The following is a 144,179-nucleotide window of genomic DNA, read 5'->3' as shown; positions in this document are numbered from 1 at the left end:
TTAACCTAGCAAGCCCTATAAAACTGTTAACTAGTATTATTATTATTCCTTCAAAGTGTTGAACAAGGACCAATGACACTCAAAATAGATTTTTCACTCTATATTAGAAAGAGCTTCAAGATGATTAGAAATTTCCAACCTTTCAACTAGTGAAAAAGTTGAAGTTTCAACTTAGATGCCTTTCAGTCAGGAAGTTACAAAGAGTATTCCAGTCCTGGGAAGAAGTCAGGCTACACGACTTCCCAGACTCTAAGTAGGAAATACTGTTGTGCTGAAAATGGCTGTAACCAGAAATGACAAAGTACCCTGGAAAGGCACCAGTGATGACAAACAGCTCTCTGCACATGTTTGCAAGATGCTCAGTAACATTCCTCATTTTCCCCCCATGGCACTGAGCTGGGCTGGAATTACTCAGGCGTTTACAGTCAGTAATGTCTTCATTTTGGTCAATACAATGTGCATGGTGAGATTTATGACCTTGTGTACGGAACACTAAACTTACGATTCTTTAGACATAAAGAACAACTAGTCTGGGAGAAGAGCACAGGAAAGAAAGTTGGGCACGGACAAACTGCTCACTTCCTAACTTTGTTGAAGAAAACCTAATTCCTAGAGGCTAAGCAAAGGAGATACTAAGGGGATATGTCACTGAGAGCGTAATGATCTTAATCAGTCTAGAGTGTTCTGATTATCAGTAGAAGAAAGTCAGCTATAATAACCTAGTATTTTATTTCCCCTGGAAATGGATGTTTAGGACTGGCTGTGTGCTGTCGTACTTCATTCTACGTGTGTATATATTTGGCTGCTAACCAAAAGGCTGGCAGTTTGAATCTACCAGGCTCTCCTTGGAAACCGTATGAGGCAGTTCTACTCTTTCCTGTAGGGTAGCTATGAGTTGGAGTCGAGTCAACAGCAACGGGTTTGTTTCTTTTGTTTTGTCTTATGTATTTGCCTTAGTAAGAATTATGCAGAAAATACATATATTTTACATATTAAAATTCTTAGCGTTTATTTTTAAAATGGCATAAGAAACATCAGCCCTCTATATAGCACTATGAAACTGAGCCAGACTAATTAAGAAAGGAAATAACTCGTAGGCTTGGTTTTTAAACTAAAGTCTTTAATTACACTAAAGTTACCCTAAAGTCTACTGTCTCAGATTAATTAGTTATTTGCACATAGAAAGATATCAAACCGGATGTTAGTCTTTGTACATATTTTCTGTAAATTTTTGCCTAATTAAACATCCAGCATATAATGAGCAGTGTAACTGGATTTTTGGTTGCAAAAAGCAAAACCCACTCTAGATAACTGAAGCATAAAATAAATATATGAAAGGATATTAGGTAGTTTTCAGTCTTGGGGAGAGCTAGTCAGGCTGGAAGGCCATTTGGCAAGAAACAAGGCCCAAACCATTGAAGAACTCTCCAGAGCACAAAAACAAGTGTGAAATTCTAAGAAAGGACAAAATTAGGAATTCATGAAAAGAATGTACCAGAATTGCTAGGAAATCGATGCATCAGTGACGTGGAAAGTACAAACTATCACTAATTTTCCCTCTTCCATATTTTTTACTCATATACTCAAACGGTACAGTTGGTACCTTAGGGAATAAGTAAGTTGAAAGTAAAATGTGAACATAAAACAGTGAAATCAACATGTAAAGAAAAGCTATAGCTTCAATATGGATGTACTATAGCTATGTCAAGTTTTATTCAGTCCAGAGTTCGTTAGATGACTGTGAACACAGCGTCTATTTGTTTGGGTTTTAATGGTTTTTACTGGAGTTTAAGTGATGTAAACTATGTAGAGACTGTAGAATAGTTGCTGTCATTGTAACTTAGAAACAGACTGAAGCGATCATGTGCCCACAGAGTACAGAGCTCTACCCTTTATGACTGTCGTTGTTGTTCGGTGCCTTCCAGTCAATTCTGATTCATAGTGACTCTATATAACAAAGTAGAACTACCCCATAGGGTTTTCTTAGCTGTAATCTTCATGGAAGCAGATCATCAGGTCTTTCTCTCTTGCATGCTGCTGGGTGGGTTGGAATGGCCAACTTCCCTGTAGGCAGACGAGAAGAACTTAACCGCTGTGCCATCAGGGCTCCTTCCTTTAGGACTACGCTAAGTAAATGCCATTGTAATGTGTAGTAATATTTCGACACACAGATGCAGTGCTGGAAACAAGCACTCATCTATGCCAAGAAATCTGGAAGACAGCTACCTGGCCAAATGACTGGAAGACATACGTATTTGTGCCCATTCCAAAGAAAAGTTATCCAATAGAATGCGGAAATTGCCAAATAATATCATTAGAATCACACAAGTAAAATTTTGCTGAAGATAATTAAAAAATGATTGCAGCAATACATCGACAGAAAACTGCCAGAAATTCAAGCTGGATTCAGAAGAGGATGTGGAATGAGGGACATTGTTGCTGGTGTCAGATGAATCCTGGCTGAAAGCAGAGAATACCAAAAGGATGTTTACCTGCATTTTATTGACTATGCAAAGGCATTCGACTATGTGGATCATAAAAAGTATGGTCAACATTGAGAAGAATGGGAATTCCAGAACTCTTAATTGTGCTCATGAGGAACATGTATATAGACCAAGAAGCACCCATTCAAACAGAACAAGGAGATAGTGTGTGGTTTAAAATCAGGAAAGGTGTGTGTCTCGGTTGCATGCTTTCATCTTACTTATTCAATCTACGCTGTGCAAATAATTCAAGAAGATGGACTACATAAAGAAGAATGTGGCATCTGGATTGGAGGAAGACTTATTAACCTGCAATATGCAGATGATACAACCTTGCTTGCTGAAAGTGAAGAGGACTTGAAGCACTTACTGATGAAGATCAAAGACCACAGCCGTCAGTATGAGTTATATCTCAACGTAATGAAAAAAAAAATCTTCACAACTGGACCAATAAGCAACTTTATGATTAATAGAGAAAATACTGAAGTTGTAAAGGATTTTGTTTTACTTGGATCCACAATCAATGCCCATGGAAGCAGCTGTCAATTAATCAAATGACTTATTGCATTGGGCAAATCTGGTTCAAAAGACTTCTTTAAAGTGTTAAAAAGCAAAGATTTCACTTTGAGGACTAAGGTAAGCCTGACCCAAACCATATTTTTAATTGCCTAATATGCATGTAAAAACTGGACAATGAACAAGGAAGACTCAAGAAGAATTGATGCATTTGAATCATGGTGTTGGTGAAGAATACTAAATATACCACGGACTGCCAGAAGAATGAACAAATTCGTCTTCGAAGGAGTACAACCAGAAAGCACCTTAGAAGTGAGGATGGTGAGATTTCATCTCATGTACTTTGGACATGTCATCAGAAGGGACCATTCCCTGGAGAAGAACATCATGCTTGGTAAAGCAGAAGATCAGCAAAAAAGAGTAAGACCCTCAATGAGATGGATTGACATAGCGGCTGCAACGATGGGCTCAAACATAGCTAGGATTGTAAAGATGATGCAAGACCGGGCAGTGTTCCATTCTGTTGTATATAGGTTCACTATGAGTTGGAAGTTATTGGACTGTACCTAAAACAACAACAATGTGTATGATACATATAAGAGGTGACACAGACCTAATCCTTCTTCTCGTCACAGGACAGGTCATATATAATTATTTCCTTCCATGGTAAGATTTCCAAATTAATCTGTAATATTTTCTACAGAAACTATCTAAAACAAAAGATCAAATTGATTTGGGGATACGATGTAAAATTTAGGTTTCTATTCTTCCACCAGAAACCATAAATCTTATTTGCCATTTGAAGCTTGCTGAAAATACCTATTGCTGCCAAGTCGATTTGGACTCATAGTAAGCGTATAGGACAGAGTAGGTCTGCCCCATACAGTTTCCAAGGAGTGGCCTGTGGATTTGAACTGTTGAGTTTTTAGTTAACAGCTGAGCACTTAACCACCGCACCACCAATGCTGAAAATAGAGATATATTATTTTCTATAAAGAAAAAAACTATATTTTTTCTAAGCTAGCATTGGTCACAGCTGACAGTTGGATATATTTCAGTGAAAATATTTTTTTATTAATTATTGTAGTTATATGGATAAAGAAAGTAATTATTAGAAGAGGAAAACAGTTTGCCTTTCAGATTAAGTGGAAAGAATTCTACAGGAAAAGGAAGTCCTTTTGGTCCCCACAAATTCCTTAGTATGCAATAGCACTTGCTTGAAACCAAGCTTTATTACGTATGAGGGGACAAAAAGGGAGAGGTCTTCTTTTTGGAAAAAAATGGAATTTCAGTTACTAAATTTACATTATTATTAAATAATAATCAAATACCATTTTACCAATTCAGAGAATTACAACTTAAATCCTCTCTTCATCGATGTTTCCAAGGAAGTCCTGTTTTATAGTATTCAAAAAAAACGAATTACAGAAAAACATCATACGTAACTGTAAAGCAATCATGCATACCTCTTAAAGTCAAGAATAAAATACGAATGCACCTCCAATGGCCGATACTCTTCCATGTTATTTTCTAAATTCTAACCAATGAACAGGCAATAAAAATGAATAAACTTACGAATCGTGGCAAGAAAAGACAAAAGCGACAGTATTCGCAGGTTATATTATTTTTCGAAAATACTAAACAATCAACTGAAAAGCAACAAAATGTTCAATAAGTTAAGACAAAAAAATATATTAGGCCAATCATAGAAATTCAAAATTAATATATGATTTGTAAAATGGGGTAACATTTCTGACTAGAAGGTAAAAAATGTTGCACAGAAGAAAAACCTTTCACAAGTTCTTACACACCATTTTATCACTTGTAATTATCCATTGCCAAGGAAATTGGACATGAAGTATTTTCTTGAAGAACAATTCAGATAATTACTGATTTACCCTAAAACAGCTCTAACCTGACCTTTGAAGTTTCTGTTGTGGAAACTGCACATAGATAATTCTTCAAAAGAGGCAAAAAAGGCAAGAAAAAAAACCTGGTAATACGGCTATTGTCCTTTTCTGACAGGTGAGTAGTAGAAAGTCATGGTATTTTCCCCTCCTTAAGAGAAAAGAAGAATTAAAGCTGTGAAGTATTTTATTGTCATTACTAGCTACATTATCTTCAGTATAGTGACTCATGTCACTCTGTGCATCTTTTCTCCGATTTGTCATTAACAATTGTGTGGGATTTAAACTTTAAAATTTCCTGAAGAACTTCGTCTTTGCCCTCGGTTCCTGAGAGACAATCTCTAAAACCTTGAAATGTTCCTGAAGGCTTAAGTGTCCTTTGTAAAAATTCCAGACCTGATAGGAAAAGCGACTCTGGGTGGGGGGCTAGCCATGATGATCACATCATGGTGGCCAGGCCAGAGTGTCCCACCTTGTGACGATCACTTCATGATGACATGGCAAGACAAACTCACCTCGTGATCACCTCACGATATCGACCAACTTAAGGGGAGAGGAGCTCAAGTTTGCATTGCCTAGTGAGATCCCAAGAGAATCTCTGGACGTTGAATTTTCATGAGCTTCCTGACTGGTGAAACACAACAATGCATACGGGAGAGTATTGCATCTCTTTTTGGTGCATGGAAGCTCCTCATCAAGACCCCTATCAGACCTCATCCTGTGTATCTCTTCTTTATGGTGCTGCTGTTTTGTATCTTTTATAATAAGGTAAAACCAAAAACCAAACACATTGCTGTCGAGTCAATTCTGACTCATAGCGACCCTATATGACATAGTAGAACTGCCCCATACAGTTTCCAAGGAGCGCCAGGTGGACTTGAACTGCTGACCTTTTGATTAGCAGCTGCAGCTCTTAACCACTACGCCACCAGGGTTTCCATAAAAAAGTTACAATCATAAATATAGTGCTTTATATGATTTCTGTAAGTTATTCTAGTCAATTACTGACCCCAAGGGAGTAGTGGGAGCCAGAACGTCAGAAACAAAGGGAACCTAGGAGCTCCCGAGCTTGTGATTGGTATTCTAAGGGGGATAAGAGAAGCCATAAATTTGTAACCCCAACATTATGGCTGGTATCCTGAAGGGATAATGTTAAAACCCCAAATTTGTAGCCAGCAGGTCAGAAGTGAGGGGGGTGTGGGGACTCTTGAGCTTGTGGCTGATGTCTGAAGTCATGGGCCTACTTGGCACTCTGGAGGACTGCGTCCTTTAACTTGCGAGCTCTGACCTAGCTCTGGTGGTTCGGGTCTGTCTTAGGCTGGGTTCTCTAGAGAAGCAAAACTAGTAAAGCATATAAATATATATAGAGAGAGAGATTTGTATGAAAGAAATGGCGCATGCAGTTGTAGAGGCTGGAATGTCCCAAGTGCATGGGTCAGGCTGGAGGCTTCTCCTAAGTCATGTAGCTGTAGGGGCTGGTGAACCCAAGATTGCCATGTCAAATGGCAGGCTTTTGGCTCGCGGGTCATGGAAACTGATGAATTCTGAGATCTGTAGGCAAGATGGCAGGTAAGCTGTTAGCTCAAGTTCCAAAAACCAGAGGACAGATGAACAGGAGCCAACTGCAGGATCCAGAGCAAGCAAAAGCCCATAAGCCTTGCCAGAAAGTCCGCCTATATTGGATGCAGGCCACATCCCGAAGGAAACGCCCTTTCAGCTAACTGGCTACTCAGAGCAGGTTCCACCATGGAGGTGATAACATTATATCAGATCTCATCATTTTTTTTTTTTTTCATCATGGAAGTGATTACATCATTATGCTCATTGTCATGAGGTCAATTCCGACTCACAGTGACCCTATCAGGACAGAGTAGAGTTTCCAAGAAGCCGCTGGTGGATTCGAACTGCTGGCCTTTTGGTTAGCAGCCGAGCTCTTAACCACTGCACCACCAGGGCTCTTGGGTTTACATCATTATACAATTGTCAAACTACATCATCACTGCCAAACTACTGAGAATTGTGGCCCAGCCAAGTTGACATACAACCTTAACAATCACAGGCTCAGAGGAAGAAGTGCTGCGTGTTGCAGTTGGTGCAGGAATTGAAGGTTACAGAAAAAGTGGATTTGAGGTTTATCCACACAAATTGCCACAGAACAAATGCAGATAACTCCCCAAATAATCTAGTTTAATGTAAATCCTTTGAATTTGAACAGGGACCAATCTAACCTGTCATGAGAAGTCCTTTGGTTTTTCCCTCAGTGCTAGCTGGGTGAGTTCCAAGGACCCTGGTTGTTCAGGTTAATTACGAGTCACTGGTGGCACATTCATTAAGAGCTCAGCTGCTAACCCAAAGGTTAGTGGTTCGAGCCTACGAGCTACTCCATGGGGAAAGATGTGGCAGTCTGCTTTCAAAAGATTTAAAGACTTGGAAACTCCATGGGGCAGTCCTACTCTGTACTATCAGGTCACTATGAGCAGGAATCAACTCGATGGTAACCGGTTTGGTTTTAATATTGTTTAATAATCTTAGACAAGCAAGACTGGGGCCTTTTCAGAAAAGCGTCTTTGGTCTTCTAAAAGTTGCTTGTCATTGTCAGTGGTCTTCCTTGTTTAGCATTCCTAAAACAGAAGTGTGCCTAGACAAATTTTGGGATCTTCAGGACCACAGCCAATGGGAGGGGAGCTGGGAAGACACCTGGACTGTTCTGTTCCAAGTCATATAAATAAAGATTCAGTCATAAATTAAGATGGTTTTCAAAATACACCAGTTGAACCTAAATCAGCTTACTGAACTGTTCCTTTTAAGTGGTAAAAGTTGGAATATGTGCAGTTACATGACAGACTGTGTTCGTTTATATAATAAAATTATTGCTGTTGTTTTCAGTTTCTACTGAGTTGGCTGCAACTTGTGGGGACCTTACGTATAACAGAACAAAACATCGCCAGGTCTTGTGCCACCTTTATGATCATCGGTACATTTGACTCCATGGTTGTGGCTATTGTGTGAATCCATCTCATGGCGTGTTTTCCTCATTTTCACTGGTTCTCTATCAAACAAGATTCCGTCTTCTAGAGACTGGTGCTTCCTGGTGATGTATCCAAAATTGTCATTGTTGTTGTTAGGTGCTGTCGAGTTGGTTCCGGTTCATAGTGATCCTATGCACAACAGAACGAAATGCTGCCCAGTCCTGTACCAAAATTAGTCAAGTCAAAGTTTTGCCATCTTCAATTCTAAGGTATATTCTGATTTGATTGTTCTTTCGGCAGATCACAGTATAGTCAATATTCTTCATCAACACCATCAATTCTTCTTTTGTCTTCCTTGTTTATTATCCACCTTTCACATGTGTATGAGGAGACTGAAAAGACCATATCCACACTCCTACAAAGAAGTCTAGTTAATGTCTATTATTCAAATTTACACACCAATCACAAATGCCAAAGATGAAAAAATTGAAGATTTTACATACTGCTGCAGTCTGACATTGGCCAAACATGAAAACAAAATTTATTGATAATTACTGGTGATTGGAAAGAGAAAATTGTAGGTAAAGATTATTTTTAAGCTAGATAACACAAAGAATCCAAATGTGAAATGAGACTCACTCAGGGAAAGAATGGAAATCAAAGAGGAAGGTGAATTTGAACACGGGTTAACTCTGACCATTAAAAAGGTAAGTAACCATTGCGACTAGGGCAGAACTCACTGAAAGACCAGGCTACTCTAATCCAGATGGAACTAAACTAGGTCGTTGTTTTCTATTTTCAAGTATTTGGGGGTAAGCAATAACTGAAGTATGTGTCATGAATCTCCTATGTATTCTGTTTCACAGTGCCTAAGTACTGTTTTTTTAAATAGTCCGATTCTTCTATGAGGAAGAATTATATATAATTTATGAGAGGATGGCAACTATTGTTTTGTAAAGGATAGAGCCGGTCTGATTATATGAGGAGTTAATGCTTTTTACTTTGCGAAGCCCCTCCACATCCCAAATTCATTGAGCCAATTCTATGGTTATTCCAGGCCTCAAGTCTTTTCTAAAAAATGGACTCCGAATTTTCACAAACTCTAATCCAAAATAGGTTTCCCCATAACACACTATACTGAGACCTTTTTGTACCATTTGGAGCTACAGAAGACCTGCATAGATTTATACATTATTACCCCAAAGTCAATAACTGAATAAATGGACATCATTTTCAAATCTCAAAGCTTGAAGTGTTTTTCTTTCTTTTTTTTAATAATTAAGACAATAGTAAAGTTTAACTTGATTGATCCCTGAAAAGCTGGCCTCCAAAAGAGGGAACTAGTATTACACAATTCCTGATAGAGTGCTGAGGAGGTAACAGTGCTAAAGGTCACTTGTTCACGTGATAAAATAGCTGTAATTGCAAGGTTTGCAACCCATCACCCAGTCATACCAGAAGAATAGCTGGTGATCTCCCAACTAGGAATGTAGAGTAGAGGAACAAGGATGACAACAATGGTTCTGACGTATCTTACTGCTACCGTCATTAGATTATATTCAGGGATGATAATCAAAAAGAGTATAAATGGCATGGCATGGGAAGCAAGCAATCAGAATAGATGTTGTGGTAGACAGAATTCTAAAGACTTCTCCCCACGTTTCCCATGCCCTGGTTATTTGATAAAACACTAACCTGTTACTTGATACTGTGAAAATATTTTGGAGATGTAATTACAGTTATTAATCAGCTAAATTTAAACTAGAGATATTATCCTGGGTTATCTGGGTAAGACCAAAGTAATCAAATGAGCCCTTGAAAAGCAGAAAAGGAAGGCAGACGGGGCAGACAGAGACGCACCAGGGGTTGAGGTCAGATAGGTTCCAAGCATGAGAAGGATTCAACAGGCAGCTGCTGGCTCTGAGCTGTAGGGGCCCATGCGGAGCTAAGGGTGACTTCAGCTGAACGCTGCAAAGAAGTCAGACCTCAGTCCTACAACAGCAAGGAATTGGATTCTGCCTACAATTCGAATGAGTTTGGAAGTGAATTTTGCCCAGAGACTCCTGATAAGACTGCAATTGTCCAACGCCTTGATTTCAGTCTTTTAAAGACCCAGAGTAGAGAATCCAGTCAAGCCAATTAGGCTTCTGACCTACAGAACTGTGAGATAATAAATTTGTGTTACTGCAACCCAATAAATTTGTGGTAATTTGTTATCGCAACAACAGAAAACTAACATAAATGCCCTAATAGTATAACTCATACAGCTGTACAGGCACTGACTATTAAATCTCATAGCTGGCTATGCCATGCAGCATTTTACCTGAAACTAGTATCACTGACCTGAGATATGTAGACCCCACAACCTTGCTTGCTGAAAGTGAAGAGGACTTGAAGCACTTACTGGTGAAGATCAAAGACCACAGCCTTCAGTATGGATTGCACGTCAACACAAAGAAAACAAAAATTCTCACAACTGGACCTATAAGCAGCATCATGATAAATGGAGAAAATATTGAAGTTGTCAATGGTTTCATTTTACTTGGATCCACAATCAACGCCCAAGGAATTAGCTGTCAAGAAATCAAACAACGTATCGCATTGGGTAAATCTGCTTCAAAAGAACTCTTTGAAGAGTTAAAAAGCAAAAATGTCACTTTGAAAACCAACCCATGGTATTTTCAAATGCTTCATAGGCAGGCAAAAGCTAGACAATGAATAAAGAAGACTGAAGAATTGGTGCACTTGAATTATGGTGTTGGTGAAGAATATTCAATTTACCACGTCGGCTGCCCGAAGAACGAACAAGTCTGTCTTGGAAGAAATACAGCCAGAGTGTTCCTTGGAAGCAAAGATGGTGAGACTTCATCTCACATACTTTGGACATGCCATCAGGAGGGACCAGTCATTGGAGAAGGACATCTTGTTTGGTAAGGTAGAGGGCCAGCAAGATAGAAGACCCTCAATGAGATGGATTGACACAATGACTGTAACAATGGGCTCAAATACAGCAATACTTGTAAGGATAGTGCAGGACTGGGCAGTGTTTTATTCTGTTATACATAGGATCACTATGAGTTGGAACCAACTTGATGGCACCTAACAACAAGAGTGTCACTGACAAACTAATTTCTGAAATATAGAAAGCTTGTTTGCCCCATGTTTCCTCTCACATTCTATCTGTAATTAAATAACACACAACTTCATTCCACCATGTAGATCAGTCCCATTTTGTACAAGTGCTTGGTGGCACAGACAAAGAGCACTGATCAGTCTAATAATTTCACATCTAGAACTCTATCCCACCAAAATAAGTTACAGAGATTCACATGTTTGATGTATGAAGCTGTTTAGAAAATTATATATAACAAAGTAATGTTTAAATAAATTATGGCACAAGTATTAATATATTAGGCAAACCTTGAAAATAGACTTTTGAAAGAAGTAATCACTATACATTAGTTGAAAACAATTTTTTGTGGGAAATCAAATCCCACATCTCTGACACCCATTGTAAGGATCAGTTGCAAGTTAAGGCTGCCAAGTCTGCCCAAGACTTCAGATGCCAGCCACAAATTGAGATGTCTGACCTCTGGCTACAAATTTAAGGTAGAGGGTCAGTGAAAAAGAGGAAGGCCCTCAGTGAGATGGATTGACACAGTGGCTACAACAATGGGCTCAACCATAACAACAGTTGTGAGGATGGCGCAGGACCAGGCAATGTTTCGTTCTGTTGTACATTGGGTCACTATGAGTCAGAACCAACTCGACAGCACCTAACAACAACAGCAACAACCTCCAGGGCTTCAGTATACTAGCCATAAGTTTAGGGGTCCTCAAGCCCTCCTCAGTTCTGCCCTGCTGGTTTCCATACTCTCTCGGGCTCAATAATTTGCTAAAATGACTCACAGAACTCTGGAAAGCACTATAGTTAGGATTACAGTGTTATTTTAGCCAAAAAAAGGATACAAATGAGTAGACTCATAGGGCGAGGGCTGGGAAGCTTCCCAACAGGAGCATCCATGTCCCAGAAAGTGGTGTGCTATCCTCCCATGTACATAGCTGTCCTTCACCAATCAAGAAGCCCATGGAGTTTTAGGGTCCAGAGGCTTTATTAGGGTCTCATTACATGGCATGATTGATTGAGTTAGTTCCCTTTCACCTGAGCTTGGTATCACATGGTGGGTTTTCTGGCTGGGCCAGCCTCCACTCAAGAAGCATTTTAACAGCATAAACCATCAGGTGTCATCTGGAGACCTCATGAAACACATGACAATCACTGAGGAAATTTCAAGGGTTTAGAAGTTATCTCTCGGGAACCAAGGACAAAAGCCCATTTCTTTGGGTAAAATCAATCCTAAAAACCAAAACCATTGCCTTCAAGTCAATTCCAACTCATAGCAACCCTACAGAACAGAGTAGAACTGCCCCCATAGGGTTTCCTTGGCTGTAATCTTTATTTTTTTTTTAATCTTTATGGAAGGCACCCTGGTGGCCCAGTGGTGAAGTGCTCTGCAGATAGCTGAAAGGTTATTGAAATTGACTCGATGGCAAAGTGTTTGGTTTTTGGTTTACTACTTTCATTTTTAGAAAACACATATTTATTAAAAAACAAACAAACAAACAAACCTGAACTCTAATCTGTAGACTTAGTTTGTTATTCATACATACGTACTGGTTCTATATATTACCTTGCCAAATTAATCCTTTAGCAGTTTAGTATCCTCATCTTCAAAAATGAATTGATCTAAAGGGCCTAATGTCTCTTTGATCACAAAAGTTCTAGGAATATCTGAATATAGAAGGGTCAAGAAAATTCCATGTGTGCATCTCCCTAGAGCAACACTTGGATTTGACACTTTGCCATTTGTGTCCATCATGTCACGTTCCACAAGTTCCTTATGAGCTTTCACATTTATGAACACCGAACATGAGTTTTCTATTAAATCACAATAAACAATCTTTTTTCATCCTATGACTGCATAATATTTGAAAACATTTAAGATAACTGCCGTTATGATAGTACAGTCAATTAAGATAGTTAACACAATATAATGGATACAAACCAATGGGAAATTGCTATCTTAACGTCTGTTTAGATTTTTCAAGTAACCTTTTTATGTAAATTAATGCATAGAATACTTTATTTGTGACTTTCCTTTTCAAATTATTTATGCTTTTATCATTTCCTTATTTATTCGGCATAGCAAGCTTTTCCTTTGAATAAATACCATTTGTATATATGTTTGCATGTTTGGAAGGAAGGGTTTTAAATTCAATATTTTTAAAATTACATAGATACATTGATAAATATAGAGAGACTACATTTACCAAAGCTATTTTGTATCATCAAAATCATGTTTTAGCCATTTAACTTAAAGCTTAATCATATCTCCACATACGTTATCATAAATCAAAACCATTCTGTTTTTTAAGTACTTCGTTCTAGAAACAGGAATATAAAGTTCAGGTGAAAGAATAATTCTTTTGGATAGCATTTTGGCAGGTATATAAACAGCATTAAAATGTTCAAGACACAGAAATCCTCCTGGAGATACTTCTTAATGAAGATTCAGAAGAAGAAAATAGATACATGATGGGTATTTATTTCCATTTTTCTTCCTCTTCTTAGAATTATGAGCTGAGAAAAGTCTATGAACATCTACATCGAAATATTTGGATTTCTCATCTATATCTAATGCTCCAATTACATTAGCCCTACAGGCCTAAAGGAATGAATTAAAATTCAGTACTCAATAAAGGAATGGTTTACAATGTGTTTGCCAGACTAATAAGTAGTACAAATTAAATTCCTTGAAATAACTCTATATTTATCACACATGGCTATACAAATTGTTTTCTTTACTATTATCTATTTAAAGATGATAAATGATCCAATAAATAAATGCAATTTCTGCTCTAGTGTGAATTTAAATGATATTACTTTGTAGATGAATTCAGTCCACGATTCGAACCTGCTAACCAGCATTAAGCATCATTAGCAAGGCATTTTTTCCTCATATCCCAAAAGATATAACTGTAACATCATGTCATTACTAGAATATTCAAGATTAAAATGTTCTCCTTTCTAAAATGCAGACAAAATGCTGAACTAGCAGAGCCGATCTGGTGAAAATTGAGCTAACCTCTAAGGAAACCATGATATGTGGTTACCATATGTTGCTGTTTATTTGCAATGTTGATTGCACTCGTGACCTGAGTGGAGGAAGTACAAATAGAAAAGTGATCAGAAGAAAGAACATACAAAAGACGAACATGATAAGGTGTAATTAAGTAAATCATTAACCTTATTTAACATTAGCTCTACTGAACTTACTCTACTTAAGTCACTCTGATGACTAAGGTATGCCTGACTCAAGCCATGGTTATTTCAGTTGCCTCAGGTGCATGTACAAGGTGGACAATGAAAAGGAAGACCAAAAAAGAATTGACATTCAAACTGTGGTGTTGATGCAGAATGTAGAAAACACCATGGATTGCCAGAACAAACAAATCAGTGTTGGAGGAATTACAGCCAAAATGCACCTCAGAAGTGAGGATGGCAAGATTTTATCTTGCTTAGTTTGGACATGTCATTTGGAAAGACCAACTGCTAGAAAAGGATATCATGTTTGACAGATTGTCAGTGAAAAAGTGGGACATCCTCAGTGAGATGGATTGACACAATAGGTGTAACAATGAGCCCAAATATACTCACGATTGTGAGGACGGAGCAGGACCAGGCAACGTTTTGTTCTGTTACACATAAGGGCTCCAGTCAACAGCAACTATGAATATCTTGAACTCAGATTAGATTTACATATGACATACAACGACTAATTGAAGAGCTGAAGGCATTACTGAATCTTGGTGGGTTTTGTTGGTATTATTTTACCATGTTTTGCTTAAATTTGGCATTCATAAAGGAGTATGTCACTCAAGGCTCAGCTTCTCACTGAGTAACCAAATGTTTGTAATTTAGAACTTTTAACCATTATAATCTTAGTGTTTGGTTCTTCAAATAACTGGATTTCAAATTATTCTAAGAGCTTTCCTAAAGTGTTTCTTCCCTTGTTTTTGCTTGAAATAATTCTAGGCAACTTTATATGGCCACGTAACAAATGTTTAGTCCAGTGGATTTTTGACGGGGTGATCCCCCTTTCTGGCTTGTCATTACGTCTTCATAGTTAGTGGTCTTGGTACTTATTTATAATTATTTTTAAGTAAATTTAGTTAGCAAAAATTGTAGTTTTTTTTTTTTTAAAATCCTATACGCATTACCTGTATTTCATTGCCTTCCCTTTTATTTTGCAAACCACTTAAATATGGTTTCCACCTTCACCATTTCAGTGAAATTGCCCTTGCCAAGATTGGTAATGGGCCTTTGCATTGTTAGACCCTGTGAAAAACATTAAATTTTTGACTGAGAAAGCTATAAAAATCCCTCTTTATACTGACTAAATAAGCAGAAAGCTTTAGGCCTTAGACTTAACCATTTCATAGGTTTTGTTGGTTTGGATTTTGAATAAATGAAAATTGTTCGACTTGTGAGAAAGAAGAACTGAAAATTGCTGAATTCATCAGACGGTGACTACAAAAACCACAACTTCAACTGGTTAAAAAAGCCTCATAAAAAGTTTTATTCCTATGCCTCCTCCTGGGATAACCTGGTGTAGCAGCATGCTTACTGCCACCCTACTGACTGAAATGCATGCTCTCTCTCCCCTGCCTGAGGAAAGAATCAGAACCAGCATATTATTGGGACTTGAGAGCTACAGTGAGGTCCTACTTTCCTTCCCCTCTGATAAAATCCATCTGTTATGCTGCAGATTGTGCCATGAGATTGTGGGATATATCTTTGGACTAGTGACTTCCCTTCTCTTCTTAAACTTGGGAGAAGGAGGGCACAAGAAATTAGGCATTATGTTTAACCTGAAGGTATATGTAACACTCTTCCCTTGTCGTTGTTGTTAAGTCTCATCAAGTTGGTTCCTACTCACAGCGACCCTGTGTACAACAGAATGAAACACTGCCACGTCCTGTGCCATCCTCAGAATCGTTGCTCTGTTTGAGCCCATTGTTGCAGCCACTGTGTTGATCCATCTCATTGGGGGTCTTCCTCTCTTTCCCTGACTCTCTACTTTACGAAGTATGATGGTGCAAATAAAAGGGCAATACCCTGTGACTTCTTGAATATCAGAACTCTGCAAAAAAAAAGATACAACTTCATTCATTTCCCTGAATCTTGGGACAGTGGTGATCACTTCCTCATTACGTCTCACCCATGTTAGTTACAGAAGAACCACACTTTTGCTTTACACATCCTTCTTTGTCCTCCATAGCAGTATTCTTTGGGCAAAAGAGTTTATACTCTTTAAATATTGGTATTCCAAGTTTCCATACTTGACCCAGTCCTCATGCTGCAAAGTTTTAGTGGTGTAGGTCCACCTACGTAAAATGCTGGTTCTTTCCTTGCAGGTATATCGATGTGCCAGTTGGCTCTATTTTGATATCCCACAGGCATGTCAAATTGAACTCTACCCAAATCTCCTTCTGTAATCTCTATTTATAGGTATGCACTACCATCCATTTAATTGTCCAGGCCAGAAACATTCTTAATTCTCTTCCCCTTCCATTCCTAATATCTACTCAGTCATCAAGCACTACCTACTATTATTATTATTTTAATACTTGAATACGTTCCCTCCTTTATGATTCTCCTAACACTATCTCGCTATCTTAGTTCAGGGTTGCATTTTTGTGTGTCTGGAATTATCACTAAAATGATCTGTTTTTTTGCTTCTCGTATCCTACAAATCTTTCTTCACACTCTAAGTAATTTAGTCTTTCTAAACCAAGAGTCCAATAGTGTCATTTTTCTATTCTCTATTAAAATTCTACTGTTCTTAAAGATAAAACCCAATCTCTTCAGCATAGCAAATGGCCTTTTTTGAGAGAGTCCTGCCCAACCTTTCCAGAGTTGATTAATTTGGGCAATGCTAGCTAGTATAACAAATTCCAATGGTTTTTCACAATGGATGTTTATTTTTCCGTTATATGACTATCACGGTAGAGGTTTCTGCTTGGTGGCAGCTTTCATCCACATGGTGCACTCAGGACTGCAGGGTTTTTCTGTTTCATAGCTCTACCATCCCTTAGAAACCCTGGTGGTGTAATGGTTAAGACCTATGGCTGTTAACCGAAAGATCAGCAGTTTGTATCCACCAGGTGCTCCTTGGAAACTCTATGGGGCAGTTCTACTCTGAGTTGGAATTGACTCCACACAAAACAGGTTTTTGTTTTGTTTTTAACCAACCCTTAGCAACTCATCATCTTCTGATAAAGGGAAACAGCACTGGAAAAGCTTACTTCTTTTCCAAAAACCTTGGCTTGGAGGGACCACAAATTGTTTCTTCCTCTAACATTCCATTGGTTAACTCAGTCTCATGGTCACACTAGATGCAAGGAAATGTAAACCCAGGCTGGACAACCACTTGTCAACAAGTCTATACCAAAATAAATAAATATATGGATTCCTTCCTCTACCTTTTCCATCTTCAAGGTCAAGAGAGGCAATTTTGGTGAAGAGCTAGTCATATGATTCACTTATCATGGGGAAAGAAGGATGGAATTACTAAGATTGTCTACTAAACAAAATTCTTTTTTTTTTTTTATGTGGCGGGGGGGGCGGTTAGGACCTGCCCTCCATAAGCCTACTGCTCTACAATACCTGAACGAAAAGGGTTCCTTTAGCACAATGGTTCTTCAAGTGTAGTCCACGGAAGAGCAGTATCTCACATGGAACTTGTCAGAAAAACAAAGACTCAGGCCCCAGTCCAGACCTACTAAACTAGAAACTCTAGAAGTGGGGCCCCAGCAGTTTTTTAAAAAAGACTTCCAGGTGATTCTGATGCATACCAAAATTCGAGAACCAGTATTTCAGCATGTAAAAACAGATGCTGAATTTTGGGTAGGCACCAATAGTTGATACCATACCCAGAAGTTCTCTGATTAAAAGTGGTAATTTTCTTCAGAGATGATGATAAAATGAAAGTCAGTTAAAAAAAAAAAAAAAAAAAAAACAAGCAAAAAACCCAAAGCTGAGAAAAGCTACAAGGATGATGAAAAGACAAGAATATATTTTGGAGAGTATGATTTCAACAAGTTGCAGGTACTGGAAAGATGATGCAGGCATGATAGCTGATTTTGCAAGACAGGAAGTCGCAAGTTAAAGTGGATGAAGAAGGTTAAGAGAATGTGGAGATCCAATTCACAGCCACAAAACCCCCAGAGAGGCTCGGTGGTGCCAAATAAAGGTGAGGTTAAAGTTGAAAGTTGAAGCTTAGAAATAAAAATGAGAAATGCTTGAATTCTCAGAGGCTGATTCACCCCCCTCATTCACTAACCCCACGCTGACAATGGTGTATACCACCCTAAGCAAGGGATGGGAGATTTCTTCTGTATAAAAACTGACCAAAAGAGCCTTGAGATTCACAAACACAATATGTATTGGGGGAGAAGAGGCTGAAAAATAAGACTGAATATGGAAGTTACTAGATCTTTGTAGCCCTCCTTCCCCATCTGCAGCAGAAAGTCAACAATCAGGAAGTTTTTACTGAACACAGGAGACCTTGGACATCTACTTTGGCTACTGCAAAGGTGTTAAGACACAGATAATGATCAGGGCCCACCTGAAGGAAAAGCGTTGCCACCTTGTAAAATGAAAGAAGAGTAAACCCCACAGAAGGGAAGAGCACAAAGCACAGAGAAAAATTGCCTCTCCTGACCTTGATGATGGAAAAGCGTGGGGCGGGGGAGTCTATTGATGTATTTACTTGTCCTTATAAAATCTTAGACTTATAAGAACAAACATTAATATCAGAAAAAACAGGCTTTAAAGGGAAAACATTACTAGAAAGAAAAAAAAAAAAAAGAAAGAGGGACACTAATGATAAAGGTTCAATTCACCAGGAAGAGATAACAACTTTTATTATTATTATTATTGCCTAATCATATAACCTCAAAATATATGAAGAAAAGGTTGAAACAAAGAGCATGATTAAGAAATCTGACCTAATAAATAGAACACTGTAACCAACAACTGAAGTCTACACATACTTTGCAAATAATTGCAGAATATGTATAAAATCTAGCAAAGGGTCATAAAGCAAGCCTCCAAAAAAGTTCAAATGACTGAAACCAGACAGTGTATGTTCTTGGACCAAAACACAATTGCAAATAAGAAAAAGATAACTGGAATATCCCAATTTCTTAGTAATTAGAAAATAAACAGGAAGAAATCATAGTGAATGTCTTGGGGGTGCATTAGGCTTTTAAAAATAAAATGTGAAGTTCAGAAGTCAAAATGAAAAAGTAAAAGATAATTTAAAATTAAAACTTATGAATGGTGGAAGTCACTTTAAATAGCTTACAAGCCAAAGGGCCTCTGGGAAGAAGAATCATACCTTTTTTAATAGAAGAGGAATTCAAATGCAAAATGTATAAAGAATACCAACGAATCAGTGAGGGGGGAAATACCCCAGTCGAAAAAGCAAAATGGACATTAATATAAGACAAATTATAGAATAAAGTGGTAAAATGATCAATAATCACGTAAAACTACGCTCAACCTCATTAACAATCACAATTAAGAAACAAAAACAATAGTAAAATAATACTGCATTTGCCAATCACAATAGCAATCCTAGAACCAGAGACACGTGAAAAAATTGACATTCTCATCGTATTTTGATGGGAGAATCAAACGACATGGTCTTACCGGAATAAGGTTCTTGCCTCTCACTGGTCAAGAATGAGCAGGTAAGGCACACAGAGTTTTCCACACAAGCAAAGCTTTACTGAAGAGGCTTGCAAGTGCAGACCAGGAGGGCCTAGAGCAACGCGTACCCTCATCTCACAGAACAACAGATGGCTCCTGTCCTGGAGGCCTCTGGGATTCATAGGAAGACTTATTATGGGCTGCTGCACCTACACAGTTTCTCCCTCCCTGGGGTCTGATTCCTCAGCTGGGCCTGTAGCCCCTCACTGCCCCTGGCAGAAGGTCACACAGCCATCACAGGTGGATGTTCTGTGCTTGACTCCGGGCCTGGTTTTCTCCAGCTGCTTCTGAAAGGCAACTTCAAAGAAGTTTGTGGGCTATTTTTACATATCCTGCCCCATTGTTCTGGGGAATGGCTTTGTTTCTGCGCCCTGGCCCATTTCTTGGTACTCTGTTTGCAGATTTGGGAGGCCCTCTGTTCCTTGTCTTAATAAACCCCTAGTCTCCACACTCAACTCCCTATTACCTCCCCGGTACTATAGTCTATTTCTCTTTTACTTGCTTCTCCTCTAACCACACCAGTCTCTTCGCTATTTCTCAAACAGGCACCTTCCGATCTCAGGGCCTTTGCTCCCTGTCTTAATGGTTTTCAAGTCCTGTGTACAGAAACAGACATGCCAGGATGATGGCTACAGCATAATGAATCATCATTAAAAAATGGAAACAAACTACACCTAGATTATCACATCTGTATGAGATATGGAGATTTCCAAGATCACTGTTAGATGAAGAAAGGCAATCCTATTTAGGTAAAAAAAACACCGTTGGTAGGTCTGCATACTCATATTTGTGTAACAACAACATATAACGTTTACTAAGCGCTTCCTCTGTTCCAGGCACTATTTAAGCTCCTTATTTTAAATTCTGTACCTTTATAAAAATTCTATTAGATAGTACTATGATGTTTGGAAACTTGTTTTGAGTCAAACCGACCAAGCGTATTTAGAAAGTTTCGTTTTCCGCCCCCGCGACGGGAACACAGGCGTGCAATAATAAACAAGTAGTTGTGGAACTGAAGGGTTCCTTGATTTTTTTTTTTTTTTTTTAATTTTTACTTAACATTTAAAAAAAAGAGGCACAGAGATTGGCAGGTCACTTTCCCGAGGTCACAGAGCTGGTTAAGTGGAAGAGAAGGAATTCCAGCGAAGGTGGTTCAGTTTCCTCCCGCCTGTTTCCATCCTTTGCAATTTCTATCTCCTCTCCTTTCCTTCCAACCTCTATTTTTTTTTTTTTCTCCTTTCCTTCCAACCTCTACCTCTTAGTCTGTTCACAGTAGAATGGGGAGAGAAGCGGGCATAGGGGTGGAGGGGGTACTATTTCTCGGTTTTATTGTTTGAAACATCACGTGTTACTACTGTAAATAAAAATTAAAAAAAAAAAATCAAGGAACCGTTCAGTTCCACAACTACTTGTTTATTATTGCACATCTGTGTTCCTGTCGCGGGGGCGGAAAACGAAACTTTCTAAATACACTTGGTCAGTATGACTCAAAACAAGTTTCCAAACATCATTTGATGCAAAGAAAGCAAGAGAGCGGGAGGTGAAACACACGCAAAAAAGAAACAATCTTGACGCCGATTTATTCATGCTCCCGCCCCCCTCCCTCCAACCCCGCAGCCCCCACCTTTGAAAGGCAGCAGGAACCTGACTCTTGTAGTCAGCGCCGGGATAAAGGAAGTGCTGCGTAGGCCGCTCCAACTCCTCCCCACGGGCGGCCGCATCTGAGGTTTGAGTTTTCCACTTTTCCAAGTCACAGCTGGTGGGGCCTCTCCCATTCCTGGGCTTCAGCGATAACCCCAGAACTAACGTCTTCTGAGCCCCTGCCACCGGCAAGGGAGGGGCGGGGCGGACTTCCCCAGGGTGGCCGGTCTGCTCCAGGTGCCACGGGACCTCGGCGCCAGTGCTGGACCAGGTGAGGGGCGCACTGGTTATACCTGGGCTCCAGGAGCCACGGGACCTCGGCGCCAGCGCGGGACCCAGGTGAGGGGCGCACTGGTTATACCTGGGCTCCAGGAGCCACGGGACCTCGGCGCCAGCGCGGGGACCAGGTGAGGGGCGCACTGGTTATATCTGGGCTCCAGGAGCCACGGGACCTCGGCGCCAGCGCGGGACCCAGGTGAGGGGCGCACTGGTTATACCTGGGCTCCAGGAGCCACGGGACCTCGGCGCCAGCGCGGGGACCAGGTGAGGGGCGCACTGGGTATACCTGGGCTCCAGGAAGCCCACCGGGAGCCGCGGGTTTCGGCGCCGAGGTCGTTTCGCGGCCCCTTTTCTCGGAGACTTCAGAGGAAGTTATGTAACCAGGCATACCCGACCGCCGAGGGGTCCGGGGAGAAGCTCCTCGGCCCCGCGCGGTCTTCTGGGTCCTGGGGCACCGGGGCGCCTTGGCTCTCGGGCTGCGCCGCGCCGGCTGGGGGCAGCCCCAGGTGGGCGGTTTCTCTGTCTCCTGGCGCGGGCGCGGCTTGGGGAGGTGCGCGAGGGCCCGCGGGTTCTGTTTGCCCCAGGGCTGGGGGCCGGGGGCGGCCTCGGGAAGCGACCGCGGAAGTGGAGCGGGGTCTCCACCAGGGGCTCTAGCTGGCCCAGCGGTTCTCCGGGCCGTGCCCCGACCTTTCCCAATGACAAGGTTGGTCCTGCCCGAAACTGCCTTATCTGGGCTTTGTTTTCGCTGCTTTGCAGTGCAGAGAGCCGTGTTGAATCCATTCGAGAAGCTGGGTTTGTTAGAGCAGCTTGTTGGAGGTATTAGAAGAGACGATTAATAGAGTCATCCAGCTGTCATTTAGCCCCAGCCTATGCTGAGGACCCTAGACGAGGAAAAGAAACCGAAAGATAGAGGCGGTGTGGTGGTAAGACCACCAGCTCCAGCGTTAAGCTGTTTTGAGTTTCAGTTGTTTCTGTCTTTTAGTATCCGTGGGCTTGGAGCCAGTTACAGGCAGTCTCCGTTTAAAAAACATCCGACTTAATATGAGTCGGAATCGATTCGATGGCAGTGGGTTTGGTTTGGGTTTTAAGAACAACTGGTACTTATTTTAAGAACGGACTGCCATAAGCCTATTGTATTAAACATTTGAGTTGTAGGCTTAAGATACTTTAGTGTATTTGGGAAGTGTTTCTTAGTGATTTGTATGCACACACAAAAAATTTTTTTTGAAAGGTAAAATATATGCTAAGACAAACGTTTGATGCTAAATAAGAATCTTATGTACCTGTTCTGACTTATCTATTAATTCAATTTAAAGACCCTTGGGAATGGATCTTGTTCATAACCGGGGGCTGCCTGTATTTCATGTATGTGCCTTTGTTGCCTCATCTCTGAAACTGGGTTAAGACATCAACACATGTGATGTAATTAGACCAGTACCTAAACCAAACCAAACCCAAACCCAGTGCCGTCGAGTCGATTCCAACTCAGCGACCCTATAGGACAGAGTAGAACTGCCCCATAGAGTTTCCAAGGAGCGCCTGGCGGATTCAAACTGCCGACCACTTGGTCAGCAGCTGTAGCACTTAACCACTACGCCATCAGGGTTTCCTGAGCAGTACCTAATACTGCTAAAAATACGACCCTTGCTTGTCCAAGCTCACTGTCAGGTTTTCCTATGTGATTTCACTTACCCATAGTTACTCCTGGAAGTCTTGGCACCTCACTTCTGTGTACCAGGAACAGGCAGCCTTTGTTTTCCATAGAAATTTAAAAGAAAAAAATTTGCAATTCATGTTTAGTACCGGTAACCCATTACGGTCCAGGGGATTCCGACTCATAGTGACCCTATGGGACAGAGTAGAACTGTCTCATAGGGCTTCCGAGAAGCGGCAGGTGGATTCGAACTGCTGACATTTGGGTTCGTAGCCTTAGCTCTTAACCACTGCACCACCAGGGCTCCGTGCTTAGTACATGTGGCACTATTTAGTGCGAAGGGGCACGAAGTTTTGGCTTTCTTTTTCTTCTCTAAGCTTTCCCAACAGCAGAATTTTCTTTTAATGCCACCGTGGGTTTTACCACAGTTGTGGGGTTTTCAACAAGAGCAAACACCATGACAAACAAAAGGAAATGAGTGGATTTCTGCAGTGAATAGGAAAGTGGAATGTAAAAAGCAGGGTTTTAGTTTAAACAGCTTTCAGATCTGTAAGGTAACTGTTTTACAGAGTGGAAGGAATTAAATAATACCACACACAGGTTAATTCAGTAAGTATCAATTAAGCACCTTGTCCTGGACAAGACTGACCGTGCTTGGCCTTTGAGAGCTTACTTAGCATTGAAAGTGAAGAAATGTTAGATGTGTGTGAAATGGCCCCAGTAGACCTCTCCATCTTTTCCTGGGATTCTCTCTCTCTCCTTCTGCTGTGTAACCCCACCGACCTTTTAATTGAGGAAATGAGCCAAGCTCCCTCTAGCCTCATGATTTAGACACGTGTGGTTCCCTCTGTCTGTCATGGCACCCCTCCTACATACACCCAGGGGCACATGATGGTTGTTACTGGACTTTCTTCAGTCAGAGCTGACTTTCCTGATAGTGTCTCACCATCTAAATTAGTGCCCCCATAATTCTTTTTTATAGCACCGTTTACTTTTATTCGTAGCACGTAGAGTAATTCTTTATTGTGTTAGTTTTCTATTTCCTGTATCTGCTCACCTTTATAGCCCTAGTGCCTGGTTTCCTGCCTTGCATATTGTACCTCTTCAGTCAGCATTCCTTTAAAAAAAAAACTCAAGCTGTGTAATAAGTGGATATTTATATAAGTTTATATATACTCTGTCTTGAATGGTGCTCAATTTTAAAGCACCTTATATCAGTACAAGTAGTCCCAGGGTTACAAAGGAGATCTCTTCCTAAGTCTTTAAGTGAAATTTGTAGGTAAATCAGAACAGGTGCATAGAGTCCTTATTAGCCTTACTTTAGTGCAAGAGGAAACCCTGGTTAGCACAGTGGTTAAGAGCTATGGCTGCTGCCCAAAAGGTTTGCAGTTCAAATCCACCAGGCACTCCTCGGAAACCCTATGGGGCAGTTCTACTCTGTCCTATAGGGTTCTTAGGAGTCAGAATTGACTCCATGGACAGCGATGGGTTTGGTTTGGGTTTTTAATGCAAGAAAAGGCTCAAGGCCTTTTCGATGATTTAAAAGCTGCGCTTGGAGCAAGTGAAGATAATAGGGATGAAGAATTTGTTTCAGGGTTGGTTCAATCTTTTCAAAGGATAAATTTACATAACATTAAAGGGCAGGTACCAGTAGTCCATAAATCCCGTTGTCAGTAAGTCGGAGGTTACTGACTTTGGGGAAGCCCTGAACTAAAAATTGTGTTTTTCATTTTCTAAATTTTATTTTTTAATAAGTGCTTTGTTTTCACTAGGCCAGGCAAGAGCTTTTGCTAGGTGGCCGAAAGAGTAAATGAAATTTCAAGCCATTTATGCCTTACATAAGATAGATAAAGATCTTCCTCTAACAAATTCCACTGAAAGTTGGCTGTTTGGAAGAGTGTTTTTTCACAAGTGCAAAGGACAGACACTGACGAGCCAGCTTAAATCAGCTAGTCAGCTAGCTATATGCCATTAAGTAGTCATTTTACCTCATCTGGGCTTCATTTGCAACAACCCAAATTTGAGAGGAAACTCTGGGTTGTCATGGAAAACTTTCCAGGAGTAATAAAGCAAATGAAACGAAGGAGAATAACCAACGTATGACTTTTTGTTTCTTTTGTCTTTTTTATTGTCAGTTTTGTAGAACACTTGCCCAGCATATCTCACTTGGCCCCAGTCGGTGTATTATTACATATTTATTCAAGGTTTACTATGAAATGCTCTTCCAGGTTGACTCTGAACATATTTGTTTTTATTTTTTTCTTGAAACTAAAATCCAGGAGCAGGTATTTAGAGGAACCCTCTCTGTTACCATGTATTTGCATTTCAATTCAGCTTGAGTCGCAGGCCACTCCCCTCCGCTCCGCTCCCCTCCCTGCATCACAAAAGGGCTTGCTAGGGTACTGGAATGCTGCTCAGTCCTGGTTCACTTATCTTCTACCAAAACCACAGTTTCAGCAGATGACATGTTTTTCTCATTAGACATTAACTGTACCTTTTTCCTATTTGTTTATTATGTTATTTCGTAAGTAACATGGAAGTTCATGCGAATTGTGAGTTACCTCAGCAAGCATTAGGGTTTCCACCCTCCCCTCACCTCGGCCTACCTCTAATCCCCCCAACACACATGTACACACAAACCGAGAATTCTTGTAATAATTTTTCAGGTAGTAGAGTTGGACTAAAATAATTCACAACATATGTCCACATTTTGGGGCAATGAGAAGAAAGTAAGCTGGTTTATGTTGTATTTTGAGGGGGTTTGGTTCTCAGGCAAGAGGAGCCCTGGTGGTGTAGTGGTTAAGAGCTCAGCTGCTAAAGGTTGGTGGTTCCAACCCACTAGCCACTCTGAGGGAGAAAGATGTGGCAATCTGCTGCCATAAAGATTACAGCCTAGGAATCCCCCTGGGGTAGCTCACCTCTGTCCTACAGGGCTGCTGTGAGCTGGAATCACCTAGACAACAGTGGGTTTGGTTTTTTTGTGTTTGTTTCTTAGGCAATCAACAAGTGAATTCAGATAAATTATCCAAATTGATTTTAAGCCTCAGTCATTGGGATAATAGTTTTAGATTCTGCCAAAATTAAGTATGCCTTCCCTTAGGTTCCAGATTTTACATTAATACTTTTTGAAAGCAATGAGATAGAAATTTCAGGACCCAAAGAAATGGGGCAGAAGGGTTTCATTGTAGTATAAATTGTGGAGCCGTACCTGGCTGTCACCTGCACTGTTCCTGCCTCTTCCCAGTGGTAAAGGTTTTCAGTTATTAAATAGCCCAGAGCAGCAATGAGAACTTCAGGATTCTGGTAAAGTCACTTTAACCGAGATTTTTTATTTATAGGTATATTTTTGTATATGATGCCCCAGTTTCCTCTTAGCCCTCACTTAACAGAGGGTTAGGAAGAAGTAGGTAGTGATGAGATTATATTTTAAAGTTCTGTGTTTGTTCTGAAGTAATTAAGGTTCCAGTGGTACAGTATATAATGACTTTTACAATTTTTTTTTCTTTTGGTACAGCCCAAATGTGGTTTTCTCTTTCCTGGAAGTCTTTGTTGAATAAGTCTTTGTTTTAATAAGAGGAGGGGAAGCCATTATTTAAAAATTATTCTGTTGAATAAGTTAATTAATTCAATCAGAACCCAGCTGGTCATTTCCAAAAGCAAACGTCAATATCCTATAATAAACCCAAACCTTTGAGAAGACCAAAGGATCCTTATCACAGCAAACAAAGGAGTGGTCAGGGAGGAACCCAGTCATGTCTTTATTCTCCTGGTACACACACTTAGTGTCCATACAGAGACAAAGGTCACTTAACATTTTGCTTACGGCACACCACTTTTCATGCTTAAGATACTATGTAGTGGCTAAAATTCTACAAGCTTCAGGAAAAGGAAGCCTCAGATTTCATTCTGCAGCTGTTTGGCGGACAGGCACTCATGGTCACTCTCCCATAGCTTAAGACTTACTGGAACAAATTAGGAAGGAAAAGGGCAACTGTGAACCAATGAGCCCAGTTTTAGAATCTGTTTGGTTTCGCTTCTTTGGATTTCTGTGCAAGGAGGGAATGCTCTCTGAGCCCAGGAGAGGAAAACACTGCATATTCGTAGGCGGGACTCTTTGGCCATGCGCTTGGGAATTTATGAAACTCTAGCCCTTAAAAGCCTTCACCTGTTCCTGATAGAGGGCATATCCTTAGCTTTGAACTGTTCATCTTTCTAGCACGGCCTTTATTTCTACTTTGCCCTGGATTTCCTGGGCTAAACCAATGAATTACATAAGAAGAAATCTTTTTTAAGTAAAATAATTTTCCATCTCAGATGTATGTATTTTTCACTCCAGAAAGCCTAGGTTTTTTTTTTTTTTTTTTCCCAATTCACTGGTTTGTTCGGGGTTGGGGGGAACAATGCCCATGTTTCTCCTGAATATTATTCAGGATTTGTCCTTAAAATGCGTACGTTTATGACATTGTAGGCTAGACTGGGGCAATAGTCCTTTAAAATTGCTGATACAATTGGCTAAAGGCCATAGAACATTTTCTTTTTTTAATGAAGCATGTTAAAGAGCAGTGGGAGAGAATGGGGAATAAACAAAACATTTGGCGATGGAAACCCTGGTGGCGTAGTGGTTAAGTGCTACGCCTACTAACCAAAGGACCGGCAGTTCAAATCCGCCAGGCGCACCTTGGAAACACTCTGGGGCAGTTCTACTCTGTCCTATAGGGTCGCTATGAGTCCGAATTGAGTCGACGGCGCTGGGTTTGGTTTTGGTTTTTGTTTCGGGGATGTTTAGCTTGGTGTGTTACTTAAGGGATATCTATTTCTACTCTAGAGTTTATCAATCTTTTAATCTTTGTATACTTGTTAAGGTACTCTTAGCGTTAAGTTAATGGTATTAATTTTAACGTATAACCTTTAATGGTGAAAACATGAGATCGACAAGAGTAACGGTGGCCTTGTATATGTATGAAGTTAGTCTCCATATAGTTCTTTTCAGGTTGGACCCTAAAAAGTTATATAGCCCTGTGAAAACAGTTTACTTTAGTGGCACGTGTTGGCTAGTTTACTGTTTGGCTTATATGTTAATTGCAGACAATTATCATTTTTAATCTACTTTGCCCCTTGGTGTGATGAGGTCCAGAGCAATTGGTTTTTGACTAGTTAGTGCAGACTCAGGTTACTATTGTTCTAAGAAGCCCATTTTTGGATTGATGCCAGGGCCTAGTAAACCAATTTGGAGTTATTCAACTATTGCTGAACTTCTCCTTAAGAGTTTTAATAGATTACGAAATTTTATACATATATACGTAAATAAATACGTAAATACATAGATAAGAAGAGTTTTCAAATGGAGAGGAGGGAAGTGGTTTCTTCTTAAGAACGCCAGATTTTAGTTAAGGATACAGAGGGATGGGTTGACTTTTATTGACTGTTTAAGATGGCACACAGTAGGAGGAGTTATTAGAGGGGCAGCCAGGGCTAGAGTGGTCCTGGGAAGGGGCAAGGGTGATTCATATTAGTTCAGGGGTCCAAGATAAAACAACCAGATGAAGGAGTTTTTGCCTTATGTGGTAATAGGAACTGACAGGTATGAAGGAGGTTGGGATTTACAGCGGAGAGATAGGGATAATGACTGAATCATAGCGGGAAAGACTATGATGTGAGGCACCAGATGGAAGGAGCACTGAGTAAAATGCTTATGTTATTATGTTTCTGGAGAAATAACCAGCACACATTTCCACTTGGATGGTCAGAGTGCTACAGCTCTCACAACCCATGAGAGGATTTTCTGGCTAAAAGCAGATTTTGGCGCATGTAACAGAAGACCAGGCCTTCTCAAATTTGCTGTTCAGAACCCATCCACAGGGCCTGGAATCTCCAGAGATAATTGCAGTAGAGTGTCCTGATAGTTAACCCTGTCCCCTTCTCCAGAGGGACCATGCCTGGAACCCAGCCAGAGGCTGAGTGCTGGACTTCATGCTCCCCTCATGTTGTGAAGGCTCCAGTTTCTAACCTAGTTACCTTTTGGGGTCTCGGGCTCACAGTGTTCCTTGTGGTTGCCTCCCCCTCACACACACCCCACCCAGCTTTTTGAAAGTCCCTACAATCCCTTGAAGTCCCACTCAGAAACACAGCATGGTAAATGTGGCCAGACCCAACGGGTTTAAGTGACTGCATACTGCTGGACTAGGTGAATAAGAGGATTCTCCCAAGTGTGACTGTGCAGTTTTAAATGTGATGCCCTATATCAACAGTCATATTTGACCAGTAATTATATAGGCAATGTATTAATACCAAGTTTTCTTTTTCAGAACTGTTTAAATCATGGACCAACAAAGTAAGTAATTTACTGTTTTCTTCCTCTAATGATAAATCTGTTGTTAACATGTCATTTGTCATAATGTTTTATTTGGTTTCTGAATCGATGAAATTTGCTTTGTGTTGTTTGTGCTCCAGAATTTAATGTCTAGTTCAGTGTTTTGGCTGAGAAGATGTACATAAATATCTACTACCACTAATTTTTCCTTTTAAAACAAGATGCTTGCAGAACCTTGTTAAGAAATTTTAGGCTTGTTGGGAAATATATTGTATAATTTATACTCTATTATGTCAAGGTAGGTTTTCTCTTTTCTGTGTGCATGTCATATACATAAATATTGTTCAAGCCATGCTAAATGCTAGAACATGTAGGTTTATGGTCAGAATTTATGTTTGGAATGAGTGTCCTTATGACATTGTAGACAAGGAGAGCATGCCTGAGAAAATGATCCTTTAAAATTGGTGTTAAAATTGATTAAAGGCCATAGAACATTTTTTTTTTTAAACCAATCCTATTAAAGAACAATGAGCAATTATCCTCAGATAAAAACCTACTGCCGTCCAGTTGATTACGACTCTTAGCGGCCCTGTAGAGCAGAGTGGAACTGCTCCATAGGGTTTTCTCGGCTGTAATCTTTACAGAAGCAGATTGTCACATCTTTCTCCCACGGAGCGGCTGGTGGATTCAAACCATTGACCTTATGGTTAGCAGTTGAGTGCTTAACCACTGCAAGAACAGGGCTCCAAATTCTTAGATGCATCCCTCTTTATATATATCATAATATGTATAGGTTTAAATAACTATCAGTCATTATGTTCTAATGTTTTTATCCCAAGAAAATTATAGATAACATGTTTATCAAGCATATAATAAAAGACTTCTGTCTTTTTAATAATTTAATGTTCTGAAGAGAAAAACCCTCCACTTGGAGAAAAACAATACGTTTTTTTCTTGAGAAAATCTTTATTCCCTATCGTATCTGTATTGAGAGAGCCAAAAAGATATTTATCTCTCACTACAGTGTCAGGCTTGATAGTTAGATACCTCTCAGAACCAGCAACATCCCCTTTTCCCTCATGGAGTTTCATGATCTTCTCTTATTGGCTGCTATGTTTATTTAATTTTATTTACGAAACTGAAATCAAGCATTTTAAAACGTAAATTTATGTAGATTTTAGCTGTTATCATTTGCTCCAAGCTTTAGGAGGCATCAACACAATGTAGAATAATTCATTTTGCCTTAAACTCTTGAGCTTCCTATATGTAATTGTAATGTATATGTATGTTTATGCATAAGTAGAAATAAAATGTATGTACGTAAGCGAAGAAAGGTGTGTATAATATACATGTGTGTTCACAATACACATACACATACAGAGAGAAGTAAAAATGAAACATCTTCAAGACAATGTGATGATCGTATGATTTTATAAGCTATTTTAAGTTCTGTTTCTAAATTCAGAAGCTGTTGTTTGTAATTCGTATGCTCTTTGATTTACTTGACCCCTTGTCAGTCATTTTCTCTTTGTATGTGTTCCTTACTGAATTCCTCCTGGACTCCTAATTCCAGGATCATTGCTCTGGTACCAAAACCCCAGAGATTATGAACTCCTGATTTCTTGAATCTATCTGCTCCTGGATATGTGTATATATTTAATACTATTCAAACAATGGTACCTGTTACTAGGTGCCAAAATATAATTTTTTTTTTTTTTTTAGGTAAGGGTAGACCTTTAAATCGAATTTATGATATGTTTCCCTTGAGATGTGTCCTGAGTCAGATACTGCTGTTTCCGGCTTGGGTTGAGGATGGGGGTTGTAGGCAGAGCCTTGAGCTGGAGAATTGGGGAGCTGGGAGCTAGTCCACTTACCTGAAGCTGAGAAATAGGAGAGAATGGTTGGGGATGGAAAGAGCTGTAGTATCTCAGGGGTCTGTCATGGTTCAGGGTGTATTCCAGTGTCTGTCCAGGTAAAAACCCTGATCTGAGTAGGAGATTCTCTGTGACCTGACCTAATCCAGTTTCTGTGGATTCCATTCCAGTGAAGTTACTATGAAGTCAATTCGTGAACAGCCCACAATCCAGCCTGCCTGCTAAAACCATGTGAATCAATGAGTAGTCTGAAAGTTCATAATACAAAAACATACAGAAAAATTTTAAGATTGAAACTTTGACCGACTTATTCTTCTCTATTGATGTCATATTTTCATGTTTCAGAAACAAAGTATTTTAAATTTACAGTTAGTAATCCATGAAGGAAACAGAGGAGAAGATGATATAAGTGTAAGGTCCACTAGAACACAGATTCTATGAAGGCAGACCTGGAGCCTAACTCAGGGGTGACACAGTAGATGCTTAACAAACATTAATTGGCTGGCTGGGTGGGCTGAATGAATGGTTGGAGAGAACTAGGAGCTTGAACCATTGATATACAAAGATTATTCAAACTGTAATAATCAACACATAACAATGTTTAACATGTTAGTTTATTATAATTAAATCAGGTGTATGGGTTTTGTAGGTCAAGATCATTCATGTTCGTAATTTCATATGGTTCAACCTTACTGTTGAATTATTTTAAAAATATTTAAAATAATATGCACTCATGGGTCACTTAACGTCCACAATACGCTCTGTGATATAGGCCATTATGCAACTTGGATGTTGTGTGAACACAATATTATATACAGGCAGTCCCTGGGTTATGAACGTCCGACTTACAGACGACTCGTACTTAAGAACACACTGCCATAAAGCCTATTGTGTTACATTTCTGAGTTAAGTAAAATGGTTTATAATAACGAACACACGCTTTGTGCCTTTGCGGTGATTGTGCTGAGAGGGATTCGCTTTTGTGTTTGGCCCTCAATCGCGTCATTAGCAACTTCTCCCTGTCTGATAGAGCTCCCTCTCACATTTTCCTCAGCCTTGTATCTTTCAGTGGAGTGGATCAGCTTGACAGCTTGGAGAGTTTTCCCTTTGTTTTCAAGGATCGTTGTGATTGTCCGGTGTGACATACCTAAATCGTGAGCAATAGCATTCCCTGATTTTTCCATCTTTGTGTTGTTTAATAACCTTTGGCTTCACTTCCAAATCGAAGCTTCTCCTTTGCCTCTGGCTGCTGCTACTAGCACTGTTTTTGCTTGGGAGCCATGATGCACGTTACAGTAGTAGTTCTCTGACTGGCATTTCTGAACTCTTACAGCCTTATGGGACCATGGACGCATGTGTGGTTGGCGGACCATGGACGTATGTGTGGTTGGGAGACCATGGACGCATGTGTGGTTGGGGGACCATGGACGTATGTGGTTGGGGGACCATGGACGTATGTGTGGTTGGACGTTGCCTGAACGGATGTTGTGCTTTACATAACTGTATATACTTCCATGTTTAAATAATTCTGATGACAACATAGATATCTTTAAAGTCACTACTACTCCCACATCCAACTAATTTCATGTATCTCTGTCTTCACAGTCTATATGTAGTTTTAAAGCAGTTTTCTTTCTAATACTAGAAACTCAGAGCATGGAACTGAATATTCATCAGGAGTATTTGAAAAACTAGAAACTCAGTCCCAGTAACTCAGCTGTCTCATTTTACCTAAAAGAGAATTTGTTTGAAACAGGAGTTTACTACGTATTAGCTCTGATAACAGCCATAACTTATGTTAGGTGAAAAATTCACTTTACCTATTTCAATATGGAGCCCTGGTGGCACAGTGGTTAAGCATTTGGCTGCTAACCACAAGGTCAGCAGTTCGAATCCACCAGCCGCTCCTTGGAAACACTATGGGGCAGTTCTACTCTACCCTGTAGGATTGCTATGAGTTGGAATAGACTCGACAGCAATGGGTTTTTGTTTTTTTTTTTTTTCGGTATTTCAATACAGCACAAGACCATACAAATGTAAACTATGTAAGGACCATATATTTTTCTTTCTAGTATGTATATTAAAACAGTGATATATTTATCACTTCCTGTGTTACAGGTGTGCAAAGGAATGCTCCTCAGCCGGGAATGAATTTTCCAGCTGGATACTCCCCTCAGTATCCACCAGCAGCATTCCAAGGCAAAACATTTATTTAAAGAAGAAAAAACAAAATTCATCCATTATTGATATTCCCTAAAGGGTTTATGTGTGTGAGAGAGAGAGATTTACTTTAGTGTAGCGCTTTTTGTTAAAATCCTGTGAATGAATTTTTTTGGCAGCCTAGTTCTTGAATTTTTTAATTTAAATGCCTATTATTGAGAAGTATTTTTTATAGCATTTTTAAATTTAATTTATCTATTTACAGTGAAGGTGTAAAAGAGAGCCAATAAAAATAGTAGTGAGTTTTTATTTAGCAAATGAAATCTAAGGCTCTGCATAAATTAAGGCACCCTGGTGGTGCAGTGGTTAAGAGCTGGCATGTTAACCGAAAGGTCAGCAGTTCCAATCTACCAGCTGCTCCTTGGAAACCCCATGGGGCAGTTCTACTGTGTCCTATAGGGTCGCTATGAGTCCGAATCGACTCTTAAGGCAATGGCTTTGGTGTTGGTTTGCATAAATTAAATTCCTCCACCAAAAAAATAGATACAAAGTAAAAGATTTTATCTGTCTTTCATCTGTTCTGAAGATTGTTGTTATATGATCACATTTAGGGGGTTTATCCCTGGGTGTTCTTGAGTCAGGTAGTTAGTTACGGTTTATTATGTTCAGCAAGAGTCACAGAAAAAAGATAAGACAGCTTAAAACTGGAATGGAAGTAATGGAAATATAGTTAAAATAGCTACGTGGGCATAATTCATCTTCGTGTTGTAACAGGAAAGCTTTCCTTTTGGGTACATGCTCAGCCATGCCTTGTGTTTCTAGGGGTACATTTTTTTCTTTTGAACCAATGCATAAAAAAATTTAGAGATTTTTCATTTAGGCAAATGTACTTATCATAGTTATTAAAACATTAGCAAATAGCCATATGCATGGTGCACCCGGATGTACAAAGAGGTGGGCTACCCACATCTTGAGTGAAAACCTGGGTATTTCATATCAAAGAGAAGCTGGATTGGGCAAAAGGTTTTATCTTTGTTTTCTTCTTTGAGCAGACATCTGTTTGGGAGCTTGAATGGCCTGTTTAATTGTCTAGCTCAGAAACCTCCTGGTGGGGTTTTAATCTCATCTAGATGTTTGCAATTAAAAGAATAAGCAATAGAAAAGTTCCAAGGCTCTAAAGGGGTGTGCCATGGATTGAATTGTATCCCCCCACAAAACGTGTCAACTTGGCTAGGCCTTGATTCCCGGTATTGTGTGGTTGTCCTCCATTTTGTAAATCTTATCCTCTGTGTGTTAATGAGGTGGGATCAGTGTATCTTCAGAGTCACAGGGTTTACAACAGGGTGTGACTCAACTCACACCCTTATTCAGGCGACACCCTTGTTTGAGTCACAGCTTTTATCTTATAAGAGATAACAGGAGAGGGGAGTGAGCAGAGAGGGGAGGAACCTCACTACCACCAAGAAAGAAGAGCTGGGAGTAGAAAGTGTCCTTCCGACCCACGATCCCTGTGCTGAGAACCTCCTAGACTCAGGGGATGATTGATGCCAAGACACAGCGTTCCAAGGGATGCTGGGCCCACAGATGTTGAAAGGAGACAAGGACTTTCCCCCAGAGCCAACAGAGAGAGAAAGCCTTCCCCTAAACTGTGAGCTAATAAACTTCTGTGTGTTAAAGCCATCCACTTGTGCTATTTCTGTTGTAGAGCACTAGACAACTTAGACAGGATGGTTCTCAACCCCAATTGCGCTTTATTAGCTGGGGAACAGTTAAAAATACTAGCGTTGGGGCATCATCCCAGAAAAATTAAATCAGAATCTCTGGTGGCCAGACCTAGGCATTGGTAATATTTTAATTCCCAGGTGATTCTGATGTGCAGCCCTAAATTCTTACAGGGTTGGTGTTTGGAGGATGATTAGCAAGTCTACAGTATCCACCCAAGGCATTTGGAGAACGATTTATTTAATTCACCCCATAGCTAATTGAAAGTAGCTGACACATACTTAAATTCGATTATACTTAGACTTGACAATTTGTGATAAAAATAGGTTTTGTATCTGGAAGATACTGGGAAGAATAACTTGCCTTTACTTCTCTACCAGGATTTCTCAACAGCGGTACTCTGACATTTTGGGCCAGATAATTCTTTTTTTGTGAGGGGGACCATTGTGTGTTGTATGGGATGGTTAGCAGCATTACTGACCTCTCTTCCTAGATACCAGTAGCACCCTCTCTGCTAGTTGTTAACAACCATATATATCTCCAAACAGGACATAGTAGGATTGCCCCATATGGTTTCCAAGGAGTGCCTGGTGGATTCAAACTGCCGACCTTTTGGTTAGCAGCTGTAGCTCTTAAAACACTACGCCACCAGGGTTTCCAAATGTCCCTGCGGGAAGGGGCAAAATGACCCCCCAAATTTTTTAGAATGAGCCAAAGGTTTTTGCTCCATAATTCTCATCATTTTTTATTGGGTGTTTTAGTCCTAGATTTGCTGGCTCAAAGCCTTTATTTTGTGCCTTTTACCCAGTGGTCATCACTCTTTTCAATGAAGGCATGCCGGTACCTTTAAGCAGGGGACTCTAGATCATAGTTCATTTTCTTTCACTTTTTGAGGTATTAAAGCACATTTTCATTTGAATGTTAAATAGTGAGGATAAGGCTGTGGACCAACCCTGTTCACAGCTCATTACCTTCAAAGCAAGTGGATATAAAACCACAGATAAAATTATTGAAAAATCACTGGAAGATAAAAACACAAACATTACGCTTCATAAAAACAGGGTTTCTGAGCTGAGAGTTCAACTTGTAGATGCTGGTATAATCCTAGAAGTTTTGATGCTTCCATTTTACAATATGCCCACTCCTCACTGATGTACCTTGTTAGGTTGCAAAGTCCAGGTCGTTTTGTGAAAACCGGTGTTATGGATTGAATTGTGTCTCCCAAAAATGTGTGTCAGCTTGGCCCAGTATTGTGTCATTGTCCACCATCTTGTCATCTGATGTGATTTTCCTGTGTGTTGTAAAGCCTACCTCTATGATGTTAATGAGGCAGAACTCAATCTACAAGATCAGTTGTGTCTTAAATCAGTCTCTTTTTAGATATAAAAGAGAGAAGGAAGCAGAGAGACAGGGGACCCTCATACCACCAAGAAACAAGAGCCGGGAGAATAGCGCTTCCTTTGGACCCAGGGCCCCTGCACTGAAAAGCTCCTCCGCTGGGGAAGACTGATGACAAGGACCTTTCCCCAGAGCTCACAGAGAGAGAAAGCTTTTTCTCTTAGAGCTAAACCAAACCTGTTGCTGTTGAGTCTAATCAAACTCATAGCGATCCTATAGGACAGAGTAGAACTGTGCCATAGAGTTTCCAAGGAGTGCCTGGTGGATTCAAGCTGCCGACCTTTTGGTTAGCAGCCAAATGCTTAACCACTATGCAACCGGGGTTTCCCCCCCTGGAGCTAGCACCCTGAATTTGGACTGCTAGCTTCCTAGACTGTGAAAGAATAAATTTGTTTGTTAAAGCTGTCCACGTGTGGGTTATGTGAAAATGGAGGATTTTTTTTTTTTTTTTTTTTTTTATGTTTTCAGACCATCCATTTGTCTGGCTTTCTTTTTTTTTTTAATCTAGAAAATATGATCATAGAGGTAATAATAGCTAAAATTTACTGATATGGGCATGACTGTCACAAGTCCAGTTATGGATTTTCCTCTGAGGAGAAGGCTTAGAGGTAACTAAGCTAGATAAAGCCAGGCTGTGTGACTAGAGGGCCCACGGCTTAACCACTTTACCTTCCTCCTGGGCTAGAGCAGAGCTTCCCTCCCAGAGACACCTCCAGGGCTCCACCCTCACCCCTGCAAGCCCTTCGTTCACAATCCCAAATTTGTTCTGCCCACCAGGCCCGATGAGTCACTGAGGCTCAGGGCTTCCTGCAACGGCACTGGGAAGCTGGCCACACACCTGGCCTCTCTAAGGTGGCGGTTTCAGGTCCTGTTCAGCTCACTTGGGCTGTAATTAAACTCACACTCATTTCTTCCAAACACCTTCTCCGATGCCTCTTTTCCTTCCTCCCTTCCCACCCCACAGCAGTTTTGAGCTGCAGGGCCTCGGGTCACATAGGAGCTGGGAACCCAGAACAGGCACCCACTGGTTTGGTGCTGCTAGCACGCCCACCTGGAGACCTTGGCCATGGAGGCGGCCCCACATGGCAGCTGGATGCAGTGCGCTCACCAGCAGGAGGGAATAGAGGGTGTGGGGTAGCACAGCCCAGCTTCCTGGAGGCTGCCCAGAGACCCTTCTGGAGGGTGGGGCAGGGGGTGCTCTGCAGCCTTTGCTACCATGCCCACTGTTTTGTTAATGTGCAAATAGATAGTAGATGTTTTACTATTGTCATAAATGGAAATGTTGGCTAGCGAGATAGTCGTTAAGTGAGGAGTAGGTGTACAGTTAAAAATTATTTTACTTGTTGATATTTTAGGACCTCCAGGACCTCCTGGCTACCCTGGCCCCCAGCCTGGCTACCCAGGCCCCCAGCCTGGCTACCCAGGCCCCCAGCCTGGCTACCCAGCACCACCAGCTGGCTTTCCTGCCCAACACCAGCCAGTATACAATCAGCCAGGTGGACCTCCAGGTGTACCATGGATGCCAGCACCACCACCTCCATTGAACTGTCCACCTGGACTGGAGTATTTAACTCAGGTAATTTCAAATACATAAAATACTCGTAAAAAATAGCACTGTGCTTCCTGTTACAGATTGACAAATAACTATTTCACAAAAGTATGAAATAGTAACAACCTTTTTTTGTTAAAAGATCACTGTTCTAGGTTGGTTTCACGTTTAAAGCAAAATGTAAACGTCTTAGGAAATTGTGTTTCCTGTGATCTTTTAAATATACTATTCAATAAATAGAATCTTGAATATAGTATCCGATAGCAAACTTTTCCAGGCTATGTTAGAAGCATAATACATGTATTAAGTCATGTATTTCTTACTGAAACGCTCTGACGTATAGGTGTAGTAATTATCTCCATTTTAAAGAAAAGGAAACTCGGGTGCCAGGAAGTGGTCACGCAGCGAAGAAAGTGGAAGTAGTTGCTTAATCCAGGGATCTTGGTGCTGGATATCCTGTGCTCTTTAATCCCAACACTGAATTAAATTTCCTGGGATTTAAAAGAACTTTAAATAAAGCTTAGATTTGAGCTTCAGTAAGCGGTGCCGAAAGAACAGCTGGTGTTTTCATTAAAATGTAACTCATCTTTTATTATAATTAATAGAATTACATCTTTATGATGCTGCCTTTGTTCTTTGGAAGACCTGATTTCATAAATTTCACCAATAGTAAGAAGGAAAAAAGTCCTGGGTATTGATGTATTGCTTGAAAACTTGTCTCAGCCATGGGGAGGGTTAATGATCGGATGTTAGAAGTCTGGTAAGTTAAGTCAGAATATGAAGTTTTCTGTATCCAGTCTCTAAACAAACAAGCCAGTCTCCCTATGGCATGAAAATCAGTTTTCAGTAAATAAATGCCTTCTATGCTCTCTGCAGTAATTTAATTACCCACAATGCACTTGAGTAGCACATATTATTTTACATTTTATCTTTCTCTTACATTCTCCAAGAAATGCTTTGAAATAATTTTTTTTTTTTAATCTACTGTAAGACACATCAGGGAAGACATCGTCGCCTACTACAAATGATGAGTACACTTAAAAGAATAATATTGAAACTTGTGGAAAAAAGCCCTTAAATGGGTAAATAAAACTCTTAATATTTTGTAAGCCTCTACTAGAAGGAGCATGGTTTTCTAATTTACGTAGGAATTCCGTGTAAGTCTCTTTACCCTAAATATGCCCGCAGTAATAGTGGGTCAAAGTATAAACATTCTGAACACTTCCAGTGGATATTTTTGCAATTAAAAATACGTTAAGCTTACTTTTATGCTACAAAGTAATGTAAACTATTATTATATAATGATAATGTTGGTAAATATTGATGATTTGTATTGATTAGACAGGAAACCCTGGTGGCGTAGTGGTTAAGTGCTACGGCTGCTAACCAAAGGGTCGGCAGTTCGAATCCACCAGGCGCTCCTTGGAAACTCTGTGGGTCAGTTCTACTCTGTCCTGTAGGGTATCTATGAGTCGGAATTGACTCGACGGCAGTGGGTTTGGTTTTTTGGTTTATTGATTAGATATACTTTTAAAAAATATGAAAACATGAATATTACTCTGATTTGTTTTAAAAACCCTTCATTTCACATATTCTTAGAGCTCAACTTTCTTTCTGTTACAGATAGATCAGATCCTGGTTCATCAGCAGGTCGAGCTTCTGGAAGGTATGTGTTCATGTTGTTGACCGTATTTCTAGAAAGATAAGAAGTTCATGCCGATGAAGCCAGTGTGGGAAGGTTAAACCTGGCTATATACGACTGCCTGTCTTTGCAATAATGAAATGATGTAGATTAGCAGATGTTTATTTCTGAATATTAGGAGTCAAATAGTAAAATACCATTGTCACTGGGCACCTGTCCTCGTGATCTAGACTAACTTAGTGTCGTAGGCTGGGTTCTCTAGAGGAACAAAACCAGTAAAGAAAAAAAAAAAGTAAAGCACATATATATAGAGAGAGAGAGAGATTTATTTCATGGAAATGACTCACACAGTTGTGAAGACTGACAAGTCCCAAATCCATGGGTCAGTACAGGCTGGGGGCTTCTCCTGACTCACATGGTAGTAGTGGCTGATAAGCCCAAAATCTGCACGTCAGGTAGCAGCCTGCTGGCTCATGGCTTGCGGGAGCTAGTGAATCTAAAATCTGCAGGTCAGGTGACAGGCTGCTAGTTCATGTCCCAAGAACCGGAGGTCAGAAGATGTTGAGATGAATGCAGGATCAAGAGAGGGTGAGCTTTGCCAAAACATCCATGTGTATTGGATGCAGGCCACACTCCCAGTGAAACTCCCCTTTCAACTGATTGGCTACCCACGTCAGATCACAAAATAGAGGATGATTGCATAATATCTGCCAAACCATTGAGAATCATGGCCTAGCTAACTTGACACAGAACCTCACCATCCCAGTTAGAAGGAAGGAAACACTCAAAACTTAATTTTGCTCCCATCTTCCTACAAATCACTTTAGGTGATCTTGTCACATCACCTGACTTCTGTCACATGGTCCCAATTTGTGATCACCATTAAATTGGCACAGAGCAAGATGCTTAGTGCATTTCCATAGTGAGCAAACTTTTTGAATTTGGATGGGGATTTTTTGAGAAATTCCTACTCCAGCTCACAGTTTCTCTTGGAGTTCAGATGAACCCTCCAAGGCTTTGCTCAATGGGCTGTGGGTTAACCAGACTGACTGCAAGGCCACTGCCAAGCAGCAGGCCTGGAGTCCTGGCTTCCTAGATGAGCTTTCCTGCTTATACTGAATGGGGCCTTTGATCCCAACAAATATTTCCTTGGGTCCAGTGCTCCCCAAGTGAAGAATAGACTTAGGAAGCCACTAGATGCTTTAGGACCACTGCTAAGAGAAAGAGAACCTGGGTAGATTCGTGATCCTTCTAAACATAAAGGGTTTAGTGAAAAGTCTAGCTAGTTTTTAAGCTATGTCTGTGAAAACCATATTCACCTTCTACAAAGTCCTTTCTACGGGTAGAAATTAGAACATGAATTATAGTGAGTAGTGGATTTGGTTAAAATATTTATTTGTCACCTATTGCACTTAAATTACTTGACACTATCAGATATTTGAAATGTTCTTGGTTTTGTTTAGTTTCTCTAAATTTTCTCTGGAAAAGGGCTTCTTCTTGTTTGGTAATTTGTATTCTGGATTTATTCTGTACCATATGCTATGGATGGTATAAAATGCTAAAGGCCAGATAGTATACATTATACAGCACTCCATTTTATCTTTTTTAGATTTATAAGCTTTGTATATATTTGCAAAATACGTCTTAATCATGAAACGTGTAAGTTCTAAATTTACTAGTTTTTAATTCTGCAGTTTTTTTTACAAAGGTATCTTTATTTTTCTCATTTTTTCCCCCACATTGCAAGTTTGTATTATTTTTTAGCATTATGAGTTGATTACTTTTATCATCTCAGATTATGACAGGCACTTATACTTTTTCCCCATTCAAAATTTACCTAGACAATAGAGATAACAACAGAATTGCTTTTGTTTTGTTTGTTTCTTTTTTTTTTTTTTAAGTAACTAGTAGGAATATTAAGTATTGTGTAGCCCAGTGATCTCATTTTGTAGATCAACAAACAGGAGATTTTTGAGACTAAGCTACTGAAAGAAACATTTAGTTGGATAATTGTTTAATTTCTTTTTCACCAAACATCTGACTGCGGCAGATGTTGAAGTCAAGAGTGGATCACATAAAGTCCAGGACCTTCCTGAGTCTGAGCAAAGAGACTTCAGGGAGGTCACGCTGATGAAGCTTGTGAAGGACGTGTCTCTCCCTGACTAAAAGTCTTCCTACACAGACAATGTAGAGTGATTTTTGTTTCCACATATTTCTTTTAACCACTCGTTATTTTGATTAGACTTTTATTATTCTAGACCCAGGCTACTTAGAGCTGGGGGCAAGTAGGCCCCTAATTGTTCTTCCTGGCTCCAAACCCTTGACCCTTCCTGGTTCTAAACAATGCGTAGTTCAATATGGGAAGCGCTTTTGTAAGATACTATGTCGATGTCAGCATGGAGCAGCCTGTTTCCCCCATGCATGGACTAGCTCCTCCAAGGTGCAAAGTTCCCTTTGGATACCAGTGGTCTTACGTAGTCTGTGAATTGTAGCTTTGGTTCCCAAGCACGTTTTCCCGTTGCCCAAAACCCATCTTTCACTTCTGAATAGTTACTGCTGAGCTAAATAAGAGTCCCCTGGGCCCTGTGTGACATTCTAATTCATCTTCTGTTTTCACTCTCTCCCCCTTTACTTGTGTGTATGAAAGTAAGCCCTCCCATTATCTTCGCCAGTTCAAAAAAAGTAAGTTTTTTTTTTTTTTTATGAGTGTGGTTTATAAAACAACCTTCCCAAACCAGTTTATTAGGTACAACATTTCATAAAGCATAAATGTAGAAATCACCCTACATTCCCCTCCATAATTGAGTACACTCATCACAACTCTTTTTAATAAAGTACTGTGAAACCTGTGAGAGCCAGAACTCTACGGGACTGCCTGTTTTTCTGGGTCTCATAAGTTTTCCACCTTTTACAAGGTGCAGTCTACCACTTTTCTGTCACTCTCTATTAGTGGAGAATATTTGAGTTTTCCTTCTCTAACAGGTTTCCGCCTTACAGTTTCCAACTGTCACAGGTTTTACTGTATTCTGACCAAATGGACATTTTATCCATAAACAGTGTGACCATGTCCACCTGAAGCACTGTACCAACCCTCAGCAGCAAAGTCTGTCTTTCTGACATATGTTTATGGAGTTCATAATGAGTTTTTTTTTTTTTTTTTTTTTGTCTCACAGGCAAACTTCTAATTTCTCTAAACCTTAATACCCTCTCCTGTTCTTTTGCCTTTTTTCTTTCTCTGGACCATCTCTAAACTTTCCTTTTCTTTCTTTCTTATGCTCCTCTGAATATCATCTAAAAATAGTACAGTTGGATATTATAATATCTTAGGATAATTCAATATTTTTTCAAATAATGCTGATTATGGTTTCCTGTCTTATGTTCTCAGTCCTAACAGGTTTTGAAACCAATAACAAATATGAAATTAAGAACAGCTTTGGACAGAGGGTTTACTTTGCGGTAGAAGATACTGATTGCTGTACCCGAAACTGCTGTGGGTCTGCTAGGCCTTTTACCATAAAGATTATTGATAACGTGGGCCGAGAAGTCATCACTCTGGAGAGACCGCTAAGATGTACCTCCTGTTATTTCCCCTGCTGCCTTCAGGAGGTCAGTGAGCAATTACCACAGCAGCTTGTAGAGTAGCTGTGTATGAATTTGTACCCTTTCTTTGACCCTATATAGTCAAGTGAGATTTAAAGGAAAAATGGTCCATGAGCCCTTGGTTTATTCTTTAAATTGTAAAGGAAGGAAGGCAGGTGAACAGCTGTGAGCTGTTAGCTGCATATCCCCAAGCAGCTTGCATCATGGGGTTGAACATCCATACAGGGCCCAGACTTCTTGATCTCCAGGGAAAGCCACGAGGATAGAGCATGTTGGTCAAGTCCCTCACCAGAAATGACCGTGAGAGGCCTGGTCAAAGCCAGGGAACGTCACCGTTGAGAATATCATAGAATACCATTCCAGGAGCAAGTGAATGTATCCACCTGCAATTTTGTTTCCCTGGCCAACCTACAAAGGAGTGAACCTAGGAGAGGCCTCCTCTGAAAAATTTCAACTCTGGTGTTTTTCTTTTCTCTATTTTTAAAAACAATGTATCTATTTGAATCCCCTTTCTGTAATAAGGGTACCTCTAGGTGGGAGTGCCTTCACCTCATTAAAGATCTACCTTTTCGGCACATATTGTTTGACAGCCCATGCGTAGAGAATATGGGTCTCAGAGGAGAAACCAGGGCACAGCAAGAAAAGTTGGCCTTTGCCCGTGTTATGCCGCATTGGCTCCAGACCAGCCCTGCTTGGTCTCACAGATGGTTGTACGAACATGATACAGAGATACAAACACATGGAGTATTTGACATCTAAACAGCACTTGTGGGAGGATAACTGAAGTTATTCATAATGAATCACTTTGTTTTCTATGTTTTTTAGGTTAGGTATAATAATATATCCATAGAGCTAATCTAAGGAAAAACTCAAAAGTTTGATAGGGAAATGCTTTCCGTTTGTATGGATCTCTACAATTGAAAGAGCACATTAACACACCCCGTTATACCATTTGATCTTTGAAAAGGTCCTATGAAATCTTTATTTACAGATGGGGACACTGAGGTACTCTCAAGGTCATACAGCCAATAAATAGCAGAGTCGTGATTCTATACCCTGTATTCTGGTCATGATAGCACTATGGTCATTCATATTTGACAACTACGCCCATGATCAGAGCTCTGTTCAAACATGTAAATCACCACTTAATTTAAAGAAGTTCTTAAAAAATTGTTCCTTAATAATTTAGAGATTTTTCGTAGGTAGAGCAATTTTTTTAAAATACATCAGATGGGTAGAGGAAGGATGAAGAAAGGAGACTGTGTGTGCAGCCAGCCCCGGTTTAGATCTCCTCTTTTCTGAGTAGCTGAGGAATCTGATGCAAGTTAATTAACCTCTCTGTTCCTCACGTTCTTCCTCTATAAAATAATAATAATACCAACCTAATAAGGTTATGTTTTCAATTAAATACGTTAACGTACCTGTGGTGCTTAGAACAGTATCTGGCATTTAGGAAGAGTTCAGTAAATGGGAGATGTTAATAGGCTTCATCGTTGTTGTTGTTGCTGTTGTTAACATTTTTATTGTTATAATTACATATATTTTTTCCCTTTTGCAGATAGAAATCCAAGCTCCTCCTGGTGTTCCAGTAGGTTATGTTGTTCAGAACTGGCACCCCTGTCTGCCAAAGTTTACAATTCAAAATGAGAAAAAAGAGGATATACTAAAAATTGCTGGCCCATGTCTTGTGTGTAGCTGTTGTGGAGATGTTGATTTTGAGGTAAGAGATGCGATAATGTTCATAGGATTTGTATTCCAAGTATTTGTAGGCTGTTAAAAATGCACTGATATGTACATATGTTATATATGTAGTCATATTTCAATAGGGAGATAATACGCTTGTATATTTAACTGTGGTCAGAGTGGCAGTTATTGCTCTGATTAAATGTCAGTGGTGATTTCACGAAATGGACAAAAAGAGAAGCTGGCCATGCCGTCAAAGAAACATAAGCAAAACATCCAACATTAAATAGGGTATTTTCCAATGGAAGTAAGGGTAGAATGGGATGATTTTCTATTTAATCAACTGTGCTGGCTACAATTTTCCATTTTAAATAGAACATTAACCCTGGCATCTGAATTTAATTTCCAAAGCTTATGAATCTCCATCCTTAGTCTAAGACACAGGCTGCCAGTGCCCTAGGCCTGCCTCAGAAGGTCTGACATCCTTTGAGCTTCTACAGAAAGCCCAGTTACACAAAGAGAGTTTTAGAAAGATAGCGTGAGACATCCAATGAGGCTTCTCTACTGTCTATACTTTATTTTCCTATTAAACGAGGTCATTAGAGACATCTCTGTGTGTGCTACATGGGGGAATTTCACTGCAACGATTTTCCAACATGCCTTTGCAGTAAATTTTTTAAAGTTGGATAACTTTTATAACTTAATCTCGAATTACTGATTTCTCTTGGAAAATCAGAAAATCTGGCAAACTAGGCCCACATTTCCACATGGCAGAAATCTGCTTGGGCTGAGCAGGGCTGCCTCCTTTTGATAAGATGTGGGAACTCAGGGAGGTCCTCCCTACTCCCTAGTGTTTTCCACTCTCCTTCTTCATTTAATTATAATGCCTGCCTGAGATCTCTAGTCATGGTTTCCAGTCCTTCCCCTCATTGACATCATCATCTAACTGGGGAGATAGGCCGTTCTAAGAAAACACAGGAGATGTAACAGACTTTATGAAGGCTCTTATAAAACATGCATACCTAATGTCTGCATGTGTAATATGTGCAATATGTATGTGTAAATCCTATATGTAGTGGTATGTATAAAAATAGTTTTCTGTGTAGGGGGTGGAGTCATAGTGGCACAGTGGTTAAGAGCTCAGCTGCTAACCAAAAGGGCAGCAGTTCGAATCCACCAGGCACTCCTTGGAAACCCTGTAGGGCAGTTCTGCTCTGTGCCTTAGGGTCACTATGAGTTGAATCGTCTCAACGGCAATGGGTTTGGTTTAGGTATGTAGTGGGTAGCGCTTCTACCAAAGGTTCAGAGGAGTGAAAAGATAATTGTTCATTTAGGGAACGATATTAACGGAAGCTTAACTGGCAGGCATTTCACTTGTGGGAAGTAAGTGAAAAGCAAATGATTATGAATTTAGATTTTATCCAGCAACCCTTCTCTAATGGGTACCCTTAAGCACACTTCATATGTAATGAATTGACCTTTTTCCTGTGCTTCTCTAATGGTACTACTTAGATGCCATCCTTGAACGTATTGAGAAATAGTCACTCGTTTGAAATTCACCCTTCCCTTCCCTTTTTATTTTGTTGTGGTTATGGTTCACATGCCATGTGTTACCTAGTCTTGGTTATCCCTGACCTGAAGCCTCCCACCAATTTTCTTACTGGTTACTGTCCTCCACTCTAAACCGTCAGTCTCCTTGTCCAGGCTCTTTGCGTTTCACTTTCCTCTACTGACCAAAACAAAACAAAACAAAACAAAACCAGTTGCCATCGAGTAGATTCTGACTCATGATGACCCCCGCTTCTATCAATTTAAACTCTCAGCCTGTGCTTCTCTTAAAGCAGAAGTCACATGGGAGTCACACGGTGTCCAAAAATGTCATCATAGATGTGTTTTATATTTGCATCCTTTTCTGTTTAAATTTTGTTTTAGATCAATTCAAGTGATTTGTTACTGTCTGCCTTAATGTAAAAAAATAGAACATGTTAAATACTTACGAAAAACGACTTTCATGTAAATTCTCTGTAGGAATCAAAGAGTTTTTTAATGTATCTATAAACAGACACAGGAACCTATATGCACCTAATGAGGGAAATAATATTCCCGGTTACATATGGCACGTGATATTAGTACAATATTTGTTTCATTTTCCTACAAGTTTGAATGTAGTTTGTTATTAGTTTTCTAGAATTCTCTAAGACTATGTTTTATTTTTCCCAATTTAGATTAAATCTCTTGATGAAGGAACTGTGGTTGGCAGAATTTCAAAACACTGGACTGGATTTTTGAAAGAGGCATTTACAGATGCAGATAACTTTGGGATCCAGTTCCCTTTAGACCTGGATGTTAAAATGAAAGCTGTGATGCTGGGCGCGTGTTTCCTCATTGTAAGTCTCTTCTCGCTGATCTTGGTTGTAGGTGTTTTTTCCAGTGTCATCCTGAAATGATTCAGTAAATCGTACCTTTTAAAATGACCTTCTGAAATATGCAGGTCATAATCAAAGGGTCCCATTTAATTCTAGCTTTGAAATTCTATTTGATGCTGACACTCTAGATTCACAGATGACTAGCTTCCGCCTGCAGAGTCTGCAAAACTCCCTGTGTCAAGAGAAGGAGCTCATATGTTAAGGGGAGGCCCTGGTCTTTGGGATTTTTACTTAAAAAAAAAATCAGTGCTTTGATATATCCCTGATCTGTTCAGAATTTCTGGCTACAAATTTGAAGGCTCCCTCTCCCCCTCAGGATACCAGCCATAAGGTTTCCAGGGGCCCCCTCACTTCTGACCTACTGGCTTCCATTACTTCCTCGGGGTTGAACCATTTGCTTAGAATGACCTACAGAACTCAGGAAACAGCTATGCTTATGATTACAGTTTTATTATAGAAAAAAAAGTTACAAAAGAGACACATAGGACAAGGTCTTAGGGAGTTCCCACTACAGAGCTTCCGTATCCTGAAAAGGGATCCGCCACCTTTCCATGTGCGTTGATGTCTCTCACCAACTAAGAAGCCCCTGGAGTTTCCCTGTCTAGAGCCTTTATTGTGGCCTCATGATGTAGGCATAATCAACCCGTGAGATTAGGTGATACCATGTGGTGGGTCTTTCTGGGATGGCCAGCCCCTACCTGAGTCACCTCATTAGCATAACTGGTTAGGTAGGTGTGGCCTGCAGCCCTTATAGATGATAAAAAACAGTTCAATCACTGGGAAAATACCAAGTTTTAGAGGTTATCTTCTAGGAACCAAGGACAAAGACCAAATCCTTTGGGTAAATCATCCCCATGTGGGAAGACTTGAAGTCTGGGTTTACGTGGACTCAGACTCAGTGAGGCAGTGAGATATCATTCTGATTCATTATTGAATTAAATCACCTCATATAGAATGATAAACTGCAGTAGGAGTATGTATCTCCACCCTTGAAATATTCATGCCAAAAAAAGAAAATTTAAATTCAGTCAAGCCTCTAGATCTTACTACCAATTTATAGGAAATACATGGGCAAGAGCAGTGATTTTCAAACTTCTCTGTACATCACAATCATCTATGGAACTTTTAAAACCCCAGAGCCCCAGGCCATACCTGGTTTTACCTAAATCAGAACCTCAATCCGAGTCAGTAGTTTTTAAAGCTTCTCAGTTGATTCCAAAGACCACTGGGACAGAGCAGTGGTTCCAACCTTAGTTGCACAGTAAAATATCTGAGTAGCGTTTCAGAACCCTCATGTCCAGACTGCACCCAGATCTATTAAATCAGAATCTCTAGAGGTGAGTCTAGATATGCTTTATAGCTCCCAGGCAGTTCCAATGTGCAATCAAGCTTGAGAAAGCACTAGATGAATATCTTAACCGTGGATTTGGGGATACAATTAGGAAAACCTAAACTGTGAAACATTATACAGCAAAAAGAATTCAGTTTCTTCAACACATAAATGACAAGGAAAGGAGAGAGAAAATTATCATAGTTTAAAGAGACTTAAAGAGACATATAGACAACTCAGCCTAATGTAGTTGGTAGACCGTGTTTGAATACTGATTCAAATAAACCAGTGTAAAAAGACATTTACAAGGTATTGAGGGAAAGTTGAACATTGACCACATATCTGATGATATTAAGGAATTCCTAAGTATTTTTTTAGATGTGATAGTGATACTGTGTTTATGTAAAAAGAAAACATAGCCTATATTTTTTACAGGTGCATGCTGAATTATTTCAGTATAAAGTAGTATTATGGTCAGAAATTTGCTTTTAAATAATTGGGCAAGGGCAGGAAGAGCTTGGGGAGCAATAGAAGAAACAAGTCTGGCCGTGTGAATAATTTTTGAAGCTGGGTGAGGTGTCATGGGGACTTCATTATGCTATTCTAATTTGGGAAGACGTTTAGTATTGTCTAATAAAGTTTTAAAATTTTATATAACCAGAGGATAGAATATTAGTCACTGTTTACAAATTGTTTTCAAAAAGTGTTCATGTCACATAAAAAAGTACAATTTATGCTGAACCTTGAAGAACTGTTTAATCAAAGGCACAGGAGTGTGAAAGACATCGTGGTGTGTTTGAGGAAGAACAGACAGTCTGGTATGTCTGGGCTAATGAAAAATAGAGTTAGGGAGTTGGCAAGATTCTAAGGAAATGACTGTAGAGGAGATTAAGCTTCTGCCAAAGGACCTTTCAAGGTTGGGAAAATTCTTGTAGACATTGGTAAGTCATTGGAAATAGTTTGGTCACTTGGATGGTTTTAAACTAGGTATAAATAAAATAGTTGTAAATCCAAATTTCAGAAAGGTAAATGTGATGACTGCGAGAAATGGATTGAAGAGATAAAATTGCAATAACCCAAAGGGTTTGGTGATAAGGATTAAATTATTTCCACGTGAAGGGATAAAGAGATTAATAGATGTGGAAGAAATAAAATCCCTAGGATTTGTTCTGAAGTCATAGAGGGTAAAGTCTGGCTAGATACTGATGGGGTAAAACAGTCTGAGAAGAGAAATGACAAAGGGTGGGTTAAAAAAAATTCTAAAATGCCTTCTAACTCTCAGATTGGCTGTTACCGTCCTGGCGGGGGGGAACCCTAAAGGTTGTATATGGAACTTCGGTCACAAGAATGTTTGTATTACTAGAGAAATATTACAACAGATTTGAAGAAGAGAAACTGAAAGAGGAAGATTCCAAGGGATATGAGAAAAAGTGAAATTTAGAGAAATCAGAAATTTAATTCATGTAGGTATTTGCTCATAAAATGGAAAAAAAGAAAATGGGAATCTGAAGGCAGAGCTTATAGAATTACCAGTTTTTCCCGGATTGAAGTATTACATTTAATTTTTCTTGTTTCACAAGTATGTTACTGTGTTTCATTGAATCCCGTTAGTATATTTGCATCTGAGACGTGATCTCTGTTTTGTTGCTGAAAAGTCATTTCTGTATTTTTGTTTTTATCTAGGACTTCATGTTTTTTGAACGCACTGGAGGCGAGGAACAGAAAGCAGGGATATGGTAGCAGATTAATGAGAGTTTTCTTGAAAATTTGAAGTCCACGTACCGGTTGGGACTATCCAAATGGAAAACTCCATGTTTTTTTTTTTTTTCCTTTCTTTCTTTATTAAAGTGATTTATGATGTGTGAATTGTGTCACAGTAATGCATGTAGCTTCAGGTATATGATTTCCCTTTTCAAATTACAGAGTTTATTTTCTGTATTACTGGCTTATAAATGTCTTTATACATTTTCTTTGAATACTCAACTGTATATTTTTGAGAAAGGGCATATGTATTTTTACATTTAGATGTGACATTTCTAAAAAACTACTTCGAATTAGTCTCTGCTTTTTGATTTTTTATAGCAAGATTTAATTAAAACTTTATCATTGAAATAATTTTAGTAGAAAAGTATACTATTGTATTAAATCTGGTTATAACTTAGCTGATGTGTAACAACTAATATTATTTTGAAAATAACTATTTTCAAGAAAGTAAAAAAAATTCACTTTCCTTCACCATTATATGCAGAGAATACACAATATGAGTGTTAGTGAGGAAAAGTAAAATGTGTGTTTTTCAATCTTTGGTGAGTCACCATATATTCAACTTCTCCTATAAATTAATTCACTACTATAAGCTTTTCAGGAAACCGTGGTAGCATAGTGATTAAGTGCGATGGCTGCTAACCAGAAGGTCGGCAGTTCGAATCTGCCAGGCGCTCCTCGGAAACTCTATGGGGGCAGTTCTACTCTGTCCTACAGAGTTGTTATGATTTGGAATCAACTTGATGGCGGTGGGCAGTGGGTATAAGCTTTTCATGCTGACCAGACAATAAAGTTCTCCACAAACAAAGAAAGACAGTTCTTCCCCAAAGAAGTGTACATTTTAAAGACGCACTTGTCCAAAAACTGAGGTATTGAGTTTTTTAAGTCATTTTTTACACATGGAGTGAGTATAGCCTGCGTTCTCATTCCTAGACCGTGGTATTTACCAGAGTACCCAGGTGTTGATTAACTAGAGCGTATATATGCCGCCACAGAATTTCAACTTCAGTAACCACATCGCTGAAATAAACGTATTGAATAATTCCTTGCATATCTGGTTTTTATTGTTAAACAAACTGTGGCTGATGAATTCAGGTGGTGTTCTGAATCCGGCGCATTTAATTTCCCTTCCCTTTCAGATCTCTGTTAAAGAGAGCAATGACATATACATTTTTTCATAAAATTTGTTTCAGTGTTAGAAATTAGGCTGTCTACCTGTGAGTTTTTATGTTTTGTAGGTAAGACGGCGGGCGGGGGGGGACGGTGACCAACTCACAATTTTCCTCATGCAAAAGAAAAAGTGTGCTTAGGAAAAGGGGGTAAGTGGGATGGGACTCCCTTTCATCTTCAACTCCATCAACAGCCTCTACTCTTTATTAGCAACAAAGAATTCTATCAGCACCACTAACTCCTAGTGGCAAATGTTGTGACCATTGAGATGCTGGGGAGTTACAGGGAAAGAAAAGCCTAGACAACCTTCTAGTAGTCAGTGCCAGATTCCTGTGACGGGATGTAACCATGCCCTCACCCCCAGCTCATACTGGGTACAGAGAGCATGTCAGCTCAAGTGAAGGTACTTGATACCTGGATCCTAGTGACCTTCATTGTGCCAGTTAGAGAAGGGGAGGACTTTCCATGCTAGCCATCAGGTGCCACAGCCAACCCAGAAATGAGGCTGGGAGGTACTGACATTATTTGTCAAATATTTGTAAAATACAGATTATATTTTACTTTTGTTTCCTATCTCTTTCCTCCTCGTAGGATTCTGGGTCTCTGGGTAAACAAGTAAAAGTACAGCTGTTCTAGACAATTCCTTCCTTTTTCACCTGTGCAAGGACGTTTGAGCAGAAACCCACACAATATCTCCTGAATGTTTACGTTCAAATACTAGACAGATAAATTTACAAGAGAAAAATCATAGAATAGATGAAATATTACCGATTTATTGAGAACAATTCCAGGAATTACAACAAATGTCTTCATCTGAAATCTAATGAGATTTGAGGGAATGTTGCATGTTTATTTCTGGAACAGGCAGCGAAGGAGGAACATCCTGATGTGGCCTAATTTACCGCATTTTTACACAGATAACATGCATCTTCTACCTTAGGTTGCCAACCACACCCGTGCCCCCAGGAGGTATTTTTGTAAGTGCCACTGTGCCAATTTTTTTTTACATGTTGCTGTAAAAAATTAGCATAATGCTTTTACAAGAATACTTTGCAGGGGGAGAGGGTATATTTGGCAAACAAGCATAGGAGGTTTGAATTATTTGCATAAAAATATCCGAATAGGGTTGAAAATTTGATAACTACATTTTTAAGTATAATGGAGGTTATGAGACAGTAGATTGCATAAAGTAGAAAGCCAACACAAGTAAGATAGATTTGGGAAATACTCCCAGAAATCAGAGAAACACAAAATATTCAGAGAAAAGTTGAGACTGGAGCAACAGATGCATGTTTCAATTTATGCACGACATGATTTTCAAAAGCAGAAATCAGATGGGGGGGCAAAGAAAAATAATAAAATTTATTTGTAATCAAGCTGGACTATACTCTCCAGAGTAATGGATTTACTACATACCAGACAAAAGTAATAAAAATAGTGTGTTCATGATTATAGATAAAACAGTTACAGCATGCCCTCAGTGTGGCAGACATTATTAGGCAGTAGCAGAAGGGTTTCTGTGGCCTAATTTGCATGATATACTCACAGTCTACTTCCTATTTTCCTATCTCAACAGAGTTTAATCCAATTCTGCACTCTTTAATAGCAAGCATATAAAAAGAACCAAAAGATATGAAACAAAAATGTAAATCCTATAAAGATAAAAAAGTATGATATTTTCCTATGCCTGTCTGATTCTGACTCATAACGATCCTATAGGACAAGGTAGAACTGCCCCATAGGGTTTCCAAGGGTGTAAATCTTTATGAAAGCAGACTGCCTCATCTTTCTCCCATGGAGTGACTGGTAGGTTCTAACCTCCGACCTTTTAGTTAGCAGCAGAGTACTTAACCACTGTACCTCCAGTACTCCTCTCTGTAAAGATTACAGCCTAGGAAGCCTTATGGTGCAGTTCGGTTCTCTCCTATAGCGTCTCTATGAGTTGGAATTGACTTGCCAGCAATGAATTTTGTTTTTTTTGTTTGTTTTTTGCCTTTGAGTAGAGACTTTAACACTTCAGGGATTCTTCCCCATGGGATAAGTCTTACAGAAATATGATGCTCATTCAGAACAGGAGCACACTTGGCCCATCTTTTTTTTTTTTTTTTTAAACCGTAAAGAGAACAAAGGAAAAATCACATCCCAGGGCATCTTTCTGCACACCAGCTTCCAGATCTTGGCTTCTAAATACCATTCTCCCTTCAGAGGAACTGCCCTCTTTGGAGAAATAGTTGATCCCAGGGGTGAGGCAGAGAAAGTATGAGATGACCTTCAAACACCTGGCAGAAAAGCCAGGAAGTACCCAAAGTATGATGGTGACATACCGAAAGGATGGAGGAACCAGCTTGAAGGAGCTCCCGCCAGAAAAATGCAGAACCGTAAGTATGATTATAAAAGATTATTACCCAACAAATAATACAGGATATCACAAGTCCATGCAGACATCCATCAATAAATCAATCAGTTGAAAGCTTGATGAGGAATAAGATACAAGTAGTTTCAGTTGACTTCTCCATGAAATCTTTTCTTTCACAAATGGGGAAAGAGTCACTTTTACAGTCAAAGCCTAGCTGCCAGGACTATAATCAAGCAATCAGAATGAACACTGCAGGATTCAGTGTAGCCCTGAAGTCAAGAATCTGTGGTATTTGCCAAGCCATTCTTTTTAATCGTGTCATTACGCAGCAGGCTTTTCCTGAGAGACCAGGACAGCCTAGAAACCTGAGGGTTGTGTTAGGGTGTTTCTGTGAGAGGAGGTGATGGGGAGGGAGGAAGGGGAGAGTTGATAACCTTTCAGTTGAGTAGACAAACCAAATAATTCTGGCCAGAAACGGTGGAGAAGTTCAGAAAAGCAAAGCGAGTGTTCCTCCTGGGCCTTTCCCTACATGGATTGGTTGGGGAAAACTTGGTAGAGTATTGCCTCTACCATCTCCCCTGACAGCCAGTGAAGTGTCTCCACCTTCCACCCTTCTTCCCCACAGGAAGCTAAGCATCCTTGAACTGAAATGAGAGGTGACAGATGTTTCTCTCCAAGATCAGGAAGGGCCTGAGGCCCTGAATAGAGAAAGTTCAGGGGCACACCTAGGGTGTGGGACCTAGGATCATGGTAGGGTGGGTTGGAACAGTGAATAAAAGGTCAGTGGGTGCTTCTATCTAATGGGTAAGCACTAGAGTTGCCCCTAAGAGGGATCATTGGTGCTTAGGAGGTAAGGTCTTCTTTTCAGCCGAGCCAAGGGAGGTCTGGGTGAGCAGTGGGGTGGATGGACAGGCAAGAGGAGGAGAAAAGGTTAAAAAGTGCAAGTACCTTCCAGTGGCTTGTGCTTGAGAACTGGCCTGAGTCCCTTTCTGAACAGAAAGTGAAATGGAGGGAGCACTGGAAGGGAGAAGAAGTGCCAGGGGCAGGCGGTCAGAGGGCCCGAAAATTACTGTCTGTACCCCAGCATCCAGGTAACTACCCTTTGCAGCCAAGCTGTAAGGCTGAAATGAACTTTGGGCTCAGAAAGAGCTACTGTAATTTTAGGGTAACTTTTTTTAGAAGGGACTCGGAGCCCTGGTGGCACAGTGGTTAAGAGCTACCTCTGCTAACCAAAATGTCAGCAGTTCAAATCCATCAGCCACTCCCTGGAAACCCTACGGGGCAGTTCTACTGTCCTATACGGTTGCTATGAGTCGGAATTGACACCACGGCAACGGGTTTGGTTTTGGTTTGGTTTAGAAGGGACACAATAGAGAATTCCTGCCATCATATATGGGACAAATGAGGATTTAAAATGCATCCCTGGCACAATTACTACTCCTAGCACTGGGTGCGCAGGTTTCCCTTTGCTTCCACCCCACTGGCCACTCGCTGCTTATATGACTTTCCTGGGACCACGTTTATGCACCTGGCCCTGTTTTTCCCAGCTCCTTGTCCCTCCCTATATCTTACTTTTCTTAATTGTCATGTTGGCATGATAATAGTACCTGTTTCTAAGGTCGGTATGAGGATTTAGTGATCTAATACCTGTCAAGTTCAAGTGACTTAGCAGGATCCCACAGTAAAACCAGAGTAGAGTACGAAACAGGTATGTGTTGATAATCCATAGTTTTCAAAACCAAAGCAAGTGGCTGAAGCCAGTATAGAAAATGTTTTACTGAACTGAATTTCTGTGTTGTGGCTTTGAATATTATTATGCATGGGGCACCAATGTGCACTTCCACTCAGTTCTGGCAGCAGCAGAGAGCAATGCTGAGTCCTACTATAGCACCATTCCCCAGAGTGATCAGCCGGCAACCTGGTGGCAGGTTGGTCACATAGAACTGCTTCCATCATGGAAAGAACAGGGTTTTGTTTTTACTGGGATAGACATACTCTGGATATGCATTTGACTTCCCTGTGCACAGTGCTACTGCCCAAACCACCAGCTGTGGATTTACGGGATGCCTTATCCACCCTCATGCCACTCTACAAAGCATTGCCTCTGATCAAGGAGCTCACTTCACAGCAAATGAAATGTGGCAATGGGACCATGCTCCTGGAATTCACTGGTCTTACCCTGTTCGCCATCATCCTGAAGCAGCAGCACTTCCAACATAATAGCAGCCAGGGAAGCAGTGTATAGCTCAGGAGCCAAGCAGGGACCTTGGCCAGAGCCCTGCCCCCACTGAGCTATGGGCCACTGGCTGTCATCACTGTGGTCATTGCTCATGCTGCTGGCAGCAGTGGGCAGCAGCCAGGCTAGGCTGTGCTGGCCAGGCTCCGTGTGGGAGCCAGGGAAGTGGCAGCATGCACAGGGCCACAGCCACAGGGCTCATGCAGTTCTACTCTATGACGCGGCCACTGTATCAGCTGAATGCCCGCCTAGCAGGTCTTGCCCAGTGATATGTGACACTAGGCTGCTGCCATTCACAGAGTCACTCTGGACAGCACGGAAGAAAAGAACTACCAGCTCTGCCAAACCTATGACATCCACTTCTACTCTACCTTTCAGTATTTCAAAGCATTTACAAAGGAATTGACAACTGGAGAAAATTTTAAAGGATCCCAGTCCTGGTACCAAAATGTCTTAGGATTCTCTAGAGAAACAGAAACAGGGTTCTCTAGAGAGAGAGAAAGAAATAGGGAGGAAGAGAGAGAGAGAGATTGGTTTACCTGAAGGAATTGGCTCTCCATGAGTCAGAATCGACTTGATGGCAATGGATTTTTGTTTTGTTTTCTTTAATGTAGGGCTCATAAGTCCAAAATTCATAGGTCAGGTGACAGGCTGGAGAGCCCTGAAGGATTGTGTCCCAAAATCTGCAGGTCAAGCAATGGAAAAGTGAAGAGTAAGAGAGTTCTAGCAAAATGTCTCTGTAGTCTGGAGGCAGAACATACCCTAGGGAAATTCCTTTTTTTGCTTCATCTTACTGATTGAGGCCCACCCACATTATGGAAAGTAATCTGCTTAATTAAGGCCAAATGATTTAATGAGCATGTTAATCAACATGTAATTCCTTTATAACAGCAACTAGACTAGTAGCGTTTTATCAAACAACTGTGCACCATATGTAGCCAAGTTGACACGTAAATTTAACCATCCCAGTAAAATTCATTCACAGACAAAGATGAAGACTGATTCCCCCCTCCAGGGAGAATGTCTTCACATAGGATGCTAAGGTGGGAACTTCTCTCACCTCAGAGGAGGGAGGAATACCATCTAAGCACAGCTACCTTGACTTTCCTTTCGGAGCCTCACAGCCTCAAAATGTGGCAAGCCATTGAAAGAAGGGAGCAAAAATCTGGACCGTGAGGCCAGATTAAATTTTATTAATTGAACAACACAGGATTTGAACTCAAGGCAGGATGTCATATGATAATAACCTGTGGAGTAAGTTGACTTTTTAAAAACAAAAACAAGAAAAACCAATTACTGTTAAGTAGATCCCAACTCATGGTGACCCCATGTGCTGCAGAGTAGAACTGCACTCTATAGGATTTTCAAGGCTGTGATCTTTTGGAAGCAGATTGCCAAGCCCTTCTTCCAGGTACCTCTGATATTACCTCCCCTACACCAAGCATTTAAACTTTAATCTACTTTTCATATTTATGTAGAAAATATCATATTTGTGCTAACAACACTTTATAAGTTTACCCAAATTGGAACTCTACTGGATTTGGGAAATTAATGCTTGAAGTCTGCCTGCTGACTGAAGGCAACTTCTTTCTTGTTTTTGCCTGTGGATTCTGGCTTCCAGTCATTAATATATTGAGATTATCTGTCTGGCTGTAATAGAGAACAAACACTGGCACATTTCTTCCTGCATTAGAATTTTCATTTGAGAATAAGTTGCTAGGAAACATTTCAGCTTTAATGAAGCACTACCAGCAGACTTAATTCCCTGTTAAAAGAAGTTTTCAGAAATAAATTGAATCATGCTATCTATCTGCTAAGCACAATCTGTTATATACACTACCAAAATTCTGTCCCCAGTGCTGCTGTTATAGCAAAAGAATTTACTGGTAGAATTTGCAAATCTACACCTGTTCCTCACTTATCGACATGGTTAGATTACAAAGAACAGGTCATTATGCAAAAACAGAGGATGACCACATCAGATCACAAAATGGAAGATGACTACATCATTACACAACTGCCAAATTACATCATTACAAAACTGCCAAACCACTGAGAATCATGGCCCAACCAAATTGACACATAACTTTAACTATCACAGCCAGTGTTACTCTCCCCGTTCACCTTAGTGGGTGTTCGTTACTGCCAGACGTGCGTCATTAACGCACAAAACGAATAGTAGATTTTTTATTATGGTCATAAATGCAAAATGTCAGACAACAAGATAGTCGAGTGAGGAGTAGGTTTTTTTTTTTTTCCTTTAAGAAGAAGATAGATTCAAACATTCAGATAAATGCATTTGTGGCATGTATTTCATAACAGTTGGTGGGGTGGGGGGGGCACAAAATAAAGGTACAAAACTGATTGATCTTAAGGGACCTAAAGGCTCATGATTCATCTGATAAATACTTAAAAGGCTCCAACTCTAGGCCAATGGACTATATATTGGACAGAACAACGAACAAGAAATTATTGTTCTCAATACCTCAAGGAGCTTAAGGCCCAGTGTACATGTGAAAAGTGTTATGATAGGGTTCAAGGTCTAAGGAAAGTGAATAGTAGGGACACCTAACTCAGTTTTAGGGGTCAGGAAATATTCCTCAGGGGAAGCGGCATTTAAACGAAGACAGGAAATTTGCTGGGCAAAAGGGAGGTGGGAAGCAGATGGTTTCAGGCAGAGGAAAGCACATGGGCACTGCTGTGTGGCTGCACCACTGGCCTTGTGGTAATGCGTGCATTGTGGGTGAAGGACAGGAGGGTGGTGGGACAGGTGAGTGAGGGATAGATCATGCAGTGCCTTCTTAGCTACGTTAAGAAACTCAGGTTGTGTCCTGAGAGCAAGAGTGGAAGGTTTTAAGAAGAGGAACAGATACGACTTGCTGGAGTGTCTAAACCTTTCCCACATCAGGAAGGAAGCTGTGATATTGACAAAAGAGCCTCTCGTGTCCTCTGAGGATAAAGGGTTTTACATCACGACTTTCCTTATTAAGAACCACCAAGAACCCTCCTTTATTGCAACTCCTTTAACTAAGTTGCAGCACTCACCAAAATCTTGTCCTGTAATTTTCGTTCAGCTTTATTTTCCGTTTCTTGCCAAAATGAATAGTGAACTCGAGCACTGTCTTCCTGTCTTATAAGTGCCTCATATTCATCCTCACCCCTGTCTTACCCAGGCAGTTCCTTTTGACCGGATGGCCTTTCTTCGAGCTTCCATCGTTCCTAAAGGCAGAGTGCAAGTCTCTCCTCTTCCACGTAGCTTTCAGTCTTGAGAACATCCTAATGGTCCACTTCTCTGAAGCTACATCCCTTTTTCGGCACCAATCTTAGTTACTAATTGTTCCCTAGGAGTTCCTCCAGCCTTTTGAACTACAGAAATTCTTTGTGAACATGGACAGTATCTTACGGTGATTTATTACTTCCCTCACTGCCAAAAGCTACCTTTCATCCCCTGCTGAAGTGCTGGCTCCTCCCAAGGTATAGGGACAGAGTGTGAAGGACACTGAGGCAACTCCAGGCCTCAGCTGCCACCAGTCTCTGAGGGACCGAGGGTGGCATGGAATAACCAGGAGGCATGTCGGGGACTGAACAAACCAAATGTGGTATACACACACCATGGAGTATTATTATTCAGCTATAAAGAAAAATGAAATCCTGATCACATGCTATGACACGGATGAACCTCGAAATCACTATGTTGAGTGTAATAGGGCAGTCACAAAAGGACAAATATTGTATGATCCCACTTCTATGCGCTATCTAGAATGGGCAAACGCATGGAGACCAAAGATTATTAGTGATTACCAGGGGTCAGTGCAAGGGGGAATAGGGAGTTATTGCAATAGGGATACTAAGTTTCTGTTAAGGGTGATGAAAAATTTGAAAAGGGATAGTGGTGATGGTTGCACAATTTGGTGAACATAATTAATGTTAAAATTGATTGGAATGGAAAACGCGTTTTCATATATGTTCTGCTATAATAAAAATAATAAAATGTTTTGCAGATCAAGAGCATCTTTGTGAAGTGTTTAGCATCAGAACTAAAGTGTTAAGAGTTGGGTTGTGTGTTGGGTTTGATATAGATGAAGTTGTACTGGAAATATTTAATAGAATGTGAAAGAATTAGGCTTTAAAAAAGTTGACATTGTTCAATGTGATGTGTGCTTATTATCTAAAAGAAATGTGTAAGTAATTTGATACGGTAGTTAGGAATTCTCCCTTTGGGATCAAAAATAATAAATGGACAGGTAGTCTTTTCTGATGACTGCTTTGTAAATGGCAAAAAGCAGGAGTACATTCTTTACATAAATTCTTAACTAGAGAATACATTCAAAAGAAATCTGCAGAATGGAAAATCAAAATAGATATTATCAAGAAGCTGGGACCTTCCAGCTCCATACCAATCTCATAGAAAGAAGTCAGTGGACATTGAAATGGACATAATTCAATTTCCTTTTTAAGGGCCTCCAAAGACAAAAGCAGTTTAAAACCTAATTAAATGAATAAAAAAAAAGTTTACTAAATATATTTTTAATTAAAAACAAAAACTAGCTACATGGTAAAAAACAGAACAAAACAAAAAACCCAAACCCATTGCTGTCGAGTCAGTTCCTAAAATTATTGTTGAATTACCTATTTCTTCAAATTTACAAAGTGAATTGTTTCATATTCTAAGTCCTAGAAGTCTTCTTTTTACAGTTAAGTTCTAGAAACCAACAAATGAATGTGGAAGAAATGATGCAATCAGGAAATCACCACTCGGCCATCATCATCATAAGAACTTGATTCCAGCAAGAAAACATTAATGATTGCTAAAATTAGTGGGTGAAAGTTTGAGGGGTAACAGAATATTTTCAATGTAGCTCCTACAAGATTCTTACTAATTAAAGAAAGAGTTTAAAATAATAACTTTACAGGTACTGCAAGACACAATGCATCTAAGTGTTCTGCCGCTATGTCACAAGGATCTCTTTTCCTCAAGTTTCCAGTGAAGTGTTCTTCATTTTCATCCGAGCCTTCACCTGCAGTACCACTAACATCCATTTTTTTTTTTTTTTTACCATCAGTTTGTTAGTAAAGATTTAAGTACTTTCTAAGATGATACGTATTTTCTCTACCATGTTCCTCACTTTATTCTGAGTCTTCACTAGCAGGGTCATTGCTATGTTTATGAACATTCTGTACAAAGCAATCTAGGCTTTTCTATCATGCTCCTCAAAATTCTTCTAGCCTCTGCTGGTTGCCCAACTCCAAAGCTACATTTTTAGGTATTCGTTACAGCAGCACCCCAGTTCCCGGTAACATCTGCTTTAGTTTCCTTTTGCCGCTGTAACAAATTACCCCAAACTCTGGACTCAAACAACACTTAATTTATTATCTTATAGTTTTGGAGGTCAAAATCTGACATAGGTCTCACTGAGCTAAAATCAAGGTATCAGCAAGGCTGTGTTCCTTCTGGGTGCTCTATGAGAGAATCTACTTCCTTGCCTTTTCCATCTTCTGGAGGCCATCTATATTCCTTGACTTGTGCCCCCAACCCGTCCATCTTCAAAATCCCCAAATGCTTCAGTCCAACTGGTAAATAACTGTTGTCACTTTTTAATTTTTTATTTGTACAACCTGTATCTTTCATGAAGGAGATATTTTAGATAATCTCTCTGAAACTACTTTCTGTTCTTCGGCTCTGATTGTGTAAACTATACCTAAGAATCTATAATGGAGTCCTTGGTCAACACAAATGGTTAAGCACTTGACTAACTGAAAGGTTGGCAGTTAGAATCCCCAGAGAGGCACCTCAGAAGAAAGGCCTGGTGATCTCCTTCCAAATTCTCACATCCTTAAAAACCCTACGGAGTAAAAAAAAAAACAGGAAAAAAAATGATGGAGTACAGTTCTACTCAGACACACATGGGGTCAGCATGAGTCAGAATCAACTTTTTTTTTTTTAATAACTTTTATTAAGCTTCAAGTGAACGTTTACAAATCCAATCAGTCTGTCACATATAAGTTTACATACATCTCACTCCCTACTCCCACTTACTCTCCCCGTCTTGAGTCAGCCCTTTCAGTCTCTCCTTTCTTGACAATTTTGCCGGCTTCCCTCTCTCTCTATCCTCCCATCCCCCCTCCAGACAAGAGTTGCCAACACAATCTCAAGTGTCCACCTGATATAATTAGCTCACTCTTCATCAGCGTCTCTCTCCCACCCGCTGACCAGTCCCTTTCATTTATGATGAGTTGTCTTCAGGGATGCTTCCTGTCCTGTGTCAACAGAAGGTCTGGAGAGCATGGCCGCCGGGATTCCTCCAGTCTCAGTCAGACCATTAAGTTTGGTAACTTTTTTTTTTTTTTTTAAGAATTTATCATATCTGTTGATACATATGGGTGAAACAAGAGTAGAAAGAACCACATAGTATTTGTTTTTTCAAGTTCCATATTCACCTTGAGATAAAGAGCCAAACTGTGATCTAGTGTGGAACCCTGAGGTAGTTAATCTTTCTTGCACAATAGCCAATACTGGATTTCTCTAATACCAGATAATTCACTATGCTACTCCAAGGATGAGTTTAAAAGAAATAAGATAATTGAACGACATTAAGTAAAAGTGCAATGTGTAGCAATGAATCAGCACATAGTGTATAATCTATTCAACAACTGACGGAAATTTCCTTGAATTCGATGCTTTATAGATTTCTTCAAAATCTGAGAGCTTATGTAAATTGGGATAAAAAAAGTCACTAATGGTTTTGCATCGAAACTATCTTAGATATCTATTGTTGTTGTTAGGTGCCGTTGAGTTGGTTCTGACTCGTAGCAACACCATGCACAACAGAACAAAACACTTCCTGGTCCTGTGCCATCTTCACAATTGTTGCTATGCTTGAATCCATTGTTGCAGCCACTGTGTCAATCCATCTTATCGACGGTCTTCCTCTTTTTTGCTGACCCTCTACCAAACATGATGTCCTTCTCCAGGGACTGATCCCTCATGATAACGTGTCTAAAGCAGGTGAGATGTAGTCTCACCAACCTTGCTTCTAAGGAGCATTCTGGTCGTACCTCTTCCAAACAGATTTGTTTGTTCTTTTGGCAGTTCATGGTGTATTCAACATTCTTCTCCAACACCACAATTCAAAGGTGTCAAGTCTTCTCCAGCCTTCCTTATTCATGTCCAGCTTTTGCGTGCATATGAGGTGATTGAAAACACCATGGCTTGGGTCAGGCACACCTTAGTCATCAAGGTGACATCCTTGCTTTTCCTCAGTTATCTAGTCCTTCTGTAACAGAAATACCACAAGTGGGTGTCTTTTACAAACAGAAATTTGTTTTCTTATAGTTTGGGAGGCTAGAAGTCCGAAATCAGGGCACTGGCTCTACGGGAAGGCTTTGTCTCTCTGTCAGCTCTGGAGGAAGGTCCTTGTCTCTTCAGCTTCTGCTTCTGCTTCCTGGTTCCTTGGAGGTCTCCATGTGTCTTGGCATCTTTCTTACCTCATTTCTGCTACTTTATTATCTCAAAAGAGATTGACTTAAAACACACCCTACACTAATCCTATCTCATTAACATAACAGAGAAAACCCATTCCCAAATGGAATTAAAATCATTAACATAACAGAGAAAACCCATTCCCAGATGGAATTAAAATCACTGGCATAGAGGTTAGGATTTACAACACATGTTTTGGAGGGACACAATTCAATCCATAACAGAGGTTCATCACATAATGCTGGAGATGGCCTGAAATTCTTAAAAATCCCATAGTACCATGAAAGTATAGAATTATATGTATAACTATTTATAATTTTCCTACATATGTATAAATCCGGAAACAATATACAGTATTACTTTTCATGTGTTTTAATAAATACAAATGTCAACATGCAGTACACATCCTTCTGCAATTGGCTTTTTTCAGTCAATGTTATGTTTTATAACTTATGCATGTTGATGTGTGTAGCTCTAATTTATGATTTGTATAGCTCTATGTTTTTTATGTTACTGTTTTGTGACCGTAACGTAATATGTCTGTTCACTTTTTGATGGGCATTTTGGCTGCCGCCAACTTTTCTGTATAAACTGTATTGCAGCAAATAGAATCCACATATGGAAGAGGTTAGCTAGAGTTATTTTTCTATGAGTGGAATTGTTGAGTCTAAGGGTTTGAACATCTTCATAGTTACAAAATCCTGCAATTACTTTCCAGAGAAGTGGTGCCAGTTTATTCTCTCTACAACAGTGTGTAGGCATTGCTCTGGCTGGCTTTATATCTCCACCACATCTTGGTATTGCCAGGTTTTTTGGGTTATGTTTTTGTCAACTGATATTTTTAATAAGGAACCCCATTGTTTTACTTTGCATTTCTGAGATTTCTACTGATTTTCAGCATGTCTTCATTTGTTAGCTGTTGATGTTTCCTCCAATGTGAACTACCTTTTCACACATTTAAACCATTTTCCTATTGGTTTGCATATCTTTTTTCTTATTGATTTACAGAAGTTCTTTTTTTTTGTTACTAAATATTTTGTCAGCTATATGAGTGGAAAATATCTTTTGCTGGGATGTGGCTTTTATTTCACTTTTTTGTGATACCTTTTGGTGCGGAAATTTTAAATAGAATTATTGATCCTTATTTTTTCACGGTTTATGTTTTTCAACTGTTTGCTTTGTTTTGAAGGTTTGTTTTTCAATAGTTTGCTCATTAATCTACCTGGAACAGATTTGTTTATATGGTGCGAAGTAGATATCTAATTTTATTTTATATAAATAACTGTCCCAATATCAATGAAGAATTCATTTTTTCCACTGATTTGTAATACATCAGTGCTCTGCCAGGATCAACTGTTCACAGATTTGTGGGTCTCTTTCTAGACTCTCTCTTTCATTCTATTGATCAATATGTCTTTGAATAGTTGCTCAATTTTTAATATCAGCATTTCCCTTTAAAAATGTATGACAATGTATTGCCTCTTGAATTTTATTCTGGTTTAGTCCATTTAAGTAGCTGCCCTTTACCCACGGACCATAGAGCAGGCAATGAAGAAGAACGTGAAAGCATGATGCAGTTCATTTAACTTCCTGTTAATATGGGTTAGTCATTAGTACTTTTACATTTATCAGGTATCAGCTATTTATTTTAGTTGTTTTTGTTTTTATTTTGTAACCAAGCAAACGAAATTATGGTATGAAAGAAACATCAGTGTCAAAACAAGCTGTAGAGATTAGTCCAATTTTATAATTAAAATAGGGTATCTACTCATTTTTAATTTTATGTGAAGTGTATTCAGGTACACATGCATATTTTTAAAATCGTACATTGAGACTTTTTAATAGAAAAAGAATTGATGGAAAAACTTTTGAGAAGGAAGTTTTGAGGGAATTATAAATATGTTTGGCGGGCCTAGTGAGTGGCTGCTTTACATGACTTATAGTTTTTATTTAACAGCCACACCTCATATAAATGAAACCTAAAATATTAACATTGATTGAATAATATGAATGTAAGTGGGAGAGCCACTATTATTACATAAAAGAAGGGAAGGCTATCAATTTTACTTCAAAGTAGAAATAATGTTAATTAAGTTATGTTAAAACTAATTGTCCATGAGAATGTTACCAGAGAGAGGCAAAACAAGAAGAGGAAGAATGTCTGCATTCTTGAGTTCACAAGAACGCAAGAAGTTAAGAACTAGTGGAAATCTGGCCAAGCTTGGCTAAGGCCCTGTCACTGCTGAATCTACCCAATTCCCACCCAACTTACCCTGGCAGTGGGGTACCCACCACAGGCTGGCATTATAATAAGGGAAAACTATGTGCGCCAAAGTCAAGAGTATTTAGAAGTGTAGCCACATGTGGACTAATGGTTTCTCACTAGGGAACAATCTTGAGAGGAGTTTGTTCCACAGATTAAAGGGGAGACAGTAAAGAAAGAATTTGAGATATACAAATACCTTGACCTGGTATGCTCATAAGAGTTTCTAAATATTTCAAGCCTCTCCCTTACCCTGGTGACTCAGGCCAGAATCAGGGCAATTAAAAAATCATATAGTGCCTATCTATGTTTTCTAGCCTGTTTTACTGACCAGGAAACCCGAAGCCTGGGAAATGGTGACTTTTATTTCCTGGTGATCTGTGTAAATTGGCTGTGGTAAGACCAGTCATAGCAAGGGCTGTGACTCATAGCAGCTTTCAAATAGATTGCATCCTTTCCTTCCTATCTTCCAGGAGCTTCAGGCCGCCTGTAGGTTGAATGGGAAGAGAACAACGAGTGTCATTTAACGTAGGTCATTAAAAAAAAAAAAAAAAATACTTGAGTCAGATTTACGTCAGCTATGTTTACAAGCTCATTTTCCAATTGGTGACTGAAAATAGAAAATCTATACCTAGGAGACTTGAGAACACACGCAGCTCCTGCAGATTCTTGTTTGTTCCTTTGTTCACTCTAACTCATGCCAGATCCTGCTCTGGCTTCTAGGGCGAATGACCGTAATCCTGGGCTGGTGACAACACTTGAAGTTCCCATGGAGAAGCTCTTCCTGAGGATAGGGTTCAGACCTGAACAAAATAACCCCGTGGCCAGTAGATGAATAAAGGAGAAATCTGCTGACCGTGTGCTTGAATGTTTTTGAGAACTTTGCTTAGGACTTATCTTGACTACTGAACCTAATAACCAGGGCTCATAACTCATCATAGCTCATAACTGGGGCAGGGAGTCAGTGAGATGAATATGCGATGCTGCAGATGTAAGGCCAGAGAGTGAGGGAAGCCCTGGGGAACGGGCCGTGCAGCATAGGACAATCTCACCTTAAGAAAGAAATCAACAAACTGCCTTACTGGCAAAACCCTAACATGCAGGTTGACTTAATTTGGCTCAATGGTCTCCATTTGCACCCCCTACACCTATGTACAACTTTTCATACCTGTGGAGACTTTTCAGAAGCAAATGGTTCGTGAATAAAATTTAGGTACTTAAAACAATTTACTGTAAGCAGCAGCATTTTCCCATAATTAGAAGTGGAAACTATGGAAACATCCAATTAAAGTTGGTATCCCAGCTTTGCCACTTACTAACTCTGGGCCTCAAATTTCTCTGATCAACTCTGTGCTTTGGGTAAGCCATATAACCTTTCTATGGCCTCATTTTCCCATCTGTAAAATGGGCAGGGTAACAGTTCTAACCTCAGTGGGTTATTGTAAGGATTAAATGAGTTGTTATATGAAAAGTTCTTAGAACCATGCCTGGAACATAGACAGTAAGCAATATGAAGGAATTTCTCCCATTGCCGTTGAGTCGATTCTGACTCATAGTGACCCAATAGGACAGAGTAGAACTGCCCCATAGGGTTTCCAAGGAGCAGCTGGAGCTCTTAACCACTGCACTGCTAGGGCCTCCCAAAGAAATAGCGATCATTATGTAACTAACTTAATCCCTTTTAAAGTGAAAGACTGTTTTTAACTTCATATCTGAAATTTCTATCACACCTGCATAGTTCAATTTTGTGGAAGTTATTTAATTGCATTGACTTTTTTAGTAGATATAATTTCTAGTTCAATTTTGGATCAACAGACAATGGAACTGATATATCCACTACAACTAATCCTTACGCTAAGGATTTTTTGGCACTGTGGTTGTCAACCTTTAAAATGAACTAGAATCACCTGGAGAGCTTGTTAAAGAACAGATTGTGGGGCTCATCCCAAGAGTTTCTAAATCAGTAGGTCCTTGGTACAGCCTGAGACTTTGCATCTCTAACCATTTCCGATGTGATACTGATGCTGCAGGTCTGGGCCAGGCTGAGAGCCATTGTCTTAGCAAATCAAATCTTATGCTTATTGGGTAAAGAATTTTGAAAATACAAACAGTAAATTTATTTGTATGTGTGTGTATAACTAATATATATTATAAAATTGTTAACATATCATTTACTATATAGCTGAAAGGTAAGATTTATCAAATAAAGGATCACGTAAGTAGATATACCAGTTACCAGCTTTGGTTGAGCCAATCCCTACTCATGGTGACCCCATGTGTGTCAGAAGAACCGTGCTCCTTAGGGTTTTCAATGACTGGTTTTTCAGAAGTAGATCCCCAGGCCTTTCTTCTGAGGCACGACTTGTGTTTTAGATTGAATTGTGCCCCCCTAAAAATGTGTGTCAACTTGGCTAGGCCATGATTCCCAGTATTGTGTAATTTCCACCATTTTGTCATCTGATGTGATTTTCCTATGTGTTGTAAATCCTACCTCTATGATATTAATGAAGCAGGATTAGCGGCAGTTGTGTTAATGAGGCAGGACTCAATCTACAAGATTAGGTTGGGCCTTGAGTCAATCTTTTTGAGATATAAAAGAGAGAAGTGAGCAGAGAGATAGGGATACCTCCTACCACCAAGAAAACAGAGCCGGGAGCAGAAAGTGTCCTCTGAGCCCAGGGTCCCTGCACTGAGAAGCTCCTAGACCAGGAGATGATTAATGACAAGAATATTACCACAGAGCCAACAGAAAGAAAAAACCTTCCCTTGGAACTGGCACCCTGAATTCGGACTTCTAGCCTCCTAAACTGTGAGAAAATAAATTTCTCTTCATTAAAGCCATCCATGTGTGGTATTTCTGTCATTGCAGCACTAGATAACTAAGATGAGTGGGTAGACTTGAAATTCCAAACTTTTGGTTAACAGTTGAGTGTGTTAATCATTTGCACCACCTAGGGACAAGTACATATATTTAGGAGGTTTAACATCCACGTAACATTTCTACTTAAGTTGCTATTGTTTGAATTTTTTTTAATATTCTATTTCATAAACATTGAATTTTTCTAATATTTCATTTTCTTAAAACAACTAATTAATCAACTTGTCCTTGTCTGACAGATCTATATTTGATCACTGGTCATTTAGGGCGAGAAGGATTCCTGGATGTCCTCCTTTATGCCCATCCCCTAAGAAATCCTATGGGGCAGCTCTACTCTGTTACATGGGGTTGCTATAAGTCGGAATCAACTCAACTGCACCTGGCAACAAGAAGAACTCCCTGCTTCATAGAGCCCTATTAAAAACAAACAACGACAATAAAAAAGCCTTTTACATGTAGAAATTGTTGAATTGGCAAATGTTTTGGTATGTATATTTTCACCAAAAAAAAAAAAAAAAAACCCAGCCAACACCAACCTTTCCTTACTTCCAGACATGTCATGTGTGTGTGCATATGAGATTTCGTATGAGTGGTACTCCTTTTGACCAAATGTAATTATGAAGTATTTTCAGCTATGTTGTATTGAATTTTTAGTAAGTATTATTTGCACAGAATAAGGAAGAGGGAGGCAAACAAAAACTATGTAAGCTTGTATTTTGTAAATGAGTTCTTCTCACATAAAGTTGTGCATAAACTAAAATGCAGGACACTGTGAGCAACATTCCTTTGCCCTTTCCTCTTTGGTAAAATCTATTGGTGCTAACCAAGGGTTTGTCTCTGCTGATTACCATGTATAGAGTTCATGTGACCAGTATTTATCATGTTCTTTATGAATGTGGGAAAGAAATAGGATCTGAAGGTTGAAAAACGAGAAGCTTTAAGCAATAGAAACTCAGATTTAGATCTATAATGATTTTATTACATGTTCTTATCTTACTGAAAGTGCAGATGTGTTATTTAAGCAGTTATGTCCTTAAGAGAAAGCAATGGTTCCCATTACTCTTTGTTAACATACAGAGTGTCCCAGGATATAAAGTTCTCTAGAGTTTCTCATCTGATCAAATTGTGAAACACCTTCTGGAATTCTGCCTAATGATCAGGAGAGAGTGTTCCCAGATCAGATGACACCATCAGAGACTTTGGGGAACATAGATCTGTGAAGTCCCATTTAACTGAAGGCTGGCTCCATTTTTGTTTCTTTCTTGGTTTCCGGTACTGTCCTGCTTTGTTGTACAGGCTACAAACCTCCACCCGTCAGCCTGGAACTACTCCAGCTTTTCTTCTTCAAAAAATGAGCACCATGCTCACCTCCATGACTCTACACTTTACTGAAGTTGGTCTTTGAAGAATTATTAACCAAATTTCTTCTAATAGAAGTCTCTTGGAGAATTTGATCTCACCCATCCTTAGGGAATTGAGAGTAAGTCGTCATCTTAGTTTCCTATGATTGTCATAGCAAAATACCTCAGAGTGGATGGCTTTAAAGAATAGAAAATTATTGTCTCAGTTCTGGAGGCTGGAAGTCCAAAGCAGGGTACCACCTGTGCTGATTTCTTCTGAGGGCTTTGAGAGAGAAACTGTTCCTGCCTTTCTCCTAGCTTCTAGTAGCTCCTTGGAATACTCGGTATTTCTTGGCTTGTAGATGGTTCTTCAAGTGGTGTGTTTCCCCCTGGATGTCTCTCTGTATCTGTTCTCTGCTTTTATAAGACACCACTCAGAAGAGATTAAGAGCCAACGTACTATGGTATGACCTCATGTTAACTGATAACATCTTCAAAGAAAGGCAGCATTTCCAAACAAGGTCACATTTACAGGTAAAGGGGTTAGGACTTTAGCATATCTTTTGGGGGACAAAATTCAGTTTGTAACAGTGGTATATAATTAAATTCAATCGTATCATCGATGTAAGAAATATGAAAAATGATACCATTTTTTCTTCTAATGTACAAGTAAGATTAGGGTTTGATTTAAGCCTCCTGAACTGTGTTAATTTGGGCAAAAGGCTTAGTGAAACCTTTATTTTCCTCAGCTCTAAAATGGGGGTAATAATTCTCCCTTTCTGGCGTTGTTGTGAGGATTAAATAAGTGTCTTTTACCATTAATTTTATTTTTATCAATTATACCCTGATTCTCAACTCTATTCAGAGAGATGACATTATATTTTATACTTTTGTGTGTGTGTGTGTGTGTGTGGCTTTCAAGTGATGCAGGCAGTACTGTAACTGGGAGATTAAAATTTTTAGAAGAATAGTGGAAAAATAAAGTTTTATTCATTCTAGTTATGGGATATATCTAATCAAGCATTTTCCACACTGAGGAAATAGGTGCTTTCCTACATTACTAGTGTATATTTGTGACTTATTTTTAGTTTTAGATAAGCTATTCTTTAGGTTTTTTTTTTTTTTTATTCTTTAGGTATTAACTATAATAACTATAATTTTATGTATGTACTTATTTACTTAACATACCATAATTCTCCAGTTTTGTTTTCCAATTCTAGTTTTCTAAATTTTAGTTTTCTTGAAGTTTTGTCCTAAATTGAAAACTCATCATTTAAATTCAGCTGAAATTCTGCATATCAAAACATGAACACTTGAGCTTTTCTCAGAGTTCTAAAAGGAGAATTTAAAATGATAGACAAGCATAGAATTTTATAACTGGAAGAAAACTTAAAGTATTATTTATAGATAAGACAACCAAAGCTCTAGTGTTAGTAATTTAATGATAAAGCTCGTGTTATGAATGTTACCCTTTAACACATATGTTTGTGAGGTTTCTATATCACCTCAAGTTTCTGGTAAAAGAAGGAAACATACCTGTTCTTTTTAGTGAGTGAAAAAAAAAAAAAGGAAATTAAGAAGGCAGTTCTGAGCAAAGAGGCTTGTGAGGCAATGTGTCTCTTTCAAACAATCTGGCAATACTAGACTTTGGAGAGAGACATAAGATTTCTATATTTTTTTTAAATCACTTTATGTCAGTCTGCTGCAACCTGTCACCCAAGTAACCAGGGGCCAAGAGAGCACAGTTCTGTGATACTAAGAACCATCTGGCAAAGAAATTTTGAGGTTTTCAAAGTGCTAATCAAGCTGAGGAACTATGAGATTGCTGTTTGCCTGTGACCTATTTAATATCTCAGCTTCCCCAAGGAAAAGTTAGCTACCTAAGGGGCATGATTCCTTTTGGACCACTCTGGAGTCTTCTTTCACTGACTGCAGTCCTTATTTTATATTTGTTCCCCCTTTAAATGGCCAGTGGGCACTTCTCTGTGTCCTGAACAAGTATTAACTTCTGGCCTTCTTCACAGGGAACACCCCCACCATGCTGTTCATTGACACTGTGGGCAGGGTGTCCTATTCCTTTCTTTTGGTTTAGGGGTTCTTACAAATGTCCAAGGCTGTTGTGTTTTCCATAGCTATGCTTGGCAGAAGAATTCATGCTCAAGGGTAACTCATCCATAGTATCCCCACCACTCTGCTTCTGGGCCCTTGTGAATTCAAAGTTGCGCCATCTCGCTTCCATTTTGAATATTTTTACTCCCATTTTGAGTTATTCCAGTCTTCCCTATTTCCTTACTCAAAGCTGGGTACCAAATATGATATGCTAATTCACATTCCAATTAGTCTTTCTTTCACATATGTCTAAGAAGGGGAATTCTTAATAACATCCCTTCACATAAGGTGCAAAAAAGGGAACCAATACAACAAAGGACAGCATACAACATTTTGATTGTTTCAAACATAATCTTTCCTCAGAATTGACTAGGGTAATTAAATAATTTTGGTAAGTAATTTCTAGCACATTGGAATTGTGACCGTGACCCACAGATACCGTGAGATAATAGGTACCTGCAGTTTTAATCCATTAAACTTGTAGTAAAACAATCAGCAAAGTTAAATAGCCTTTTGAGTTTGCTTTACACTTTCTGTTTAGCTCTTCTGTAAAAACCTGCAATTTGACGTGTGAATTTTGTGGCCACTTATTTCCTCTTTCTCTGCTGAGTACATTCTTTCCCTTTCTCTCTCATGGGCCTACTCGCACAGGCTTTCCCCAGAGGTCTTCGTTATCCTTCCAGACCACCTACTTAGTTCCTGGCTCTCTTCTTTCTCTTTTCACCTTCAGCTCCATGTCTCACCCTCTTTCCTTTTCCTTTCTTCTTAATCCAGGCTTAGAGTCTCCTTTAAAAATACTGAAGATTTGATGGTTGAAGATAATTTAGGATAGATAGATAGACAGACGACAGACAGACAGATGACAGACGACAGATGACGACAGACAGACGACAGATGACAGACGACAGACGACAGAGAGATATGAGTAGATTTATAAGTCATAAAAATCAGTAGAGATTTTGATTTCTTGTTTCAAATTTTGGGTTTGAACAGGTAGTGAAAAGCAGTAACATAAGGTTTAGACTGGTCTAAGTTTACAGATGATTTACTTTCTTGAAGTTACAGCTGGATAGGGAAAGAAGGTATTCTTTCTTTTTGCTTAGAAAATTCTGCCATGTTTTAGTTACACATTGAGCACAGTGCCATCACTATTGCACGTGAATGAGGTAGGCCTTACATTTTTAGGCAAAGTTTCAGGCAAAGCTGTATTCATTCTGATAAGGAGGCTTTCTTGTTTGACCCACCTCTAAATAAGGAATCCAGAAGTGAAGAGAATAACAGATGGCTGAGATTCTTATACCACATACTTTGTGTTTATTCTATTTAGCTTTATAATTAATTGGAAATTAATTGTAATTTCTAAAAATATTTTGAGTATGATAAAAATCAATATATTTGATTTCCACTTGTAATAACTGAACACCTATGAGACCAAAATTTATGCAGATAATAAATACAAATTACCAATAAAATACAAGAACAAGCACTGGAGAGTGAACAAAAATGTGACAGAAACTGGAGGGAGGTCAACAGTGAGAAGAAGGGAATGGATCTGAATGAATTTTCCATTTTTACAGGTTTATCCTGAGAGTGGTCCACAGTCTGTGCAGCTAAAACTGCAATTAGCTCTTTGAGGCCAACATAGCTATAATACTACTCGTTGACAAAAAATTTTAAAGTACAGTGCAATATCCCTCATAAACATAATTTTGACCCAGCTTTAGCAAAATTCAGCAATATACAGTGAAATCTGTGAAAGCTAGAACTCCATGGGCCTGCCTTGTTTTTCTAGGTCTTGCACGTTTTAAACACCTGACAGGGTGCAGACTTACCACTTTTGTATTGTTCTCTATTAGTGGGAAATATTTGAGTTTTCCTTCTCTGACAGGTTTCTTCCTTACACAGGTTCCAGCTTTCCAGGGGTTTTACTGTTTAAAAAGAATATGTCTTGATCAATTTGGAATTCCAGGAAAGCAAGGTAGAGCTAACATTTGCAAATGTAATTCACCATATTAAGAGAATAAAAGAGAAATTTTATTGTTGTTGTTGTGTGCCATTGACTCATAGCAATGGTATAAGACATAGTAGAACTTGCCCCATAGGTTTTCCTAGGCCGTAATCTTTACAGGAGCAGATCACCAGATCTTTTCTCTCACAGAGCTGCTGACTTTTCAGTTAGCAGCTGAGCACCTCACCATTGCACCACAGTGCTCCCTGAAATTTTATATAGTCACTATATAATCATTTTAATAAGTAACAAAAAAGCATTTGACAAAACTCAACGTTGACTTATGATAACAATTCTCAGCAAACCAGGAATGGGGAGCAACTTCCTTAACCTAATACAGGGCATCTGTACAAACCTACAGGTAACATAATACTTAGTAGTAAAATAGCAAGTGCTTTCTCTCCATGATAGGCAAGAATGCCCACACCTGCCATTCCTATTCGGTATTATATTGGCTGGCCTAGCCAGTGCAATGAGGTGATAAAAGTAAATAAAAGGCTTAATTCAACAAGGAAGAAATAAAGCTATCTCTATATACAGATAGGCAACCCTGGTGGTGTAGTGGTTATGAGCTACGGCTGCTAGCCAAAAGGTCGGCAGTTTGAATCCACCAGGCAGTCGTTGGAAACTCTACGGGGGAGTTCTACTTTGTCCTATAGGCTTACTATGAGTCGGAATAGACTCAACAGCAACGGGTTTAATTTGGCTGGTTTATATATAGATAAGGTAATTTTTAACTTATGAAATCCTAAATAATCTGCAATTAGGATACTGGAAATAATAAGTGAATTGGCAAGGACACAGATACAAAGTTAGTAATTAAAAAATTGTATTTTGTATGTAATAACAGCTAAAAATAGGAAAATGAAATTACAAAAAAAAATCCACTTATAATAGGTTTAAAAAAGAAATTTAACATTGTCTTAGGCTGGGTTTTCTAGAGCAGCAAAACCAGTAACGTGTATAACTATATATAGAGAGAGAAATTCATATCAAGGCAATGTGGTTGTAGAGACTGGAATGTCCCAAGTCCGTGGGTCAGGATAGAGGCTTCTCCAGACTCACATAGCCACAGGGGCTGGTGAACTCAAGATTGGCAGGTCAGAGAGCAGGGCTCTTGCTCACAGGCTTCAAAGATCAATGAATCCCAAGATTGGCAGGCAAGACCACAGGTAAGCTGCTAGTTCAAATTCCAAGAATCAGAGATCAGATGACCAGGAGCCAGCTGTAGGATCCAGCATGAGCACAAAGCCACCAAGCCCTGCCAGAATGTCCATTTATATTTGATGCAGGCCAGACATCCAAGGAAACTCCCTTTCAACTGAATGGCTACTCACAGCAGATCCCATCATGGGAGTGATAACATATCAAATCTCAACAGGGAAGTGATCACAACATTACATGACTGCCAAAACACTGAGGATCATGGCCCAGCCAAGCTGACACACAATCTTAACCATCACATTAATTAGGAGTAATTTAGAAAACACAAAAGATACTGAAGACCTCTACACTTCAACTATAATACATTGCTGAAAGAAATTAAAGGAGAAAATTAATGGAGAGACATACCATATAAATTATTGGAAGAGTCAGTGTTTGTGACAAGGAGTCTGACTCCATTTTTTCATGTGTGACTGCTGATAGCTTTTAAACCTCATCTCTTCCTCTTCTGCTTGTGCCCACATCTGGACAAGGTAAGAAAGCCTGACACCAGCAGGAGCTTCAAACCAAACAAGCCCCTGCTGTGTGAACACTCACCCTGGCCCCACCCCTAATCATAATTAAAAAAAAAAAAAAGGAAGCTAGTCTTCTTTCCTTGCCCTTTAAAGACATTTCTAAAAGAGGCCTACCCTGCTACTCCCAGAGACCTCAATATTGTAAGTAATAAACCTCTTCAGACTCTCCTGGTGTGTGTATATTTGGCATCATTAGTCTCAACATCCCAACGAAACCTTGGGTGAGGGTCCACCTGCCTCTGTAAATGACCATAAAATATTGCAAAGACATCAGTTCGCCCAAACTGATCTATAGATTCGATGAAGTTCCAAACACCCCCCGCCAAGTGCTTTTGTAGAAACTGACTCTAAAACCTATATGAAAAGGCCTGTTGTCATTATTCTTGTGTGCTGTCAATTCTGATTCATAATTGGCCCTATAGAACAGAGTAGAACTGTCCCATAGGGTTTCCTAGCTGAAATCTTTGTGGGATTAGATCACCAAGTCTTTTCTTCCTCAGAGGGGCTGGTGAGTCCAAACCATTTACCTTTAGGTTAGCAGACAAGAGCTTAACCATTGCCCCATAAACCCTAGACTATCCAATGCAATCTTGTAAAAGAAGAACAAAGCCGCGAGACTTACGTTGTCTGACCACAAGACTTACTGTAAAGTCACAGTAGTTGAGACAGCATGATACCAGGACAAGGATTAACAAATAGATTAATGCAACAAAATAGAGATTCTAGAAATAGACTCACATATTGACGGCAAATCAAGTTATGACAAAGCACTAAAGAATTCTAGTGGGGGTTAGAAACTCTTCAGCAAATGATCCTGGGACAACTGGATTAAAAAAAAAAAAATTTTTTTTTTTTTTGGAAACAAGGAACTACAAACCCTATCTCATACCATAGAGAAAATTAATTTATAGTAGGTCATAGACCAAACTGTAAATCTATAAAGCTTCTAGAAAAATAACATAGGATAAAATAGCAGGGAATAATATCTTTGCAGCCAGAGGTAAGCAAAGATTGCTTCGACAAGACACAGAAAGCAATAAAATAAATAAATAAATAACCCTAAAATAAAATAATTGATGAATTATACTTCATGAAAATTAAAGACTTCTGTTATCAAAACAGAACATTAAGAAAATTAGAAGATGACCCAGAAACTAGGAAGCCATATTTGCAAATATATATCTGATGAAGTATTTCTATTCATGAGACATAAAAACCTCTTGTTAAAAAAATGAGAAGAAACCCAATTTAAAAATGAGCAAAATATTTTAATTGACACTGGAAAAAAGAAGAGCTACAAATGGCTAATAAACACATGAAAAACTATTCAACATCAATTGTCACCAAGGAAATAAGTGTTAAAATCTTAATCAGATACCATTTTAGAATGGCTGAAATTAAAAAGACTGACCTCCCCAAATATGGGAAAGAATGTGGAGCAATGGCAACTCATATACATCATTAAGGGGAGCATAAAATGGTACAGCCACATTGGAAAAAGCTCTGGCAGTTGCTTATAGAACTAAGCATATGTTTTCTTTGTGACCTACTATGCCACTCTTAGGTGTTTGTACAAGAAAAATGAAAATACATGTGCAAAAAACAAATACTTGTACAAGAATGTTTACAGCAACTTTGTAAAAATCAAAGCCTAGAAACAGCCTGTATTTGTATCAATAGGATAATGGATTAAAAAAAAATGGTAGTAGATTTCTACAATGGAATACTCCACACCAATAAAAAGGAATGGACAACTGGTACAGACAATAACATGAATGAATCTAAAATACACTATCCTGAATGAAAGAAGCATTACATATAGACTATATACTTTATAATTCTATTTCTAGAATGTACAAATAGGCAAAATTGTGGTATGGAGAAAAAAACAGAAGAGTGGTTGCCTCTGTGGGGTGGGAAATTAGAGCTGTGGGAAATTAGAGCTAGAGGAACTGAAATCCATCATCAAGATTGCAAAAACCAAACCCATGCCTTTTGGCAATGAAACTTGACAGTACTTCTGCTTTACAAAGGTGAAGCCATCCTAATGAAGGTCTTTTAATTATATTACAGGATGTTAATATTTATTTTGTAAGATTTGGTACTGAACTATTTTATATTTACCTTTAGACATCAAGGACCCCTGGTGACACAATGGCTACGAGCTCAGCTCCTAACCAAAAGGTCCACAGTTGGAATCCACCAGCTGCTCCTTGGAAACCCTATAGGGTCACTATGAGTCAGAATCAGCTCGACAGCAATGGGGTTTTAGACATCAAAAGCCACTTTGTGATTTTGTTAAGTTATATTACAGTCTACTTACCTTGAAATTATTATTTTTTATTTCGTGGCAAGCCATCTTAACACAATTAGAGAAAAATTATTATTAAATATGAAGGTAAATGAAGAAATTTGTAATATTATTAGATTTTTCCCTTTTTCCCCTCTTGTAGCCTCTTCCTGCTTCTCCTACTCAATTTTAGTCAACGGGGCCTTTCAGAGTTCATTGCTTATGAAATGCAATAACAGACGTACAGCAAAAGCAGCTAACAAAGGAATAAAGGAATCATTCTATAGCTTTTGAGGATCTAAAACTCTTGACTCAGGGTATCTGAAGGTGGGAATCAGATATTTAAAGGGTTCATGGCACATAAGGAGAACCCAAAATGAGAAAATTAACTTGGCAGAGTAGATAATGATGGTCTTTGCTAGGAGACTGTGTCTTGCTAGGACACTGACGGGATCCAGAGAGAGGCACCCTGGAGCAAGCAGAGACAAATGGCAAAACCACAAGACAGCACCCTGAGACTCAAAAGCAGCAGGAACAGTTGCAGTTACCAGGGCAGAGCCCAGAGATACAGCAAGATTTCAGAGAAAAATTGGCTGCATGCTGTGTCCAGGCAGAAGACCTTCGGTATCCTGCAGGGTTTCCTGTCACCTGGTGAGTTATGGGCTAAGCAGCGTGTTGATTTCTGGGCATTTAAGACTGGCAAAAGATTAGGGAGAGAGCAACTGTATGTACCAGTGCTATGAAGATGAGAACACAGGACATCTCCATGGTGACCTAAATCAACCAATGACTGAGAGCCAGATGAAAGGAATCGTGTCTCCACAGATGCCAGTGTGATCTGTGATCACTGAGAATAAGATGGACTCTAGGATTTGCTGGCATAACACAAACCTTCTGGACAGAGAGTGGTAGGGCCTTTAACTATCAGTAAGCCCATGAGGCTGTGGTCACACCCTGGTCAGTTATTTGAATTTAGAGCTTATTTGAATTTAGAATTTAGGCCACTTTGTGCCTCTGTTGCCATTCCAGGACCACAGGAGAATTATCAGCTTTATATCCTAGGACACATGTAAGTATTCATAGAACTAAACAGTAACAAAGTTCTGAATGGAATGTTTATTGTAGTGGCTGCTTGGATCCTCCCATCCTTAACTATTCCTAACAATAACTCCAAGAGGCCAGACAGAGGACCAAGCCTCTTCAACCTCAAGGCCCAGGTAGTCTTTGCCTATGTAGTTTCTAGAGACTAATGTGTTCCATATATTAATCCCTGTAAACTGACTTCTCCCCTTCGTTTACACCTATGGTCCTATCCATGGTCTATGTAATAGAGGCTTTACAAGATACACTAGGTGTCTTAGTTATCTAGTGCTGCTATAACAGAAATACCACAAGTGGATGGCTTTAACAAAGAGAAATTTATTCTCTCACAGTCTAGGAGGCTAGAAGTTCTAATACAGGGTGTCAGCTCCAGGAGAAGGCTTTCTCTTTCTCTGTCAGCTCTGGGGGAGTGTCTTTATCATCAATCTTCCCCTGGTCTAGGAGCTTCTCCATGCAAGTGCCCCAGGTCCAAAGGACATGCTATTCTCCTGGCTCTTGTTTCTTGGTGGTATGAAGTTCCCCTGTCTCTCTGCTCCCTTCTCTCTTTTATATCTAAAAGAGATTGATTTAAGACACAACCATCTTGCAGGTTGAGTCCTGCCTCATTAACATCACAGAGGTAGGATTTACAAAACAGAGGCAAATCACATTAGATGGTAAAATGGTGAACAATCACCCAATACTGGGAATCCTAGCCAAGATGACACACATTTTAGGGGGACACAATTCAATCCATAATACTAAGTAATTGCATTCTTCAGGCAAAAGGATTCATAACTTTGGTGATGCCTTATTGCTGCAGATCTGTCTGTACTGTTTACCTCTGATATGAGAGAAAATGTGCCATCTTTCTTGGAGAGGATGCCCAGGTTTCTGCATTCTGGACATATCTCTCAGCTTTCCACTCTGGTATTCAGTATCCAAAGTAGAAAGCAGACATCTATGTCTGTATCTAGAGAATAGAGAAACAAATGCCATCTTGTTTCTGTATAAAATGTATCTGACTATGTATGGGGCTATTTTTTCTGTCCTGATACACTTTCTCCATCATATTCCCACCTCTATTCCATCATCCATCTCAAGTGCTCCTTCTGTTTCTCACCTCAGGATACTTGGATTCTCTTGCTAAGTCTTCCATTTATAAATACAAGTGACCACCACATCCCTGGCCTCAAATTTTTGATGTGTAAAACTTGGATGAAGGCCAGACTGAAAATGATCTATAAGCTCTCATTTCAACCCAAAAATGGTTTTCCTTTAATGATAAGATGCTTTTTAAGTATCTGATCTCAGGGGGTAAAGTCATGACTTTCTTCTAGAATTGGTAAAGCTATATATTAAAAAATATGAGGTAAAATAAGAGATGCGTATTTTCTCCAAGAATTCAGGGGAACTTTCTAATTTATATAACTGTGTGGTTATTACTATTTTTTTTTTTATTTCCCATCCCTTTTTTATTAAGTTGGTGGATATTATTTAGGCAAGGCAAAAAAATAAAAAATTACATTAGCTGTATTACATTAAAAAGAAAAATTGCAATTAGTGTAAAACCATTTTAATTTTCTTTTTGGCCAAAAGCACACTTTCCTTTTTACCGTTTTTTTAAAATAATTTTTATTGTGCTTTAAGTGAAAGTTTACAAATCAAATCAGTCTCACACAAAAACCCATATACACCTTGCTACACACTCCCAATTACTCTCCCCCTAATAAGACAGCCTGCTCTCTCCTGCCACTCTCTCTTTTCATGTCCTTTTTGCCAGCTTCTAACCACCCCCCCACCCTCTCATCTCCCCTCCAGGCAGGAGATGCCAACATAGTCTCAAGTGTACACCTGATCCAAGAAGCTCACTCCTCACCAGCATCTCTCTCCAACCCATTGTCCAGTCCAATCCATGTCTGAAGAGTTGGCTTTGGGAATGGCTCCTGTCCTGGGCCAACAGAAGGTCTGGGGGCCATGACCACCAGGGTCCTTCTAGTCTCAGTCAGACCATTAAGTCTGGTTTTATGGGAATTTGGGGTCTGCATCCCACTGCTCTCCTGCTCCCTCAGGGGTTCTCTGTTGTGTTCCGTCAGGGCAGTCATCAGTTGTAGCTGGGCACCGTCTAGTTCTTCTGGTCTCAGGATGATGTAGTCTCTGGTTCATGTGGCCCTTTCTGTCTCTTGGGCTCGTAATCAGCTTATGTCCTTGGTGGTCTTCGTTATCCTTTGATCCAGGTGGGTTGAGACCAATTGATGCATCTTAGATGGCTGCTTGCTAGAGTTTAAGACTCCAGACGCCACTCTTCAAAGTGGGATGCACAATGTTTTCTTAATAGATATTATGCCAATTGACTTAGATGTCCCTTGAAACCATGGTCCTCAGACCCCTGCCCCTGCTATGCTGGCCTTCGAAGCATTCAGTTTATTCAGGAAACTTCTTTGCTTTTGGTTTAGTACAATTGTACTGACCTCCCCTGTATTGTGTGCCGTCTTTCCCTTCACCTAAAGTAGTCCTTATCTACTATCTAATTAGTGAATACCCTTCTCCTACCTTCCCTCCCTCCCCGCTCTTGTAAATACAAAAGAATTTTTTCTTCTCAGTTTAGACTATTTCTCAATTTCTTATAATAGTGGTCTTATACAATATTTGTCCTTTTGCAACTGACTAATTTCACTCAGCATAATGCCTTCCAGGTTCCTCCATGTTATGAAATGTTTCACAGATTCCTCACTGTTCTTTATCAATGAGTAGTATTGCATTGTGTGAATATACCATAATTTATTTATCCATTCATCCATTGATGGGCACCTTGGTTGCTTCCATCTTTTTGCTATTGTAAACAGTGCTGCAATAAACATGGGTGTGCATATACCTGTTCGTGTAAAGGCTCTTATTTCTCTAGGATATATTCCAAGGAGTGGGATTGCTGGATCGTATGGTAGTTCTATTTCTAACTTTTTTTTTTTAAATAATTTTTATTGTGCTTTAAGGGAAAGTTTACAAATCACGTCAGTCTGTCACATATAAGCTTATATACACCTTACTACATACTCCCATTTACTCTCCCCCTAATGAGCCAGCCCATTCCCTCTTTCCAGTCTCTCCTTTCGTGACTGTTTTGCCAGTTTCTAACCCTCTCTACCCTCCCATCTCCCCTCCAGACAGGAGATGCCAACACAGTCTCAAGTGTCCACTTGATACAAGTAGCTCATTCTTCATCAGCATCGCTCTCCAACCCATTGTCCAGTCCCTTCCATGTCTGATAAGTTGTCTTCGGGAATGGTTCCTGTCCTGGGCCAACAGAAGATTTGGGGACCATGACCGCCGGGATTCTTCTAGTCTCAGTCAGACCATTAAGTCTGGTCTTTTTATGAGAATTTGGGGTCTGCATCCCAGTGTTCTCCTGCTCCAGCAGGGGTTCACTGTTGTGCTCCCTGTCAGGGCAGTCATCGGTTGTGGCTGGGCACCATCTAGTTCTTCTGGTCTCAGGACGATATAAGTCTCTAGTTCATGTGGCCCTTTCCGTCTCTTGGGCTCATAGTTATCCTGTGACCTTGGTGTTCTTCATTCTCCTTTGATCCAGGTGGGTTGAGACCAATTGATGCATGTTAGATGGCCGCTTGTTAGCATTTAAGACCCCAGACGCCACACTTCAAAGTGGGATGCAGAATGTTTTCATAATAGAATTATTTTGCCAATTGACTTAGAAGTCCCCTTAAGCCATAGTCCCCAAACCCCCACCCTTGCTCCACTGACCTTTGAAGCATTCAGTTTATCCCGGAAACTTCTTTGCTTTTGGTCCAGTCCAGTTGAGCTGACCTTCCCTGCATTGAGTTATTACTATTTTTTATAATCTGTGGCATAGCAAACATTTGAATTGTGACAGTGTTAAGCAGAGTTTGTGTTTTAGGTCCACTGATAGCAATACATTGCTTTATCAAACTAGAGATAATCACGAATAGGGCAAGTATTTAAAGGTGAGATTCCTTTACAAAACTACCAAATCCCATGATTATTTTCTCTTTTTCTTTGGTAACAAGTGTGTTTAAAAATCAGTATAAACCAAAACCAAACCAAGTGTGTTTAAAAATCAGTATAGTTATACTTATAAACAAACACTAAAATTAATGTATCGGTAACTGGAATTTACCATATGATTAAGACATAATCAAGCATACGACCAAGAACTGATGCTACTGAATGAAGAAGTACGAGCTTCACTGAAGGCTCTGGTGAAAAACGAGGCCCCGGGAATTGACCGAACACTGAGATGTTTCAACAAACAAATGTAGTACTGAAAGCACTCACTTGACTATTCCAAGAAATTTGGATACCTGGCTAACCTACTGGAAGAGATCCATATTTGTGCCCATTCCAAAAAAAAGGTAATCCAACAGAATGTGGAAATTATTGAACAATATCTTTAGTATCTGTCTTAGGCTGGGTTCTCTAGAGAAGCAAAACCAGTGAAGCATCTATATGTATATAGAGATATATACATATAAAAAAAAAAACATATATATACATATATATGTATATAGCACATATATAAAGAGAGAGAGAGAGAGATTTACATCAAAGAAATGGCTCACATGGTTGTAAAGGCTGGAAAGTCCCAAGTCTGTAGGTCAGGCTGGAGGCTCCTTTGGACTCAGGTAGGTGCAGGGACTGGTAAACCCAAGATTGGTAGGTCAGACAACAGGCCACTGGCTCACAGAGGAGGCTCACAAATCCCAAGATTAGCAGGTAAGCTGCTAGTTCCAGTCCCAAGAACCGGAGGTCAGATGAACAGGAGCCAGCTGCAGGATCCAGGGAGAGCAAGAGCCCATGAGCCTTGCCAGAAACTTCCTCTATATTGGATGCAGGCCACACCCCCAAGGTAACTCCCTTTCAACTGATTGGCTACGCATAGCAAATCTCATCATGGAGGTGATCGCATTATTATTCAACTGTCAAACTACATCATAACTGACAAACCACTGAGAATCATGGCCCAGCCAAGTTGACACACAACCTTAACAATCACAATATCACACATAAGTAAAATTTTGTTGAAGACAATTAAAAAATGGTTGCAGAAATACTTTAACAGGGAACTGCCAGAAATTCAAGCTGATTCAGAAGAGAACATAGAATAAGGATATCATTGCTGATGTCAGGTGGAGTTTTACTGAAAGCAGAGAATACCAGAAAGATGTTTACCTGTGTTTTGTTGACTATGCAAAGGCATTCAATTGTGTAAAAAAACAAATTATGGATAACATTATGAAGAACGGGAATTCCAGAACACTTAATTGTACACATGCAAGACCTGTACATAGATCAAGAGGCAGTCATTAGAAGAGAACAAGAGGATTCTTTGTGGTTTAAAATCAAGAAAGATGTGTGTCAGGCTTGTATCCTTCACCATACTTATTCAATCTAAGCAAATGCTGAGCAAATAATCCAAGAAGCTGGACTATATGAAGAAGAATGGGCATTAGGATCAGAAGAAGACCCATTCACAACTTGCCATATGCAAATGACATAACCTTGCTTGCTGAAAGTGAAGCCATTGCACTAAGGATCAATAACTCTTCAAAGCTCATTTTTAAATACTTACCTTGAGGCGGGGCCAAGATGGCTGACTAGGTAGAAGCTACCTCGGATCCCTCTTGCAACAAAGACTCGGAAAAACAAGTGAATCAATCACATACATGACAATCTATGAACCCTGACCATCAAACACAGATCTAAAGAGTTGACCTGAGTGACAGAGACTGAGAATGAACAACCACGGGGAAGCAGTGACTGTTTTCGGAGCCTGGGGCCAGCATCCCAGTCAGGAAACCTTGGCGCTGGGCTTTGGGAGCTGAGCACGGCATCCTGAGATGGCACAAACACGGGACACAGCTCTAGCCCCCAGAAGTGACCTTGGGGGAAGCCCAGCCAGTGCACGCAGGCAGTGCAGCAACGCGGCTGACAGGAGGAGAAGTCACTGGGAGGCGGTGACTGGTTTTGGAGCTGGGAGTGTGGCGTCCCAGCCGGGGAAGCTTGGCGCTGGGCTTTGGACTGGGAGCGGAGGAACTGACCACCGCTTCTGAGACAGCGCAAGCACGGGACGCAGGCCTGACCCTCGGGGGCAATCTCTACCCAGCCAGTGCACACAGTCAACCCGCCCCTTGGGAATCTCAGATAAAACAGTCATCCCAAGCAAGATAAGTAACTTTGTCTATATTCCAGTGTGCTTTTTACTCTCTCCTATCTATCTGATCCCTCCCCTCCCCTTCCCAGGCGGCTTCATTAACATTGGAATTTCCTGAGCCAGAGAGTGAAGTGCGCTGCAGTTTCTTTCTTTCTTTTTTTTTTTTTTTGTCTTTTTCTAACCCATTCTCCTGGCCTGAGAGAAGCAGCTACAAAAAAGAGGGACCAAAAATCCTTCCGTAACTGGACTAAAAACACAGAACCAGCTCCAGCCAAGCATATGTGATCCACAGTCTTGGGCTTTCATCCCTACAGGGAACAAGGTGGCTATTATAATGCAAAGGCATTTCTGATAGGGATCTGACTGTAATTGTTTTAGCGGGTTACTGGAAAGACAAATTTCCCAGGTCTGATATCTCTGCATATTCAACAGAGCCCTCACTGACCCACAACAGGGAACTGAGGGCTGAAGCTCCCCCCAGACCACCTAGCCTCCTGCCTCAGGGGTCTAAGGAGGGTGACACCTACCAATCTGTAGAGGTACTTGCATTGGGGGCCTAAGGTACAGCTGCACAGCCCACCTACCAAAGTGCTTTAGGAATACAGACACATCTACCTCACTGGCACTTGGGGGAAGCCTGTCAGCATCCTGCCCCCCCTGGAGTGTCAAACCCTGCTGCTACTAGAATCTGGTGCACACAACTATCACCACTACTTCTCAAGGTGGATAGGTGACAGTCTGCACCACACATTGATGACCCAAAATCATATTCTACTCAAGAATAGTGATTGGACTCTTAGGCTTATATATCTGGTAACAGCCCAAACCAGCTGGTAGTAGGACATAAGTGATTCAAGGGCTACAACAATCAAGATAGCGCAATCTAGTAGGCCATCTACATATACTGAAAGAAAACAAAACAAGATAAGACTCAGTGACCAAATATAGAATAAATCACTACAATATCTTAGAGATGGCTCGGAGACAGCAGTCGATATCAAACCACATAAAGAAGCAGACCATGATTGCTTCTACAACTCCCCAAACTAAAGAATCAAAATCTTTCCCAAATGAAGATACAATCCTGGAACTGCCAGATGCAGAATATAAAAAACTAATTTACAGAATGCTTCAAGACATCAGGGATGACCTCAGAAATGAAATAAGGCAATCTACAGAAAAAGCCAAGGAACACACTAATAAAGCAGTTGAAGAACTCAAAAAGATTATTCAAGAACATAGTGGAAAAATTAATAAGCTGCAAGAATCCACAGAGAGACAGTATTCAGAAATCCAAAAGATTAACAGTAAAATTACAGAATTAGACAACTCAATAGGAAGTCAGAGGAGCAGACTCGAGCAATTGGAATGCAGGGTGGGGGATCTGGAGGGCCAGGGAATTGACACCAATATAGCTGAAAAAAAATCAGATAAAAGAATTAAAAAAAATGAAGAAACCCTAAGAATCATGTGGGACTCTATCAAGAAGAATAACTTGCATGTGATTGGATTCCCAGAACAGGGAGGAATAACAGAAAATACAGAGAGAATAGTTGAATATCTGTTGGCAGAAAACTTCCCTGACATCATGAAAGACGAAAGGATATCTATCCAAGATGCTCATCGAACCCCATTTAAGACTGATCCAAAAAGAAAATCACCAAGACAAATTATCATCAAACTTGCCAAAACCAAAAAAAAAAAAAAAATTTTTTTTTTTTTAAAAGATAAAGAGAAAATTTTAAAAGCAGCCAGGGATAAAAGAAAGGTCTCCTACAAAGGAAAATCAATAAGAATAAGTTCAGACTACTCAGCAGAAACCATGCAGTCAAGAAGGCAATGGGATGACATATATAGAGCACTGAAGGAGAAAAACTGCCAGCCAAGGATCATATATCCAGCAAAACTCTCTCTAAAATATGAAGGCGAAATTAAAATATTTACAGATAAACACAAGCTTAGAGAATTTGCAAAAACCAAACCAAAGCTACAAGAAATACTAAAGGAAATGGTTTGGTCAGAAAACCAATAATATCAGACACCAGCACAACACAAGGTCACAGAACAGAACATCCTGACAGCAATTCAAATAGGGAAATCACAAAAACAAATTAAGATTAATTTTAAAAAGAAAAAAATGCTCAAAACAGGGAATCATTGAAGTCAATATGTAAAAGATCACAATAATCAAAAAGAGGGACTAAATACAGGTGGCATAGAGCTGCCATACAGTGAGGGAAATAAGGCAATAAAGGACAATACAAGTTAGGTTTTTACTTAGAAAAATAGGGGTAAATATTAAGGTAACCACAAAGAGGTATAACAACTCCATAACTCAAAATAAAAACCAAGAAAAACATAACAACTCAGCAAACATAAAGTCAAATACTATGAATATGATGAACACACAATTTACAAAGAAAAAGTCTCAGCACAAAAAAGTAAGTGGAAAAATGAAATTGTCAACAACACACATAAAAAGGCATCAAAATGACAGCACTAAACACATACTTATCTGTAATTACGCTGAATGTAAATGGACTAAACGCACCAATAAAGAGACAGAGAGTCTCAGACTGGATAAAGAAACATGATCCATCTATATGCTACCTACAAGAGACACAACTTAGACTTAGAGATAGAAACAAACTAAAACTCAAAGGATGGAAAAAAATATATCAAGCAAACAATAAGCAAAAAAGAGCAGGAGTAGCAATATTAATTTCTGACAAAATAGACTTTAAAGTTAAATCCACCACAAAGGATAAAGAAGGACACTACATAACGATTAATGGGACAATTAACCAGGAAGATATAACCATATTAAATATTTATGCACCCAATGACAGGGCTGCAGGATACATAAATACTTACCTTGACCCAGGACAATACGTTGCTGTGTCCAGCTGTCTTTCTGCAACTCTGTCAACCTATTCAAGGGAGTCCTTCAACACTTTGGTTGAGGTGCCTCTGCCTTTTAGGAAGGTACACCTCAGTATCAGGGTGAATCGGCTACCTTAGAAGACAGACAGAGACATGTCCTGCAGCAAGCTTTAACTGTTGGTTCACAGTCAATGAGTGAATGATTTCATTTTTGATTTTTCTCTTCCCAACCTGGGAAACCCTGGTGGCATAGTGGTTAAGAGCTATGGCTGCTAATCAAAACGCTGGCAGTTCAAATCCACCGGGGGCTCCTTGGAAACCCTACGGGGCAGTTCTACTCTGTCCTGTAGGGTCGGTATGAGTCGGAATTGACTTGACAGCAACTGGTTTGACTTTTTTTTGGTCTTCCCGACCTCACCTTCACGCCTTCCTTCTCTGAAATAGAGAGTGAGGTTCTTCCAGTAAGGATGTTTGAAATCTCACCATCACAGAAAAGTCAGAGAAAATCTCTTTTCCCTCTCTTTCCCAAGTTTTTCTGCTTCTAGAGGCCCTAGTCTCCCTTTCCCAGATCTGTGATGTTGGAACTATATCGCTTGATGGAAAAGGGATCCCATGAGGGTGCCTCTACCATCACACTTCCTGACTCACTGATTTAGGGTACATTACAGAGCTCAACTTGACAGCAACTAACAGCAACAAAGAGGTTCACCAGGGTTTCCTTCACTAATAATCTCACCGCACTCTTTTTGTTGCCCTTGTTGATGGAAACTGTGAGTAATCCTTTGTTAACTTTTTAAAATCCAACCCCATCTGCACTTCAGTTAGAAGAAATTCCTTGAGATATATGGTAAGTGGTTTCACCATTATACCACATTTTTAGTACTGATACATAGTTTGTCTTTTTTTTTTTTTTTAATTTTAGGAGTTGGCCCTCCTTGACCACCATCTTCTAGGAAACAATTTTGTGAGTTTCTTTTACTGGACTCTCTCTTTGAGTTGCCATCCAAAGCTCTCAAACGTGAACATAATGTTGTTCGTGTTTTGATTAATACCAATCAAAATATCCTTTAAGACTGGGGGAAGGGAGTTCATCCAGCCACTTTCAAATGATTCTGAAACATAAAGGTTTAATTTTATTTGAATACATTAATATCATGTGGAAATGTAAATAAGAGTAAAGCATAACCCTCTTCACAACTTACACTCAGCTTACCACACTGGTATGGACTGGAACTTCTTGTATCCCTGAAGATTCTTTTTGGTTTTAGTTGGAAGATAGACTTTGTACATAAAACCACAAATTGTTGTAAGACAATTTAAAAATAATGTATGGATTAGGACTATACTATTAAAGAATAACTAAACCTGTAGTTCGATTCCTGTCTCTAATCAGGTTAATATGTATTTGTAATCATAGAGTTTAAAGATTAAAAGGCTCAATCTATTCAATCCTCTACATTCTAGGGTATTTATATAATCCAGATTATGACTTTCCACAATATACGACCTAGGATACAATGGATGCCAGCATTGGAGCCAACAAACTGTCCAACTGGATTGGAATCTTTGACTCAGGTCTGATGATGTGTTTCTTAACTTACCTGATCCATAGTAGTACGAATTTAGATCCTTCCAGGATATGACTTATGCTATAGGATATTTTTTGACTATAGGCTAAAAGATTTTAACTCTAACATTAATAGCTTAACATTTTATTTGAATGAAATTTTCATGTTGATTGAGGTAGCAAATGTATCTTTAAATATTCTAACATCATTATTTTACAAATATATTTCCTGGAAAGATCATTTAAGCATAGATGTCCACTTTTTAAAATAATAAATTGGACTTTGAGAATATAACTTAAAATTAACTTCAGGAATTGATATTTCAGCAAGTGTCTAAGTATTAAAAGTCTCATATACAAATGTGAAATATGGACACTAATATTAGGAAAATGTCTCTTACTAACCACCAGATTGTATGAGACTGACTTACTATTCGTTTATGCTATCTGCTTTAATTTGCTGTGGTGTCGATTCTGAATAATTCAGTTTGGCCGTTCAGAAAAAAAAAGGAGCGTACTTATTTGCCATTTCTTATTTTGGCTAGTCATACTTGAAGGATGAAACTGTATTCATGTTGCTTCTTGAAAAGATTGGTTACATTTTCAGTGTTTGATTATATACTTGTCACAAGCTATAATGTAAATCTAACAAAACATTTTAAAGCTTGGGTAAAAGCTATGCTAAATTTTTTTTTTTTTTTTAGTTTCTCACTCTTTCTTAGATTTACTTCAAATTCCAGAATAGATCACTCTCTCTGGGTTTCCAAAATATTTGTAATGAAACATTTTTTGAATTTTGCCAGTCACAACATTGAGTACATTAATAATACAGAAAGTAAATTATTTTTATGGACTATATGCATTTGCCTTTTTCTGTGCTAAAACACGAAAATTTAGTTTTAGACTAGTACAATGTGTAAGAAACGTGACAGAAAAAATTAAGATGTTGATAATGGATCAAGTCCTTTAAATATCTTGAATATAAATTTGAATTTGTCTGTATTGGTATGTGCTTTAAATTTATTTTGATTACTTCATACCACCTATCTTTATTTTCTACCTTAATAGGTAAATCAGTTACTAGTATGTCAAAACATTGAAGTTCTGGAAGGTATGTTCCAAACACACTAATACTTGAAGACGTAATTTGTTTTGCTGTTGTTAGGTTAACTGTTACAAATTAAAGTGTTCTAATGTTTGTGGGAAACTAAACCTTGGCAGCATATAGAGAATATATAGAAAGTCCTTAGATGATGAGAAGGTGAATACAACAGTAGTCTTCTCATGGGAAAGGAGACAGATATTAGCTCCTGGATCATTCCCAAAGATTCTGGTCCGTACCTTTAATTTTGATAAACAGTAGCTCTAATACCAGAAGGAATTTTCTTATCTCGAATTGATCAGATACTGGGTATTACAGAGAAGCAACGATTCCAGATTCTTTGGGAATTTTGCCAGTAAAAGCAGAACTCAGGTAGCGGGTTGGAACCCGGGTGGTTCAATTCTGCTCCCAAATCTGTAAAATGAAATTACCCTTTCATGGTGTGACTGTTTACCTACATCTCAAATTGTATTCGGTTTAATACCATTTCTTTTATGTAAAGGAAGCTGTGATGCATGTAAATGAAATGGGTGTTTAGTTAAAAAATAATAGTATCGTCATTGATGATCATTCATATATAGATTAGAGAAGCCGAGATTAAAAAAGGTGTTTATGGTTTTACTAAATTCATAGAGGTTTCCCAATTTGGGTATATTTTAAGAGAATTTTTCTTCGAGTTTTTCTTGCTGCATTACACTAATGTTTTATTTTAGAAAGATGAATTATTCCAGAAACATCACTGCATACCTACAATGAATAAGGCATACTAGGCTTTTTGAGAAAATCCAATGAGTCAGACTTAGGCTTGCCCTGAAGGGCTTGCCCTGAAATGTCAGGGGTGAATATATGTACTTAACTGAACACACAGTATGAAGGTATAAAACAACGAGAGTGGTAAATATTGGTTGTAGAAATTCAGAGGACAGATAGCCACAGTGACTTGTGATGTACAAAGTCACCAAAAAAAAAAAAATAAATAAAAATAAAAAACTGAAAAAAATCAAAGCATCCATAAACTGGGAATTGATTCTCCACACCAGTGGTCCCCAAAGTATGGACCCTGGAGCAGCAGGATCAGCATCATCTGGGAACATGTTAGAAATGAAACTTCTCAGGCTTCATTACAGACCCAGTGAACCAGAAAATCCAGGGGTGGCATTCAACCACCTGTGCTTGAACAAAGTCTCCAGGTGGTTGTGATGCAGGGTAAAATTGGAGAACTACTGCTCTACATGGCAATACTTTCATAGAATTTAACACTACACAGCTGTTAGTTATTAAAAGAATAAGACAGCTCTAGAGAATTGTCAAGAATCTATCCAAAGTATATTGCTACCTACAAAAAGCAATTACAGAGAGGAATATAGTGTGTTCTGCATGTGTATTTAATATGCATATGTACATATGTGTGTATGTATTTTACATACGCTCAAGTATCTCCGGGAAGATTCATATGAAATTGGAGAAAAAAGGGAAATAGGATAGGGCTGAAAGGATTGTTTTTAATTTTATAACTAACCATTTCTACATTTTGATAATTTTGCACTGTGCATACATAATTTTTATTAATAAAAAAATGAATGTTAAAAGGCAGTCAGAAAATGTAATTTTCATAGGTTTGGAGTCATGATACAGCTTCTAAACATAAAATAAAAATGTTATTAGGTGCAATGGAGTCAGTTCCAACTGATAGCCACCCTAGGTACAACAGAGTGAAACATTGCTCAGTCCTCCACCTTCCTCACAATTATTATTATGCTTGAGCCCATTGTTGCAGCCACCGTGTCAATCCATCTCATTGAGGGTCTTCCTCTTTTTCCCTGACCCTCCACTTTGCCAAGCATGATGTTCTTCTCCAGGGACCCATCCTTCCTGATATAAAAATGATTACCTTTCAAACATGTTGGTATAATATGAAAACATAGTTATGTTCATATACTTGTTAAACCATTAAAATGTGAGGAAATTCTGTAATTTTGAAATTAACAAAATGTTTCATGTGTCACAATATTACAGTAACATGTACTCATTAAAGAACATTTGAAAAATTTAGAAAAGTGGGAGAAATAAATCATTCATGCTCGATTACCAGTACATTTCCTCTGAAGTCTTTTTTAAATTCTTATTTATGTGGATTTTTAAAAATCTACTTTTAATCATTGTCCATGCAATTTATTACGTATTATATATATAATATATATATTATATATATATTATATTATATTATAATTTTTCATTATATTAATTATATTGTATTAATTATATTGTATTAATTATATTGTATTGTATTATATTAATTGTATTGTATTATATTATATTAATTGTATTATATTATATTAATTGTATTATATTGTATTGTATTGTATTGTATTGTATTGTATTAATTGTATTGTATTGTATTAATTGTATTGTATTGTATTGTATTGTATTGTATTGTATTATTTGTATTGTATTGTATTGTATTATATTATATTATATTGTATTGTATTATATTATATTGTATTGTATTGTATTATATTATATTGTATTGTATTGTATTATATTATATTGTATTATATTGTATTATATTATATTATATTATTTGTATTATATTATATTATATTATTTGTATTATATTATATTATTTGTATTATATTATATTATATTAATTATATTAATTATATTAATTATATTAATTATATTATATTATATTATATTATATTATATTTATTATATTATATTATATTATATTTATTATATTATATTATATTATATTTATTATATTATATTATATTATATTTTATTATATTTATTATATTATATTTATTATATTTATTATATTAATTATATTATATTTATTATATTAATTATATTATATTAATTATATTATATTTATTATATTTATTATATTTATTATATTTATTATATTTATTATATTATATTATATTATATTATATTATATTATATTATATTATATTATATTATATTATATTATATTATATTATATTATATTATATTATATTATATTATATTATATTATATTATATTATATTATATTATATTATATTATATTAATTATATTAATTATATTAATTATATTAATTATATTATTATATATTATATTGTATTATATTATATTGTATTATATTATATTGTATTATATTATATTGTATTATATTATATTGTATTATATTATATTGTATTATATTATATTGTATTATATTATATTATTTGTATTATATTATATTATTTGTATTATATTATATTATTTGTATTATATTATATTATTTGTATTATATTATATTATTTGTATTATATTATATTATTTGTATTATATTATATTATTTGTATTATATTATATTATTTGTATTATATTATATTATTTGTATTATATTATATTATTATTATTTGTATTATATTATATTATTATTTGTATTATATTATATTATATTAATTGTATTATATTATGTTAATAATTATATTAATTATATTATATTATTTATTCATGTAACACTATTTTTGTTGATTTTTTCTAAATCTTAAAAAAAAAAAAAAAAGAACAGCATTTTAAACAGTCCCATAACAACCCTCAAAAGGGATACTATGCCTGTTGTTATTGGATATTTTGTTCCTATTTTGTCTATTCTGAAGAGTACAGTAATTAATGTTTCAGGTATAAATATAGATTTTTTAAATTTTAGAATTATTTTGCATGATCACACAGAAATAAAATTATTAGGACAAAGGTAATAATGTTTCCATTTGCTTGCAAAATAGGTAAATTTGATTATTATCTTATGTAAATAACATATGAATGTGTTTTTTTTCCCTAATTTTGCATAGGTTAGATATTTTTTCTTGGTTTCTACTATCCAGAATGGAGACCTAATAAGAGTCAGAATTGACTCAACCGCAACTAACAACAAAGAGAACCTAGGAAGGAAAGGTTGAAGATGATTACAATTAAAATAACTCAAAACATAATAGGAACAAATTAACTTCCCTGAAATTCAAATATGATACAAAAAAAGCCATGAATAGGATTTTAGCACTAAAAAGAACCAGAGAATAGTTTTTCATGCTTCCATATATGGGCAAACAAGAATACGGTGAAGATAAGTGAGTTAAAGCCATGCAGTTTACTACCCGGTATAAGTTCCTATTTGAAGGTCACTTGATATACAATTTACAGGTCTTGTTATTACTTATCACTAATAATTCAACACATTGTTTCATTCTTTAGTCTTCACTTGTCTTGAAACTAATAATAAATATGAAGTCATGAACAATCAAGGACAGAGAATCTATTTTGCAGACGAGAAAAGTAATTGGTTTCTCAGACACCTTTGTGGACCTCTGAGGCCTTTCACCATGACAATTTATGATACTGTAGGCCGAGATGTAATCACTCTGCATAGACCTCTAAGATGTTGCTGCTGCTCACAAAAGGTCAGTAAATATCATTTATACCATGTGAATTAAAATGTATTTGAATTCCTTCAAAAAGCCTTAACACTGGTCAGCGTGTTTTTTAATTAAACATTGGGTTTGGCCACAAAGGACTGTCTGGAATGAAATATGCCAGAGAGAGAATTCAATTCTGGTACCACGTAGCTGCAGAGTGATAATTATATAGAACGTCAAAATTTTTTTCAGATTACAAGATCCTCAGATTTTTTTCCTGCTCTAAAATATCTAAGCATCCATCCAAAGCTTCTTTCAGACCTTTGGTCCTTTGTGATCTAAACTGTGACAGTTTTCAATTTCTTAGTTTTATAGTTTCTGGAAGGCTTCTATACTGTAAGTCTGAAAAACCACCTTATCAGAGACAAGTTTTTATTCTCTATAATTGACATAAACTGGACAACACGGCCTTTGTCTCAGTTTTTTTTTTTTTTTACTACTATGAATAATATTATTATGAACGTTCATGTGCAGACCTCTATGTAGACATATCTTTTCATTTATCTTGAGTAAATACCTAGGAGCAGAATTGCTGGGTCATTAGGTAGGTAAGTATATGTTAACTTTATTAAAAAATTGTCAAACAGTTTTCCAAAGTAGTAGCACCATTTTACATTCCCACCAGTAATGTATGAGTTCTATTTGGTCTGCATCCTCACTCACACTTGGCACTATCAGTTTGTCATTGTTTTGGAGCCCTGGTGGTACAGTGGTTAAGAGCTTGGCTGCTAACCAAAAGGTTGGCAGTTTGAATCCACCAACTGCTCCTTGGAAACCCTACCAAAAAAAAAAAAAAAAGCCCGTTGCTGTCAAGTCAATTCCAATTTATAGCAAACCGTATGGGGCAGTTCTATTCTGCCCTGCTGGGTTGCTGTGAGTCGTAATCGACTTGTCAACAATGGGCTTGATTTTGGGGCGTTTATAGGGGCATACAGTGGTATCTCATGTCTCTCCATGTATTTATTAGCTATTTAAATATTCTTTTTTAAAAATAAAATGTTCACATCTTTGCCCATCTTAAAAATCAGGTTGTCTTATTATTGTTGAGTTATAAGAATTCCTCATATATGCTGAATATAAATCCCTTATCTTATACCTGTATTGGATATATTGTCTCCAGGTTTATGGCTTGCCTTTTCATTTTCTTTACAGTGTTCCTTGAAAAGCAGTTTTTCAATTTTGATGAAATCTAAATTATCATGTATTTTCTTTATGGTTCATCCTTTTTTTTTTTTTTTTTGTGGCCTAAGAGATACTTGCCAACTACAAAGTAGCAAAGAATCTCTCTTATGTTTTCTCTAGAAGTTCTATATTTAGGTCTGTGATCCATTTTGATTTAATTTTTTTTAATATGTGAGGAAATGTTTGAGCTTTATTTTTTTTTCCAATTTTATATGCAATTGTTCAAGCATTATATTTTGGTAAAGAGTATCCTTTACCATTGAATTATCTGGGCACCTTTTTGGAAACTATTTGCCAATTTATGTATGGATCCATGTCTGGATTCTGTTATCTTCCATTGTTCCACTGATGTATGTGTCAGTCCTCAGCCAATACTACAATTTCTTGACTACTCTGGCTTTAGAACCAAAACCCTTTGCCATCGAGTCGATTTTGACTCATAGTGATCCTGTAGAAGAAGTCTTAAAATCAGGCAGTATGAATTCCTGATGTCTTTCTTTTTAAAAATTGTTTTTGTTCTTCTAAGTTATTTTCATTTGCATACACATTTTAGAAAAAGATATTTTATATTACTTCAGAAATTCTGCTTAGATATTGATTGAAATGGCATTGAATCCACTGATTAACTTGAGAGCTGAGATCTCACTAAATTTTCTTTCAATGTCCATAGTATATTTTTCCTTGTATTTAGGTCTTTTTTAATAACTCCCAGTAATAGTCATCTCAGTCATACACATATTCTGATAGGGATAATTTTAAGTATTTTTCATTTTTAGGTACAATTATAAATTGTGTTTTTAATTTTCCCATTTTTGTTGCTAGTATACAGAAGTATATTGGCCTTTTACCTCTTGACTTTGCCATAATCACTTATGAATTCTAGTAGCTTCTTTGCAGGTCCCTTAAGATCTTCTACAATTACATAATATGTAAATGAAGAGAGTTTTACTTCTCCTTTTGTCCTCTACCTGCTTTTTATTTGTGTGTATGTCTGCATGTATGCATTGAATCTTTGTGCTGGTTGTTGTTCTTGTAAGTTGCCGTGGAATTGGCTCTGACTCATGATATGGCCTCATGTATAACAGAACTATATGTTGCCTGGTCCTGTACCATCTTCATGATCATTGGTATGTTTGTGCCCATTTGTCTTAGACTGGGTTCTCTAGAGAAGCAAAAGCAGTTAAGCGTATACATACATATAAAGAGAGATGTATATCAAGGAAATGGCTCACATGGTTTTTAGAGGCTTTAAGTCCCAAGTCTGTGAAGCACAAAGAGAATGCTCCTGATTCACGTAGCCACAAGGGCTGGCGAACCCAAGATCAGCAGGCTGGAGAGCAGTGCTGCCACAGACTGTGAAGATCGACGATCAGCAGGCAAGACGCCACCAAGCTGCAAGCTCAAGTCCCAAGAACCAGAGGCCAATGACCAGGAGCCAGCTGTAAGGTCCAGAAGAAGTAAAAGCCCCAACAAGGCAAGCAGGAAGGAAGTAGGTGGAGGAGGGCAGGGAAATGAAGGCTGAGGGGGTGATGAGCCACCGCAGGCCCTGCTTTGCCGGTACCACTCAGCAGATTACATCATGGGGGTCATCACGTATCAGATTTCAACAGGGAAGTGATCATAACATTATACAACTGCCAAAACACTGAGAATCATGACCCAGCCAAGTAGACACACAATCTTAACCATCACACCATTGTTGCAGCTATAGTGTCACTCCATCTCATTGAGGGTTTCCTCCTTTTCATTGGCCCTCTAATTTACCAAACACGGTGTCCTTTTCTACCCACTAAAACCCACTGTCGTCAAGTTGATTCCGACTCATAGCGACCCTATAGGACAGAGTAGAACTGAGCCATAGAGTTTCCCAGGAGCACCTGGTGGATTCGAACTGCTCACCTCTTGGTTAGCAGCCATAGCACTTAACCACTACACCACCAAGGCTTCCGCTTTTCTAGTGATTAGTTTTTCCTGTTAGGAACTTTTTAATACAGCAATGAAGAGAACTAAAAGAAAAGTTAGCTTTGCCTTTTTTTCCCCTGATTTTGGGGAACAGGTTTCACTCTTTATCATCAAGTACAATGTTATCTGTAGGTTTTTGAAGATATCTTTTAGCGGGTCAAGGAAGACCCTGTCTATTCCCAATTTTCTGAGTTTAATATAAAGAAATAAACTTGATAGGAGAGTAACTATGAAGATACAAAGAAAACACTAAAGAATATCTCAGGGCTGAGGGAGAGTACCCAGGAAAGGGCAGGAATGAGGTTTAGATCTTCTTGGAGAAGTGTGGTTGCAGCCCACTGGATGATCTAGGGTTGCCTAAATTAGAGCTAGTCCACACACCTCCAGAGCTGGTTGGTGGACAGGCACGCAGATGGAGTTGGGACCACTATGAATGTGAGGTCCTGCAAGAGGACCACAGAAAACAAACCTCTGGGGCAGGGGTAAGCCATGGCTGGTAAGTCAGCATACAGAGGGGAAAGGGCATAACTCTGGGTCTGAATCCTAGAACATGCTGTGTCTATGCACAGAGGGCGATGGGAAACAACCTCCCGGACACAGGTGAGCCACAGCTGGTAGGTGGGGCATGCAGAGAGAATTGGGACAGTACTGTAGGTGTAGGCCTGGAGCATGCAGTGACCGAATCAAGAGAGCCATGGGAGGGAGTTACCGACCAAGGACAGAAATGCAAGGTTGAGAAAGGTACTGCATGGTTTGAGTACCCCACTGGGCCCAAGCACCTCAGACATCTGCACTGCTAACCAACCTACCTCAAGAGCAAGAGAAAGCAAAAACATGGCAGTCAGAACTAGGAAAAAAAAAAACTCTTTCTCCTGCAATGTCCCTCCAGTGCCCTCTACTTATTCAATGGGTACCATCATGCTCATGATATAGGATAAATGCTTAAAGACTCCAGTCCATTGTTGCAGAGCCAGCACTAATGGGTGAATTTGGAGCTGAGAGGTGATAAACTGATAACTGGCCGAATTATTTAAAAGTAAATTTTGCAAGATTTTCAAGATATCTATTATTAACTTCTTGTTCAACTCTATTTTCACTAGAGGGCATTCTTTGCTTTATTTTATCCTTTTAAAGCTATTCAGAATTGTTTATTGGGCCAGCATATGGTCCACTTCATTGAGTGTTTCATGTTGTTGTTGTTGGGTCTCAGGAAATAGATTCTAACTCATAGCGAATTCATAGGACAGAGTATAACTGCCCCGTAGAGATTTCCAGGCTATAATCTTTATGGAAGCAGATTGCCAGGTTTTTCCCCCACAGAGAGGCTGGTAGGTTCGAAACACTAACCCTTTGGTTTGCAGATGAGCATTTAACCATTGTGCCACTAGTTCCACAGCAACTTGAAAGTATGCACTGCGGTCGTTGGATGAGGCGTTCTATAACGTCAGTGAGATGGCGATTGTTGTTTGAGATGGAGCAAATTTCCTGTATCCTTACTGATTTTCTGCCATCATTCTATGGTGTTGCATATCTATTCTTGTATAAGAAATCACCCAAAATTAAAAGCTTAACACAGTAAACATTTACTATCCCACAGTTTCTGTAAGTCAGAAATAAGTGAATGGCCTCCTTAAGTTGTTCTGGCTCAAGGTCTCTCATGAGATTGCTATCAAGACATCAGCTGGTGCTGCAATAATCTAAGGTTTGACTGGGAATGAAAGATACGCTTCCAAGATGGCTCACTCACATGGCTGTTGGCAGAAAGCCTCAATTCATTGATTACTACTGCCAGGAAGCCTCAGTTCATTTGCATGACTTGATTTTGAGAAGTTTATTACCCTGTGGCTAGGTGTGATTTTCTTTATATTTATCCTGTTTGGGATTTGAGGAACTTTTTGAATCTTAAATGCAATTCTTTCACCAAGTTTGGGAATTTTTAGCTATTATTCCTTCAAATATATCTTCCGTCCCATTCTGTTTTTTCCTTCTATGACTCCAGTTACAATTATGTTAGAGTAGTAGTCTATTAGCCTATTAGCTAGTAGTCTAACTATTGTCCAACAATTCTCTGAGACACTACTTATTTTTTAAAATTTTTTCTCTTGATTCATTTGCATAATATCTATCAATCTGTCTTCAAGTTCACTGACTCGTGTTATTAGCCCATCTATTATCTATTTTTCATTCCAGATATTGTATTTTTCTGTTCCAAAATTTTTTTCACTGGTTCTTTTTTATATTTGCTGTTTCTCTACTGTGACTTCCAATTTTTTTTCTTTATACTTAACACATTTGACTGTAAATCATTTAACACAGTTATACCAGCTCCTTTAATTTTTGTCTGCCAATTCTGTCATCTAGGTCTTCAATGATTGCCTTTTCTCTTGAGTATGAGTCACATTTTACTCTTTCTTTGTATGTAGTAAGTTTAGATTGTATCGTGGACATTGTGAATGATACATCGTACAGACTGTGGATTCTTTTGTTTTCTGCCAAAGAACGTTGAATTTTTTGGTTTATTTCTTCAGGCAGTTAACTTGGATGAATTCAAACCCAAAATTCCATCTCCTAACAGGGACAATAGCCGAAATCTCTGTTCAGAAATTTTAGCCTTCGCTGGGCAACTTGGAATCTGCCCCACAAATGCATAGTTCAGAGGTCAGCCAGAAGTTCGGGCAGAATCCATATGCAAATTTTGTGGCTGCCTTTTGGTGGCTCTCTCCTTTCTAGGATTCCCCCTTCACCTTCCACCAGCACTGTTGTCCTAATCCCTGTTCTCCCATTTCTCAACCAATAAGACTGCCATTTTCTATCCAAGTTTTCAGCTCCCCATGCAGCACTGACTGGAGCTTTACTCTCACGTGAGAAGCCATAAAAAGCTGGGAACTCCACCAGTGCCATTACCTTTTTCCAAGTGAAGACTCACTCCAGTTTCTGTCTTCAGAATCATTTCTGAAGGTGGAACTCTGCCCTTCCACATTATTTTTATAATTACATTTTACCTACATTGTTAGTACATATAATCACTTCATACTATTCATCACATTTTTCCCCATCATTTGGTCTCCACAATTTTGAATTGCTGTGCTTTTCTACATTTTAGTACATATAATCACTAAATACTATTCTTTCCATCATTTAGTATTAGCACGATAGGTAAATATTTTCTTTCTTCATTTAGTATTAGCACTATATCATTTTCGGTGCCAAAGATCACTCAGTCATCTTGGTTTTCCATGTCTTTTCCCCAGTTAGGCTGCCCATAAGGAATTTGCAGTAACAATATTCCCTGCACTCTTGCAGACTCATTACAGTTTGCTCAGACATGTATCTGTCAAAAGCCAGCTGTGATGATATAAATTCCTTGGATCACACTTTCTTTCCTTGAACATTTAATGTTAACCCATTGTACTCTGGCATAAAGTGGAGCTATTTCTGACAAACGATCTATGGCCAATATGATTTTCTCTGTATAATTACTGTGACTGTATGTACAAGATTGCCCCGAAGAATCCTAGTTTAAGTCTGCTGACAAAATATATTAATAATGTCCTCCTTCTCTTTCTAACTTGTCCCATGCTTTCTAACAAGACTTTTTTTGCTAAATTCCCAAAGGATTTTTTTTTCTTTTTCTTTAAATTACAGTATTTTCTGGAACATCTTCCATCGTTGATCATTTTAGGTTGATTTTCTTCAGATATTCCCTTTCAATTGATAAAATCATCTTTTTTCTTTTATTTAAAGAAGTTTTATTATTTTAGCTTTTAGTATTTGTTCTATTTCGTTACCTTGGTTTACTTCTTTGGACACTGATTAGACACATGTTGGACCTTATTTTACTATATTCTTTTCTACTGTGATCTTTTCTATGGCTTCTCTTTTTGTGTTCCTTCTAGTAAAATTTTGATTTCTGAACTGACTTTTTTTTTTATTCTTTCTTTCAGTTTGCCATTTCTCTTTTCATTTCCTGTTCTCATTTAGTCACCTCATTTCTGAGTTTTTCTAATTCTGTTTTCTACTGCTTATACGTAGCTTATACACTTTTTAAAAGCTATTTTTTAACGTTAAAGTAGAGCTTCTTTTATTGGCAGGTTCTGGAACCTTCGCTGTCTATAGGAAAAGTATTTTAGCCCTGGTGGTGTAGTGGTTAAATGCTATTGCTGCTAACCAAAAAGTCAGCAGTTGGAATCTGCCAGGTGCGCCTTGGGAACTCTATAGGGCAGTTCTATTCTACTCTATAGGGTCGCTATGAGTTGGAATCGACTTGACGGTACTGGGTTTTTTTCTTTTTATTATCTTGCTGCTAGAGATTCAGCATCAATTCTTTCATATTGCTCCTATTTGCTTTCCACTGATTTTCTTGCGTTTTTAGGAATTTCCCACAAGAGGGTGTAGCTATAGGCATCTTTATCCTGTTCTACTGTGAAATGTTAGCCATACAGCCTCTTAGGTATTGTTTGAGATTTACTTTCTCTGTTCACCTCCAAAAGCATATCTCGTTGTTGTCACTTGTTTCTATATCTGCTTGTATTTCAGACTTTTTGCTGTGTTTTTAAAACCTAATTTTGATTTAAAAAATTTTGCTAGTGGTTTTATTTTGCTATCCTACTTGCTCTACTTTTTTTTGTTTATGGTTTTGGGAAGAATCACACACTATATCACTACTACCACAATCTTCATTTATTTATTGAATGGATAATATTTACAAATGATGACATGAATAAATAAATTAACAGAGGTATATTCAGGAAAAAAACAATGTCTCTCAAGCTTTTATTTACCAGATCGCCTACATCCTTCTTCAAATGCAACTACTGCATTTTTATGTTCTTTCACAGTTATTTTACAAACACTTGTTTGATACACTTATATATGCCATATGTGTGTGTTTAACACAATTGGCAGCATACTCTTCTAGTCTACAATTTGCTTTTAACACATAACAATATAATAGAAGATTATTAATATCAGTATGCATAGAGCCTCATTCTTTTAAATGGCTGAACCCATTGTATGGATGTGCCATAATTTAATCAACCAGGCTCTATTAATTCTGCTGAACTGGGTTTTAAGTAACAATGGGGAGTGTTATGGATTGATTTTTGTGTCCCCCCCTCCACCCCATCATATATTGAATATGTTGAATTTCTGGCCTCTGTGCCTGTGGATGTAATCCTGATTGGAAATAGTGTTTTTCTTTTGTTGTGTTAATAAGGTCATACCAGTGTAGGATGGATCCTAAACCTAATCACTTCTGAGTTATAAAAAGACCAGAATAGACATAGAGACGAACACACAAAGGAAGACAGATGCTGTGTGAGCACCATCTACAAGCCAAGAACACCCAGGAACCAAGGAACCAGGCCTACCAAGGAAGGAATTGACATGGCTGCAAGACCCTGATTTGTACTTTTAGCTTTCAGACTTTGAGAAAATAAATTTCTGTTCTTTAAAACCACCACATGTGCTATTATTTATGTTACAGCAGCACTAAGTAAGACAGGAAGATAAAAAAATTTTAAGGAATTCGTATTGCTTTGGCATAGAGGTATGAAAGTGCTTGTCATGTTGAGTAATAAGCAAATTTTGGCATGAACAAGTTTAAAGTATATCTCATGAGCATGGCAATTTACAAAGTGATCCTCATAAAAGCCTAAAGAAAGAGATTATTATTATATCACTTTTGTAATTGGAAAGTGAAGTTCAGAGAGTTTAGTGACTTGTCCACATGCTATGCAATTAATAAACAACACATTCAGGTCAATTCAAGGGTTTTGACACCTAAATCATGGATCTTTTCACTTCCATGTTCATTAGCAAATGTAAGACATGCCTCAAACACAGAGCACTCTGTTCAAATATACCAAATGCTAAGTTAAAGGGTAGCGTGTAACTACAGATAATGTTACGTTCAAATCTAACATATCTCATTTGATCAATATTATATTTTTCAATCTTTTGTAGCTAAAAGTTGAGGCTCCTCCTGGTACAACAATCGGATATGTTTATCAATACTGGCACCCATTTTTGCCTAAGTTTAAAATAAAAAATGAGAATAAAGAGGATATAATGAAAATCAGAGGGCCATCTTTGCGATGTAGATGTTTCATGAATATAGATTTTAATGTGAGTATTTGGTAATATTTTTTAATTATCATGTTCTGATTAATTTTTTATACCTATAATTAATAATTGTGATTAAAGTAAAATAAAATTTGTTAAACATATTTTCATGATACTATATTTGCCTATATTTCCCAAATAAGTTGAATTTTTAGGTTCAGAGTGTCCTTGTTTAATTAAGCCTTACAAAGTTTATGCAGGTTTTAAAGCATCTTTTAAATGATTTTTTAAGTATGTAATTATCAAACAAGTTTGGTATTTAATATTTCAAAGAATATTGAAAGGAAAAATTAAATTATATCACAGTGGACAATGAAATAATCTGAGACTAATTATAGATAATGTATTATGTTAATGCTAATTAATATACCTTTTAGTTGTTATGGAAACCCTGGTAGTATAGCGGTTAAGAGTCTTCTGCTGCTATTTTTTTAACCAAAAGATGGGCAATTCGAATCCACCAGGTGCTCCTTGGAAACCCTATGGGACAGTTCTACTTTGTCCTATAGGGTGCTATGAGTCAGAATTGACTTGACAGCAACAGGTTTTACTTGTCATAAACTTATGAAACTGGGGTATAATACAATTTTTTTTAAGTGTTAGTGCTTACTAATTTACTGGTCGGACCATGGTGAACATTCAAATAATAATTGAGGAAGTTAATTACTAAATGTACTAAACATTGTTAATAAAACTAACAACAACACATTTATTTAAATCTGAAGATTCCAAAGCAACAGAGAATATTTTGTCAGTTTGATTAGATATTATAATATGAAGAAACCAGTACTTCACAATCATTCATCAAGAATATTTAAAAAAAAAAAATCTGAAATGTATTATCAGAAATTTGGCTACAGCCTGTTACCTGATTTTTCTCTTTCTCCAGAATTATGCCAGTTCAGTTTAGTGACACTGATTATGACTAGCAGCTGCATATGCTGATTAATAAAACATAGTTAAGTAAATTAATTATAATTTAATAATATATATAATTTGTACAGTAATAAAATAAGCACACAAAACCCTATTGTTCTTTATTCTAATTTGGAACCCAGTGGAACAGTGTGGTCTTTGCATAAAACTCTGTAGGCCAGTGCCACCATGGCTCATTTTTAACCTCAGAAAAATCAAATACATTTTGTGCATTTTTTTGAATCTCACAGTATGATATAATAAACCCTACTTTATTCTAGTGTCTTCAGAACTTTCTCTAAGGGGTATAAAATACTTCCTATTTCTTCTAAGTTCAAAGCAAAGACATTTTAAAGCTTAAGAGTAAGGAATAAGAAGGGGAGGTCACAAGTTTGTAAGAAAGTCATCTTGTCCATGAATATGGGCAACCCTTTTAATACTTTTGTCTATGAAGGAGAGGAGAGAGATAAAGTAGTAGCTAGATACAGGACCAGGACTAGAAGGAGGCAAATGAGAAACAAGCTTCAGTTATAAAATTTAAGGGAGCATCAAAAAACTCAGTAATTAAGATAAATAATATTTTAATATAATTTTTAATAAAAAAAGCAAAAAAATTCATGATGAGCAAATACCAAAAATTTAAATAAAAAAGAATCTGACCTTACACTTGCAAGACTTGCTTTACTGCCTTACCATAATCCCATCCCTGGCTGAACAGGGGCACAATATGAAATGGGAAGTATTTTTATGAAAGGTGTGACCCTAGCATGTTTTGTTTTTAAAGGAAAGGCATCAGGTGAGAGGGAAATTTTGGAGATGTAGTAGAGTTTGAATATTTGATGAATTCTTTCCCTTACTTAGTATAGTGCCTAAGGCACATGTAAAGAATTAGTCTCAAAAGGGAATAGAGATGACTTGTTTATTATAACAGGAAGGAAGTAGGAAGTGTTAGTGTAGATGCAGGAAGTTTATAGGTTTGGGGTCTGGGAGTCTAGTAGTTTCTGAGCCAGTGGCTTGTATTTTCTTTGCAATGTAAGAAATAATGTGTTTTGCTGAGAATGAGGGGGAATCATGTTTTCAGAGTTCTGAAAAGAGTGGAGAAGTTTTGACATAACGAAGATGAGAATGGGAGATAGTGACAAGCGGACATACACAAAAGAATTGCCTGCACCTTTGAGGGCCCAGTTGAAGATTATAACTTTATAATGGTACCAATATTCTACCATCTTTGGTTTTCTCAGAGAAACTAATTAGCTAGGGAGTGAATATGGAAAAGGCAAGTAGTGGGATTTATCCCAGGCAAGAGTTTCATCAGGTGGTTGAGACAAAGGAACCATGGTGCAAGGGAAATGAGGATAGTGACAAATCCCTTTACCTCAAACTCAGCATGAAATCCACCATCAATCCATCATCTATTGTCCTTCTCAAATATCCCTCAAGTCTCTCCAACTTCTTTTTATTTCCGCTTCGTCTTCCCAGTCCAACCCTCCATTATTTCTACTTGCGATAGTTCCAAATTGTTTTTCCAACTTCGATTTTTGCTTTCTTCTATCCTTGCATTGCAGCCAGAGTGATCATCTTAGAACTTCCAATCCAATGGCCATTTCTTTGCTTAAAACTTTCCCATATTTCTCCTCTCCCAAATTCCTTAATTCTACCTACAAAGGCATAAATGACCTAGCCCTGCATATGTCTCTTGCCTCTCTCATTTTCTGCTACTGCCCCCCTCACTTTCTTTGCTCCAGCTGTGCTATGCTCCCAACCTTTTCTCATGCTGCTAGCTCTCTATGGTATGCCCTCCTTCCCTATTTCTTCCTTCATTAATGCCTACTGATCCTTCAAGTCTCAGCTTAAATGGTGCATTCCCTATGAGGTCTTCTCTAAAATCATCCCACCAATTTATTTAGTCTATTATTCATCATAATATTGTATACCATCATATTATCCTGTCTTTTCCCTTATTACAAGGCAAGTAGGATTTATCCCAAGTTTATTATTTTATATTTACATGAATATCTGTTATGATGAATGAATGAATATTACTTTTTATGAGAAGTGATGGTCTAGGGAGTCTACATGAGTAAGGGTAAAAAGAGGATGAAGAAAGAGGGGTCCAGAAAATTAAGATCTCCTGTTAAATGGTGAGATGGTAGTTGACTGTAAAAAAGCTGAAAAGCTAGTGGTTTACATTTTGTAATTAGGTTCATTCTCAGATCAAAGGTAAGACATAGATAGAATGATAGATAAAATTATTTGTAATCTTGATCACTTTTATACAATCAATTGATAAAAATCTACTTTTAGATAGAAGTTGTCTATAAATGTTTTTCCAGGCTATTATATGTCCTTTTTTTTTTTTTTATATGTCCATACTACATTTTCTTTTTATTTTAGGGTACAATCAGAGTATGATTATAACTCATAAGTGTCATGTTAAATTACTAAATTTGGTGTAGAAATAGTCTTCCTTTTATTTCAGAGATTTTTCTCCTAAGATTACTTTTTTTTTTTATCCTTTTAGTTATTGTCTCTGGATGAAGAAATGGTTATTGGAAAGATTTCAAAACAATGGGCTGGATTTGTAAGAGAAATGTTTACAGGTACTAGTAGATTTAGAATTCAGCTTCCATTTGATCTGGATGTTAAAACGAAAGCAGTGCTGCTTGGAGCGTGTTTCCTTATTGTGAGTCTACTTTAACTCTACTTAGATGAAATATTAATTTTCTGAAACTACCATTGTGCTTTTCCTAATATTTCTCCTTAAGATGTCTAAATTGATTGCAAATTATGCTTTTTTGGTCTAGTCCTCAGCCCTTAAGTCAAATCATGGATTCAGTCGTATTCACACTGCAAAGGAAGCAAAAACTAGTGTGTTCTGGAAACATGATCAATGAATTCAATATCCTTTGTCTTGATAAAAATTCAGACTAAGTCACAGAAAATAGGAATAGAATAGCTCATTCAATGTAACTTCCTGTCATTTCCCAAATTTGAAAATCTTATTAATAAGCACATTTTTGTACATTTCATCATTTCATTTAAACAGTATTGCATGGTTAATTCAAAAGCTATAAATATATAAAAAATGGAGGGGAGGGAAGGAAAATGGCTCTCTTCATTTTAATTGAATCTTAGGGACAAAAATGAACAAAAGCAACTACTTTCTGTCTCCAGATATTAAGAAATGACATAAAATATTCATAACGTCAAGGCTGAACAAGAGTGTAATTACCAAATACAAACATTCAAAGAAATTTCTGAAACTTGTAAACATGCAGAAGCAGATCTGTGCCTCATGGGAAGAAATGATAACAAGTCAAAATACGTTCAGAGGAAGGTTCTGTGGTTCAAGGGAACGCCAAGGGTACAGTCAAGATACCTTGAAGAATTAACTCAGTGATTAATTAGGTAGCTACGACTCGACGGCAGTGGTTTAGTGGTCATCTAAAGCTACCCTGGTTCATTCCTGTACTCCCATTTATTGATTACAAGGAATGAGTAGTAGTGGTATTTGCCCAAAGGCTAAAACAATGAATGAGTTAGCAGAGACTGCTAATGTTTGGGAACTCTCTTTCCTCTTAAGCCTGGGTAGACAGCTTGACTTCGTTTCTCACATACAGCCAATGACTGAGTTCACTGACATGGGAATGGGAACGATATGCACCTCTTTCAGTCCCAACTTATAAAAACTTCCTATTCAAAATTCTCAATTTTATTCCCCCTACACATGGTTGGTTAGTGATGCCCAGGTGTACCTTGAAAACTACATATTAAAGATGGCAGAGCCTCCATCGTCCTGGATCCCTGATCAGCTGTGCTGAGCAGACTTCTCTAATACCAATAAATATAGAATCACAGACTATTTACATAAGCAAGACATAAAATTCTATTGTATTAGAGCCATTTTACATTCTAATCTATTTATTCCACCAGTTAGCTGTGCTAACATGGTTGCCAAGCAAGACATAAAATTCTATTGTATTAGAGCCATTTTACATTCTAATCTATTTATTCCACCAGTTAGCTGTGCTAACATGGTTGCCAAGATTAGAGAAAACAAAAAATTGAATCTGTTGCTGTTAAGTTGATTCTAACTCATAGCGACCCTACAGGACAGAGTAGAACTGCCCCATAGGGTTTTCAAGGAGCAGGTGGTGGATTCAAACTGCCAGCCTTTAGGTTAGCAACCAAACTCTGAACCACTGCACCACCAGGGCTCCAAAACTAGAGAACTGGGGTATTAGTCAAGAAATGATGACAAAAACCTAAACATAGAAGGCTAGGTAGGTACCAGCACAGAATCCCACCAGTATACCTCACCCATCACACAGAGTTAATAGTAAACTATAATTAATATAAATACAGGAATAAAGAGTCCCAAAAGTAAATGTAAACAGATAACTGTTGAGGAAAGACAACACCATGAAAAAAATGGATCAAATGCAAGAAATAAAAACTAACACTTAAGGAAGCAGAGAAAATTGAGCAAAGAGAAGATACATTAGAATATTATAGTTAAACTACTAGCAAGTTTCAAAATATATTTCATCCTATAAAAAAGAAACAAAGAGAGGGGGCCAAGATGGCTGACCAGGTAGACGCTACCTCGGATCCCTCTTGCAACAAAGACTCGGAAAAACAAGTGAATCGATCACATACATGACAATCTACGAACCTGATCAACAAACAGATTTAAAGAGTTGACCTGAGTGACAGAGACTGTGAACGAACAACTACGGGGACGCAGCGACTGTTTTCAGAGCCTGGAGCCAGCATCCCAGTCAGGTAACCTTGGCACCGGGCTTTGGACTGGACGCAGGGGAGCTGAGCACCACATCCTGAGACGGTGCAAAATGGGGCGCAGCCCCAGCCCCCTGAACTGACCTGGGGGGGGGCCCAGCCGGTCAGTGCCGGTGGTGCGGTGACGTGGCTGGTGGGAGGAGAAGTCACCGGGAGGCAGCGACTGTTTTTGGAGCCGGGAGTGCAGCGTCCCAGCCAGGGAACCATGGCACGGGGCTTTGGACTGACAGCGGAGGAACTGGCCGCAGCTTCTGAGACAGCGCAAGCACGAGATGCGGGCCTGACCCTCGGGGTCAATCTCTACCCAGCTAGCGCACACAGGCAACGCGCCCCTCGGGAATCTCAGATAAAACAGTCATCCCAAGCAAGATAAGTAACTTTGTCTATATTCCGGGGTGCTACCCTCTCCTGTTTTTCTGAACCCCCCCTCCCCTTCCCAGGCGGCTTCATTAACATTGGAATTTCCTGAGCCAGAGGGAGAACTGCTCCGCGGTTTTTCTTTTCCTTTTTTTTCTTGGTCTTTTCCTAACCCATTCTTCTGGCCTGAGAGAAGCAACCACAAAAAACCCAGGGACCAAAAATCCTTCCCTAATTGGACTAAAAACACAGAACCAGCTCCAGCCAAGCATATGTGATCCACAGTCTCAGGCTTTCATCCCTACAGGGAACAAGGTGGCTATTATAATGCAAAGGCATTTCTGATAGGGTTCTGACTGCATTTTTTTTTTTAGCGGATTTACTGGAAAGACAAATTTCCCAGGTCTGATATCTCTGCGTATTCAACAGAGTCCTCACTGACCCACAACAGGGAACTGAGGGCTGAAGCTCCCCCCAGACCACCTAGCCTCCTGCCTTAGGGGTCTAAGGAGGGTGACACCTACCAGTCTGTAGAGGTACTTGCATCAGGGGCCTAAGGTATAGCTGCAGAGCCCACCCACCAAGGTGCTTTAGGAATAGAGACACACCTACCTCACTGACACTTGGGGGAAGCCTGTCAGCATCCTGCCCCCCCTGGAGTGTGAACCCCAGCTGCTACTAGAATCTGGTGCACACAACTATCACCACTACTTCTCAAGGTGGATAGGTGACAGGGTGCATCACACACTTGATGACCCAAAATCAGATTCTACTCAAGAATAGTGAATGGACTCAGGCATATATATCTGGTAACAGCCCAAATCAGCTGGTAATAGGTCATAAGTAAGTCAAGGGCTACAACAATCAAGACAGCATAATCTAGTAGCCCATCCACGTATATTGAAAGAAAACAAAACAAGATAAGACTCAGTGAGCAAATACAGAATAAATCACTACAATATCTTAGTGATGGCTCGGAGACAGCAGTCGATATTAAACCACAAAAAGAAGCAGACCATGACTGCTTCTACAACCCCTCAAACGAAAGAATCAAAATCTTTCCCAAATGAAGATACAATGGAATTATCAGATACAGAATATAAAAAACTAATTTACAGAATGCTTCAAGACATCAGGGATGATCTCAGAAATGAAATAAGGCAATCTGCAGAAAAAGCCAAGGAACACACTGATAAAACTGTTGAAGAACTCAAAAAGATTATTCAAGAACATAGTGGAAAAATTAATAAGTTGCAAGAATCCATAGACAGCATTCAGAAATCCAAAAGATTAACAATAAAATTACAGAATTAGACAACACAATAGGAAGTCAGAGGAGCAGACTTGAGCAATTAGAATGCAGACTGGGAAATCTGGAGGACCAGGGAATTAACACCAACATAGCTGAAAAAAAATCAAATAAAAGAATTAAAAAAAAAATGAAGAAACCCTAAGAATCGTGTGGGACTCTATCAAGAAGGATAACTTGCGTGTGATTGGAGTCCCAGAACAGGGAGGGATAACAGAAAACAGAGAGAATAGCTGAAGAACTGCTGACAGAAAACTTCCCTGACATCATAAAAGATGAAAGGATATCTATCCAAGATGCTCATCGAACCACATTTAAGATTGATCCAAAAAAAAAAAACCAAGACACATTATCATCAAACTTGCCAAAACCAAAAATAAAGAAAAATTTTAAAAGCAGCCAGGGATAAAAGAAAGGTCTCCTACAAGGGAGAATCGATAAGAATAAGTTCAGACTACTCAGCAGAAACCATGCAGTCAAGAAGGCAATGGGATGACATATACAGAGCACTGAAGGAGAAAAACTGCCAGCCAAGGATCATATATCCAGCAAAACTCTCTCTAAAATATGAAGGTGAAATTAAAATATTTACAGATAAACACAAGCTTAGAGAATTTGCAAAAACCAAACCAAAGCTACAAGAAATAGTAAAGGAAATTGTTTGCTCAGAAAATCAATAATATAAGATACCAGCACAACACAAGGTTACAGAACAGAACATCCTGATAGCAACTCAAATGGGGAAATCACAAAAACATATTAAGATTAATTTTAAAAAGAAAAAAAATGCTCAAAACAGGGAATCACTGAAATCAATATGTAAAAGATCACAATAATCAAAAAGAGGGACTAAATACAGAAGGCATAGAACTGCCATCTGAAGAGGGAAACAAGGCGATATAGGACGATACAAGTTAGGTTTTTACTTAGAAAAATAGGGGTAAATATTAAGGTAACCACAAAGAGGTATAACAATTCCATAACTCAAAATAAAAACCAAGAAAAACGTAACGACTCAGCAAACATAAAGTCAAATACTATGAAAATGAGGAACACACAATTTACAAAGAAAAACGTCTCAGCACAAAAAAGTAAGTGGAAAAATGAAATTGTCAACAACACACATAAAAAGGCATCAAAATGACAACATTAAACACATAAATAAAAAAATTAAAAAAAAACACATACATATCTATAATTACGCTGAATGTAAATGGACTAAATGCACCAATAAAAAGACAGAGAGTCTCAGACTGGATAAAGAAACACAATCCGTCTATATGCTGCCTACAAGAGACACACCTTAGACTTAGAGACAGAAACAAACTAAAACTCAAAGGATGGAAAAAAATATATCAAGCAAACAATAAGCAAAAAAGAAGAGGAGTAGCAATATTAATTTCTGACAAAATAGACTTTAGACTTAAATCCACCACAAAGGATAAAGAAGGACACTACATACTGATAAAAGGGACAATTGACCAGGAAGATATAACCATATTAAATATTTATGCATCCAATGACAGGGCTGCAAGATACATAAATCAAATTTTAACAGAACTGAAAAGAGAGATAGATACCTCCACAATTATAGTAGTAGACTTCAACACAACACTTTCGGAGAAGGACAGGACATCCAGTAAGAAGCTCAACAGAGACACGGAAGATCTAATTACAACAATCAACCAACTTGACCTCATTGACTTATACAGAACTCTCTACCCAACTGCTGCAAAGTATACTTATTTTTCTAGTGCACACGGAACATTCTCTAGAATAGACCACATATTAGGGCATAAAACAAACCTTTGCAGAATCCAAAACACTGAAATATTACAAAGCATCTTCTCAGACCACAAGGCCATAAAAGTGGAAATCAATAACAGAAAAATTAGGGAAAAGAAATCAAATACTTGGAAACTGAACAATACCCTCCTGAAAAAAGACTGAGTTATAGAAGACATTAAGGAGGGAATAAGGAAATTCATAGAATGCAACGAGAATGAAAATACTTCCTATCAAAACCTCTGGGACACAGCAAAATGCTGCCCAGAGGCCAATTTATATCGATAAATGCACACATACAAAAAGAAGAAAGAGCCAAAGTCAGAGAACTGTCCCTACAACTTGAACAAATAGAAACTGAGCAACAAAAGAATCCATCAGGCACCAGAAGAAAACAAATAATAAAAATTAGAGCTGAACTAAATGAATTAGAGAATAGAAAAACAATTGAAAGAATTAACAAAGCCAAAAGCTTGTTCTTCGAAAAAATTAACAAAATTGATAAACCATTGGCCAGACTGACTAAAGAAATACAGGAAAGGAAACAAATAACCCGAATAAGAAACGAGATGGGCCACATCACAACAGACCCAACTGAAATTAAAAGAATCATATCAGATTATTATGAAAAATTGTACTCTAACAAATTTGCAAACCTAGAAGAAATGGATGAATTCCTAGAAAAACACTACTACCTAAACTAATGCAATCAGAAGTAGAACAACTAAATAGGCCCATAACAAAAAAAAAGATTGAAACGGTAATCAAAAAACTCCCAACAAAAAAAAGCCCTGGCCCAGATGGCTTTACTGCAGAGTTCTACCAAACTTTCAGAGAAGAGTTAACACCACTACTACTAAAGGTATTTCAAAGCATAGAAAATGACGGAATACTACCTAACTAATTCTATGAAGCCACCATTTCCCTGATACCAAAACCAGGTAAAGACATCACAAAAAAAGAAAATAACAGACCTATATCCCTCATGAACATAGACGCAAAAATCCTCAACCAAATTCTAGCCAATAGAATGCAACAACATATCAAAAAATTAATCCACCATGACCAAGTAGGATTTATACCAGGTATGCAAGGCTGGTTTAATATTAGAAAAACCATTAATGTAATCCACCATATAAATAAAACAAAAAACAAAAACCACATGATCTTATCAATTGACGCAGAAAAGGCATTTGACAAAGTCCAACACCCATTTATGATAAAAACTCTCACCAAAATAGGAATTGAAGGAAAATTCCTCAACATAATAAAGGGCATCTATACAAAGCTGACAGCCAACATCACTCTAAATGGAGAGAACCTGAAAGCATTTCCCTTGAGAACGGGAACCAGACAAGGTTGCCCTTTATCACCGCCCTTATTCAACATTGTGCTAGAAGTCCTAGCCAGGGCAATTAGGCTAGACAAAGAAATAAAGGGCATCCGGATTGGCAAGGAGGAAGTGAAATTATCTCTATTTGCAGATGACATGATCCTATACACAGAAAACCCTAAGGAATCCTCCAGAAAACTACTGAAACTAATAGAAGAGTTTGGCAGAGTCTCAGGTTATAACATAAACATACAAAAATTACTTGGATTCCTCTACATCAACAAAAAGAACATCGAAGAGGAAATCACCAAATCAATACCATTCACAGTAGCCACCAAGAAGATAAAATACTTAGGAATAAATCTTACCAAGGATGTAAAAGACCTATACAAAGAAAACTACAAAGTACTACTACAAGAAAGTAAAAAGGACCTACTTAAGTGGAAAAACATACCTTGCTCATGGATAGGAAGACTTAACATAGTAAAAACGTCTATTCAACCAAAAGCCATCTACACATACAATGCACTTCCGATCCAAACTCCAATGTCATTTTTTAATGCGATGGAGAAACAAATCACCAACTTCATATAGAAGGGAAAGAAGCCTCGGATAAGCAAAGCATTACTGAAAAAGAAGAAGAAAGTGGGAGGCCTCACTCTACCTGATTTCACAACCTATTATACAGCCATAGTAGTCAAAACAGCCTGGTACTGGTACAACAACAGGCACATAGACCAATGGAACAGAATTGAGAACCCAGATATAAATCCATCCACATATGAGCAGCTGATATTTGACAAAGGACCAGTGTCAGTTAATTGGGGAAAAGATAGTCTTTTTAACAAATGGTGCTGGCATAACTGGATATCCATTTGCAAAAAAATGAAACAGGACCCATACCTCACACCATGCACAAAAACTAACTCCAAGTGGATCAAAGAACTTAACATAAAGACTAAAACGATAAAGATCATGGAAGAAAAAATAGGGACAATGTTAGGAGCCCTAATACAAGGCATAAACAGAGTACAAAACATTACCAAAAATGATGAAGAGAAACCAGATAACTGGGAGCTCCTAAAAATCAAACACCTATGCTCATCTGAAGTCTTCACCAAAAGAGTAAAAAGACCACCTACAGACTGGGAAAGAATTTTCAGCTATGACATCTCTGACCAGCGCCTGATCTTTAAAATCTATATGATTCTGTCAAAACTCAACCACAAAAGGACAAATAACCCAATCAAGAAGTGGGCAAAGGACATGAACACGCATTTTACTAAAGAAGATATTCAGGCAGCTAACAGATACATGAGAAAACGCTCTCGATCATTAGCCATTAGAGAAATGCAAATTAAAACTACCATGAGATTCCATCTCACTCCAACGAGGCTGGCATTAATCCAAAAAACACAAAATAATAAATGTTGGAGAGGCTGTGGAGAGATTGGAACTCTTATACACTGCTGGTGGGAATGTAAAATGGTACAACCACTTTGGAAATCTATCTGGCGTTTTCTTAAAAAGTTAGAAATAGAACTACCATACAACCCAGAAATCCCACTCCTCGGAATATACCCTAGAGATACAAGACCCTTCACACAAACAGATATATGCACACCCATGTTTATTGCAGCTCTGTTTACAATAGCAAAAAGCTGGAAGCAACCAAGGTGTCCATCAACGGATGAATGGGTAAATAAATTGTGGTATATTCACACAATGGAATACTATGCATCAGTAAAGAACAGTGACGAATCTGTGAAACATTTCATAACATGGAGGAACCTGGAAGGCACTATGCTGAGTGAAATTCGTCAGAGGCAAAAGGACAAATATTGTATAAGACCACTATTATAAGATCTTGAGAAATAGTATAAACTGAGAAGAACACATACTTTTGTGGTTACGAGGCGGGGAGGGAGGGAGGGTGGGAGAGGGCTTTTTACTGATTAGTTAGTAGATAAGAACTGCTTTAGGTGAAGGGAAGGACAATAGTCAATACATGGAAGGTCAGCTCAACTGGACTGGACCAAAAGCAAAGAAGTTTCCGGGATAAACTCAATGCTTCAAAGGTCAGCGGAGCAAGCGCAGGGGTTTGGGGACCATGGTTTAAGGGGACTTCCAAGTCAATTGGCAAAATAATTCTATTATGAAAACATTCTGCATCCCACTTTGAAATGTGGGGTCTGGGGTCTTAAATGCTAACAAGCGGCCATCTAAGATGCATCAATTGGTCTCAACCCACCTGGATCAAAGGAGAATGAAGAACACCAAGGTCACACGATAACTATGAGCCCAAGAGACAGAAAGGGCCACATGAACTAGAGACCTACATCATCCTGAGACCAGAAGAACTAGTTGGTGCCCTGCTACAACTGATGACTGCCTTGACAGGGAGCTCAACAAAGAAACCCTGAGAGAGCAGGAGATCAGTGGGATGCAGACCCCAAATTCTCACAAAAAGACCTGACTTAATGGTCTGACTGAGACTAGAGGAATCCCGGTGGTCATGGTCCCCAAACCTTCTGTTGGCCCAGGACAGGAACCATTCCTGAAGACAACTCATCAGTCATGGAAGGGACTGGACAGTGGGTAGGAGAGAGATGCTGATGAAGAGTGAGCTATTTGTATCAGGTGGACACTTGAGACTGTGTTGGCATCTCCTGTCTAGAGGGGGGATGGGAGGATAGAGAGAGTTGGAAGCTGGCAAAATTGTCACAAAAGGAGAGACTGGAAGGGCTGACTCATTAGGGGGAGAGCAAGTGGGAGTATGGAGTAAGGTGTATATAAACTTATATGTGACAGTTTGACTTGATTTGTAAATGTTCACTTGAAGCTCAGTAAAAGTTAATAATAATAAAAAAAAAGAGTGATATGGAAATAAAAACACACAAACTGAAATAAAGGCTCATTGTTTTCTCCAGAACAAATTAGTAAGCAGAAAGGTTGAACTTAAAGACTCCTTGAGAATTCTGGGAGAAATATAATGACATCTAAAGTACAAGAGAAAATTTGGAGAGACATGGAGACCATATTCTGAAATTCCAGCATCTTCTTTTTTATCTATTATAAATTCTAAAGGGAGAAAACACGTAGATTGAAGGAGAGGACTAATCAAAGAAGGAATAGAAAAGTTACCATTGTGGATTGAATTGTGTTCCCCCCAAATTTGTGTCAACTTGGCTAGACCATGACTTCCAGTATTGTGTGATTGTCCACCATGTTATCATCTGATGTGATTTTCCTGTGCACTGTAAATCCTATCTCTATGATGTTGATGAGATGGCATTAGCAGCAGTTATGTTAATGAGGCAGGACTCAATCTACAAAATTGGGTTGTGTCTTGAGCCAATCTCTTTTGAGATATAAAAAAGAGAAGGGAACAGAGAGACTTGGGGACCTCATACTACCAAGAAACAAGAGCCAGGAGAATAGTGCATCCTTTGGATCCAGGGTCGCTGCACTTAGAAGCTTCCTCAACAAGTGGGAGATTGATGACCAGGATTTTCCTTCAGAGTCCAACAGAGAAAGCCTTTCCCTGGAGCTCAACCCCTGAATTTGGACTTGTAGCCTACAGATTGTGAGAGGATACATTTTCCTTTGTTAAAGGCATCCATTTGTGGTATTTCTGTCACAGCAGCACTAGATAACTAATACAGTTACTTTCATTTATAAAAGCATGGTAGATAAAATACTTTTAAGGGCCCAACCCACAAAAAAAACTAGATCTGGGATAAATAAAACAAACTCTGAAACAAAACAATACAAAATGTTTGCTAAAACTGGAGCAAGGAGAAGACAATGACAAGAATAATGGAGTCGTTTTGAAGGTAAAATGGCAGTAGCAGCATTACTACTTGAAAACTAAGTCTTGAGTCACTAGTAGTAGGGTGATGGAATCAAATCTGAGACTCTTAACAATAATCCTAGGACAGTGGAAAGAACTAAAGAGACCTGGATTGGAAGTGTCTTCTTGATCCCTGGGGAAGCAGACGCAAATTGTTTTGGAAAAAAAGCATCTCCACCTTAGGCCCATGAAAGAAAAAAAAAAAACAAACCAAACCCACTGCCATCGAGTCAATTCCAACTTATAGTGACCCTATAGGACAGAGTAGAACTGCCCTTAGGGTTTCCAAGGAGCGCCTGGTGGATTGAATCTGCCGACCTTTTGGTTAGCAGCTGTAGCTCTTAACCACAATGCCACCAGGGTTTCCTAGGCCCATTACAGTCCCAAAAAACAAGGTTCAGAAAACATCAATTCACAATCAAACACCAGTAAACATTCAAGGAGGTAAACCAGCATGAGTGAGAATAGGAATAAACAACAAACATCATATTTAACCCTAAACCTATTAAAAATCCATTGCCGGCAAGTCAATTGTGTCTCTTAGCAACTCTATAGGACAGGCTAGAACTATCCCCTAAGTTTTCCTAGGCTGTAATCTTTACAGAAACAGGCTGTCACATCTTTCTCCCACAGAGCAGCTGGTGGGTTCAAAACATTTCAGTTAGCAGCTGAGTGCTTAACCACTGTACCACCAGGGATTATATAACCCTAAGGACTTCAAATAAAGAAAGTTCAGGTCCAGAATACAGAGTAATATGACATGTTTAAAGCAAAGATAATGGAATCCCCCAAATGAGTAAATACGAAAGTACATTAATAATGACCAGGTATATGTAAAGAAGGAAAAAATGGATCCTCTTGAAAAAAAAAAAAGTAATTGTTGAAATTAAAAAAAAAGTAAACAAATTAGATAACAGAGCAGATATAGCTGAGAAGAAAATCAGTGAATTAGAAGATATAGTTGAAGACATTATTCAAAGTGCAGTCGATACAGACAAGGAAATAGAAAACGTGAAAGAGAAGTCAAGAGTTCCAGAAGCAGGGAATAAATAGAACAGAGAATAAATTATTGCTAAGACATTTCCAGAAGTGGTGAATATAAATCTAGTGATTCAGAAAGGACAATGTATACCAAGTCCCACAAGAGCCCAACTAGTATAAGTAAAAAATAATTTAACATATACGTAAGTCAGGGTGAAACAGCAAAATAACAAAGAAAAATGAGCAACTGGAAAAAAAAAAAAAAAAAGCAGACAATTAGTGAATTGGCTTCACAGCGTGGAAGAAACAATAGAAGCAGAAGACAGTGTGGGGCAATATCTTCCAAGTACCAGGAAAACAAACAACCTGAATGCTAACAGTCTATATTTTCAAAACTGTCTTCCAAGGATAATAGTGAAATAAAGACATTTTTAAAAAATATATTTTTGCAACTTAAGATCGTTTCTTAAGGATATCCTGCAGGAAGGACGAAAAAGATCCAGAAGGATAGTGTGAGGTTTAATAAGAAAAGATGAACAAATAAAATGTTAAACATATTTTTGAGTCTAAATATGTTTTAAAAAATAAAGTAATAGCAAATGTCTACTTTACGAGGTTAAAAAGAAACAAAACTAAAATCCTTGCCAACGAAAGTACATAAATTGCGAGACCGTGATTAGAGATGAAATATTCTAACGCTTTCATTTTGTAGGGAAGGTGAGTTTAGTTAAATGTGCCTGTTTAGATTTCCTGGATAACCACTAAAATAACAACAACAACAAAAAATATCCTATTTTAACGTAAATAAGGCATGTGTTCTATGCTTTTTGTTCTTTTTTTTTTTTTTTTTTCTTACCATACACACCCTCCTCCCATGAGGTATTTTTGTAAGCACCCTGTGCTAGCATTTTTTAACATGTAGCTGCTTCGGAAAATACCTTGAGGAGGGAGGGTATGGTTGGCAAAAAAAAGAAAAAAAAACATAGAATGAGCACATTATCTGCATTAGAATATGGTTCTGTATAAATTTCAAACAAGTAGAGAGGAAAAAAAGAAGTTAAAATACAAGCAATGATGCATGCAAACAAAATGCTCATTGGGGAAAAAAAAAAGAAAAGAAGAAAAAAGCTTTGAAAAAGTGGGACAGATCAAAATAAAAAATTTAAATGGTAGAAAATATCTATCCAGCTATTTCTACCTATCCAACTATATCAATGACATCAATTAAATATAGCCTATAAAAATTTACAATAATCACAATAAATGTAAATTGGCAGAACTTAGCAGTTAAAAGACAGTGATTATTAAATTGCATTTTTAAAGGTATCTGTTGTTGCTGTATGCCCTTGAGTCCATTCCGACTCACTGCCACCCTATGTGACCGAGTAGAACTTACCATATGGTTCCTAGGCTATAATTTTTACAGAAGCAGATCATCACGTCTTTTGTCCTATGGAGCCTCTGGTGGGTTCCAACCACTGACCTTTGGTTGGTTAGCAGCCGAGGCTTAACCATTGCACCACCAGGGCTCCTTAAAGGTATTTATAGGCTCTTTAAAAGAGGCAAACCTAGCACCTTAAGGACAAAAAATTTTAAAGGGAAAAAAACCACTAAACAAAAAAACCAAAGATGGGAAAAAATATAACCACAAGAAACCTAGGGAAACTAAATTAATACCAGGAAAGAAAAAATCAGACCTTAAGGCCAAAAGCATTGTTACCAACAGAAGCAGATACCTACATAATGATTTAAAAAAGTTCTATTCACCATAAGGTATAATAATTCTAGACTTGTAAGCACCTAATATCAATCTCCAACTGTAGAGAAAAATTTTAGAATACAGTTAGACATTTGCCAAGCCATCATTAAAATGGGAAATTTACTCATAGCTCTCAGTGCTTACTAGGTACAGGACACGGAACATCAGCAGTTATTTATAATTGGAGCAACAAAATGAAAAGCTGGATTTAATGGGTATGTGTGGAACTTTGTACCAAACAATTAGAGAATATACAGTTTCCCTAAAAAAAAAACCCTTTAGTTTTACAAAAATTGATCTCTTTTTGGATTAAGAAGCAAGTCTTGACAAATTTCAAAGAATCACTATAATTCAGACCGAGTTCTGTTCGCAAAATGCAATTAAATTAGAAGTTAATAAAGATAAATATTTTTAAATGTCTTGTGTATGTGGAAACTAGCAGACAACTCAGGGATAAATTCAAATTATTGAATTCAAAAATGCATAAATTATATAATAATTAAAATATTACATGTACTTTTGGGAGGCAATTGAAGAGTTTAAAGAGAAATGTATAACTGTAAATACTCTTGAAGAAAAAAGAAAGGTTGAAATTTAATGAGCTATACATGTTCCTTAAAAAGTAATAAAAGAACGACAGAATAAGCCCAAAGGAAGTGTAAGGAAAGAGATATTGAATTACTGAGCAAAGATAAGCGAACAAACAGCACTCAGATCTGTTCGCTAGATGGTAAAGGAATTTAAAAGTAAGGAAATCACAACATAAAAGACTGCTAAATTAGAATATCTTAAACATTTGTACCTCAAAACCAATTATAATATTAAATACGAAAAAGCAAGCAGTAAAGTAAGGAAAATACGTATTTGTATATGCTACAAATATGACCAACGGTATCCTTTCCTTAATAAAAAAAATTAAATGAGAAAAAAATAATATTCCCAATGGAAATCTACAAAGAATATCAAATATGTCTTAAATAGCTGTTAAATATAACAAACAGAAAATATTTTCAAAAATATGAAAAAAGGAAAATAATGAAATAGTCCTCTTAATTTATCACATAATAAATTTTTTGCTTCTAGTGATAAACTCAACACTGGTGAAAATTTAGGGAATTAGAAACTCATAAAATACAGGTTCAGATGTTCTGGAATGGATTAAAAATATCCATCAAAATACTTCATGTTCATATTCTTTCACATTAGGCTGTTCCAAGAAACAAACAGATGTAGACAAATAATTTTGTACACTCCAATAAATAGCAGTGTATACTCTGCAGCAAACATCATTCAAATAGCAAAAAATTAGAACATCCTAAATTTTAAAAGTATGAGACTTATAAAACACATTGTAGAATATCTCTAAAATGGAATTCTGAACAGATAATAAAACAGAGTAATTAATTAAAGACTCTAAATATTTTCAAAGAATTTTAATGTACGGATACTCAATAAAAGCAGGATATAAGGATATTATGATACTAATTTGTGTGTTCCCCAGGAATTTGAACAAAAATATTAGTGGTAGTTTTTTCTGAGGGGAGAGGGTTGAGAACATAACTTTTCCCATCTCCTTCCTCCATTTTTCTATAGTGAGTATATATGAATGACAAATGTACATCTAAATAAAATGACAAAAAATTAGTTACTATACTCTGAGGGACTTTATACTCAGATTTATTATTTCGGTGTATTTAAGACCAGTCAGATGGTCAGTCTCACATCTTTAAACATTGGTTCATTTTAAGTCTGATCCTCAGAGTCCTGTTTTTTTTTTTTTTTTTTTAAATATGTCTTATAATCATGTAATTATAACATAAGAACCTAAAAAGCACTCTTGTATTTAAGGCCTGTGCTTGGTTTTACTATTAAAGTATTTATCTTTAATTTTCATTCTAGGACTACTTGTATTTTGAATTCCTGTAGAATCAGCCTGCAAGTGTATGCCAGAGATGACTGGTATTAAATTTACCATTCCTTCAGCAAAATTTTATAACTTTCACTGAGAATATTTAAATAAAGTTTTAGTTCACTTAAATTATTTGTATGAATTGGTTTTATTTTTTGTTTTGGGGTTACGTTCTGTTTGTTTTTCTACACGGTAGACCACACCAAAATGTAGTGGCTTAAAATACCTGTTTTGTTCAGCTCGGGATTCCACTATACAGCTCCTCTGGTCAGTACCAGGCTCACTCATGCATGTAGAGTTAACAGATAGTCTCATCCCAGGGGGCTTCACCCACATGTCTGGCTGTCAGGTGGGGAAATAGGGGTAACTGGCCATATACTGAGCCCTGGTAGTACAGTGGTTAAAGCGCTCTGCTGCTAACCAGAAGTTCGAATTTACCAGTAGCTCTGAGGGAGAAAGATGTGACAGTCTGCGTCCGTAAAAGATTTACAGTCTTGGAAACCTGTGGGGGCAGTTCTACTTTGTCCTGTAGGGTCACTACGAATTAGAATCAACTCCAGGGCAATGGATCTAGTTTTTGGGTTGGCCATATATCTTTCATCATCTAGTAAACTAGCTAAAGCTTTTATACCTGGTGGCTCTGTTCCAAATGCAAGTCCATCTGTCCAAAAACTCTTCAGGCATCTATTTGCATCACAGGAGCCCTGGTGGCACAGTGGTTAAGAGCTTGGCTGCTAATCAAATGGTCAGTGGTTAGAACCCACCCACTGCCCTAAGGGGGAAGGATTTGGCAGCCTACTTCCATACAGGCTACAGCCTTGGAAACCCTATGCGGCAGTTCTACTCTGTCTTACAGGGTCAGGACAAGTCGGAATTGACCTGATGGTAACGGCTTTGGGTTTTTTTTGTGTGTTTTTTTTACATTTGCTAATGTTCCATTGACCAAGGCAAGTCACGTGGCCAAGCTGGAATTCAAGCGTGATGGAAGGAACTGCAAAATATTATGGCCTTTTTTCTCCCCAGTCTACCACTGTTCACCCTGTGGCCACAATTGTTTATATTCTCCCCACATGCAAAAGATCTTCAAGCCTCCCAAGACTCCCAAAAGTCTGTGTCAATTATGGCATCAGGCTCAAACCTGGTATCACGTGATCTCTACCTTTTGTGAATGTGAATGAGGCTCCTGGATGCAACTCCTCTTGACTCAGAGACTTGAAGTCTAAAAAGACACACTCAGCATCCAACAGCGAGGCAAGGACAAAATAACTACAGTAAACACTCCCATTAAAAATAGGTACCTAAAAAAAAGGTTACAAATGAAATCCACATAGCAGTAACTGGTCTATTGAACAAAACAACAAACCCGTTGCCATGGAGTCTCAACTCACAGTGCCACTGTAGGACAGGGTAGAAGGATCCCATAGGGTTTCCAAGTCTATAAATCTTTATGGAAGCCGACTGCCATATTATTTTTCTTGTGGAGCAGCTTTGAACTGCTGACCTTTCGGTTAGCAGCCAACTGTTTTAACCACTGTGCTACCAGGGCTCCTGTAAACTGGTTTTGATACCAATCCTAGAAAACAGGTGGGTAAACGTTGCCAGTTCTCCTTGCTGTAGGGCAGAGAATACTTTGCTCCCTGGGAGTGTCTCTTTTGTCCATTGTTCTCCACCGTTCATGGCTTTGGCCTCTGGGAATTTAGCTCTGCCGAGATCTTTCTTTTTCTAAGCCAAATGGGCAATGTTTTTAGCCAAGTGGTTTCCTCATCCTTCTTCCTGCCTATGAAAAGTTGGGACAGAGGTCTCATCTCATTTTGAAATATCTCAGGCCCTTTTAGTCCATTCTGGTACAACTCTTAAAAACTGTGTTGATTTCTGTGTATCACACCGAGTCTACTCCATTGGACAAACCACATCTACTATTGAGAATTTTTCAATTTTTACCAGGAACTCTGGTATTTATTTTTTTCAAATGTGCATGTGAAATGTCAGTTTTGCGTGTCCTTTTTGTCTTTTAAAATTGTGTTCTCAGAACCGTTCCCCCAACCTTCCTGCAGGGAACATCTTTCCCAATGCACATAGCAATGCAACTGGCCTGGCTGGCATCTGTTCCCACGTGAACCCTGGAGGATAATTCTGGGCAATTACCGAATAACTAGAGAAGCTTTATAGTTTTGTTCGGATGGTTTTAGTTTCAATTTCATAGGTTTATAATCCAAATTGTCTTCCAAATGACTATCCAAAACATAATTCCAATTAAGCAAAAGAGGTTTTTTCAACAGCAAAAGAGTCGTCTTTGCTATTGTGAAGATACTGACAACATTGGTAATGCTGGACTGCTTTCTTGGATTTTAATAGGGGAAAGCACATACCTCGGGTCCTTTTGGTTACATCTGCCCACGCTTCTTGGACTACTATATTCTGGCTATATGCATCAGTGTACCCTGTGGATGTGACTGTCTGGAATTTAACCTTGCCACCACATGAGTAAATGTTGTAGGATTTTTACTTCATAACTTGAGTGTGTCAGATGCATGCGGCCAATCCAGATTAGCAGCCCTGGCCTGAGATGTTTCAGGTCATCAGAGCAGACCTTCCTAAACTTCCTGCCAATCCATCCACAGGCATATGTGGATTTACACTCATGCTTTCTCTTTTTTTTCACTCCTGTCACAAAGGAAGAGATGCCTGCCTTTCCTCCCATCAAAAGTCAACCAAACCACTCGCGGACCGGATGCTTCCAGCCTTCCAAAACACCTTGCCCAATCAATTTTCAGCTTTTTCTCCTTATTGTTCAACTTCTCTTTCTCTCAGAGAGTTGCTCAAAATGTGGTCCATGGAGCACCAATATCAACAGAATCTAGGAGCTTTTGAAGAAGGCAAATACTAGGGCACCACTCTAGATCTACCGTATTTGGGGATAGGGCTCAGTAACCTCTCTTTTAACAAGATCTAAGAGTCACCAAATTGTATGAAACACTGGAACAGCATAGTGGTTCTCAGTCTTAGCTACACAGTCAAATCTCATGGGAGCTTAAAAAATTGTTGATGCTTTTGTTTTAACTGAATGATTTCACCCATTTAAGGTACAGCCAGGACAATGGAATTTTGAAAAGATCTCTAGGTGGCGCTCATGTGCAGTCAAGTTTGAGATCTACTCCCTAGAATACTTTTCTTACAAGTATCTAAACAGCCTCAGGACTCTCTTACCTTTCCTAAAATTTTCCTGAATCACCCATCTACCTCTGTCTTTAATTTTCATGTTTTTCTTTTATATCTAAGCTTAAGTTTTCTTAATTTTGTTTCTCTACTTCCTCACTTCCTGTCCCTTAGCCCAGCCACTGTAATTTCTCTTGCATTTCCAGCAGTCTCATCAAGGAGTCCTTTCAAATTTTATCTTACTGGACTTCTTTTTCACTATTCCTTCCTGAAGTCTTACCTTCCCTTGGCTTCCAGATAATCTGTTCTCTGGAGTTTAGTCTCTATTTCTTGCCCTTCACTCTCAGTCTATTAAATCTTCTCTTCTGCCCATCCCTTAAATGTTGATGTTCTTCAAGTTTGCATCTTAAGCCCTCTTCTGGATTAATTTATCCCATAGTGGGAAAATTGGAAGTGTGTGAATTCTTTTAATGAACTTTTATTTTCCAAAGTCTAGCATATGAATACTCTAAAAAAGCCAAACACTGCTAAAAGACTTATTACAAAATCAGCAGTCTCTGACTACTAGTCTCCACCCATTTTCTACAAAAACAAAACAAAAAACCTGCTTTTTCTTGGGATTTTACTGAATCAATTTTTTTTTTTTTATAGATCAATTTACGAAGAATTCACATCTTACCAATATTTAAACACCTGATCTATGAATATGGTATATCTCTGTACTAACTTAGATCTTTAATTTCTGTCATCTAAGTATTATAGTTAGCAATGTAGAGGTCTTACATGTTTTTCATTATCTTTACTCCTAGGCATTTGATGTTTTGATACTGTTGTACATACTATTATTTAAATTTTATTTTCCAATTGTTTGTCTCTAGTTTATCAAAACACAGTTTTTGCGTATTCACTTGCATACTGTGACCTTCCTAGATTAATTTCTTGTTTTTAGTAGTTGTAGATTCTTTTGGATTTTTTATGCACACACTCATGTTGTTTGCAAATAAAAATAGTAGTACTTCATCCTTTGTAATCTTTATGAATTTTATTTCTTTTTCTTGATTTACTGAGTTTGGCAGAACCTCTAGTAGAATGATGAAGTATTGGCATCAGACGTCTTTGTTTTGTTCCCAACTTTGCGGGGAAACTTTTTAGTAGCTCATCAATATATATGATGTTAGCTCTAGGTTTTTGGTAAAAACCCCGTTGCCGTCGAGTCACTCTTAATCAGATTGAGGAATTTTAATTATATTCCTAAATCGTAATTTTTTACCTTGTTAAATTTAATAAAATGATTTTTTATGCACCTGTTGATAAGATCATGTTTTTTGTCTCCTTTATTCTGATAAACTGCTAAATTAAATTGATTGACTTTGGATTACTTAACCAACCTTGCATTCCTAAATTATCAATTTTATTTGCATATCCCACTTGATCTTGATGCCTTAATGTTTTTTTTAATATTTTTCTGGGGTTAGATTAGTTCATATTTTATTGACGATTTCTATGTTTATGTTCATGAGTGATTTTGGCCTGTGATTTTCTCTTGTAATATCCTTGTCATATTATGGAAGCAACATTAATCTGATCCAGTCAGTTACTGGTAAATGTTAAGCCACTTGCTTTCCATGTGAATAAAAAACTCCAATTTGCAGCAATCGATTATTACTGTGGTGTGCATGCTCCCACCATGGTTGCCTTCAAGCTACCAGTGTGAAGTCACTGAATGCAGAGTTGGAAGAGATGCTTTCATTTGGCTCTTGTGAGCCTGTGCAAGCTGGCTCCAACACACCACTCTTCTGACCTCATGAAACAAGTTGGGAATTATCGTGTCATGCTTTATACTCTGATAGAATTTGTGTAAGATTGGCATTACTACTTCCTCTTCCAATTTTGTTATAATTTATAGGGTTTTAATTAATGAGTATGAACATTGATCCTATTACTTTTGGAAGCTATAAAGTGTCATATTTCAGGAAAAAGAAAATCAAATGAAGAAAGAGGCATGAAGAATTTCAGGATCCTACTACCTGACAAGTACATTTGTAGTTGGCTAGATAATTAGCAGTGGTTTTGGTCAAATGCTATCTAACAAGGATTTATGCTAATAGTGGTTCACTTTATCTTATGCTAAGACATTAATTTAATCAGTGACTCACTTTCTCTTTGGCTAAGACATTAGCTAAATCACATTGGGAAAATAAAACCCAGAAGCAGAAACTAATTGGAAACACTGCTTTTAGGTAATGAAGCATTTACACATCCATTTCAGAAATTCATTAAGTTTCAGTTTTGGCAAATGTTCACATAACTCACCTGAAAAACACATCCTCGTGATGGAAATATATAATTGCCAAAGTCAGTCAGTATGGGGAAAACTTGGCATTTCATTTCAACAAACACTTCTTCAAAATTTTGACTGAATTTTGCAGGTTCAAAGATTAAAAAGATGAACAAAGCAGAATTCCAATACTGAAGGAGCCTAGTAGGAGAGCAACACATTTAAACCAATAACAACCCTACCAGGTGATCAGTCTATTAACGAGGCTTATATAAGGTACTATTGGAACACAATACATTGTATCTAGGTGGGAGACAAAGTCTATAACAATCTATTAGCCTCTCTCACTCACTTGTTTTCTCTCATAGTTTTAGTATTTTGAAGATGAATTCGAAGAAGTGTGGAAGTGTCAAAATAACCCTTCAGAAAACTAGAGGAAGTCACATTTGTTCCAAGCCCTGTAGTTTGCTAAGATGTTTGTCAAGTCAAATGAAGGGGCATTCTAGATAGCTACAGAAAGACCCAGAGAGGTAGCTTACAGTGGAGAACTCCAGAAGGCAACACAATGCATGGGAGGCACCCCAGCAACAAGTGAGTACACTCAGGGTCTATGAATATCATTCATAGGAAACAAAAAGCAGAAATCTGAGAGGTGAATCTGTTTTACTTAATGATGAAAAGACGTGCAGCAGTCCCAAGGTTGTCCAGGAATAGTTTCGCTTGATGGTTAGAATAAGTTTTTATCACACTCATTATAAACATGAACTCTGTTTAAAGAGTTTCTGAGATAATTTCCAGAAGAAGGATGGCTACCTAAATTGATGAGTCTAGTGCAAAATGAAACTTGCTCTTGAACATTAAGTAGCTAAAGCAAATGGAAGAAATGATGAAGTAAAAGAGCTGAACAGAATGTTTCAAAGGGTGTCTCAAGAAGACAAAGTGAAGTATTATAACTTCATGTGCAAAGACCTGGAGTGAGAAAACCAAAGGGGACTAACACACTCAAGCTTGAAGATCTGAAGAAAAAATTCAAGCCTCAAGTTGCAATAGTAAAGGATTCTATGAGCAAAATACTGAATGACACAAGAAGCATCAAAAGAATGTGGAAGGAATACACAGAGTCACTGTACCAAAAGGCCTGATTGATGTTCAACCATTTCAGCAGGTAACATATGACCAAGAACCGATGGTACTGAAGGAAGAAATCCAAGCTGCACAAAAGACACTGGTGAAAAACAAGGCTCCAGGAATTGACAGAATACCAGTGAGATGTTTCAACAAACACATGCAGCACTGGAAGTGCTCTCTCATGTACGCCAAGAAATTTGGAAGACAGCTACCTGTTTAATCAACTGGAAGAAATCCATACTTATCCCTATCCCAAAGAAAGGTGATCCGATCGAATGCAGAAATTATCGAACAATATCATTAATATCACACACAAGTAAAATTTTGCTGAAAGATCATTAAAAAAGCAGTTGCAGCAATACACTGACAGGGAACTACCAGAAATTCAAGCTGGATTTAGAAGAGGATGCAGAACCAGGAATATCACTGGGGATGTCAGATTGATCCTGGCTGAAAGCAGAGAACACCAGAAAGAGGTTTACCTGTGATAATTGACTATACAAAGGCATTCGACTATGTGAATCATAACAAATTATGGATAATATTGCAGAGAATGGGAATCCTGGAACACTTAATTGTGCTCTTGAGGAATCTGTACATGGATCAAGAGGCAGTCGTTCAAAGAGAACAAGGGGATACTGCATGGTTTAAAATCAGGAAAGGTGAGTGTCAGGTTTGTATTCTTTCACCATACCATTTTGATGTGTATGATGAGCATAATCTTAGAAACTGGACTATATGAGAAGAACAGGCATCGAGATTGGAGGAAGACTCATTAACTAGTGCCTTATGCAGATTACACAACCATGCTTGCTGAAAGTGAAGAGGACTTGAAGCGCTTACTAATGAAAATCAAAGACAACAGCCTCAAGTATGGATTGCACCTCGACATAAAGAAAACAAAAGTCCTCACAACTGAACCAATAAGCAACATCATGATAAATGGAGAAAAGATTGAAGTCGTCAAGGATTTTGTTTTACTTGGATTTCATTTTACAATTAACACCCATGGAAGCAGCAGTCAAGAAATCAAAGGACACATTGCATACGGCAAATGTGCTGCAAGAGACCTCTTTAAAGTGTTAAAAAGCAAAGATGTCACCTTGAAGAATAAAGTGTGCCTGACCCAAGCCATGGTGTTTTCAATAGCCTCATATACATGCTAACGCTGGGCAAAGAATAAGGAAGACTGAGGAACTGATGCCTTTGAATTATGGTGTTGGTGAAGAATATTGGATATACTATGGACTTCCAAAAGAATGAACAAATATTTCTTGGGAGAAGAGTACAGCCAGAATGCTCATTAGTAGCTAGGATGGCGAGACTTCATCTCACATACTTTGGACATGTTATTATGAGGGATCAGTCTCTGGAGAAGGGTATCATGTTTGGTAAATTAGAGGGTCACCAAAAAAAGAAGAAAACCATCCACGTGCTAGATTGACACAGTGGCCACAACAATGGGCTCAAGCATAATAATGATTGTGAGGATAGTTTAGGACCAGGCAGTGTTTTGTTCTGTTGTGCATAGGGTTGTTATGAGTCAGAGTCGACTTGATGGCACCCAACAACGAGTGCAAAATGGAGTCCCTGGTGGTGCAAAGGGTTAATGCGCTTGTTTGCTAACCAAAAGGTTGGAAGTTTGAGTTCACCCAGATGCCTTTTGGAAGAAAGACCTGGCAATCTACTTCCAAAAAAATTAGCCATTTAAAACCCTGTGGAGCACAGTTTTACTCTGACACACATGAGTCACTATGAGTTGAAGTCAACTATATGGCAACTGGAAAAAAAGTGCATTGCCACTTGTTCAAATATTAATAATTTTAATATGGTGTCTAAAATGGGAAAACATAAGCTTTGGAAATAACAAATGCAAGTCTGCATCCTAGCTCCATCACATATTACCTACTGGATAAGTTATTTTCAATTTCCTCATTGAAACTGTGCCCATTATATTCCATTCCATTATATGTAAATTATAATGTTATATATGAATTACACATGTGAATTTTATCCTGGTGAATTTACAAGTAACTGAATGTATTATTTTTAAAAGAGTGTATGCAAATTAGTGGCTTTAAAATGTTGCTGCTATATCAAAACAATACTTATGGAAATTATAGCTATATATGGAAAAAAAATTAAAGCACCTTGAAGTTCTAGACACAACCAGAACCTGGCTGATGATTTAATCGATAATTTAAACAGATAACCTAATTTTTCAAAGTTTTTTAACTTACTTTGACAATTCTGCTCATGGGCTGAACCTCAGCCAACACATCTCCATTTTCCAAGCATTACCTCCCGATTTTCCCTGAAGGCAGTTGCTAAGGCTTGCCGTGATAGATTACAGCATGTGGATTAGACAACGAATGTCCTTAACCCAAAGTCTGAGCACACCTGAGATGGTTTTGAAATTATAGAATGAAATGCTGCTTTGGAAACATTTCTCAATGAAAACGAACTATTTCTCAGATGAAACTGAAGATGAAACGGTATAAACTCAGCCTGGCTTGCTTGCTCTGGGTCAACTTCAGACTTCTTGTCAGAATGATATAAATGCAAGACAAAACCTACTACAGGTTCCATTGGTGGTTCTTCTCCTGTCTCCAGTAATACTCCCCTCACTTCTGAAGCTCAAAACTTATTCATATTTCATCCATTGAAAATTCACTATCACTCGTGCAGTTTTACCCATGGAAAGCGTAATACTGGATTTAACAGTGTGAAGCATTAATAAAATTTTCACATCCTCCTTCATGTTTGAATCTTTCAGGGTTATGGGATAGACAAAGGTATTATTTTCTCCATTGTCTAGACAAAAATACTGAGGCTAAAAGTTTAGAGACTTCTTCAAGGTCACACAGCTAGTAAATAGTGAACCAAGATTTCAGCCCCAAAATTTAGTATTTTCTATCACTTGAAAGCACTGTAAAATAGAATAGAACTACTGTTCTCAAACCTATTTGCACATAACATCTGAGGGTTGCTAATTTGATTAGTCTGATTCCAGTGGATTACTTGGGTCATATTTGTGGTCAATAGTGTCAGTATGTTGAAAAAAAAAAAAAAAACATGCACATGGATGTGCCCTTTTCCCCTCTTTGTTTATCTGTCTGTTTAAATCAATGAACTTGCCCTTATGCTCACTCTCCTACTCACAAATTGCTCAGAATCAGCTAGTGGTAAGATTTAGACTAAGGGGCAAGGAGAGCCTTCTAGACGAGTTATTCTATGAACTCTGAATTGGTAGCTTTGGGAACATTTATGAATAGCAATAATGTGCTAATATTAAAATGATACATGTCTTAATTGCCCCTGTGGATTTCCCTCACCCACCAGAAGTGTGGAATTCCCTCACCCACCAGAAGACATCGAGGTGGGCAAGCAGAAGTGGTAACTGGGACACACACACAAGTAGCTTGGTCCCAGAAGCTTCTTTGGCCCCGTTGACCTGAGACTCCCTCCACAACAGACAACTGACAGCCCACCAACCTGGTCAGGCAAGACCCCTACCTCACTCTCAGACAGCACCAGCAGGGACTAGTAAAGGCTCAAGCAGCACCGGATTAATTAAGCAGAGAAAATAACAATGCAAAGGCTCTAAAAATTAAACTGTCGTTAAAATTACAGACCACAAAAGGAGGCCAGGATCTACATGCTAAATGTAAGCAGGGTGACTGCCTGCTAACACAAAAGATTTCAATAGGATCCGGAGTCTCAATACTCAGCAATCAGCAAATTACTAGACAGGCAGTGTGCATGAATACAGAAGATCTAAACAATACAGTCAACTATCAGTGTGCAACTGACAGTTATAGAACACTCTAGCAAAAGCAGAATACACTTTTTTTTTTACAGAACATTCACCAAGGTAGACCATACCTTTGATTATAAAACAAATCTCAAAAAATTTAAAAGACTTGAAATTATACAAAATGTGTTCTCTGACCATAACGGAATGCAACTAGAAATCAAAAACAGAAAGACAAGCAAAAAATCTCTAAACCCTAAGAAATTAAGAACACCTTTCTAAATAATCCATGGAAGAATGAAGAAGCAACAAAGGAAACTTAAGAAAATACATAGAACTGAATGGAAATGAAACTACAACACATCAAAATATGTAAGATACAGCTAAAGCAGTGCCGAAAGGGAAATTTATACCACCAAATGCTTACATTAGAAAAGAGGAACGTTTTCAAGTCAATGCTCTAAATCCCTACTTCAAGAAATGAGAAAAAGAGGCAGCAAAACAAACCCAAATCCAGGGAAAGGAAGGAAACAATGAGGACCAGAGCATAAATCAATGAAACTGAAGACAGGAAAACAAGAAAGAAGTGACTAGAACTTCAGTATTATGTTTAATCAGAGAAGGTTTAAATCCGATTCCTATCAAAATCCCAGCAAGGTTTGTTTTTGGTTTTTTTTTGAAATAGACACAGATAAGCATATTCTAAAAGTTACATGGAAAGGCAAAGGCCTTGAATTAGCTAAATCAATCTTGACGAGAATAAAGTGCGAAGACACTCTACCTGATATTTAGGTTTGCCATACAGTTACAGTAATTAAGACTTTTTGTTATTGATGATGAGATGAACATATAGTTCAGAGGAACAGAACAGAGAACACACATACAGACCCATGCAAACATGTTCAACTGATTTTTTTCAAAGGCATAAAAGCAATTCAGTTGAAGAAGGATAGATAGCCTTTTCAGCAAATGGTGCAAATGGACATTCATTGCAAAAAAATGAACCTCAACCTAAGCCTCACACTTTACACAAAAATTAATGTAAAAAATATCATGGACTTCAATGTAAAATATAAAACTAAAAAAAAAAAAAAATGCTTTTATAACATAGGAGAAAATCTTGATGATCTAGGGCTAGGCAAATATTTTTTAGATTTGACAACCAAAATCATGATCCATAAAAAAAATTAAGATAACTTGGGCCTCATCAAAATTAAAAAAAAGAGACAGAGAGAGTTTGCTCTGTGAAAGGCCCTGTGAAGAGGATGAAAAGAGAAGCACAGCCTGGGCGAAAAATTTGCAAACGACATACCCAACAAGGGACTAGTATCTAGAATAAAAAAAAAACTCTCCAAACTGAACATTAAAAAAAAAAAATCAAACAATCCAATTAGAAAATGGGTAAAAAAACAAGGACATTGCACCAATGTAGTTTTAAGTGTTCAACATTGTTAGTCATTAGGGAAATGCAGATTAAAACCACCATGAACTATCATGACATATCAATTATATATGACATTCTAGGAGCTCTGAGCATCAAATACAAAGCAAATGAATTGGACTGAGTGGCAGGGAGAGGGAGAGATGGTTCAGAAGCAGCGAGGAGTTGCCAGGCCTGACCTGGCCAGTACCAGCACCCTGCAGGCAGGATCAGCCAGCATATATAGCACTGGCACTCAGGATGCGTTTTCCACCCAGCTAAAATAAAAATAGTTACAACATTTATGCTGGCAAGGATACCAGGAAAGTCAGTTACATTGCTGATGGCAATGTAAAAAGGTATAGCCACTGGAAAACAGTGGCGATTTCTTATAAAACTAAACATGCAAATACTATACAACTCAGAAATTGCAGTCTTAGGCATTTATTCCAAAGAAATGGTTTGATGGTTAAGGTTGTGTGTCAACTTGGTTGGGCCATGATTCTCAGTGGTTTGGCAGTTATGTAATGATACAGCTTGGCAGTTATGTAATAATGTAGTTATCCTCTATTTTGTGTTATAATGTAATCACCTCCACGATGTGATCTGATGTGATCAGCCAGTGAGTTGTAAGTGGAGCTTCCTGAGGGTTGTGGCCTGCATCCAATATGTATGGACATTCTAACAAAGCTCACTGGGTTTGCTCACTCTGGATCCTGCATCCAGCTCATCATCATCTGATCTCCAGGTCTTGGGACTTGAGCCAGCAGCCTGCATCTGACCTGCCACTCTTGCGTTTCTCAGCCTCTGCACCTACATAAGTCAGCAGAAGCCTCCAGCCTGATGCCTGACCCATGGACTTGGGACTTGCCAGCCTCTATAACCTTGTGAGCCATTTCCTCGAGATAAATCGGTGTCTGTGTGTGTGTGTGTGTGTGTGTGTGTTGCTGTGTGCCATCAAATCGATTCCAACTTATAGTGACCCCATGTGACAGAATAGAACTGCCCCATTTGCTTTCCTAGGCTGAAATCTTTATGGGAGCAGATCGCCAGGTCATTCTCCCGTGAAGCCACTGGGTAGTGAATCACACAATCACTGACCATTCAGTTAGCATCCAATCTCTTAACCACAGAGCCACCAGGGCTCCCTCCCTCTCTTTCTCCCTCTCTAAATATATATATACTTCACTGGCTTTGCTTCTCTAGAAAACCAACCTAAGGCAAATGGAAATGTGTTTTCACACAAAAACGTGTACAGTAATGTCATAGCAGCTTTATTCATAAGAACAAAAACTGAAAACAACCCAGACATCCTTCAATAGATAATTGATTTAATAAACTGTGGTATATCCACAGCATGGGACACTACTCAGTAATAAGAACAAACTACTGATACATGCAACAACTTAGGTGGAAAAATTAAAAAAAGCCAATACCAAAAATTCACGTACCGTATGATTCCATTTATATAATATTTTTGAAATGACAAATTTTTTTAAATGGAGGACAGATTAGTAGTTTCCAGGATCAGGGAGAGGGGAGAAAGTGTGGGGGGGGGGCTGGAGGGAGGTGGGTAGAATTATAAAACGGCAACAGGAGAGATTCTTGGGATAATGGGAGTGTTCCATACCTTTACTGTGTATGTGATAAAATTGTACAGAATTAAATACCTTTCCCCCAACACAGGAGTACAAAAACTGAGGAAATTTAAATAAGATCAATGGTATCAATACCCTGGTTGTGATATTATACTAGTTTTGCATAATGTTGCTCTTGGGAGAAACTGGGTAGAATACATGAGAGATTTCTCTGTATTATCTCCTACAACTGCACGTGAATCTACACTCATTCCAATAAAATTTGAATTAAAAAATAATTCATGTAAATATTCTCCCATAGACTAATTACAGGAGATTTGGGGTCAGTTAAGTCTTTGGATTGTCCATGGAGAAATACCTCCAAACTCAATGTTATCTCCTGGCCACATTCAGTAACTCATCTAAACTTTAAAATAATCTTGTGAAAAAAGCATTATAAAACCATTTATTAAAAAAACCAAACAACCAAACCCAGCACCGCTGAGTCGATTCCAACTCACAGTGACCCTATAGGACAGAGTATAATTGCCCCATAGAGTTTCCAGGGAGTGCCTGGTGGATTTGAACTGCCAACCCTTTGGTTAGCAGCTATAGCACTTAACCACTACGCCACCAGGGTTTCCATAAAACCATTTATAGCAGCAGTAATTGAGCTTCAGAAATGCTAGGCAACTTTCTCAAAGTCACACATTGAGAGTTGAAATCAGAATCCAGCACTCTGTAATCCCAAAGTTTATGTTATCTACTACCAAATACTGCAACTCTTGAGTGACATAATTGACATACCTCTGGATTTCATAGGCACTGACACTGTTTTCTATTTCCATTTTGCTGGGTATAATTTTCTTAGTTCATTTCAACTTATATTATGGGAAAAGACATGTGCCAGACTTTTTAAGCATTAATGCTTCAAATCTAGTTCATGAGCCTTGTATAAAAAGGTATGTGTATGTTATGGGATGGGTGGGGAAGGGTGATGATTCTCTTAGCTTGTCACAGTTGTCCCAAATTATGACAATTAGGCTTTTTGAACAAATTGTGCCAGACTCCCTCAACGTCTCAGTATATTTTGATCATCTCTGAAGGGCTATCAGTCTTCTTACCAATGTGTATTACTCATCAGAGCAACAGCAAGCAATGTTGAGAAGCAGACTTTCTTGGGTGGGTGCTAATCTCTTGTGACATGATGGCTTCTATTATGGCTTGACATATACCAAATGACATAGACAAAATGATCACTTTTCCAATGTTCTTGGAAGGCTACCTTTGTGTCTGGGGCACTGCCGAAAATCCTTCCTCCTTTGACGAAGTCTATGCTGAGAATGAAGAATGCAAAGATGTGGGCCCTAAAGCACAAATGATAGCAAAGAAAACCAATATTATGTCTTGATGAAGCTACAACTGGGCAAGTTTTGAGAAGCCAAATTTGAATGCATTGTTGATAGTAAGAAAAAAATAAGAAAGGACTAGTTTCAAAAACCAAAGGTGGGGCAGCATTATACTTGGAGCTTGAGAGATGCCAACAATAACAGAAGTGAAGTAAGCCTTGTTTAAAGAGAAACGGGTCTACCCTTAGCAAAGCTTTGCTGTTCTTGTGGTGCTGTATCAGGTAGTCAGAAAAGGAAATCATGCTCCGTCATCACCCCATCACTAACACTCTCACATCCCGATTCTTCATTTCTCCAGCCCCTCCCCACACTCTCTATCAGGTTATTCCACAAGCAAACTGATATTCAAAAACATAACAGCTTCCAGTGAGTGGCAGGTATGTCTATACAACAGAAGAAATAAGTCTTCAGTGAAAACCAAAACAGCTATTTCATTATTAAAAATCACTCTAACTATTGTCTTTAGTTTCCTAAAGACCGTAACAATATACTATAACAAAATACCACAAAGTGGGGGGTTTAAAGAACAGAAATTTATTTTCTCACTGTTCTAGAGGCAAGAACTCCAAATCAGGGTATTGGCCATGTCGACTCCTTCTGACTCCTTCTGGGAACCTCTTCATGGCCCTCTCCAAGCTCTGGTGGCTACCAGCAATGTTTGTGTTCCCTGGCTTCTTGTAGACGCATCTGCCTCTGTCGTCATACAGCATCTATCTGCCCCCTGTGTATGAGTCTGTTGTTGTGTCTGTCCTCTTTTATAAGAAGCCACTTAGAAAGCGTTAAGATTGGAACCAACCTTCATGGGTATGACTTAACTGATTGAAGCCTGAGTGCTGGAGGAAGAAATTGAAGTTGTCAAGGATTTCATTCTACTTGGATCAATAATCAATGCTCATGGAAGCAGCAGTCAAGAAATCAAATTATTGCACTGAGAAAATCTGCTGCAAAAGACCTCTTTAAAGTGCTAAAAAGCAAAGATGTCACTTTGATGACTAAGAGGCACCTGACCCAAACCATGGTGTTTTCCAAGTCTCATATGCATATGAAAGCTAGGCAATGAAAAAGGACTATCGAAGCGGATATGACACATTTGAGTTGTTGTCTTGGTGAAGAATATTGGATATAACATGGACGGCCAGAAGAATGAGCAAATCCATCTTGGAGAAATACAGTCAGAATGATCCTTGGAAGCGAGGATGAAGAGACTCTGTCTCGCTTACTTTGGATGTGTCATCAGGAAAGACCAATTTCTAGAAATTGGACATCATGTTTGGCAAAGAAGAGGAAAGCAAAAATGAGGGAAACCCTCCATGAGATGGATTGGCACGGTGGCTGCAACAATGGGTTCAAACATACCAAAGATTGTGAGGATGGTGCAGGACTGGGCAATATTTCATTCTGTTATACGTCAGTCCACCATGAGTCAGAACCAACTGGATGGCAACTAACATGTGGATACAGCTTCGACTTCGTTAGCTTCCCATCTGCAAAGAAAAAACCTAGTTTCCCAATCAACGTTATATTCAAGAGCAATAGAAAAGTGGTAAGACTGCACCCTGTCAAAGGCAGAAGATTTGTGAGACCTGGAAAAGCAAGGTATCCTGTTGAGTTCCAGCTCTCACAGGTTTCACTGTATATCCATAAAATGGAGTATATTTGGCAATAAAAATAAATGAAGTATTGATGCTTAGAATTATTCAATTTCTTTCCAAAAAGAAAAATGATGAAAAAGGAAATAAGCAAAGCCTTGGTGATCTATGTGACAATATCAAGAGTTCTAACATATATTTAATTGGATTCCTAGAAGGAAATGAGACAGAAAATAGGAAAGAGAAGAAATTTTAAAGAATAGCTGAAATTAAACTAAATTTGGTAAAAATAAAATAAAATAAAAAAATACATAGCCATGAAACTTAATCACTAGCAAGATAAATACAAAAAAAAAAAGAAAAAAACAAGACAAAAAAGCTCTGCTATAGATTGAGCTGTGTCCTTCCCAAAACAAGTGTTGTAAATCTTAACCTGTATGCCTGTGGTTATAATCCCATTTGGGAATGGGTTGTCTATGTTATATTAATGAAACTGGATTAGTGTAGGATGTGTCTTGAGTCGGTATCTTTTGAGATATAAAAGAAATTACACAAGCAAGTGAAAGCAGTAGATATGGGGTAAGAGAGATGCCAAGACAAATGGAGATCTCCAAGGAGCCAGGAAGCAGAAACTGAAGGATCAGGACCTTCCTCCAGAATCGAGAAAGAGAGAAACCCTTCCCCTAGAGCTGATGCTCTGAATTTGGACTTCTAGCCTCCTAATTTGTGAGAACATATATTTCTGTTTGTTGAAGAGTTAGATGCATCTATAAGAAGCCAAGGAATATCAAGAATTGCTGGTAGCCACCAGAACTTGAAGAGAGGCATGAAAAATTTCCTCTCTCAATGCTCTCAGACAGAGTCAACATGACCAATACCCTGATTTGGACTTCTCATCTCTGAAACTGTGAGAAAAAAAAAAAATTCTGTTCTTTAAAGTCCCCACTTTGTGGTATTTTGTTAGGTAGTCCCAGGAAACTAAAGACAATAGTTATAGTGACTTTTTAATAATGAACCAGTTATTCTGTTTTGGTTTTCATAGTTTTCATTACAGCAGCACTAGATAACTAAGACAAAACCACACATCATAGTGCATAGAAAACTAAAGATAAAAAGCCATGATAAGAATGACAGCCTACTTCTCATCAGATAAAAATCAAGGTCAAAGAAATGAAATCTTCAAAGTGTTGGAAAATGAAAATTTTGCCAACTCAGCATTCCATACCCTGTGAAGATGACCTTCAAAAATGAAAGCAAAATAATGATATTTTCAGAAAAAGAAAAGCATGAAGTGGTTAAGAGCTATGGCTGCTAACCAAAAGGACAGCAGTTCGAATCCACCAGACACTCCTTGGAAACCCTATGGGGCAGTTCTCTGTCCTACAGGTTCGCTATGAGTTGGAATCGACCTGACGGCAACAGGCATTTGGTTTGGAGAGTGTTTGTCACCAGCAAATCTGCACCATAAGATTAAAAAAAAAAAGAAAGAAATTAGGGAAGTGACCTGAGATAAAATCCAAATTCCTAGAATGAAGAGCATGTGAAACTGTATATACGTTAAGTTTAAAAACTATCTTTTTTTTCTTCTCTTAATTTCTGTAAAACGGTTTAAACAGAAATTATAACAATATATGTGGAGTTTATAACATAGGTTCATGTAAAATATAACAGCAATGGCACAAAGGAGCGAGGAACTGAACTGTACCGTCACAAACTTCCTAATTTTGTGTGAAGGGTACATTATGAACTCCAAGTGGGCAGTGGTAACATAACAGCAACCAGTAAAGTAAAAACAATAGCAATAATGATACAAAAAGATGTAGCTAAAAAGCAACACAGCAAGTAAAATGTAATAGAAAAAAAAAAAAACCCAGTTGTTATCATCTAAAGTGTTCAAGTTGGAGTATCATCAGATAGCAATCTTTAGAAAGACTTCATAGCTTCGGTGTCTGTTTTATTTTACGGTTTTAGCACACCACTTCTGTATTAGAAAAATATGCAGTTCCTACTGAAATGTCCAATATAAATTTTAAAATTTATTCTCACACACGTACTGACAAACAGCATGCACACAAAGGGAAATGGAAAATTCCAGAACTCAGCTCCCATATGCTTTCCTCCATCTAAACTTCTCCCACAGCGGAGCATGACCAAGCTCTCCTCAGAGCTTAATCTCATTTACTCCTGTCCACACTGGCTTCTTTAAAAGGTCAGGGAACATTCAGGTTCTCCAACTTCCTGCCATTATGTTGAGCTTCTCCCCATGGACCACTACAGACCTGAATCCCACCAGTTTGGAAGAATTTGTGCCTAAGAATGGTAATCAACAATATTGCATTTTTCTCCAGTATCAGAAAACACAGGCAACCCTGCCTCCCCAACCCCATCCACCCTATCCCCTTTGATGACATCACGTCTGTGCCCAATTCAGGATCAGCTGGTCTTTTGGAATCCTATGAGAAAGAAAACAGAATGCCTGGGCACTGCGCCTCAGTGGTTTCAGCCAGCCTTGAACTGTCAAGGCCAATTCAACAAGCCAAGGAAGGCTCTTGGGACGTTTTTCCTTCCTTCCCTCCTTCCTTCCTTTCTTTCTACACTCAGAAATCCTTCTCTTAGCAGAGTCCTTTCTCACAGGCAGAACCTGCCTCTCCCAGAGTAGGGGCGACCGTGGACTTGCTCTTATCCTTTTTTTTTTTTTTTCACCTCATATTAGAGCTGTGACAACTTGTGTTTCTTCTTCATGCCCCCCTCTCCCTCTTTGTTATTTTTATACCGACTTTAGCAGTGCCCCATCCCTTCCTGGACAACCTACCTCCTGGCCGGCTAACTCCAGGCCAACTCTCCGTGGGCACAGGGAGCAGAACTCTGAACCCGCGCCTCTTCCTTCTCCCTGCCCTCTTCGACTTGAGAAAAAAAAAAAGATCTTCCTCAGCCTCCTGCTTTCTTCCGTGGTATCTTTCTCCGTGGGTAGAATTAGACCCCGGGTCTGGCGTCGCCTTGTCCCGTGGACTAGAGGCAGCGGTGAGGGGTCCGGGTGGCGTGGCCGCCTAGGCTGTGGGTCTGGTGGCGCGAAGAGGAACCCCCAGCTGTGGGTCTGGAGGCGCGGAAAGGAGCCGAGGATGTGGGCCTAGGGGCGCGGGGCAGAGCCCCTGGCTGTGGGTCGGGGGCGCGGGGAGAAGCCGAGGCTGTGGCTCTGGGGGCGCGGGAAGGAGCCAAGGATGTGGGCCTAGGGGCGCGGGGCAGAGCCCCAGGCTGTGGGTCTGGGGCCGCGGGGAGGAGCCGAGGCTGTGGCTCTGGGGGCGCGAAGAGGAGCCCCCAGCTGTGGGTCTGCGGGCTCGGGGACGAGGCTAGGCCGCCGAGGTACAGCCGCGGGGTCGCCGGCGTCCTGGCCCGCAGCCCCTGCCGCTCCCCGGCCCATCCTCAGGTGGTTGCAGAAGTTTCGGGGAGCTCGGCGCGCGTGCGCAGTGGAGACACGGGGGGCTTTGGCGCGAGCTTTTCCCAACCCGGTTAACGGTGGACAAGCTGCCAAGGGGGTGGCCCACCTGGATCTTAACGTCCCCAGCAGCGGCCCTGGGATACAGACCTGCGTTTGGGGACTTAATTCTGCCCGACCGGAAGCTTGCTCTCAGAGACCTGGTTGCACTTTCCCGGCCCGCCCAGCGCCTTCCTAGGGTCTCCCCTGTGCAGAGGGCCGGGGGCGCAGAGCCTCCACTGGGCGTTAGA

General features: G+C 38.5%; 1 protein-coding gene and 1 long non-coding RNA gene across 10 annotated transcripts; one reads left to right on the top strand and one right to left on the bottom strand.

The window, feature by feature from the left end:
- The first annotated feature begins 21,273 nt into the window (after positions 1-21,273).
- On the top strand, positions 21,274-51,889 carry PLSCR1 (phospholipid scramblase 1). Of its 8 annotated transcripts, none has more exons than XM_023555436.2 (9): positions 21,274-21,440; positions 29,594-29,619; positions 33,591-33,671; positions 38,108-38,328; positions 39,925-39,967; positions 43,329-43,549; positions 45,102-45,263; positions 47,452-47,613; positions 50,666-51,889. In XM_023555436.2, exons 2-9 carry the CDS (start codon positions 29,607-29,609, stop codon positions 50,720-50,722), a joined length of 960 nt encoding a protein of 319 aa, XP_023411204.2. In that variant the 5' UTR covers positions 21,274-21,440; positions 29,594-29,606; the 3' UTR covers positions 50,723-51,889. The 8 variants fall into 8 exon arrangements, with proteins under 8 accessions (XP_023411204.2, XP_023411202.2, XP_023411206.2 ...); XM_023555434.2 differs by having other exon boundaries at positions 21,274-21,626; XM_064275571.1 differs by lacking the exon at positions 21,274-21,440 and adding an exon at positions 21,764-21,830.
- A 9,510-nt stretch (positions 51,890-61,399) lies between these two features.
- LOC135228578 (uncharacterized) lies at positions 61,400-143,564 on the bottom strand. Of its 2 annotated transcripts, none has more exons than XR_010319149.1 (4): positions 143,269-143,564; positions 74,411-74,506; positions 66,883-67,054; positions 61,400-66,738 (listed from the first exon to the last, which is right to left on the bottom strand). It is a non-coding gene; the product is annotated as an uncharacterized LOC135228578 (long non-coding RNA). The 2 variants fall into 2 exon arrangements; XR_010319150.1 differs by lacking the exon at positions 143,269-143,564 and adding an exon at positions 76,159-76,342.
- Positions 143,565-144,179: the final 615 nt, after the last annotated feature.

The sequence above is a fragment of the Loxodonta africana genome, chromosome 23 (genome assembly GCF_030014295.1).
Source record: "Loxodonta africana isolate mLoxAfr1 chromosome 23, mLoxAfr1.hap2, whole genome shotgun sequence".
In the NCBI taxonomy this organism is placed as follows: domain Eukaryota; kingdom Metazoa; phylum Chordata; class Mammalia; order Proboscidea; family Elephantidae; genus Loxodonta; species Loxodonta africana.
The sequence above is the reverse complement of the archived record's forward strand: the minus strand, read 5'-3'. Positions and strand labels throughout refer to the sequence as shown.

Coding starts and splice junctions, on each gene's coding strand:
- PLSCR1 (XM_023555436.2), top strand. Junction 33,672..38,107: donor TCCACCAGCAGCATTCCAAG/GCAAAACATTTA, acceptor TTGATATTTTAG/GACCTCCAGGACCTCCTGGC. Junction 47,614..50,665: donor TGGGCGCGTGTTTCCTCATT/GTAAGTCTCTTC, acceptor GTTTTTATCTAG/GACTTCATGTTTTTTGAACG.